Here is a 102,561-nt window from a genome sequence, read left to right as displayed (position 1 = left end):
ATTATAAATAATATATAATATAGTATGGATAATATATTATTTAAATTGTATTATTATAATAAGATAATATGATATAATAAAATATATAATATTATTTTATATTGTATTATATTATATCATATAATAATAAATTATTAGTATTATATTATTTTTACAGTATTAGGGAGTTTTAGGAACCAAATTAAAAAGTTATTTTTTTTAGCTGATGGAAAAATGACTTACGCACCTCCTAGGTGTGTAAGACTTTTCTTCCATTTTATGGGTAAATGCTATTTATGAAAATATAACATATCTATCTAGAGAAGCATAAAAACATCAGTAAGTTGGTCAATGAAAAAGTCGACTAACTTATTCATGATATTCACCCACCAAAGAACGAACTCCTAAGAAATTTATATGTGTCAAGGCTGGGGATCGATCATGTAAAATCCTTAGTTAAAAGCAATTATTCTCCAGCTCGTGTCTTTTTAGCCTATTAATCAAACAAGGTTGGAGCCACTTATTTGTAGGATGGCTCTCTTGGATCAAAGCCACCCACTTTTTTGAGACCGGGCTGAGACACAATATAACAACATGATATTTACAAGAGATAGATACAAGTACTGTGTTTGCGCATTTGTTTTATAGTTGCACGGATTCACCAGCTCAGCGGTAAATCTAGTCCAATTAAAAAATTTTACACTATTTACCTATGGCACTTCCACGTACAAAAGAAGAAAAAAAAAGCAAATGATTGTATATATCGCTGGCTCGGAGCAAATTAAATTATCCTACATTAGTTAAATTTTGATAAAAAAATATAGTCCTCTTTCATTAATGACTCCACAAGCCTAATTAATTGAAAATTTTCCACTTACAATGGCTATCCATGATTGCCAACTGTCTCGTCCATTCTATCATTCATAAGCATAAATATGGAGAGAGAGAGAGAGAGAGAGAGAGAGAGAGATTATGTAATAAGTAGCAAACAAATAAATGAAACTCTCTTACTTCTTGTAGGGATACTTGGTTGACATTAATTGCTACATGCACTGTGAACTAGTGTGTAGGCGAATAGCAGGGCAATTCTCCTTTGGCAAGAATAGCAGTAGCATGCGATGATCGCCATGGCTTGCTCTCGTGCCGAAGGAGAACCACCCTGTTATTCATAGTCCTCACATGTGCCTCTCCTCATCTTCTTCGGCAAGGCCCGATGCCATCTATATCTACGGCGATGCAAGCTTTTATAGAGCAAGCGAGCCACACTTAAGTCGGGATATCTTCAGCATATGCTTGGAAGTTGGAACTATTCTGAGGAGCTTCCTTTGCTTGCAGACTTTTTGGGGATATCTTTACTTTTTTTTCAGGGTGGTCCAAATTCTCTTCCAATTTCTTCCCAAAAGCAGCACCTTTTTCCATCTTCAACGGGGTTAATTCCTCTCTCTCTCTCTCTCTCTCCCTTTTTTTTTAATTCTTTCTTTTATGCTTTCTTCCTCTTTCTTTCATAACTTTGTGGCTCAGTCTCAAATATCAATCACCCTATATTTGACCCTTGTGGCAATACCCAGGCAAGAGAAATTGAGGCATCAAAGTGTCTGGGCTAGTTGGAAAAAATGTGAGTTGGGCCCGATTTGAGCATAGTAGAACATGATAAATGACTAGGAACCATAGCTAGGTTGGATCTTGGTTGGAGCGCTAATCCTCTGCAGCTCGCACAGCACCGCAGTGTGCCATGCAGCCGTTGATGGCCAATATCAAGAGATGGATAGCCATCAAACAAAGCAGTCTACGAGCATGTGTCATATCATACACAACACACATTTTTTGAGGGTTATCCATCTTCTGAAGGCAGGCATTTAGGGATGCGTAGCATCCTGGACGCTTAGCCTAATATTGCTTCATTTCTATTACAATACTAGCTCTCTACCCAGACGTGGAATATTCCTTTGTTCATTTTAATATATGTTGGAAGCAAACCTGGTTGGGTACCTGAGATTCGTTGTGTAATCCCATTTTGAAAGCTAAAGAACATCATTTTTCTAACATTTACATCGAGGTCCAGAGGTACATTCATTTAGGTCTAGCGGCAACGCTTTTTTTTTCCTTCGAACTTTTTACCTCTACTCGGAGGAGGAGCCAGCATTTAGCTCGGGAAGTGACTAGGAACATGGTAGTACAGATAAACTTCAGACAGGAAAGGACATCTAGATTCTCCACTGGTCGAGGAATGTCTCAATAATTTTAGTGGAATATATGAAGTAATGATACATAGACATGGGAAGTTATGGACATCATGATAATTAGTTGGTCTATCAGACAGCATGGCTTGTCAAGCATCCATGGCCATAGCTATTTTAGCATCATCTACAGTTACGGAGGGGTGGTGAAATATGATGAACCATGGCTAGCTTCATTCCGTTTACAATCTTCCAGTTTACCATGGATGACGTTGCCCCTCCTTCTGCCATCCATCGACCATGCATGGTCATGTGGTCCATCAGGTAGGCATCACCAAATTCTCCAACAAAATTAATCTCGGATGGATGCTTACGAATCACACTCCTTACACATTTGAACCTTTTGATGGGTCAATCGTAGCAGTACGCATGCACACACATTGAGTAGACTCACGCTACTGTGCACAAAGGAATCACCTTTCCATCCATGTCCTGATAGCGATAACCCTAACTTTGTGCCTCAGAATTCAGCATGTGAGGCATAATCCCCTGGATCTTCCCTTTCGATGCTCTCTCCTGCCATCTGGAAGAGCCTGTCGTCATGGGCCTTTTAGGGTTGTCAACATGTAAAGACTAGTAGATGAAGGTTCCCAAGACCATTGCTTGCACTAAACTAAAGCTTTCACTCTTCTAGTCTAGTTTTTGTTATGAGATACAAAATGAAGCATGTACTGTAAGAATTAATTAAGAAGTGGAAGCGATAGTTGGTAGGGACCCAACTATTTGCAAGTCGTGACGCGAGAGGCTTAGTTCTCGAAAAAGTATTGGATTCCTTAAGAGTGTCTTAAAATAATGAAGTGTAAAGCGATAGAAGGTGGAAGTAAGTTTCAATCGTATATGCTGCAGCATAGTTATTGGATTATTCAGGGCTCAGACAGACATGACTGCCTTTAAATATCCAACCCCAAACATATTGGACTGTGGCGAGCAAGGGAACGAAGTGCAAAGGGTGCATTACTGGGCGATGTCTCCTCTGGCAGCGGCAAGCTTGACTGCATGAGGCATGCATGCACGTACAAGTCGCCTCGTGGTGGTGCGGTGAGCCCACTGCCAAAGGAGATTTGCCTAGCAATTCACCCATGCAGCCTATTCCTTCGAATGCATCTCTCTTTTAAGCATTCCCATATTGCATCAAGGGTAGGGCTTCAATGTCTCTTAAATATTTCTCTTAGCATGAAAAGTATTGGAAAGTTTCCATGTAACAATATGTAGGCTTGATCCCTGGCAATATGATCTTTTAGGTTAGATTAGGAGCAACAATTGGATCGGGTCGGGTTAGATGCGGTCGGATCAAAAATTCGTCAATCCAAATCCGACTTATTTATTAAACAGGTCAAAATTTTATATCTGAATCCGATCTATTCATTAAACATGTAACCAATCCGACTCGCACAACACATTTATTAAATAGGTCAAGCTAGGTTCTATAAGTTAAATAAGTTTTTAACGGATGAAATGGATCACAACAGGCTAAGCAGATCGGGTTAAATATATCAGAAACAGGTTAAGCAGGTTTGAAATAGTTTAAACGGATTTTAAACAGATTAAATAGGTATTGTTACGACCCAACCTAATTATTAAATGGGTTAAATGGGTCAAAGATTTAAATCGTCTAAACCCAACCTATTTAATAAACAAATCTACATAGGTTGACTTGTTTATGAACCAAATTCATTTATGTCAAACTCAAAACTACTTAAAGCGAACCATTAGCTGATTGGGTTGATGGATTGGATCCTTAATTTCCACCACTATGTTAGATATGGCTCACCAACAAGTGCAATGACACCTATATAGCTTGCTGAGTCCAATGTTCGTTTGAAACTAAAAAAAAAAAAAAAAGAAGGTCGGCACCCTCAATTATGCAGCCCGAAGGGCACCTAATATTTGATCACGACGGGATGGCTGTATCTGCCAGACGTGGTGCAAGTGCTAAATTGGTGGGGTAGATTGGTTGATGCAAGGTTGTCCTACTGATCTCATCTCTTATTGCTAAAGATTTTAATGTTGGTTATGTACATTAGTAGTAGCGAAGTGAGCTTAATTTTAGTCTCTGTGGCATAGATGCGAGGTATTTCGATTCAAACTCTTAGCCATATTGTTGCTGGTTCGCTACAGCCTTCATGATATAAACTGTCCGACATGAATTTCTGACAATATTCTTGATTCACACAAAAGTGAAATGTGTCCGGGCTATGCTAGTATTTTGTTATAGATCGAAACATATTGATTCTGTTATTACAAACCATCATATGTAAAATGATGTTTTAGTGATGCAAAATGGTTTTTATTTTTAACACGTAACTTTTTATCATTGAAGAGTATTGCTGGAGCTTATACCTTATAAAGAAAGAAGTCTTTGAAAAAAAATAGTTGTGTCATTAGAGATCACTGAAGTCAGAGTTTGATGCAGCACCGATCACGGGAAGGCTGCCGCAGCGGTGTTGACGCAGATCTGAATAGAGATGGGCAGCTGTGACGTGAAATCAGAGGAACGGGAAAGAAGGGAAGGAGGAGGAGGAGGGAAGGAAGAAGAGAGGAAGTAAGACGGAAAAGAAGAGAAGAGGGAGAAGAGAAGAGGAGGAAGAAAGAGAAGGAGGAAGAGAGAAGAGGAAGATGTGGGGGAAAAGTTCTTAATCCTTCATTAACCCTAATCATTATAAAAGTCCCCTATAAATAGGGCCCAAATAAGAACAATTAAAATAAAACCCTCTTACACTAATTCCCAATAAGCTCAAAATACACAAATAAAGTCCTACAATAATAAAACTGCAAACAAATCTAGAAATAAAAGAAAATAAAATATAAATAAAATAGGGGATGTTGGGGGAATACAGTTTTCCTCCAGCAATATAATAACCCGCCTCCAAAAGGCCGCATAGCCGCCGAACTTGGACGATCGAGGTCGGCGTCCGACCTCTGAACGCCCGACCTGGAGAATTTCCGACCCCAAAGGTCGGTCCTTGTCGACCACCTACTACGGCTGAACCCCTCCAAAGTCCGGCCGAGGACCATATCCTGCCACTGCCCCAGCAATTAATGCGCATGACCTCTGCAAACCCCCGGTTCACTCAACAATTAATGCAAAGCTCCGGTCTACTCAACAATTAATGCGCATCTCCGGCCTGCTCAGCAATTAATGCGCACCTCCGGCTTACTCAACAATTAATGCGCATGGCTCCTATTGTCTACGGACCCATGGCTCTCCACGGCAAATCAGCCCAGCGGAGTCCAATCAACCGTGATAAATCTCTGATCTCGGCCTCACCTCTAACACCAATGCAATAATTCACTCGATCGTGTGCCAGCTCGGGTCGTACGACGGCCTCATTTCCGACATTAATGCAATGATTCACCCGATCGTTTGCCCGTCCAAACAACATGCCGAGCCGTACGACGGCCTCGCCCCATCACATCACAAGTACACCGACCCCCCTATAAAAGGGAACCCTCACTTCTCAAAGGGGAGGACACAGAAAACTCAAAATATTCTGCCTTCTTCCTCCTTTTGACACTGATTGCCCCCCTCTGACTTAAGCATCGGAGGGCCGGCGCCGGAAGACCCGGCCATCGGCTTTTCTGCAGGCACCCTGATGGAGGACGCCGCCCGCCGACGGACCGCCGCTCTCCCGTGTCCACCGCCGCTCCCCCTCCTCGACCGACGATCGCCCCCGGGTCCAATTTCCAGCAACAGTTGGCGCTAGAGGAAGGGCCCGAGTCGCGATCATGAAGTTGAGAAGTAAGGGAGCCTCCAATATCTCCCGGCGTCCCCAACAGAGTCCTGGACGCTCCGTCCAGAATTCGCCTACTCCGGCTGACCCAGCTCCCCAGGTCCAGCCGGAACAATTCAATGCTCTGGTGCAGCAAGTTCAGGCCCTGGCCGCTGCCGTTCAAGGCCTACGGCGTGGGGAGGCCTCACCAACGCTTCCCCCGCAGGCCCAGGTCTTGCCGGAGTTTCCTCCCAACGGCCCGATTCTTCCAGGCCAGAATCTTCATGGCTCCTGCAGGGCCAACAACGAAGGGCGGGCCTCCCCCCAGAGAGAACTGCCGGGGGAAGGCCTCAGCAGGAGACCCCAACCCTCTGAAGCCGAATCAGCCCCAGACCACCGTGGGACGGAGCAAACCACGGTGATGATTCCACAGGTTGGGGAGCTCGACAGGAAAGTCGAACACTTGGAACGCCAGATCGAAGCGCTCCACAACAAGAAGGCAAGGCAAGAAGGGGATTTTGAATTCACCACCAAGTCCCCCTTCTCCCGCCAGATCGAGGATGAGCCGGTCCCCGCGAGGTTTAAGATGCCTCAAGTGGAGCCCTACAGCGGAATCACCGACCCCCTCGACCACTTGGAGAGTTACCGAGCTCTCATGGCCCTACAAGGATCCTCGGAGGCCATGCTTTGTAAGGCCTTTCCGGCAACTCTTCGAGGGACAGCTCGGCTTTGGTTTTCTGGGCTAAAGCCGAGCACGGTATCTTCCTTCGAGCAACTCGGCAGGCAATTTGCTACCAATTTTGCTGCCAGCCGACGCCAAAGGCGGATGTCGGACTCCCTCCTGGATATCAAGCAGAAGGAAGGGGAATCCCTCAAGGAGTACCTAGACCGCTTTACCACCACCACGTGGGAAGTCCGCGAGCTGGACCAGTCAATAGCCATGTCGTTTCTAAAGACTGGGGCCCGCTCTTATCGATTCCTCTTCTCCATCGAGAAGAGCTTCCCGGCCGACTTCACCGAGATGCTGGCCCGAGCTCGAAAGTACGCTAAGGCCGAGGAGGCGATCGCCTCCAGGCGGGGTGCGATTGAGCCCGCCTCAAGGAAGCAAAAGAAACGCCGCGAAGAGCGCGGCCGACAAAGAAGCCGATCCCCCCGTCGAGAGAAGAATTTCCCCCGACTGAGGAGCCCGCCCTGGCAGCAGGGACAGCTACAACGGAGGACCCCACCACGGCCTCGGGCGTACCCAGGGAGGTACGAAAATTACACACCCATCAATGCACCCCGGGCCGAGATTTTGATGGAGATTGAAGGCCGGGACTTTTTCCGACCACCTCCCATGCGGGATACGGGATTTCCGCGCAATCCCAGGAAGTACTGCCGCTTCCATCGGGATCATGGGCACGATACGGAGGACTGTATTCAGCTCCGAAACAAGATCGAGGCGCTTATTCGCCACGGGGTGCTCAATCGGTTCATACGGAACCGACGTGAAGAAAGGAGGCCAGCAGAAAACACCACACCCCCTGAGAATCCAAATGACAACAGACCCATCGCCGGCACCATCAATGTCATTAGGGGAGGGACTTCCGCTGGAGGGCCAGCCCAGGAAGTTTCCCCGAAGCGCCCACGCGCTTCTGAAGCCATCTCGTTCTCGGACGAGGATTTGGAAGGGGTTGAGACCCCTCATGATGATGCTGTGGTCATCTCCATGATTGTAAATAAGTTTGATGTAAAGCGTGTCTTAGTTGATAATGGGAGCTCGGCCAATGTTTTGTATTACCATGCCTACCAAAAAATGGGATTACCAGAATGACATCTCCGAAAAATTAATACCCCACTAGTCGGGTTCACCGAAGATTCGGTCCCAGTTGAGGGTGAGGTCAGCTTCCTTATTACGGTCGGCCTCGCTCCCCAGGAAAGCACCGTGAGGACGGACTTCGTTGTAGTCCGTCTATGCTCAGCCTACAACGCCATCCTTGGACGGCCAGGGCTAAATGCCCTCCGAGCCGTGGTCTCGACCCGCCATCTACTCGTGCGATTCCCCACCGGCCAAGGAGTAAGCGAGGCCCGCGGGGACCAGTTGGTCGCCAAGCAATGTTACATGGCGGCTCACAGAGTGAAACAACCAATTAAGGCGCCGCCTCAGGCAACAGGCCCCTCGCTACCCATGGAAACCCTGGACGCAAGGGACGACCTCTGGAAGAAGCAAGTAGAGCCTGGTGAGCTCCTCGTTCAAGTTCCTCTACGAGAAAATTTTTTCGAGCTAACCGTGCAGGTCGGCTCCGGCCTTGGTGTCTGCGAAAGGGATCACCTCATTGGCTTCCTGCGGAACAATGCTGATGTCTTCGCCTGGTCACCCGCTGACGTACCAGGAATTGACCCTGAGGTCATGACCCATCGACTCCAAGTAAAGCCGACCAGCAGGCCTGTGAAGCAGAAAAAGAGAGGCTCCGCCCCGGAACGACAACGAGCTGCAGCCGAGGAAGTGGACAAACTCCTTGAAGCTGGCTTTATCCGGAAGGTCTCCTACCCAGACTGGCTCGCCAACATAGTCCTCGTGAAGAAGGCCAACGGAAAATGGCGCATGTGCGTGGACTACACCGACCTGAATAAGGCTTGCCCGAAAGACAGTTTTTCCCTTCGAAGCATCGACCAGCTCGTCGATTCCACCTCAGGACATCAATTGCTGACTTTCATGGACGCCTTCTCGGGATATAATCAAATCCGAATGGCGCCAGAAGACGAGGAGAAAACGGCCTTCATCACCGACAAGGGCACCTATTGTTACAGGGTGATGCCTTTCGGTCTGAAGAACGTTGAAGCCACATATCAGAGGCTGGTCAGCCAAATTTTTGAGGACCAGATCGGTCGAAATATGGAAGTTTATGTGGATGACATGTTGGTGAAGAGCCGAGCGGCGGAATGCCATGTAGCTGATCTCAACGAGACGTTTGCCAAGCTCAGGAGATACCGAATGAAGCTCAATCCAGCAAAGTGCGCGTTCGGAGTCACCTCGGGCAAATTCCTGGGCTTCATAGTGACCCAGCGTGGGATTGAAGCCAATCCCGAGAAAATCCGAGCGCTGCAACAGATGGCGCCCCCAAAGACAATCAAAGAAGTGCAGCGGCTTACCGGACGAGTCGCCGCCTTGGGGAGATTTGTCTCCCGATCGGCTGAGCGCTGCCTCCCATTCTTCAAGATCCTTAAGCGGCCAAAGGACTTCCTGTGGTCAGAAGAATGCCAGCAGGCCTTTGAAGAGCTCAGGCGCCTCCTGGCCTCTCCCCCGCTACTCACCAAGCCTCAGTGGGATGAAGTTCTTTATTTATACCTAGCCGTCTCCCCGGTTGCAGTGAGCTCGGTCCTGGTCCGGAAAGAGGACAAGCTCCAAAAGCCGGTCTATTACATCAGCCGGGTCCTCAGGGATGCCGAGACCCGGTACTCTAAACTGGAGAAGACAATTTTTGCCCTTGTCATCTCGGCTCGGAGACTCCGGCCTTTTTTCAAGCACATACAATAGTCATACTGACCGACCAGCCTATGAAGCAAATATTGCAAAGGTCAGATCGTGCGGGGAGGATCGCCAAGTGGGCAGTCGAGCTCGGAGAGTTCGACCTCGAATATCGGCCCAGGCCGGCCATTAAAGCTTAAATACTCGCCGACTTTCTCGTGGAGTGCACCTTGCCAGACGACCCCGAGCTACCGTCTGCACCTATGGAGACAGCCCCGAGGCTACCATGGGTCCTATATTCGGACGGGTCCTCAACTTTGGGGGGTAGCGGAGCTGGACTCATCCTCACCAGCCCGGATGGAGTGGTGGCCGAACAAGCCTTGCGCCTCGAGTTCCCGGCCTCAAACAATTAGGCAGAGTACGAGGCGCTCATTGCTGGGCTCAAATTGGCGAAGGAACTGAAAGTGGAAGACCTGAAGGCCTTCAGCGATTCCCAGCTGATAGTGAGCCAGATCCAGGGAGACTTTGAAGCAAAAGAGCCATCAATGCAAAAATATCTCCAAAAAGTGCGGAAACTTACGTCGGCCTTGGGCTCTTTCAGCGTCCAGCACATTCCCAGAGCGGAGAATCTCAGAGCGGACGAGTTGTCCAAACTGGCGACCTCCCGCATGAGCGAGCTTTCCAAGGAGACAACGCTCGAGTATCTTTAGACACCCAGCACGGAGGAATCCGAACCTACCATATGCATCGACTTCGAGCCGAGCTGGATCGACGGGTTCGTCCGCTATCTCCAGGACGGAGCCCTCCCCCATGATGAGACAGAGGCTCGTTGGATCAAGCGCCAAGCTTTCCGGTATGTCCTATATGAAAACAAGCTCTACCGTCGATCATTCACTTCTCCTCTTCTCAGATGTCTCCGCCCCTCTGAGGCGGACTACGCCCTCCGAGAAGTCCATGAAGGAATTTGTGGAAATCACCTGGGATATTACTGGCCCACGCTCCAGAAGGACGCCGTGGACTTCGTTCGGAAGTGCGACCAGTGCCAACGGAACGCCAACATCCAACGCCGACCTTCGGCCCTGCTAACTTCAATCATCGCCCCCTGGCCGTTTGCCCAGTGGGGGATCGACATTTTAGGGCCCTTTCCTCTGGCCACCGGGCAAAAAAAATTTCTGGTCGTCTCCATCGACTACTTCACCAAATGGGTTGAAGCTGAACCTGTAGCCCGGATCACCGAGCAAAAGATGCGGGACTTCGTGTGGAAGTTCATAATCTGCAGATTCGGACTCCCCCGAATCCTTATATCTGACAACGATCGGCAGTTCGACAACGTCCACTTCAGAGAATTTTGCTCCGAGCTCGGCATCGACCACCGCTTCACCTCGGTCGCCCATCCCCAGACAAACGAGAAAACTGAGGTAACAAATCGTAGCATTTTGCAGGGACTCAAGGCTAGGCTTGATCGATCCAAAGGACAGTGGGTCGAGGACTTGTACAATATCCTCTGGGCATACCGGACTACGTTCCGATTGCCCACAGGAGAGACCCCCTTCAACCTAGCATATGGCACAGAGGCTGTCATCCCGCTGGAAATCGGCCTCCCTTCTTTAAGGGTGGAGCACTATGACCCCGACTCCAACTCTTCCCGACTTAGAAATAATCTGGATCTCGTTGAAGAGACACGAGAGGTCGCCCGAGTCCGCATGGCAAGGTACCAACAGAAGACGGCCCAATACTATAATTCCAGAGTCAAGCCCAAGCTCTTCAAAGTGGGGGACCTCGTCCTCAGGAGAGCCGAGGCTTCTCAGCCAACTGAGCAGGAAAAGCTCGTCCCAAACTGGGAAGGGCCATATCAAATCGCCCGAGTACAACGACCCGGGGCATACAAGTTGAAATCGCTCGAAGGGACTCCAATTCCGCGAAGCTGGAACTCCGAGAATCTACGGATGTATTACCAATGAAACCCCTAGGGGTTCTGGGCAATCAGGAACATAGACTCAATCTCCTCTTTACAATGATTCGTCTCTTTTCAATAATTGTGACTCTCTTCTAATGTTGGGTCGTTTGTGACCCCCAGATTCCTCGACTAAAGTCGGGATGCCTCGAGGTTCGACCGTAGAGTCCCAACTCCCTCGACCTCGGAAAGTGTCGCAGGACGACAGAGCATCGACTTGACGTAAGATTCCTCGACTAAGATCGGGATGCCCCGAGGTTCGACCGTAGAGTTCCAAACTCCCTCGACCTCGGGAAGCGTCGCAGGTCGATAGAGCGTTCCCAGACCCATCGACCTGACGCACGATTTCTCGACTAAGGTCGAGATACCCCGAGGGTCGACCGTAGAGTCCCAAACTCCCTCGACCTCGGGAAGTGTCGCAGGTCGATAGAGCGTTCCCAGACCCATCGACCTGACGCACGATTCCTCGACTAAGGTTGAGATGCCCCGAGGGTCGACTGTAGAGTCCCAAACTCCCTCGACCTCGGAAAGCGTCGCAGGTCGATAGAGCGTTCCCAGACCCATCGACCTGATGCACGATTCCTCGACTATGGTCGGGATGCCCCGAGGTTCGACCGTAGAGTCCCAAACTCCCTCGACCTCGGGATGTATCGCAGGTCGATAGAGCGTTCCCAGACCCATCGACCTGACGCATGATTCCTCGACTAAGGTCGGGATGCCCCGAGGTTCGACCGTAGAGTCCCAAACTCCCTCGACCTCGGGATGTATCGCAGGTCGATAGAGCGTTCCCAGACCCATCGACCTGACGCAAGATTCCTCGACTAAGGTCGGGATGCCCCGAGGTTTGACCGTAGAGTCCCAAACTCCCTCGACCTCGGGATGTATCGCAGGTCGATAGAGCGTTCCCAGACCCATCGACCTGACGCACGATTCCTCGACTAAGGTCGGGATGTCCCGAGGTTCGACCGTAGAGTCCCAAACTCCCTCGACCTCGGGATATATCGCAGGTCGATAGAGCGTTCCCAGACCCATCGACCTGACGCAAGATTTCTCAACTAAGGTCGGGATGTCCCGAGGTTCGACCGTAGAGTCCCAAACTCCCTCGACCTCGGAATGTATCGCAGGTCGATAGAGTGTTCCCAGACCCATCGACCTGACGCAAGATTCCTCGACTAAGGTCGGAATGCCCCGAGGGCCGACCATAGAGCCCCAAACTCACTCGACCTCGAGAAGAGTCGCAGATTAATGGAGCATTCCCAAACCTCTTCAACCTCGGCGGGCGCCACCGGGCCCATGAGAAGCCCGAGTTCTCCGAAAGTCAAAGAATGACTCCGAAGGTCGGCAAGGAAACAAGACCGCCCACTTCGCTACGAGGAGCGCAGTTTGGAAAATACAGAAGGTACATCCTGCTTGACGCTTGCCTCATTATATTTATCCACGTATTGCCAGCCACATCCCGATTAAAATCGGGACCCTATTCTGACCAAGGTCGCATTGCTCCTGCAAGTCAGTTTAGTCTACTGACTTCATGCATGCTCCGTCTACCGATAATCTCCATGACAACCTATGAAAACCCTCATGAATAAGGGCCTAATTCGGCCCCCATACACGGACTCCAACGTCGACTTAGGAGGATAACCTCGACCGTGGGCGTACTGATCGAGCTCAAGAAAGCCAAGGTATTCTCCACAGGTTCCGGCCCCGCTCGCTGAAGCCTCGGCGGGGTCCGAGGGCGATAGCTAACCTTTTTGTTGACCTACGGTCCGAGAGCCGAGCTTTCAAGCTCGGCTAGGCCCCCTGATAGCAACTTATGCGAGTCGGACAAGGCCCCTCTCAGGGTCTGGGGCCCGAGCTTGGTGCCTCAAGAATCCGAAAACCAAACCCGGCAACCTTTGCGAGCTCTAAATCCGGGCTCCAAAACTTGTCGGACGCTCGAATCCGAGCTCCAAGACTTGGTGAAATTTGTTGGAAAACAAGCTAAGGAAAAGAAAAGCAAAATACAGCTGAGAAACGTGTATTCATTGATAAGCCGCTCAAAGGCTAGGATACAAAGCCGAGGATCAGTAAAATAATAAGTTGAAGTACCGGCCTCGCTCACAACTGAAGAAAGTAAAAGGAAAGAATAGGCGCAGAATCGCGAAAGGAAATCTTTTCATTAATAAAGCGCCGGAAGGCTAAGTACAAAATTAGAAGTCGACCGATCAACAATTTTGAAGGCCGACCTCATTTACAGTAAAGGGAAGAAAAAAGTCTGTTGCCCTAGGTGACAAGCCAAGAGGGGGGGTGAATTGGTTTCTTTTAATTTTAATTATCTTACTTGTGTTAAATGATGAGTTAGTAAACTTAAACAACTCACAATACAAACAACAAGAAATATAGTGGTTCGGTGCTCTCCTTAGTACCTACGTCCACTTCCCAAGCGACCCCTTGGGAATTCACTATAATCCCGCGGATTACAGTTGGATTGTTTTCCGGGCTCACAATCTAAAAACCTTTACACTTTGGTTTTCCGGGTTCACCAAAAATCTATGTTGGTTTTACGGGCTCACCAACGAACCTTTGTTGGTTTTACGGGCTCACCAACGAACCTTTACAATTGGTTTTTCGGGTTCACCAATCAACCTATTCCGTTGGTTTTGCGGGCTAACCAACCAACCTTTATAAGTAGTTTAACAAATAAAGAAGGAAGATTTAAACTCCTAGATGAGCAAATAAAACAATATAATCAACAAAGAAGAGTTTAGAAAGTATTTATCGCTTGAAGTGACTTCTCTCTTCTTTGTCAAGGATGCTTCTCTCTTTAAGGGTGGATGGAGCTCTTGATGACTCTTTGAATCTGCTCAACCACTTTCCTTTGATTCTTGAATGAAGCACTTGGATGAAGAAGATTAGGGCACTTTCTCTTTCTTGTGTTCTCTTTGATATTCTTTGGAAAAGGATGTTCTATCTGATGAATAGTGCCCCTTTAAATAGTTTCCTACCTTCATTGGACAAGCCCCAATGGTTAGAATTCAAAAACTAGCCGTTACTCACTGTTGGAAGGACAAAAAGTACATCTGCAGAACTAGCCGTTATGCTTCTGCCCGTGTTTGGGTCGGCTCAACCTGTCCTTGGGTCGACCCAACTTTCACTTGGTCGACTCAAACATTCCTTGGGTCGACCCTCTCAGAATCAACAGAAACTTGAAATTCAGCCTTCCTTCACTTGGGTCGACCCAACCTTTCTTTGGGTCGACTCAAGGTTCAGTTGGGTCGACTCAACTTCTTCTTGGGTCGACCCTAACAGGATTTCCAGAGAACCTTTTCTGTCTTCTGTTCTGTCTTGCCTTTGGGTCGACCCTCTCAGGGTTTGGGTCGACTCAAGCTTGGGTCGACTCAACTATATCTTGGGTCGACCCTCTCAGTAAATCCAGAGAACCATTTTCTGTCTTCTGTTTGAGGATCTTGATGTTTGGGTCGACTCATGCTTTCCTTGGGTCGACCCAACTCACTGTTCATTTGTGTCATTTTTGCAGAAGTGTGCCAAATGCTTTCTTGATGTGCCGGGGTCGACCCAATCATCCTTTGGGTCGACTCAATCCACACTTTGCTGCATCTCAAGGTTAGATTCATTCAAATAAACAATGAAATGTATCTATATCAATTTATCCAAATATACTGAGAGTAATAGACTTATAAATGAAGTATCGATTTAACTTATAACATACTCTAGATAATTGCTTGTTAATCATCAAAATAACACTATCATCCTCAATCTCCCCCTTTTTGATGATTACAAAATAAAGAGTATGAACCTTTTGATACTTATTTTAAAATCAGTTTTTTTGAAAGGGCTTAACTTGCTGAATTTCAGCTTTTCATATATAAGAGTGAAGTCTCCCCCTATATCATTCAAGTGTTGCCAATTTGACTTTTTGAATTGCTCCCCCTTTCATTTATAATTCATTAAAGATGAAACTTCAAAAATTTGAGATAAAACATGAGTTTCAGGTTATGTATCGAGGTGTGAAAGGTGCGTGCCAAATTCTGAAATTCTATGTGCCAAATTCTGAAATTTGATAGAAATTTTTGACTTGATCATTTTCATTATTGCAAATTGCTCCCCCTTGGATGCATATGCTTTCCTATATGATTTTCAAGTTGTTTTACAAGTTATTTCGTTATTTCTCCTTCTTTCTTTACTTCTCTTATCACTCTGTCTTTACTTCTCCCCCTATTACATTACTCTTTCTTTACTTCTCCCCCTTTTTGTTATCATCAAATAGATGCATGGGAAAAGACACAATAAATAACAAACATTCAAACTTCATCGATCAAAATAGGGACATTTTAGTACATTCATGCCCAAAAACACAAACAAATACAATGTTCCTTAATCAAAGTTTAAAGATACATGATAAAAGCAAAATACATATGAGAACTAGATATCTAGCCTAGGCTCTAAACAGAAATGCTAATATCAGCCTAGGGAGTATCTAATGGCTGGGATCTAGTCCTCATCCTCCTAGTGTATGTGGCGAGGGGAGGTCGAGCCTGGTGAGACTGTGTCTGGAGTGGAGCACGACGAGCTGGATGACTCTGTGCCGATATCTCTGACTCAGCAGCTTGTGGCATAGATGGTCCATGGGTCTCTCTCTCTCTCCGGAGTGCTCCTATCTGCTGCCTCAGATCACTGATCTCAGCAGACATGATATCCAGTCGGCTTGTCAGCCCATCAGTAATAGTCCTCGCCTGAGCTGACATAATATCCAATCTGCTCGTCAGCCCGTCAGTGATAGTCCTGGCCTGAGCTGTCATAATCTCGGTCATCCTACTCCAGAACTCATCTGTATCTCTCGGAGGAGCAGATGACGATGGTCCAGCCTCGGAAGGTACAGTAGGATGATCCATATGCTCCTCATCCTCAGGGATAGGGTCTCCAATATCTGGTGCATCATCCTCTGCCTCACCCTCTGGTGCCTCACCCTGAATCCCTGCTCCAGTATGAATCCACTGCCCGTTCACTTTCTCATAACCCATACATATAAGTGTCCGTACAGTGTATGTGTCAGTATGAAGCAGATGCCTGGATACCTCCCCCTCGACAGATATGCCGTGCTATCGAAAAACCAAAGTGAGTATCATACCATAAGGTAGGGATACTCTGGAGTTGCAGATCACTTTCCTCATCTGCTTCAGTATCATGGCCGAAAGATTCAGGGGAATACCCTGAATAATATACTCCATCACTACTAAATCTCGCTCTGTGATGCGATCGAATCTCCCGCTCTTTGGAAATAAAATTCTATTTATGATACTAAGCAATAATCTCATTTCAGCAGATAAAGAGCTTGCTATTACCTTTTTTGAGAAGTCAAAGCCCTCATTTTCCATAATCAACTACAGAGCTCTCATCTTGTTTTCTGGTTTTTCCGGAGTGGCTCCTTCGCAGGGTAGATGAAGTAGCTCACTCAAACTTTCCTCGGAAACTCGAACCCTAACTCCTCGAACTTCCGAAACAAGCCCTCCCATTCCAGTTTTAAGGAAGACATAGAACTTCCGAACTAATCCGGGGTAGATCATCACATCTAGGGAGCAAAGATACTCCCAACCTTGCCTTTGGATCCATTCCCTCAACCTAAACCCTTCTTGATCAAAGAACTCGGAATGGATCCTTCTCCCCGTTGTAACCGGTCTCCCCGCAAATCTTGCAAGTATAACTGAGGGGGAAGGAGGAGGAGGTGGCTCCGCACGTGCCTCATGTTGTGGAGACACTGTAGATGGCTCCGTAGGTTGCCTTTCTTCACGTTGGATCCGTGAGACTCTTCCGGATCTCTTGGCTACGGCTCTTTTGGGTCCCATTTCTCCAAGATCTTAGGGTAATCTACTGTTTGGAGGAGTTTGGAGAGTGGGGAATAGAGTATTCAGAAGAGGACAAGGGCAAACAGTGCCCTAATAGAGCTCTCGGGTCCCCCTTTTAACAGTGGGGTCCCGACGTTGGGTCGACTCAAGAAATTTCTTGGGTCGACTCAACATTGGGTCGACCCTATTCTGGGTTGGGTCGACCCAATTGCAGAATTTTTCTTTTCTCTTCCTTTTTGCTTCTAAAAATTTTTCTTGCTTCCAATCCTTATAAATTCTTTCTGGGACAATGATACATGAGTAAGGAATCTATAGATAACAAGTTTGACTCATATTTCATGGGTTTTTAGAAATTGGAGGAATGTATCATGAGACTACTTGCTCCCTTTTATATTTCTTCAATAAAAAGGATCACATATGCCTAATTCCCTCCTTAGCGTGCAGAATCTATCTTCACTCAATGGTTTTGTGAATATGTCGGCTAATTGTTTCTCAGTACATATATGCTCAATATATATGTTTCCATTTTGCACATGATCCCTAATAAAATGATATCGTATTTTTATGTGTTTGGCTTTAGAATGCTGAACCGGATTTTTAGTAAGATTGATGGCACTAGTATTATCACACTTAATAGGAATATTATCTAGCTTAACTCCATAGTCCTCTAGTTGTTGCTTAAGCCATAGTACTTGAGCACAACAACTACCAGCAGCTATATATTCAGCTTCAGCTGTGGACAGTGCCACTGAATTCTGCTTTTTGCTAAACCATGATACTAAGTTATTTCTTAAGAATTGACATGTGCCACTTGTGCTCTTCCTATCTAATTTGCATCCGGCAAAATCAGCATCTGAATATGCAAGTAAATCTAGACAGGAGTCTCTTGAGTACCATAATCCTATATTGGTAGTTCCTCTTAAATATCTAAGGATTCTTTTAACAGCACTTAAATGTGACTCCTTAGGATCCGATTGGTATCTAGCACATATTCCTACACTAAATACGATGTCAGATCTACTAGCAGTAAGGTAGAGCAAGGATCCAATTAGTCCTCTATAGAGCTTAATATCAATACTCTTCCCTTTTTCATCTTTGTCTAGCTTACTAGTAGGATTCATTGGTGTGCCTACTCCCTTATGATTTTCATTCCCAAACTTCTTTAGTATTTCCTTTGTATACTTAGTTTGATGAATGAAAATGCCTTCCTTAGTTTGTTTGATTTGTAATCCTAGAAAGAAACTTAGTTCTCCCATCAAACTCATTTCGAATTCTCCATGCATTAAATCAGCAAATTCTTTGCAAAGAGTATCATTTGTGGCACCAAAGATTATGTCATCTACATATATTTGAACCACTAATAGATTTTTGTCCTTTCTTTTGAGAAATAGTGTTTTGTCTACATTTCCTCTACTAAAGTCATTATTAAGCAGAAATTTGCTTAATCGATCATACCAAGCCCTAGGAGCTTGCTTTAATCCATATAATGCCTTATGTAGTTTAAACACATGATTTGGCAATTCATGATTCTCAAAGCCAGGAGGTTGTTCTACATATACTTCCTCTTCAATAAAACCATTTAAGAATGCGCTCTTCACATCCATTTGATACAATTTGAAATCCATGAAACATGCAAATGCTAGAAGTAATCTAATAGCTTCTAATCTAGCTACAGGAGCAAATGTTTCATCAAAATCTATTCCTTCTTCTTGATTGTATCCCTTAGCTACAAGTCTAGCCTTATTTCTTATAACTACTCCATTTTAATCTAAGTTATTTCTAAATATCCATTTTGTTCCAATTACTGAGTTATGCTTTGGTCTTTCAGTTAATGTCCATACATTACTTCTTTTAAATTGATTTAATTCTTCTTGCATGGCATTTATCCAATTAGTATCTTTTTCAGCTTCTTCATAAGTCTTAGGTTCTAATTGTGAAACAAAAGCAAGATAATCATTTAAATTTTTAAGAGATGATCGAGTTCTTACCCCTTGAGATGGATCACCAATGATTAAGTCTTTAGGGTGTCCATATGCATACCTCCATTCCTTTGGCAAGTTTTGAGATTGTGGTGGCACGCAATCATCTCCCTTATCTTGAATTGGCACGTCATCAATATTCAACTTTTCAAAGTCGATAATTCCTGTATCATCATCAACAATATTTTCTTTCCTAGCAGACTCACTATCAGACTCATCAAATATAATATTGACTGACTCTTCCACTACTAGAGTTCTTTTATTGAATACTCTGTATGCCCTGCTAGATGTGGAGTATCCTAAGAAGATACCTTCATCTGACTTGGCATCAAATTTACTTAGATCCTCCTTGCCATTGTTTAAGATGAAACATCTACATCCAAATACTTTAAGATATTTAGCAGTTGGTTTTTTATTCTTCCAAAGTTCATAAGGAGTTTTCTTGGTTATTGGTCGTATTAAAACTCGATTTAGAATATAGCAAGCAGTGCTTATAGCTTCAGCCCAAAAGTACTTTGGAAGATTTGACTCACACAACATCGTGCGTGCCATTTCTGCCAATGTCCTATTTTTTCTTTCAACAACCCCATTTTGTTGAGGCGTTCTAGGTGCTGAAAATTGATGTGAAATTCCATTTTTAGTACAAAATTCTTCAAAGTGTTAATTTTCGAATTCAGTACCATGATCACTTCGAATTGCTACTAAGGTGAGTTTCTTTTTATTTATGATATTATTATAAAGTTTCAAGAATTCTGAAAATGCTTCATTCTTATGTGCCAAAAATGAAACCCATGTATATCTTGAAAAATCATCAACAATAACTAGTCCATACTTCTTCCCTCCTAGACTCGCAGTTCTAGTGGGTCCAAATAAATCCATGTGTATAAGTTCAAAAGGCCTAGTTGTTGATACTATATTCTCTGATTTGAAAGATGATTTAGTTTGTTTTCCCAAAGAACATGGTCCACAGATTTTGTCCTTTTCAAAAATCAATTTTGGCACATCCTTTATCAATTCCTTCTTGACTAGTTTTGAGATTAATTCCATACTAGCATGTCCTAGTCTACGATGCCAAAGCCAACTTGTTTCATTTTTCTTTTCTTCATTAGTAATTAAGCATAATCCATTTTTCTTGCCTAAATCATGAAGATCTACCAAGTAAATATTTCTTTGCTTTTGTCCTACAAGTACAATGCTATTATCTTTAGGATTTGTGATTATGCATACAGATGCTTCAAATGTGACTTTAAACCCTTTATCACAAAATTGACTTATGCTAAGCAGATTATGTTTCAATCCCTTAACCAATAAGACATTTTCTATAAAAATAGATGGAGTAATGAAAATTTTACCCTTTCCAATGATATGCCCTTTACCATTGTCTCCATAGGTTACTACTCCACCCTTCTTTGATTCCAAGGTGACAAATTGATCTACGTCACCGGTCATGTGTCTTGAACAGCCGCTATCTAGATACCATCGTTTTTCCACTTTATCAGCTGCAAGACACCCCTGTAATCAAGATCAAGAAAGAGCTTTAGGTACCCAAACTATGTTGGGTCCTTTAGGGTTAGTACTTGATGTTCCTTTTGGAACCCAAACTTTCTTGAATTTAATCTTTTGATTATTACTTAATTTATTTTGACTGGACTTTCTATAGTTACATTCATATGCTCTATGTCCTAATTTATTGCAGCAATGACAAGTAATATTTTCATTTTTAGCTTTTACAAAAATGTTCTTTAAGAATTTTTGTTTCCTATTTATTTTATATCCTAAACCAGCCTTATCAAATACAGCTTTTTGACTGTCAAGAATCATATTTAGTTTGGTAGAGCTAAGTGTAAACTTATCTACCAAGGATTTATATTTTTCAGCATCTTCTTTTAACTTGATATTTTCAGCAATTAGATTCTTAGTTTCGTTTGTAAGTTTTCTACTTAATGTTTCATAGTTATGAGATAGTTTTAACTTATCTTTGACAAGAGATTGATTTTCTTCTTTTAGAACTTTATTTTTATTGATTAGTTTCTTATGTTCTTCCATGAGTTGTAAGAATGCATCATGTAATTCATCAACAGTAAAATCACAGTCAAGTTCAGAATCTACCTCATCGTCATTGGCCATATGACACATTTGGGCCGTCTCTTGATGATCTTCCTCTTCCGAACTTGACTCCTCACTTTCACTCCATTCAGCCATGAAGTTCTTCTTTTTCAGTTTTCTTACCATCCATTTCAAATCTGGGCAATCTATCTTATAATGCCCGGGTTTGTTACACTCATAGCAAATAGGAGTTTCTTTTTCCTTTTCTTTGTCCTTACCCTTTTCTTTGCTTGAGCTACCTTTGAGGAAGGGTTTCTTTCTATAAAATCTATTCTTACCTCTCATAAATTTTCTGAATTTTCTTCCAAGCATAGCCATCCCTTCTTCATCAAATTCATCATCATCATCTGAATTTTCCGATTCAGTTAGTTGTTTAGGGGTGGTAGTCTTTAGGGCAATGGGCTTTCTTCTCTTAACCTCATCTTCTGAATTTTGCCTCATTGTCAACTCATGGGTCATGAGTGATCCTAGAAGCTCCTCTAATTGCAGTGTGTTGAGGTCCTTAGCTTCCTGAATTGCGGTTACCTTGGCCTCCCAAATTCTTGGTAGAGACCTGAGAATTTTTCGCACCAATTCAGAATTAGTGTAAGATTTTTCCAAACTCTTAAGCCCATTTATAAGTTCAGTAAAACGAGTAAACATATCAGTTATGGACTCAGAAGATTCCATTTTAAACAATTCATACTTGTGTACTAATATGTTTATTTTTGACTCCTTAACTTGATTGGTCCCTTCATGAGTGACCTCAAGTTTGTCCCAAATTTCTTTAGCAGTAATGCAAGTAGATATTCTATTAAATTCACTTACATCTAATGAGCAATAAAGTACATTTATAGCTTTTGCATTTAACTGTGCCAATCTTCTATCACTTTCATTCCAATCCATTTCTGGTTTGGGTATGATAGTGCCCTCTATATTAAGTGTGGGTATGTGAGGTCCTCTAGTTATGATGTACCATAATTCATAATCTGAAGCTTGAATGAATATCCTCATCCTAGCTTTCCAATATGTGTAGTTTGTGCCATTAAATAGAGGTGGTCTATTTGTAGATTGCCCCTCACTCATAGAACATCCCACTTGGGTTGTCATGATCTTTAACTCTTGATTGTGAGATCAATGAGTACTATTGGAGCACCTTGCTCTGATACCACTTGTTGCCCAAGGTGACAAGCCAAGAGGGGGGGTGAATTGGTTTCTTTTAATTTTAATTATCTTACTTGTGTTAAATGATGAGTTAGTAAACTTAAACAACTCACAATACAAACAACAAGAAATATAGTGGTTCGGTGCTCTCCTTAGCACCTACGTCCACTCCCCAAGCGACCCCTTGGGAATTCACTATAATTCCGCGGATTACAGTTGGATTGTTTTTCGGGCTCACAATCCAAAAACCTTTACACTTTGGTTTTCCGGGTTCACCAAAAACCTATGTTGGTTTTACGGGCTCACCAACGAACCTTTGTTGGTTTTACGGGCTCACCAACGAACCTTTACAATTGGTTTTCCGGGTTCACCAATCAACCTATTCCGTTGGTTTTGCGGACTAACCAACCAACCTTTACAAGTAGTTTAACAAATAAAGAAGGAAGATTTAAATTCCTAGATGAGCAAATAAAACAATATAATCAACAAAGAAGAGTTTAGAAAGTATTTATCGCTTGAAGTGACTTCTCTCTTCTTTGTCAAGGATGCTTCTCTCTTTAAGGGTGGATGGAGCTCTTGATGACTCTTTGAATCTGCTCAACCACTTTTCTTTGATTCTTGAATGAAGCACTTGGATGAAGAAGATTAGGGCACTTTCTCTTTCTTGTGTTCTCTTTGATATTCTTTGGAAAAGGATGTTCTATCTGATGAATAGTGCCCCTTTAAATAGTTTCCTACCTCCATTGGACAAGCCCCAATGGTTAGAATTCAAAAACTAGCCGTTACTCACTGTTGGAAGGACAAAAAGTACATCTGCAAAACTAGCCGTTATGCTTCTGCCCGTGTTTGGGTCGGCTCAACCTGTCCTTGGGTCGACCCAACTTTCACTTGGGTCGACTCAAATATTCCTTGGGTCGACCCTCTCAGAATCCACAGAAACTTGAAATTCAGCCTTCCTTCACTTGGGTCGACCCAATCTTTCTTTGGGTCGACTCAAGGTTCAGTTGGGTCGACTCAACTTCTTCTTGGGTCGACCCTAACAGGGTTTTCAGAGAACCTTTTCTGTCTTCTGTTCTGTCTTGCCATTGGGTCGACCCTCTCAGGGTTTGGGTCGACTCAAGCTTGGGTCGACTCAACTATATCTTGGGTCGACCCTCTCAGTAAATCCAGAGAACCATTTTCTGTCTTCTGTTTGAGGATCTTGATGTTTGGGTCGACTCATGCTTTCCTTGGGTCGACCCAACTCACTGTTCATTTGTGCCATTTTTGCAGAAGTGTGCCAAATGCTTTCTTGATGTGCCGGGGTCGACCCAATCATCCTTTGGGTCGACTCAATCCACACTTTGCTGCATCTCAAGGTTAGATTCATTCAAATAAACAATGAAATGTATCTATATCAATTTATCCAAATATACTGAGAGTAATAGACTTATAAATGAAGTATCGATTTAACTTATAACATACTCTAGATAATTGCTTGTTAATCATCAAAATAACACTATCATCCTCAAAGTCTACGCCCTAAGAGGCGGCAGCAGCGTCGGCGTCGCCCTCAGGGTCATCTATGGCAATGACCTGGGGGCCTTCGGCGGACACGGGCTCGAGGTCTGCGGCGGGGACCTCGGCGGGCACCTCAGGAGCGTCCTCGGTAATTCCGCAAGGGGGAGCCTCCGTCACCGCCAGCGCGGCTGAGTCCGCCTCAGCCTCGGTAGACTCCTCCTCGGGCGCGAGGGCATCAGGAACGTCGTCGTCGGAGTCGCAGCCCAACCTCATCTTCGGACGAATCGTGGAGAGATCGAATTGGGGGCAGAACCGAGCCATCTGCCTCCGGAAGTTCTCAAAGCCGCGGAGAAACCCATCCACGGTTTCCTCCTCTAACATGTCGCGAAACTCCTCTGATTCTTTGAAGGAGTCTACGGCATGTTCGGCCCGCTCGAGTGCCCTCCTTTCTCGAGCTTCCAGTTGCTCGATTTTGAGGCGCAGGACCCCGCCCTCATACTTGAGGCCCGCGACCTCGGATTGGACCTCCCCCAGGCTCGCCTCCGAGGCGCGCAGAGCTGACTTGGCCAAAGAATGGGCACTCCTTTCTTCTTCAAGCACCTCGACCATTGCTAGGCGCCCGGCCTCAGTGGCCTCCCTCCGCGCCTCGGCCTCGGCCAGCGCCGCCCCCAACTCGGCGATCTTCTTTTTGGCCAGCTCCAATTGCCGGCTTGTTTGCCAAGTTTCTTCTTGATACCCTTGGGCAATGAATACTAGGGTGTCGACTTCGTGGATATACTGCAAGAGAAAAAGGGTAAAGCGATCACGAGTTAAAAAACATAACATATTCGCCAGTAGTCTAAGGAAAGTTGGGAAAGTAGCTTACCCGAGCGGTATTGCGGTAAGTACCATCGACGATCTCTTCCAGCGGCAAGTTCTGGAACTCGGCCCGGTCCGCTGGAAGCATTGCACGCCGGAATACGGCGCGTGCGACATCGGCGTCGTGGATGGCCGAGCTCCCCTCGAGGAGTGGGGATCCTGGCTCGGCCGACTCCTCCCTTTGGACCCTTGAAGAGCTCGGCTCGTCCGAGCTAGGGACCTCGGGACCTCTAACTTCGGGGCCTCTGGTCGGCTCAGGCCCCGGGCGCCGTAAGTGAATTACGGCCGGCCCCTCCCGCTGGGCAACGAGGGCGGGACAAGGGGGGGCCGCTGGGCCCGCATCACCGACGGCCCATGTCCGCCCCTGATCAATTGTGGAGGCCCCCGCCTCCGGGCCTCTCGTCCCGGCCGATGTGGAAGCACCGGCCGACCTCGACTTCTTCCGAGGCTGGGGAATAGCCCCCCCGGCCTCGGCCTCCCGCCTCTTCAGTCGAGAGAAGAGGGACGTGCTACTGGTCGGCATATGGGGGATGTCTGAAACCAAAAATTGTCTTAAGTGTCAGACCAATGTTAGTAAAAAGAGAAAACAGATAAAAACAAAACGATGCGGCTACTCTTATCCTCGGGGCACGCCGAACTCAAGCCCACGCTCGCCAAGGCGCCCGAGCTCCTACGGGAGGGAGTCCAAGACCCTCAGCTCCCTCCCCGAGGGCCCGTAGGGAGTCCAAGACCCTCAGCTCCCTCCCCGAGGGCTCGGAAAGCCTATTGAGAGCTTTCAGCCGAGGGTGCCCCCACCTCGAGTTAAACCCCCACAGCACCTCGGACACAAGAAAGAAAAATTTTACCTTCCAATCGTGAATAGAGGAAGGGGCACCCTGGAAGAGTGACATACCGCCCCGAAAGGCGAAGTACAGCCACCCTGCATCCGCCGGGTTTTTCTTTAATAAAAAACACCGGCGGAAAATACTCACCGAGATCGGGATCCCGTGCGCAAGACACAAGGACAAGAACCCAATTATGGTCCTCCACGAGTTTGGAGCAAGCTGTGCTGGAACGAGTTGATACTCTACCAGCAAGTTGTTCACGAACTCATGAACAGGAAACCGAAGACCGGCCCAGAGCGTCTCGCGATGAATTGCGATCCGACCTGGGGGCGGCCGCGTCACCCTGTCCTCCGGCCCCGCGGTTTCGAGACGAAACCCGGGCTGGAAGAAGAACCGGGAGCGGATTAACTCCAACTCCTCCCCCGACAGACTCGACCCTACTTCCTCTGGACCAGAACCCATTTTACAGAGAAATGAAATAAACTAGAGGTAAAGGGAGTGAAGAGGAGGAGGAAGAGGAACCCTAGCTAGCACAGGGTGGGAACCTACGGAAAAGTCGCCGGAAATCGCTCCGGGCACCGTCGGCAAGATTGGTCGAAAGGTGGAGCGAAGGAGGAAACGGCAAAAACGAAAGGCAACCAAATAGAACTCTTAGGGCAGATTCGTGGAGTTTATATAGACCCTCCCGACGGCCCAGATCGGCGGGTTCGGTTCCCACCCCCCGTCTGGATTGCACCACGTGTCGGCCTCGAAAGCCGAAGCACTGCATTCACTCCAGATCAATAAGTCGGGTACAAAATCGAAGCGCCGTCCCATCGGATCTCACGGCCTCATTATGGGTCCGCAAAATCGGACCATCTTGAAAGACGAGCGCACGTCACTCCCGCTCCCCCCATTTAATAGGCCTCAGGGACACGTGGAGCGTCGATTTAACCTCCGCCTCCCCGGATCATTATCCTACCAATACGAGATCAGAAACATCTGACCTCGGATCAAGCCGCGTGTTCATTTTGAGGCACGAGACGGCGTACCCATTTAAGAGGGGGACCTCGACCACGAGATCGAGGCGCCGCCCCATTGGGCCCAGGGACCCTCATCATGAGTTCGCCGTACAAAACGATCTCCGAGATCCAAAGGGTGCTGTCCCCGTTGTAGCTGCTTCGGAATGTGTAAGGGCGCAAACCCCGGTATAAATTCGCCATGTAGAGCAACCTCGAAGAGCCAAAAGGCGCAGACTCCGTTTTAAAAGCTTCGAGGTGCATAAGGGTGCAGACGTGATCCCCTTCGGCCTCAGTAACCTTAATGACAACTTCTACTTCCCACGTCCGAGCTGGCAAGCCGCTCGAACTCGGAAGTCGGGGGGTAGTGTTGGGGGAATACAGTTTTCCTCCAGCAATATAATAACCCCGCCTCCAAAAGGCCGCATAGCCGCCGAACTTGGACGACCGAGGTCGGCGTCCGACCTCTGAATGCCCGACCTGGAGAATTCTCGACCCCAAAGGTCGGTCCTTGTCGACCACCTACTATGGCTGAACCCCTCCGAAGTCCGGCCGAGGACCATATCCTGCCACTGCCCCAGCAATTAATGCGCCTCGGTTCACTCAACAATTAATGCAAAGCTCCGGTCTACTCAACAATTAATGCGTATCTCCGGCCTGTTCAGCAATTAATGCGCACCTCCGGCTTACTCAACAATTAATGCGCATGGCTCCTATTGTCTACGGATCCATGGCTCTCTACGGCAAATCAGCCCAGCGGAGTCCAATCAACCGTGATAAGTCTCTGATCTCGGCCTCACCTCCGACACCAATGCAATAATTCACTCGATCGTGTGCCAGCTCGGGTCGTACGACGGCCTCATTTCCGACATTAATGCAATGATTCGCCCGATCGTTTGCCCGTCCAAGCAACATGCCGAGCCGTACGACGGCCTCGCCCCATCACATCACAGGTACACCGACCCCCTATAAAAGGGAACCCTCACTTCTCAAAGGGGGGGACACAGAAAACTCAAAATATTCTGCCTTCTTCCTCCTTTTGACACTGATTGCCCCCCTCTGACTTAAGCATCGGAGGGCCGGCGCCGGAAGACCCGGCCACCGGCTTTTCTGCAGGCACCCCGACGGAGGACGCCGCCCGCCAACGGACCGCCGCTCTCCTGTGTCCACCGCCGCTCCCCCTCCTCGACCGACGATCGCCCCCGGGTCCAATTTCCAGCAACAAGGGACTAAACGGAAGGATGGTCAGATGTCCCCATCAGAGTTATTATGAATATTTTCTTCAAGTGTTTTTCTTTGTCATGACTGGTGCCTTAACTTTTAGCTATGACGATGGGTAAGTGCCTGAGCTGCAACAACATAACATTTAAATTGAAATTCTTGATATATAAGATGATTGTCGTACTAGCTTTAAGAAAAGATGCAGTGTTTTTTTGTTTCGAGAAATAGAGACACATTCAACTCAGATATCACCATGCTTAACATCATGTGATTTCTCAATTCTTTTTGGAACTCTGTTTGTTGAAGTCAATTTTCAGAAGTTCCCCTTTTTCTTTTAAAATTTATATGATCTCTAGAGATAGTCTATGAGTTTGTACTACTGTTTTGTGGATCCAAGTTCCTGATTCAGCTCAATTCACGGATGGCAGCTAACAAAAACCTTCCCTTTTCTTGGTGTTCAATTTTCTAGGAAGATGGAGTTTTCATGCTACTGGAAGTTAATTGGTGAGGACTCCAAATCATGCTCCATAGGAATCGCTGCTGCCCTTTTTCTACTGCAAATGGCATGAAGCGATTCAATCATTCAGTTTCATTCTGTTTTCTCCTACTTGTGTTGGGACATAGAAGCTATAGGTACATGAGAAGCAGTGATGTCAGAGTAAATTTTTGTCCAGGTATGTGCAATGTTTCATGGAATGCTTCTTGTATGTTTTTAGTTTTGCTACTGAAATCTCATAGCTTCTCAATGGAGTAGGGCATATTTTATCTGGATGTCCTGTGCCTGTTTGCGGCCACAAACTTGCAGCTGTGAATTCACCTACATCACCACTCTTAGTTACTATTGATTTCTCCGTGCTGGAAAGAGGGAGAAGTCACACTGGCAAATGTAGCTGTTTTGTTAATCCAGTGGAAGTCGACAAGTTGTAATATGTATCTACAATCTGGATGCAAAGCTCATAATGGTCTGCAGTCCTCTGAACTTTTCTTGATGTTGAATGTTTTAACTGTAAATATATACCTGGTAAAGTTAATGTACAGATTTGTCGATTTCTATTCGATTGAGCTCATAGCAACCAAGTGAAGATGAGCTTAAACTAAAGTTTACTAATGCTCTCGATTTGGAGAGAAGTTCTGCATCTCAGCACTTATTACCCTTTGCAATCACCCCCTGCCAAAAACGAAACAAAGTTAGAAAAAAGAGAGGAGGAGGTAATTTACACGGCAGGTTCCATTAAATTGCTTTTAACATGAACTTAGAGGAGACTTAAAGGGTATGCATCTAGCAATCCTTCTGGCTTTCATTCTATTGGTACAAGGGGTGATCCACAAATAGTAATAACTGATAATATTGATTAAAAAGTTGAAGTAAGAATATTTTCTGATTGTCTCTACTGTTATAGGATAAACTATGGAGCACTCCTATGCCAACTGTGTATACATATATTCAAGTTAGTTTAGCTATTGTTTAAGGAAAACGATGAGTGTATCAGCTGAAAGTAAAAATGTATCAACAAAGATCACGACTATCAGTACTTTCTTTCATATGCTTTAACCTCTGCAAACCAAATTAGCACGCATGCATGCTTGCATGCTAGCTTCTGAGTCAGTTTCTCTCCCAGACAGTCCAAAATTTGGGTTACATCCACCAAGGAATGAATTGTAAGCATCAGAACCATCATAAACTAATGAAACTTGACAAGAAGAGTAATCAACCAACATGAAAACGATGTCCAAGCACATATCAACAATATAGCAATGAAGTCTAGGTAACTTTCAATTTATAAATACTGTTATACAATACTAGCACGAGCCGTTGATTAGAACGACAATTTCACTGCTGATATTTCAGGATATGATGCAAGTCTACAGATTGTCACAATGAAATTATGGAATCACACAATGCACGCCACAGCTTTCGACTTGTCACGTTGACCACATTTTGAAACTGAGCTACCTGCTGATGTACGTTGGAGCTGGGATCACATGAAATCCTCTTCAAGTTCTTGCAAGGATTTATCATTGGATGCAATTTGTTTGTTAGATGTCATGTTGTCTGCAATCATCAAGCCCTTGTAGCTCCTTATTTCCGCCTGTTTCTCCTTCTCAAGCCTCTCCATCTCTTCCCGGCGTTTCTGTAAGGCCACAAAAGAGTCATTTGGGGGTCATTTTGCAAAACTTTAAAAATGCTTGGTCGTGCAGTTTATAATTATGGGAAATGATGGATTCCATATGATCACAAAAAAAGGATGTTAATCTTAAGCATATTGATCAGAAGCCATGATACCATATCTGAGTTACGAAAAAAAATTATATTGTTATTAATTGGATATAATAATAAGATTAAGATTATCTTAATTAAAATCTTGATGTACTTTACTATAGTATCTTTGTATCCGGCCCTGCACAAATATGATCCAGCCGCATATATGATATATGATATATGTCATATATGTGTGGACATATGCGTGCGTATCAGGAACGAAGAAAATGTGGATATGGTTGAATGGTAAAAAATTTCTTTGCCAAGGAGAAGATGCAGGTTCGATCCCCGCTATCCGCCCACGATGAAGTAATGTACTATGATAAAAAATTTGGTATGGTTAACTACTATACTATCTACTATAATAGTTAGCATAATAGTTCTATCTTCCCCCTTCTTTGCCTACCCCCCAAGAAAGGAAAAAATGGTCGTTCCCTTCCTCCTGCTTGTGGCTGATAATTGACTTATAATCTTCATCAAGCATACACAAGTTTCTTGTCCACCGAGTGATCAAACTAAACACCACAGGGAAAAAAATTATAAGACTTACTTTCTCTCGTAGGTGAACTTTCTTTTCAGCTCTTTCTGCCACATTGACTGCTTCTCGCTCAGCTGTACAAGAGAATAAACACAATAATCTGTCAAATTGCCATAGTACTTGTGACTGTAAATAATGATTCGTCGACTCTTTATGTAAACCAAAAGAAGGCATCCAAGCCAGCAGACACATCTCTGAACATTATGATGAACTGATACCAGCAAAAGAGTTGTCATAACCCATTTACCATAACCCCAACAACCCAACGCTGTCCCACTACTGAGTTGGATTATGGATCCTTATTGGCCAAGCCTTTCTATCTAGGAACATAGGTATCAGAGTCCATTTCGAGTAAACTACGAACGGAACCTTATCCGTTATAATCACAATTGGTGCATTCGATACATAATAGAAAAGAAAAAGATTTTCATTTTTTATATATTATTTTTTGGGCCCCCTGGGGGAATGTGGCAGCATCATGGGGCAGGAGGTAACAATTCTCCAGACAGAATTAAAAGGGAAAAGAGTGCCATATGATATGAGAGCCAGCAACAAGATGGTTGCATTCATACAGGATAAGGCAAGCAACTGGGGGCAACATAAAAGTTGAACAATAAAGAACCAGAAAAAGGTAGTCCAGTAATGTGCACATCAGTTAACCAATAACCAACAGTCAAAAGAATTATCCAAACAGAATTAGAAGATGAAGAATACCATATAATTGTTTGATGTTAGTGACATGTAGTAGGAAACTTTCTGCACAAATCTGAGTCAGGCTGCATTCATACAGAATGCAACTGTTAACAGACAATGCATGATTTAACTGAGATAATAGAGCATTGCAGAATCGCAATGCAGCAAATGCCAAAAAAGGCAGTCAAAGTATCAAAGAACATGAGAAAGACCTAAAACATCTAGATGGAAACGATCATGGCAAGAGAGGGAGAGAGAGAGAGAAGTCCTCTCTGATGTCTCACTTGATCTATCATAAGTATAAATTTCCTAGCATGAATAAATGATCCATTAGGCCTGGCCCTTGCAAAAAGAATAAGATTTTTGGTTTGGTTTATTTTATACAGCAGTCAAGGCTGAAGAGATAACCTTGCTTCAAACGATCAATTGTGGTGCTGCTTGCTATGTTTGTACAGTTAAGCATTTATAAATAATTAAATCCATCTTACACTTTCAATATTATACACAAACTTTGCTTTAGTAAGATAAGACTTGCCATTGTCCATTAATAGCAAGATAGACTAATGCAGAATCAAAAGTGCTTTTATTTTCCAGATTGAATATACAGATGTAAAACAATAACATATCGCCAACTTCAAATTATCAAACAAAAACATCACAAGAATGAATAAAAGAATTTTTGCAAAATTAGTCACTCCAATTGCAAAACTCTACCTTTTAAGTCTGACCTCCGTTCTACTTTTGTCTTATTCAACCTGTTAACAATCTCATTTATGCGCTTTTCTACTCTTACAGTGTGAACCTGTCAACAAGAAACAGAGTCAAGTACAATCTACACAACAAGCCTCAAGCAGCACTGGGGAAAATTTACATGGTTGTTTGGAAATAAACTAATAAAAGAAGCTTTTAACATTGTATTTTGGTTACTACATAGATCAGAACATACAGCATAGAGAACTTTGTTGTCCATCAAAATTGATAGACAAAGATAACAATGCATACATTTCAAGGTAGCACATTCTAATCTGGAGGAAAAGTTGAGTTTCAAAATGATGCAAGTCTTGAAGATGATGATGGATGACTTGCCATGAAGGTGTATAACCTTTTTTATTAAAGGGGTGTGTGTGTGTGTGTGTACCTTTTTCAATCTGTGAAGTACCAAGTCCCTTGCATATAGTCATATTATGCTCCACTTCTATCTACACTGTAGTGATGAATATGTTCATAGAATAAAGTTGGCCAATTTTTGCTGCTAAAGATGATGTATTTGAAAATGGAGCTATTGGTGAAAATGTGAAGCATAAACCTGATGTATCCATTTTAAGTTTCCAAAGACAAATTCTCACTATAGATAATGCACTCTTATTTTAAGATAACAAGAAACCATAACTCCCTTGTTATTATTGCCCATTCTAGTGAAAAAATTCGACATATTTTACAACGTTTATCCATTTGAAGTAGTTATTGCTCCTTCCTGTGAGATATTTCAAGAACCTAATGAGATATTTCAAGAATGAAACATGTGCAATGCAGAGTGCTACCTAATTTGCAAATTTGCATGTTGATGTTCCTGTCTGTATAAGAACATCAGACTGGATGATAATAGTTGCTCACCATTTTAGAATTGTGAAAGCCCACTTGCCCAACATCCATGGAAGGAGTCTTCTTCAAATTATACCATGGGGTATAAACAACATCAATATTATTCATCTTATTTCCTGCAAAGTGAATTCATAGGTCATACAGAGAAAGAAAGCTACCTTTGCATAGGTGTGAGCACAAAAAGATTCATTACTGGAGCAAGAAATACAGTAAGCATTTACTAGAAGAAAATCAACAAATGAAGACATGCCGATGGACCAAATAACATTCTCATTTGAGTAAAAATAAAATTCCATCTTTTGAGAGAAAACGAGGGAGAATGATCCAGTATCGCAATTCCCCAATCTCAATAATTGGGGATGCATCGCTGGAGATTCAAACTAGAACCTCTGCTTATTAGGCAGAGTGGTGTAATGACAGGGGCAATTCCCAGTTCACAATAACCTCTCACTTTTAACCAGTACTCTCAAATACTAATGATGCAAGAACAAATATTATAGCAAAAGATATGTTAAAAAAATAATTGTGCATAGTAGAAATTGCCTTGAATTGAATTAGCTTTGACGAGCTGCACGCAATCCTCCAATAAGCCTTCGCTTATATCATCAATTGTCTGTCCTTTGTTCAACCTTAGATAGACATGAGCAGAAGACATCTTATCCACATGAAACCTGCAAGAATTACTGGCCTAATGAGTACTGGTGAAAACATTCAACCGATCAATTGTTGAATATGTTCGCACCCCCAAAGCGAACATCCACTACAGAGATTCTAAGGATGAGACAGAAAATTGTCAGATGCAACAGCTAAAAAGTCTTCTAATATCATCAACAAGTTTGTAATTTGTCGAGGATATTATCAAGATCCATATGCATACGTTCTATGCCCGGAAAACTTTTAGCAACAAAGTTCGTAGAGATGCAGCACTCTTTCAGTTCTCAATAGTACATGGAGATGGTAGTACTAGTCCAAAAATGTGCATGAAATCAGGCATGGATTTGTCGATGACCTTAACGGCCATCACCCACATTAACGTTCAAACCCAACCCTATAATCATTTGGCAATATAATATAGAGATGGAACCTCCAAACCCAAAATAAAGTGGAGTCTTTGGTGGGGGAAACCAACAGAAATAAAGAAAAACATGACGAGCAACCCATGCATAGCATACGAAGCGACAGAATGCAATATAAGATTGTAACAATAGAAAGATTTAATTTTAAGAAATTTATGCAGTAGGCTGAAAGCTATGAGAAAAAGATCTAATTTTGTGGAGTTCTGAGCAAGGGGACAGACTATGGGGGGTACGAGAATCACCAGATGTCCTCGGGAAACCCGTATTTGATGAGCTCCTCGTTCTCGTGCTTGTCCAAGCCCATGAAAATGGTGTAGTTGCCGGCCTCCGGCCGGGCCTTGAAGTAGAAAACCATCGCCTTTGCGTTCCCTCCCAGGAATTTAGGGTTCCAATACCAGGGAGAACAGGGAGCTACCTGGAAGGGTCGAAACTAGGGTTTCGGAATGCCAAGATATGGTTCCGCGATCAACCGACCAAAGGTTCCGAAGTCGATGCTCGCGAATCGATTGGGGATTAGGATTGGAAGGGCGGTGCGAAGATAAAAAGATGGGCGGAGGGTGGTGGGAAAGTGGGCGGAGGTTGGGTTAGAATGTTCCTGTGGAAGATACCGCAAAGATATTGTCATTTTAGTTTTTGGCCCCACCAAGATTTGTCATTCGTCCTCCGGTGGATGATGCCTGAGTTGTCGCTGACTCGGATAGGGGACAAAAAAAAAAAAAACAGGCAGGTGGGATGTACTTGGGTTTCGGACATTTTGCACATGGCTGCACTATTTTACTTAATTTCCCTCATATGTCCTCTTAAGAAGAGATTAAGAGCTGATTTGCGTGTGCGCGCGTGTGAAAGGAGATATATTGAAGATTAGTTTTTTTGCATGAATTGATGAATTGGATGAAGTGTGACAAAAGAAAGATGGAGCCAATTGAGAAATTTGTATTATGCACTGTATAACTCAGCAACTTGATATATAAAATGGGTTGAAACTTGTATTAGTGCTTAAATGCAACAAATTTTGAAGCAAGATTTTAAGTTATATGAGATTGGGATATTTCAATTTCTCCATTAACCAGACATCCCAATGTCCAGTCTTGGCTCAATGGTAGTTCCGATTATACATTTCGATAGATATCCTTCATCCTTCTCCTCTTCTTGTTTTCTTTCTTTCCCGCTTTTTTTTTTCTTCTCACTTCCCTTTTTTCACTTTTTTTTTCTTTTTTCTCATCTTGTTCCTTTGATTATTTTTTTCTTGTTCTCCTCCTTTCTCAAATTCTTTCCTTTCTTTCTTTCTTTTCATTTTTCCTTTATTCTTTTTTTTTTCCCACTTTTTCTTCTTCTTTCCTTCTATTTTTTTTTCTTTTCTTTACCTCTCCTTTTTTTTTCTCTTTATTTTTTCACCCTACATGAATTGGTTTTGGGTTGCTTTGAAGCTTGGACTACTTTTGAGGCTGCCAAACATGACAAGCATCATTTTTCTAGGTTCCTACAAGGACCTAGAAAAATCCATCTTGTGTCGTGCATAGAACTATCAATTTCAATTTCAATTTTGCAAATTTAAATATATTTTTTCCTACCCTATAACTGTGACACTGTATCTCAAAACTTTGCAATTCTGATAATAGCCTTGTTCAAATTTCTCCCTTAAATAGTTAAGTCATGCCAAAACTCAGTGGGAAAGAGATTTTAAACGTATACTTTAAGGAGGAGGAATCGAGAAAGAAAACTCTCTCCCTCTCTCTCTCTCTTTTGAGAATAAAGAAAATCTTTCTTAGATTAGGACTGTTACTTTCCCAAAATCTAATTTGCAAATGTTTAATAGATCGCAGCGAAACTTAATAAGGTAAATAAATCTTAAACAAATTTATAAGGCCTATCAGCATCTAATATATATTTAAGTCTTCCAAAACTGACCCGGTATATAAATATTTACATTAATTAGTATTCACCATAACATGGATGAAAAAATTCCAAATATACAACTAAGATTCATCTCATATGCAAAATATGAACTATAAAACTTTTGTAATACAGAATAGTTCACGTATTTACTCATACAACAAGTGTACATGCTCACACACGAGCACATGCATAACCACATACGTGCATAATACAGAATAGTTACTGTACCTCCGCCTCCCCGAGCCCTGCAAACTCTTGGGAAAACTTATGTGCCACCTAGGGTGCAAATGGATGGGGTTGGACGACATAATCCCAATCTAATTCGATTTCTTGGATCCAAACTTAAACTAATAAAAAATTAGATTGGGTCAGATACAATCTACGGCTAAAATTTTTGACCCAATAAATTATTCGGATCGGTATGATCCATATATAACCCAGCTCCAACCCAAAAAATTTGAATTCTGATTGAATCCGGATCACATATATGGATATTTAAAGTGAAAGAGTTAAATTTGGACCCAAAAAAATCTTAGCTTCATTGTAAAATATGGAAGCATGTTATGACATATTCAACATAATAATTTTTTTCCAACAAGGATCAAAAAATAATTTAGAAGAGTTTCAATAGTTAAGTATTTCCTATGGATTATATGAATTATGATCTTTAAAGATATATAATAAACTGAAACAAAGCATAGATAAAAGATATTTAAAGATATTACTCAGCTATCAAAATTGCCACAACATCTTCTATGTCATGTAAATAAAATCATACTGAGAAACTTGGATTTGTATGATGACAATGTTATTTATTTCGTACCAATTAAGTGATGATGGATGCTGCTATTATATGGGACCAATCTTTAATTGAACACCCCCCCCCCCCCCCCCCCCCCCCCCCCCTCTCTCACTTCAAGTTAACGAGTATATCAAGTTTGGGTTGGGTCGAAACTTAATAAACTTAGATCCAATCTAAAATGTGAAACAAGTCTAAATTTGGAACCTTATCTGGCCATAAGTCCTTAAATTGCGGATCAAGTTCGAGCAAATCTGTCGGATCAAATCTAAGTGAGTCTGTTAGATCGAGTCATAAGTTAACCCGACTCATGTGTAGCCTTATTACTACCAACATGCAACCTAAAGATTGTGGCCATCCAACGGGTTAGTTCACTCATCCAATGGAAACTAAAAAGAAACCAAGATACAACCTGATAGACATGATGGACGACCCCATCATTTATGATGTTGCAGATATGGTTTGGATCAGGGGTGGCAATCAGGTCGAGTTAGATGAGATACAGATCGGATTGAATATCGGATAGATTAAAAATCTATCAATTCGAACTTGACCCATTCATTAAATAGGTAATCGAACTCAATCTATAATGTATTAAAATAAGTTAAATAGGTTAGTTGGTCACCTCTACTTTTAGAGCACCCATCCATCACAACCCTTAGATGGGCCAATGCGATGCAGATTTGCAATTGTGTCTCGCGAGTTACACCAATATTCTCTTGCCACGTCGAGAAGGAACGCTTGTAATTTGAACCGACACCCCCTGTTATTATAGTACCGAGCCTTTTCCTATCCGTGAGGAAGCTTCGTTCAATTGGTCTCAGGCCCTGGCTCTCCAAAAGTACTTTTAGATGAAACAGAGGTATTTGATAAAAATTTTGAAAAGCTGTTTTAGCTTTTCCAAAAAGTTAAAAATAACTTTTTGGGAGAAGTTCCATTTTGGAGCTTTCCGAAAAAATACTTTTAAGTCCGATCGGAAAATTGTTTCTTTGACCAAAATATCCGTGATAAAATATAACAATTACACAAAATATCTCCTTATAATCTTGAAAATCTGCTAGAAAATTTATTATAGAGATAAATGGTCATTAGGAGGGTGAAAAATTAATTTACACTAATAATTATAATATTTTATACCTTTATTATTGATTATACTATAAATATTATATTATATTACATTATATCATAATATTTTAATATGTTATGTTAAATAATTTAATATTATGTTATATTATGAGAAATTAATTTATGCTAATAATTATAATATTTTATACCTTTATTATTATATTATACTATAAATATAATATTATATTACATTATTTCATAATACTTTGATATACTATGTTAAATAACTTAATATTTTATTAAATTATTATGCTATAGTATACAATATTATATTACTATATTATAATAATATTATATTATATTATAGTAATATTATACTACATCATATATTTATGTATTAATACATATTATATTTTATTATGCTCTGTTATATAATACTATACTATGTTCTTTATGGTCATGCTGTCATACCAAAAAATATTTTTAAATTTGTTCACCAAACACATATTGAAGTGTCACAATACTTTAAAAATGTAGTTATCAAAAAGTAAACAGCTTTTTTTTAAAACTCTATTTCAAAAAGCTCTACTTTCAAAAGTTCTACTGTCAACAGCTTTTCCAAATAAGACATCAATCTCGATTTTCAATGAGAAGTAGAGAAGCCGGGGAATCAAAACGGGTTCAGGGTTCAGGTTGCATTTTTCGCGCGAAAGAATGATTCCCTTTTTATTTGTTTTTTTGCGGTATTAGCCGTTCGATCGCTTTCAAAGCACTTTGTTTTCTTTCTTTTTTTTAATTTACTTGCACAGATCTCGAGGAGGATATTGCGCAATGCAGCAGTTGGAAGGGGAATCGTTCTCCGCCGATTGTCCTTGACCCCTGCGTCGGCATATTTTAATGAAAAACTAAAAATTTCTTAGATAAGAAAAGGCGCATAAAGGCGAACAGGTGATGGGCGACGACAAGTCGTCGATTCCGATGGCGAGCAGGGAGAGACATCGGGAGCTGTTCATCCCTGCAGGCGCCGACGTTGACGACCCCATCGACGCCTCCGACTCCAAGGCCTCCTGCTTCCACCACCACCACCATCACCACACCGGTAGAGAGGTCAGCACCCAGTTCTTCATGTCTATTCGATCGATTCGTTTCGGAGATTGAATCTCTGTAGGCATGTCAATGCCCCAAATTCTTGTGACATTGGATCAGCATACGAAAATTGTGGATATAACTAGAGCTAGCAGAAGCTGAGACACAAGCTTCAGAGTACAACATTCCCTTGGTGGAGCTATCAGAGAGGCCATAAAGTTGATTCATCTTGGTCTCAGGATTTGGAAATCTGGATTTCTTATCATTTTCCAGCAAGATTCTGATAGCATGCATCGTTCTCCCTTTCTTTATTTTCTGTAAATTGTAGCTAACTGGATGGGAAATGTTGACACATTATACACTGGTTTTGTTGTTCAAAGCAGGGCATTATATTTTAGCTGCTATAACACATTGTAGTTGTTGGGCTTGTTCAGAAGATTTTAATCTACTGTACTGATTTTAGCTTTTATAAATCTTTGACCAAAGATATATCCAGTTCTGGTCATCAGTGAGTTTTTAGGATAGTGGTAATCCTCATTTCTTTTTCTAAGTATCCATTTCGATTGTATTTTCAGGTATTCCAACCACTGAACAAAGTGTCATCCATAGTTAACCATTAGTAAAGCAGATGGTAACTTCCTTCCACCTCAGGGATTTCTGGAGTTCTTACCTCTTTAGCTAAAAGTTACGCTGCATAATGAATTTCCAGTCCTTATTCTGGATACTTTCAGAATCTAAGAGGGATTGGCTTTCTTTCAGAACAAGTGAACAAGATGGGCGATTAAGTTATAGAGACCATAGTGACATATCGCAGTGATCATCTAGCCGGCGACTTTTACTGTTTAAAGGGGACATTTCTCCTATGTTCTTGAAATGATGCAAGTGATATTGCAGAATAAAGGTGTGCAATTAAGTTATAGAGACCATAGTGACATATCGCAGTGATCATCTAGCCGGCGACTTTTACTGTTTAAAGGGGACATTTCTCCTATGTTCTTGAAATGATGCAAGTGATATTGCAGAATAAAGGTGTGCAATTAAGTTATAGAGACCATAGTGACATATCGCAGTGATCATCTAGCCAGCAACTTTTACCGTTTAAGGGAACATTTCTCCTGTGCTCTTGAAATGATGCAAGTGATATTGCAGAATAGAGGTGTTTTAATCAACTCTCGATGAGGGTGAGCTTGGAGGGGAAACGAGAGGTGAGAGATTTGAAGGTTGCGGACCTGAGGACTTCTGAGTTCAGAATTTTTTTTTTTTTTTTTTGTACAACGGCGACTCACACACAATAGGTATGCCCATAAAATCAAAGAGAATAAGAGAATACAAGGACACCGGAACCAAGGAGTGGTTGTCCCAAATAAAACCTCCGGAATGCTGAGCTGCAAAGGATGCCACCCAGTCAGCCGCATTATTCGCTTCTCTATAGGCATGAGTGGCCCGATGGAAGGTGCACTCACCTAAGAGTCGACGGATGTTATAGATCAGTCGCATCCCGCCGGCTGCACTGTTTGAATTTTGAATTCACTCGATCACCGTAGCAGAATCCCCTCAAGGATAATGCGGTCCGCGTCTAGCACTCGCTTTGCGTACAAGATACCCTCCCACGCAGCTCTGGCCTCAGCTCCGACCACAGACTGCTCAAAGATCCAACGACCCCGGGCCGTCACAAGTCTAGCCTCCTAATCTCTGATCTCAGAACTTTCGCAGGCATGAAATGTGGATCGATTTAAAAGGTGGTGTACTGATATAAAATCTAAATAACCTAAATGGCCAATGTTGTCTATGTGAGGTAAAAAAAAAAAAATCAGCTCTAGAAAATATGAATCCAAATAGTGTGTCAGTCATACGTATCTCATGCGTCTAGAGAGTTATTAAATGTATATATTGCGATCATTCTAGCAAAGCGTGGCCACGAGGTTCTCATCTCTTTTGATACGTCCTCTTTGTTAAAGAAAGGATCCAACAAGTGACATCATCGACAGTGAAAATGTGATTAACTCGTTATCCACTTGCATGAATTATAAACTTTCAGAAAAACTTGAATTATTAAAATAAATCTCATGATAAAAAATTTGGATAAATCACAATCATATACGCTCCTATCTCTTTTTGTCACATTCTCCTCTCTGATATTGGTGGATGTATAGTTCATTTCCTCAAATTAAGGTTTTAAAAGATGATTATTATAACATTATAATAATTACTTTTCCTGCTGTGCAAAGCAGTCTTGTTGCATTATATGTATGTTACTAACTTCTAAACAGGAAGCACTTTCACTATTCATTCATTTAAATTATTTATTAAAATTCGCATAACCACAAGAGCTGAAAAAATATAACTTCTATTACATAAAAAAAACAGCTATTTTATTTTTAAAATAAAAATAAAAAAATGATAAACAAAAATATAAAAAAATTAGCGTCCGACCTGCCGGATTCGAACCAGCGACCTAAAGATTTTCTGCACCACACTACAGTCCTCCGCTCTACCAACTGAGCTAAGGTCGGTTGGCGAATGGGTTATCAAAATTAACAATGAAGGCAATTATACAAGATTGAGTCCAGACCCTCCGGATCCTACGCATGCACAATAATAGACGGTTGAGATGCAGCCCCAAGCGACACCTGACGAAACCCTAACCCTCAGACTACTATAAAAGGATGCCATCGGACCTGGATCTTTCATTCTCATGGCATCAGCCCTCCTTCTTCTTCCTCCAAGGGGACTTCCCTCAGTTCTCTCTCTGGCGGTTTCGTGTGCTTGGTATCGTAAGTTTAGGCTCGCTTTCTCTCTCTTTTGCCCTTTCCCTTTCTTAGATCGATTTGGGGATGAGGACGATGACGATTAACTGGTTTTAGGTCTCGTTCGTCGTAATGGCGAGAAGCCTTGCCGACAATCCTGATATATCACCACCCATATTCCGAGTCCCATCTCTTTCCTAAATCTCTCCAAGGGTTAGGGTTAGGATTGTTTTCTTTCGGCATTTTTTTTCTCTTTTGGGCTCTTTTTTTGTTATTTTTTTCCTCCTCGGGGCCGATGATTAAAGAACAATAATGACAAGCATATGTCTGAATTGTCCTATGTCGACGAAATCTAATATTCTCTCTGAGGCCCTTTTGCTATCAAATCGGTTTTATTTCCTCAAAAGTTTCTTTGAAAATTTTGAAATTTTGTTTTTTTTCTTTAATTATTCACTCTTGATGGAGTCTGTGATGAAGATTGTGGAATTTGTTTTGTCTGAAATTTTGTGATTACAATCCTACTACTGCCTTCCTTCTGAGGCTTCCATCTTTTTAAAGCATTATTATTGTTATTATTATTTTAAATTTTGGATCTAGTGTGTTGTTGTTATGAGGGCTTTAATCAATTGATGATTGATAAGGTCGCGTGATGACCAGTTGCATAGTTCAAATGATAATCTTTCTTCAGATTATGATTAATTTGAACGTCTTTCGCTCCTATCTGACCTCCTTATCATCGTTATGCAGAATCTAACCCGTTTTATGCACTAATTTAGAAGTATTTTTAAGAGCCTACATATCAATCTGTCTCGCTCATTTCGGTCCCTAGCAATGATTCTTCATTTCTTTGTTTGGGGAGGTTATTCTGGCTTAAAAATGTGCAATTTTATCAGTTATAATTTTATTACGGATTGGAGAGTTGGGAGATATCAAGGACGAAGAATTCTTTTTACATCGTAAAGAGGATGCAGGTTTTTTTTATATAATTTCAGTCTTTATTGCTCTTGTTTTCTGATATTTTGATGCTCAAATTTACTTGTCTATTTTGCTACCTGATGTTGTTTTTGTCAAATTATTGAAGATTGCATGTTGCCTGGATTTATGTTTTTTTGATTGTCGTAGATGATGTTGTTTATTGTAGGCGATAATACATTTTCTAGTCTATATGAATGCTTTCTCGCAGCATGAATAAAAGTTTCTGAATAAAAAGGTTCATGTTCTGTGTAATTACTCCTGTTTTCGCTTTATTGAAATTTTTTGTTCCCGGCTAGTTTTTCTCTGTTCTGTTGCAAAAGCTAGGGGTGATTCTGAATTCTCTGTCATCGAGGGGAGATTGCTCTTTTTTTTCAACAGCGGATGTGGAGGGATGAGCTCGGCTGTAGCTTTTTTTCTTTCTTTTCTCCAGATTTAATCTAGCTGTAATTGTTCGGGACTGGATCATCTTAAAAATTCTGATTTATTTTCTCAGTTATAAAATTGTTCAAAAAAAAAGGGAATTTTAACCTTCTCAGCTTGCCCTGTTGTCGTCTCTTAGTCACAGAAGCCGTGCTAACCCAGTTGTTTCTCTTTGTTTCGGGGGAAATCAGAACAATTCTGTTTAAAACCTGAAACTAGGAAGTTATATATAGATTGTGTGGTTTGCAAACTTGCAAACTGATGATCCAACTGTGGAACTGTATTGCAATGATCTACTTATTCTCTTGTGCTACCAATGAAGGCAGCTGCACAGATACATGGCTGATCTGTTACTTGTTACTTATGCAAAGTAAATGCCATCCCATTCAATATAATTTCACGTACAGTTCCGTAATCAAGGACCTCTACCTTGTAGTTTGAGCTTCTGCTTGCTTGATTTTCATCTGGCCTTCTACATGTCTCCAAGATATATTTGCTCATTGGGAACATGATGATGAGTGCTCCAGACCTTGACCAGCCTGGAAGCTGAACCCATGCTATCTGATGTCTCTAAACTATAGCCCACGCACAGCAGCCACCACGTTGGAACTATGGGGAGCGGAGGGTCCTTTGGCAACGAGGCAAGCATGTGGAAAGGAAGAGGGTCGCCATGAGTGGGATGAAGAATAGTTTGGTTGCCATGATGATGGAGGAAGCAGGTGACATTCGGAATTGGGGGCAGAAGCTACACATGTAGATTGGGCATGAAGTCGTGGATGTGGGAGGTGGTCCGACGCCATGCATGTAGGTTCGGCACGAAGTAGAGCAATTGCCTTGTATGGGTTTTTTCTCATTCAAAGAGAGTTATTTCATTTGAAAGTATGGTGGTTCGCTTTCACCGTTGTAGTTTACCAATTTTTTCTTTTCTTTCGTTTAACTTCATCTGTGGTTGGGACCTATCAACTGGTATAAGAGCCATTACGAACAAGGAGAGTATCGAGCGGATGGAACCCGAGCTAAGCATCCTACATAAGGAGTTGGCGTGGCTTGGAGGAGTGGGTGGATGGGCGGCTTGTGGAGGTCTTGGAGGCCGTTCATTATCTTACTGCATAGCCGCAATTGTCGTTCGAGTAGCCGTTAGCACTACCAATTTCACCAGGAGGGGTCGTACTTGGGCGACTGGAGGAGTTCGTGGGGGGCCAATGTCGTTCAAGAATGGACTTTTCACGGTTTACCGATGATGATCTCATTGTTTGGCTAGAACGTGCTAAGCAGTATTTCGAAGGCCAAGGAGTTCTGACCAATCGACGGGTAATCACCATCTCATTCTCTCTACTCATTACTTGGAGGGTGTTCGAGCAAGAATTGTTAGCCTAGTTCGGCCCTAACAAGGTTGTGAACTTCAAGGAAAAGCTCTTTTGTGTTCAGCAAGGCTTGGTGAGTATCGGGAGTATCAATAAGAGTTTGAGAAGTTGGCTAATCGGATTTGAGAAGTTTGGAGATACGATGCGCTCCTTGGTACTTTCGTTGGAGGACTCAAGGAAGAGATTGCAAAGAAGATATGCATGAGACGACCCCATTCTTTGCAAGAAGCAACTATGAGTGTTCGAATGTGGGAGAAGAGGTTGGAGCAAAAGTAAAAAGCAGCCCATAGCGGTGAACTTTCGAACCCGTTTACTTTGCATTGCTACTTTTTGCTCCAGTATCGATCCGACACATATTATGGGAGGATATGCAGCATTGTTGGGAACGAGGACTTTACTTCAAATGCAACGAGAAGTTTACTTTAGGGCATCGGAGCAAGACTCTGCAAGCCTATCTGATAGAAGTAGATCGCATGGAGGATGTGAAAGGACCTAGCGGAGGCGAAGTCGACCATCATGGTGATGGAGCTAGCAACCATCAAATATTATCGTTGGAAAGCAAATCTTGTGGACACAGTTTTGGTTGAAGGGGAAAGAAATGATGGGTGCTTCAGATCCTGACAAGTTTGGAAGCCGAACTCATGCACGGCAGCCACCGCGTCAGAACTGTGGGGAGCGGAGGGTAGTTCAGCGATGAGGCAAGTACGTGGAAAGGAGGAGAGCCATGATGGGAGTGGGAGGAAGAATAGTTCGGTTGCCGTGACGATGGAGGAAGCAGGAGATGCTTGGAACTGGGAGCGGAAGCCCGGCACGCAGACTAGGCACGAAGTCATGGATGTGAGAAGAGGTTCGATGCCATGCATGCAGGTTCGACACGAAGTAGAGCATTTGCCTTGCATGGGTTTTCTCTTACTCAAAGAGAATTATTTCATTTGAATATGCAATGGTTCGCTTTCACCATTGTAGTCTACCCATTCTTTTTCTTCTTTCGTTTGACTCCATCTCCATTTTTGGTTGGGACCTATCACATGAGCACCACTCCAATAAGCAGCCATTGTCCTTTGTTCCATTTTGGCGGCTATCTTCTGCTTCGTTGCATCTAGCAAATACAAAACTCGTCTGCGTCTCAACTCAGCAACCAAGCATGAAAAGATCCATGCAAATCTACTGACCTTGCCTTGAATCGGTAATGTGTTAAAAGCTCCTGGCAGTAGAACGCACGAACCTTCTAAGTACTGCTCGGAAAATATTTCCTAAAAATTCTTGTAAAGACGCAAAATGCATCTTTAAATGGTAGGAAGTACTTATATGCTCAAGGAGTCATATGATGAGTGAAAGAATGAATAACAACAGGATTAATTTAATGGTGTAGGCTATTGCTTAACATTTAAGTAATCTGTCTTTCGACAAATGCATGCACCGCGCACCATGCTCGTCTTCCTAACTTTCGAACAGGTAGTAATCAGTTCAGTCAACAGTACGTCATGGTTATCTTACTCTTGGAAAAGCATCTTCCTTGTATGTGTGCAGGGAGATTCAAATCGTACAACAAAATACGATCACCATATTAATTTCCACATATTTTAAAAATTTATCATCTCTTTTTGTATGCCTTTTCTTGTGGCTGCCAATCCATTGATGCTTTTATTCATGGGATCACAATCCGGTTTACATTAGCTAATTAATTCATTTGTTTGAACTCTGTTATCCAGCAGTTAATATTTCCGGAACAACGGGTTCCATGCTTAACATGAAAAGCCTATAGTTGAAAGGGACCGCTCGCATCTTGGGATTGGAGTAATAAATGACTGGTGGTGCGGTGCAGGGTATAGTTGGCAAGGATTTTGGTGACGAGCTATTGGATTTAAAGGATTTTGGCAAAAAAATCCTAAGAATTTTCTGTTAGAATCAGTATTAGTTTGAGAAAAATATTTTCACAATTTCGTTCGCTCCTCGTTTGAAAACATAGTAAAAAACCACTAGACCGGCCTTCTGATGTCTTGATTGAGTATAAAACGAAGCATCGCTGGCCAATGATCTAAGCTAGACACTTGTGAAAGACCTACAAGTTTAGAAGATAGAACTTTCAGATAAAGGTATACATTATTAAGCCACTCAGGACTAGGTGGCTACCTATATAGCAAGCCATTTAAGGAGCACCCAGTAGGCTGGGAAGGGGGAGTTGCCTAGAGCATTTCGGGACATATTGTTTACTAATTTCATTTCGGGACATATTGTTTACTAATTTCATTGGATGTATTCGTATTCACAATATATGAAATATCTATTTTAGTAAAAAAAAAAGAGGCAGAAAAAGGAGAGGAGGATTGAGTGGGTCAAGACTTATAGTTGTCCTGAGAGACGGTAAAATGCGAAAATTTGAGGCATGGAAAATTAAATTTATGTCCTTACTAAAAAAAAATTATTTATAAGCTGTGGTTTGAGGGCTGAAAATGTCTTTTCATGATGTCAAAAGCTATTTTGCAATGTCTTAAATAGTTCAGGGCAATGATAAGTTTACATAATACCATTGGCAATGAGGGTAAATATGTAAATTGAAATTTTAAGGATAAGTAAGCCATTAGATATTTTTTTAGGGCATATATACAAAACTTCGATAAAAATAGAGATCCTTAGCGATCAATATTTCATAACTTACCATTCTAATTGGCAGCAAAATAAGGCATGGAATGAAATCTTCATGTTGAGCTTTACAACAATTAGAAGATGGTATAAATTTCAAATTTTGGAAAGCCTTCAACCCTAGATTCTCCTAATCTAGAATTGTAGTAATGTAATGGAAGCACTTAAATTAGTATATACTTTTGAAGTTTTACCTTAAAAATTTTTTGAAAGGTTAGCAATGCTTAGGCGAAGAAATTTAAAACTAACTTATGATCTGATTATTGAAGTTAAGGGTGAAGCATAAAATTAGAGTTAATGGAGAAACTCTGGGCGCATGGATTTTTCATATATGAAGGTTTGAATGGTGATAATATCCGCATATAATGAGGCTCTTCTAAAACTATTATTTTGTTGTGAAATGGAGATAATATTTATTGGATTTTTTTTTTTTTTTTTTTGGGGGGGGGGGGGGGGGGGGCGCAGGGCGTCAGGTCGTCACCGACATGTTTTTCCTTTCCTTGTGAGGTATGGTTTCGAGAGTGAAGAGACAAAAAAAGAGAGGAGGATCGAGTGGGTCAGAATTTGTAGTTCCCCTATGGGACGATGAATTGCAAAAAGTTGAGGCATGAAAATTTATATTTACGTCCTCACTAAAAAAATTAATTTATAAGCTAAGGTTTGAGGGGTGAAAAAGTCTTTTCATGATGTTAGAAGCTATTTCACAATGTCCTAAAACGTTCGGGATGATGACATCCAATGTGGGTTTGATTTTTCATATATGAAGGTTTGAATGGTGATAATATCCGCATATAATGAGGCTCTTCTAAAACTATTATTTTGTTGTGAAATGGAAATAATATTTATTGGATTTTTTTTTGGGGGGGGGGCAGGGCACCGTCGAGGTCGTCACCGACATGTTTTTCCTTTCCTTGTGAGGCATGGTTTCGAGAGTGAAGAGACAAAAAAAGAGAGGAGGATCGAGTGGGTCAGAATTTGTAGTTCCCCTACGAGACGATAAATTGCAAAAAGTTGAGGCATGAAAATTTATATTTACGTCCTCACTAAAAAAATTAATTTATAAGCTAAGGTTTGAGGGGTGAAAAAGTCTTTTCATGATGTTAGAAGCTATTTCACAATGTCCTAAAACGTTCGGGATGACGACATCCAATGTGGGTTGATGACAATGATAAACTTACATGATACCATTGGTAGTGAGGGTAAATATGTAAATTAAAACTTTTAAGGATAAATATGTCATTAGTTATTTTTATAGGGCATATATGCAAAAACTCCGATAAAAATAGAGAGCGATCGAGATTTTACAACTTATCATTCTAATTGGCAGCAAAATAAAGCATAGAATGAAATCTTCATGCATAGCTTTACAACAATTAGAAGATGGTATAGAGTTCAAATTTTGGAAAGCCTTCAACCCTAGATTCTCCTAATCTAGGATTGTGGTAATGTAATAGAAGCATTTCAAGTAGTATATACATACAAAGTTTTAGCTTAAAAATAAATTGAAAGGTTAGCTATGCTTAGGCAAAGAAATTTAAATCAAACTTATGATCTGATTATTGAAGTTAGAGGCGAAGCCTAAAATTAGAGTCAATAGAGAAACCATGTAGCACACCGATTTTCTGTATACGAAAGTTTGAATGGCGATAATATCTGCATATAATGAGGCTCTTCTAAAACTATTATTTTGTTGTGAAATAGAAATGATATTTATTGGCTCATTCCCTACACTAGCAATAGATTGAGCCTTTGGTTATAAAAGGCCAATAAACTATGACCAATGTTTCTGGTCATTATAACGAAGAAATTGCAGAAAGATAACGGTGAAATCAAAAATTGTTGGAAATGTCATTTTTTCCAGAACAAATATTATTTTTGAGTAATATAAGAATTCACATAAATAAATTTATTTCAATCTGATAAATAAGAAAAAAAAACCAATAAAATGGTTGTTATGCATGGACTCTTACGAGAGGATAACAGTTAAACAACAATCATTATTTAAAGCATTGTTATAACGACATATTTATTATATACAGATACATACATGCATACACTTTTTTGAGCTTTCCCTATGGTACGTAATCATGCAAAGTTAATATTATTATTTAAGTTACTGTTCTCTAAAATTAGTAACTTTATCGGATGTTGCTAATCTTTGTATGGGCTAAGTGTATAACTAAAACCGCGAAAATTCAAACTTTGTAATAAAGAATTGAAACTTTGGAATCAAAATTTTCGTTTTTATATTACTATTGTCCGTTGATTATGTACAGGGCCTTTTTAGACTCTGTTTGGTTGCATCGAAGCAGCCACATCCGGCGTTAATTAAATTATGAATTCTTTTAAATTAATAAAACGTACCTCACGTGCTAATGCTATGGCGTTAATTATATCGACCAATTTGAAACGTTGCCCATCAAGATTCGGAATTTTGAGATCAAAACATTTCCCTGTGCGATCGTGGTGCCATGCAAGAGCGGGTTTCAAAATTTGAAACACCTCGGCGCCGTGCGCGTGGGCATCACAATTACTCTATTTACACCCCCTTTCTCTCGCCTCCCACCCTTCCCTCGCCTTTCTTTCTCTCCGATCCCGATCCCGACGTCCTCCAAGCCCTGCCCTCCTCGCGGTCCCGGCAGCTCTTCGCCGGCTTCTCCTCTGGCTCCGGCGACTCTCCTCCGACGAAGGTATGTTGTTCTGCCCCTCCATCCCTCTCTCTTGCTTTCTTGATCTCTCTCGCCGGAACCCTAGATCTCCCCACCTTCTCTCTTTTCGACCCCCTGTCTCTCTCGCGCTGATCTTGATCTCTTTCCCCACTGCCTCTTTCGCTTTTTCTCTATCCGAATCTCAACACCCCCCCTCTCTTGTCTCGCTCCTGCTGTTGTATGATATAGGATTTGATGGAATTCTCTGGTGAATTCAGTGGGTCAAAAGATTCTTTTTTCTCTTATATAAACTGTGGCTGTTGTCTTTCTATGGTGGTTTTGTATGCAACTGATGCTAGGAGCTTTTCTTGGCCAGATTCTGATTTGAAAAACCATGATAAAGGTTTAATTTTGACATATGCGTCATTCTTGATGCTTTGTACTGATCTTGGTATTCTCATTTATGAAAGGCTCATGAGTGCGGATCAAAATTTGAGTGGCTTCATCAGTGGTTTTTAATTTATAAGTATCTTTATGGTTTAGAATCATGTTTTGCATACTATTCTTATGATGTTTGAGTAATTATGATATTTATGCTTCTTGGTTTATTATAACATTGCCTCCTTCAGTACTTAGATGGATAATCTTGCTGGCTCGGATATGGTTGTTGATCTATTGGATGAATAGTCTTGGAAAACATTGGACATCTATTACTTGCGTCATTTCTTCTACTGCTCTATTTTTCCTATTCTTATGGTTTTGAAATGCAGTAATTACCTCATCTTTTGCTAGGTTTTAATGTTGTCTATAATGCATGTTTACAATTTGGTGGTACTATGGGGGTTAAAGGCAATATTTTACTTGATATCTGTCAGCTGTTCTTATGGATCACATAAATCACATTCCCTTTCCATTCAAGTGTCCCAGTTCTTCTTAGAACATGGAGTACATGATTTGTCTTGTTATCTCTCCGGCTGTATTGTATGTGATTTGTATCAATCCCGCAATCAAGTGTTATTGCCGTGCTTCTTCTAAATCCCTGCAGTCAAGGAATGTAAGCTATTGGCGGACTTGGACATAAACACGACACCTACAATGAGAACACATGCGTATAAAAGTTTTCCTGAAGTTGTAATGGCATAAAAGCTTGAAATGTGAGTGAACAATGAGCGGTCAACCTTAGATTGGATGAACGGTTGTCAACCTTAGATTGGGTGAACATAGGTCTATGAAAGCAATAGAAAACATGACAAACCAATTTAGTGATGCTTATTTGAGTCAATATGAGGTGTTGCTGGAATTTGGACCCGGGGGCGACCACTGGGCCAGGAAGGAGGAGCTCTGTGAAGGCTTGGCGAACGACGGCGATCCGGCGATGTGCGGCATCCTCCGGAAGACCTGCAAGAAGCCGGTGGCCGGGTTTTTCTGGCGCCGGCCCTCCGATGCTTAAGTCAGAGAGATGGCCCAAAGATATGCAAGAGCGGAGCTTGAGTCAGAGAATCGGGAAAAATCCCCCTTCCCCCCTCAGGAATTCCCTATTTATAGGGGGAACGGGTTTACCTGTGATGAGACAGGGCGAAGGCACTGCCGTATGGTTGGACGTACAGTGGAAGTTAATGCTCGATCGTGTAAATCAATGCTGTCTTCGTAGGAGATCAGGCCGAAGTCTTTGAATTACTACGGAACCATGCTGTCGTTTATGGCCAAACAGGTTTGCCGTGTGGAGCTAAACATTCGTAGACAACACGAGCCATGCGCCTTAATTGTTGAGTGAGCCACATGAGCCACATGCATTGATTGTTGAGTGAAATAGGCGTTTGGAGAGGCCATACGTTTTAAGTGTTGCGTAAGCTGAATGTCTGGGGAGGCTATACATATCGATTGTTGGCAAGGACAGGGCACGATTCGTGGGAGAACACGATAATGGCGGTCTACCGCTCGGATGCTTCCTAGTCGGAGGAGCCGCTTGGGCACTTTCAAGCCCTTAAGTCGGGATCCATTCGGCCGCCCCTTGCTCGGAGGGGTGCCCGGTCGCCTCCTGCTCGGAGGGGGCGCTCGGTCGCCCCCTGCTCGGAGGGGGCGCTCGGTCGCCTCCTGCTCGGAGGGATGCTTGGTTGCCTTTTGCTCGGAGGGATGCTTGGTTGCCTCCTGCTCGGGGAGATGCTTGGTTGCTTCCTGCTCGGACACAACTTTTTCCCCCCAACACGAGGACTTCATATCAAGCCATTTTAACTAAATATAGCCTGTGGAACTAGGTGGGCTTTACATTAATCAATGAATCCATCAGAATAGTACATGAATTTGTGAATTTGTAAACCCATATACATCTGTTTTAGCTTTGTGTTTGACTGCAACATGGTCAAGGTCCAAGTGTGATTCTGCTCAAATGCCTAAAGGTCAGTTTTCATAGAAAGGTTGCCAATTCTGGTTTTACAGTCTAATAAAAAAAGGCTGTTCACAGTAGTGGAATTAACTTAAACAAAAAGATGGTGAGAAATGTACAGGATTTTACAAAGAAATGGATGAAGATGAGTCTGCCTTTACCTAATATTGATCAGGTTTTCCTCCAATTCTAGACCTGGAAAAAGGAAAATAAAAAAAGAGTAGCCATGTTGAGGATGGCAAGGTGAACGATGATATGATTATGGGGCTTCTGGTGGGGTGATGAGGTTGGTGGTGCTGGTGATGGATAATGTGAGACTTGGAGTTTTGGATATATTAGGACCTGGGATGGTGGTATGGATGAACCAAGGAAGTGGAATAATATGGGAAAGCTAATTTATTGTTTCAAAAAAGGGAAAATATATTAATGAAAAACAATACTCTGCATGTAAAAAAAATCATGACTGTGAGGATCATGGGCGCAGTATAACTTTTGACTCGTAAGTGTGCATTTTTTTTGCATGATGACTGAAGATCATGCAACAGAGCAAGTTAGCAGCATCCTGGAGATGATGAAAAATACTAATGGAATTCGGACAATGTTTACCCCAGTTTATTGAATTTGATGAAAAGAATTAATGGTTATATACTGAAGTTAGATTATAAATTGTAACTTTTGAAATAGTCTTTGTTCTGTGCTATTGGATTAGATGTCTACTTGGCCATTCACTTCATATGTACACTTGAGACACCATGCCAATTCCTGCACCTATCTACCTACTCTCTCCACCTACATGTTTATAAGGCTCAAGTAATCATATGTTTATGCTATACCTTATTGCAAAAGTCCTTCGCTTCTAGTTGTTTATTATCACTTGACCATAATTTTGGATTCATTTATTTGCTTTTTGGACCATAAAGCCCTCACATTCAAAGGACTATGCAAAACTAAAATTTATATTGAGGCCAGGTGACTGTATTTTTTTTTCTTTATTTATTTTGTAGTCTAAATGTAGCTTGTGTAAAGATTAATATCCGCTGATGATGCAAAAAAAATTCATTTTCTTCTTTTATTGTTGTACATTCATCTTGTTGATTTCATGTGATTTGAAACCTGTGCCTGACAATAGCTCTTTATTCCAGGAATGAGAACCTGTAATTTGAAATCCTCTAACATGAAAGAAGCTGAAGCACTTAGAAATCCAGGTAAAGAAGATGAGGTATCTCAAATTACAGTGGCAAGTGCGTCTGTGCTTTCAGATAGACTTGTACCAGGGACTGCAGGCAAAGGTTCTCTTGAACAGGATACCTGTTTGAGCTTGGGTCAGGTTGGCACTAAAATCTTTTCCGCAAACGTAGGATGTGATGCCATATCAGAATGCAATAAAGAAACTAGCGGACCATGTTTCCCTGCAAAAGTGAATGAAGAGCATGAACACAATAAGGTGGATTCTGTGGGCCTTACTGTGGATCTGAACACTGTAGATGTTTCCAGTATGGTGGAACAGAACCCCTTTTATCCCTATAAAATGTTGGGGCAGGTGAAAACTGGAGATGCCTCGGAGTGTGGAAGCACTACTGGTCCACTGGAGGAGAGTGAACCATTGAGAATGTGGAAAGAAATGAAACAGAATGGCTTCCTTTCATCTTCACATGGAGGCATACCAATGCCCAAGCAACGTGGCCGCCAGCCTAGAAAGAGAAAAGACGACAAGTCCAGAAGAAAGGCTGAGTCTGCAAGGAGAGAACAGGCTAACAGGTTCATGAAAATTGCTGCTCCAAGTGGACTGCTTTCTGGACTAAACCCTGGGATCATTAACCATGTGAGAAATAGCAAACAAGTTCATTCCATAATAGAGGCTATAGTGCGGTCTGAGAAGCGTGATGGACAAACCCAAAATAAATTCACTGATCAAATGGGTAGGGAAAGTAAAGATACTAATGATAGGTGGAAAGAGCATAACTATGCCCATGTTTCAGCAACCCATCAGTCGAATGTATCTTTAAATAAGCCATCTGTTCCTTCCAGCTTGGATCGAAGCATAGAAATGAATATAGCTGAAGACAAGCTTCATTGTGGAATTTCTACAACTTCACAGTTCACCAAAAAAGATGATAATGATGCCCTTACCCTGAAACTCTCATCAGCTGTAACAGAGACATCAGAAAATGCCTGCAGTGCATCAAATGACAATCACTCTGCAAACCAAGATAACATTACCTCTTTATCACTTAAAGGTAATCCTTAACATGTATGTGATGCTTCCTCTTTTTTTGTATATGCCTACTTGCTGATATCATTTCAAATTCCCAGAAAATTTGGCCATTTATATAGGTGATATTATGCTTCTAGAAACCTCAGACATGAACGGGGAGGATACGCAAATGTGTTAAAAACTGCAGATGAGCTAATTTGACTTTTTTTTTTTTCCATTTACAGCTGCTACTGTTGCTTCTGAGTGGCTGGACCTACTTCAGCAGGACATCAAAGGGCGTCTTGCTGGTAATCTTTTGTTAAACTTAAAGCATAAGTCTTTTAATATGGTTTAGTATGCTCGTATTGTGTAATTGAAGTTCTGTTCATGAATGAAGCTCTGAGGCGCAGCAAGAAGAGAGTAAGGAATGCTATCCAAACAGAATTGCCTTACCTATTATCAACAGAGTTCTCGTCTAACCAAGAAAACGATCCCTCATTTGCTCATTCCTCTGAGGCTCAATGTTCAAAGAAACATACCCCAGAGATGCATGTGGCACGATGGAGATCGCTTTTCAGTCAGATGGATAGAGCATTGTACGAGGAAGGAAAACATTTGGTGAGTATTCTGTTAAGATGTTATAGTTTTAGATCTTAGATGATTAGTGATTTTAATAGAATTACTGAAGTTTATCTAATTATGTATTTACCAACATCAGTTTTACGGTATAATGAGAACTATTTTGATTTGATTTTAGCTTATTTCTTTCCTCTTTTTTTTGTTAAAAAATATCTGTGGTTTCCTTCTGTCTTAACCTCTGTTGGTAATAATAAATTCTGACAATGGTTCTTTATGTATAGCCCTAAATGTTTGGATGCTGAGGGTATTGGTTTGAACAGCTGGTTGTCATATTTCTTTCAAGGAAGAGAGTGCCTTTTAATATATTTAGTATGTTCCGAGCAGGACTTGTATGGTAGTCCCAAATAAATATGTTAAAGCAAGTTGATTATGTTATAAAAGTCATTGGAAGAATCATATGCTGATTGACTTATTTAAAGTGATTATTTTTGGTGCAATAAATGGATAAATGTGGTTGCTTGTCTCAGGAGAATTGGTTGAAACAAGTCCAAGAAATGCAACTGCATTGTGAGAAAGGCTTGAAACATGTATGTGTGGATGGGTTATCACAATTTGGGTCATCAGAGGATTCCAGGTTTGTCAGATTTTCGTAGTTTTTAACTACAAGAATCTAACTTTTATTTCAACTGTTCTTTGAAAAATTGTGCATGATATGTTGTCATAGCTCTGTCCCTTGAATGTTTTAATGAGTATCTTATTTTAAATGCAGGACAAAAGCAAATATTTTTGCTGAGCCAATTTTTTTTGGATGCTTTAGCATGTATAAATATCCCTAGAAAGACATGAAAGATCTGCCATGCCTGTGTTAATTTTTAAGCTATTTACCTGAGAATCATGCCTCATTTGTTGTAATTAGACATGTATTAAACATATGCAGCTTCTATTCATGTCATCCAATTATGATAAAACTATTAATTGAATGCTTTTCTGTTCTCAGTAAATTGAAAAAATCCGAGGCTTACGAGCGTGAGTGTGCAGTCAGGGCTGCAGCAGCATCCATCTACTCCACATGCAACTTGATCATGACAACTGAAAACGTGCCATGTTTCTGATTTCATCTGAGCATGCCTTTTTTTTTCTTTATCTAATTTTATTATGATATTTATACTTTGTTTGTGTTACTGAAATCCTGTTGTGCATTTATCACTCAGGTGACTTAGGGTGGAGCTTTATTTCATTACCCTTGTGCCATTAGAAAGAGTATTAGTTTTTCTGAATTATTTCTGACATGACTGATTGTTCCCCATAATTAATCTGAAATGAAGTACAACTTTTTATTTCTTTTTATATCATTTTCTCTTCTCTTGCAACAAACTCTTGGGGTCCAATTTCATCCCAGAGGAAGTTAAAATGACTGCTTAATGGAAAGTCTTAACATTTGGTTTTAATGCAATATGAGATAAGATTGTAAGCAGGACTTGCAGGGCTGAAGATGGTTCATGGTGAGAATTGTAGTTCTACAGATTATGTTACTGGATGAGCTTGGTGAGCTTTAGGCTGTTCAAATTCCGCATATCAAAAGGGGCTTGAGTTAAGCTCAACTATAGATGTCAATCTTAATTTTGAACCACTTAAAGGTAGCCACGGTGTGGAAGGCCATGTAAATTTAGCTGACATTAAGTCAATACATATGCAAGACGTGAAGGGTAGGCTATGTAACACTTCCTCCATAAAACCCCGTTTGGAGAAGCTATTGACAATTGAGCTTTTATAAAAAGTTGTTTGGTAATTATATTTGTAAAGTATTGTGGAACTTAACATGTGTTTGGTAAACAAACTGAGAAAGTACTTTTGGTATGATAAAATGACTATAACGAACATTACATAGTATTATACAACAGAGCATAATAAAATATAATGTATTAATATATAAATATACAATATAGTATAATATTAATATAATATAATATTATTATAATATAGTAATATAATAATGTATACTATAGCATAATAATTTAATATAATATTAAATTATTTGACATAACATATCAATATATTATGATATAATGTAATATAATATTATATTTATAGTATAATACAATAATAAAGATATAAAATATTATAATTATTTGCATAAATTAATTTTTCATCCTCTCGATAACTATGGTATAATATAACATAATATTAATATATTATGATATAATATATTAATATATTATGATATAATATATTAATATATTATGATATAATATAATATTATATTTATAGTATAATACGATAATAAAGGTATAAAGAGACATTTTGTGCAATTATTATATTTTATTATAAGTATTTTGATCCAAAAGGAGAAAATATTATAACTCAAAACAGTTTTTCGACAATTCCTAAAAGTGCTTTTTGGAGAAACTCCAAATTGAAGCTTCTTCCAAAAAGCTATTTTAGTTTTCTGTGAAAGCTAAAACAACTTTCCTAAGAGCTGCAGAGTTGGACATCAGACGCCTTCACTGTTGACATCCCTCGGGGCAAGGATCAGGGTCGGGGTGCCGCTGGACTACCCGACCGAGGTGGTAGTCGAAGAGACGGCGGTGGTCGGCGTCGACAACTCGACATGTCAATCCTCCACGACGTGACATTAGGCAGCACCGACAAGGAGAGCGGCAATCGGCACCCAAAGATCAGCGACGACGTCTTGGTGGGTGCAGGGACGCAGATACTGGAGAACGTGGAGGTCGGGGAGGGAGCGAAGATCGGGGCCAGGTCGGTGGTGTTGAGGGCGGTGCCGCCGAGGACAACAGACCCAAACACGTCCTCGACCCGAATTTTTTTGGTCGGATCCGAATTATACATGGACTCGACTAGACCCGAATGACCCATCGGGTCCAAAATTGTAGCCATGGACCCGACTTGATCTTCAATTGGGTTGGATCTGGGTCCAAAATTAGGATTCAAATAAGAAATCGGGTCAAGTCAAGGTCACTCAAGATCCGACCCGACCCATTTGCACCCCTACGTACATACATGTCATAGATACATGCAATCGTATACACAAACATGCATACATGCCCACATACATGCATATGCATCCATACATGTATGCATGCACACATCCATTCAAATGCATGCATACATCCATACGGGGGTGTTTGGTATGGGATGATCGTCTCAGGATCAAGGGTGATGTGAGTGGAGGTGATGAGATCACTGCATTTGGTTGCACCACGGTGATCCTACGTTATGGTGATCCTAAATCACCTCCACTCCTTAAATCACCGCCCAACCTGGTGATGGGATACCTGTTCTTGAGGTCGAAAATTCAAGATCACCCAAGGGCAGTGATCCTGGGTTGAAAGTTAAAGACAAAAATACTCCTCAATTTAGCAAAAAAATTGATATATCAATATATCATCAATATATTATGTCAATATTATATATATATATATAATATTATATATAATATTATATATATTATATTAATGATATATATTATATTATAATATATTACTAATTATATTATTATCATATTATTATTGAAGGATAATTTTAAATTATAGTAGAAATATATTATTATATTTTATATTTATATAATGAAAATATTTAATATATTATTCCTATTTACCTTATTTTTCTGATCAAAATAATTATTAGTATTAAAAAATCTATTATAAGTATAAATAAAAATATTAATTCTATAATGAAAAATAACATATTTTTATAAGATTAATAATTTATAGGAGTAATAAATATATTTTATAGAATATATTAATAATTAATATATTGATAAATATATTAATATTTTATTATAATATATTTTATATGATTAATAAATATATGATAAGGGCTACTAAAAGTAGAATATGTAACAAAATTATGAAGCTATTATACGAATTAGCATATTGATTTACATTTTTGATTCATGAGAATTAAAAACATATAAAAAAATATATCTAAGATATATCAGGGGTATTTGTGGTATTATATAGTCAGTGATCTTGGATCTTCGTACCATACCAAACAAGTCATTCATGGATATTCGAGGATTTTTAATCACTGGATCATAGCCTGCCAAACACATTGATCTTAGATCACTGTGGATCAAATCACCCCAGCATTCAGATCACCGAGGACCTTAGATCACCGTGGTGATCCTGTTGGGGTTACCAAACGCCCCCTACATGCATACATACATATGCATATGTACATACATGCATACATGCATGCATGTGTAGATACATCTATACACGCATGCACACATACAACATATGCATCCATACATGCATACATGCATAGGCAACCATACATGCACAACTACATGCATACATGCACCCATACATGCATACCTACACACATGCACCCATACATGCATACCTACGCATGCACATATACATGCATATGCATGCTTACATGCATTAGCATTTATACATCCATACCGTGCATGCATCCGCATGTGCATCCATATTTACATCCATTCATATATCCATACATGCATATATACACACACACATGCATACATATATACATTCATCCATCCATCCATATACATGCATGCATGCATGCGCACATACAATTGTAAATACATACATATATGCATGCATGCAATCATACATATGTACGTACTAATAGACATACATATATGCAATCGTACATAAATACATTCATGTATACATGCATACACACACACATGCATGCATGTAAACATACGTATGCTTCCATACATGAATGCATGCACATATACGTGCATATGCATTATCCATCCATACATGCATGGATGCATCATCCATCCGTACATGCATGCACAAGTACATGCATATAAACATGCATTCGTATATAGATGCATGCATGCATCTATGTACACACACACACACACACACACACACACACACAAATTTTCAGAGGAAACTGGACTACACCTATACCACTGTGTATAGGATCACTTGCAACTCTGTGCACCATCTGTATCATTATTTGATCATGCTCTGCTCATCTCTTCTTGATACCTTAACAAAATGCCAATTACCTATATCACCATCTTAAATGCTTGTCAATGATCTGCACTATTGTTAATGATTTTCTCAAGAAGCCAAAGTACATTTCTAGTGTTGGATATCTGAATATCTTCATCACTTGCAACCATTTATAGTGTTTTAATACAGGCTTTCTTTAGCTCTTATGAGTACCATATCAACTAGGACGCTGATCAGCCACTAGAGATTTAGTGCATCCGACTGCTTGCAAACTGTTGTCAGTAGTCTAACATCTTCAACCATAATTTCACATGAGCTATAAAACTTATATTTCTCAGTAAATGCTTTCCAATCTTTTTCATGCTTTCCTTGCTGAAATAAATTGTTTCCATTCTCCCTTTCCTGCAGGCAGATTGAATGCATATTGTATGAAAGATCCAGTTGTTTTGGTCAGCTGTTGTTCTAGGATCTAGCAGACTTTTGAAAAGAAGTGCACAACCTTTTACAGCATAGACATGTTTAATTTCTTTATGCATTTTCTTATTCTATGTATGAATCAATATATAAGTTGTGTTTTAGCATGTTTATACATCAGTACCACTTAGTAAAGTGTGCATAGGGCATAGACCCTTCGTAACATTACATGTTTGGCTTAATTTCCTAACAGGATTTTGGATTCACTCCACCACTACCACTTCATGTTTCAGAGCTGCAACAATGAGCCATAAGCTAATTATAACAGCAGTGGACAGGTACTCAAACGCAGGGCAGCGCAGAAAAGATCCACTTTATCAGAACATACCAAGCACAAATTTGATTGCTTAAACAAGCAATATATGCAATCACCAAAAAAAACAAGCAGTATACGTGCCAAAAGAATAAGATACACGATCATGGTTCATATCAGTAAAATATGCAAATCGATCACTAGAGACAAAAATTCAAAGACAACTAAAAAATTGGCATAAATAATTGTCTGGCAATTCTATGAAAGTAAGTGAAGACATGATAAACACCTGTGGTGGAATGCCAAGCTCCAAAAAGAGCAGCAATGACACCTAATGAACAATGTATAAATAACCGATGGACTCTCCAGTTTGTCCCTTCATGCCCCTTGGACGCAATCATTCTTTTTCCCTTGTATAAACTAATCGTTTCATACACAGTCACTGCCACAGAGGCAGGGATCTGTAAAATTACAACATGATAATTTCATGTTCGCAAGGCCATTTGAAAGACTAGAGTCTAACTAGACCTTTAAACACATGATGGAAGCAAGGCATGGTACCTGAAGCAAGTTCAAAACCCCAAACCATATCGAACATGTTGCTGTATAGTTCTGCATGTATACAGCCAATATCAATCACAAACTTCCTTACTATTTTAGATCACTAAAGACTTATTCATCAATTACCCACCTTTGGGATCTGTAATACAAGGAATGCCATCCATACAAAGACAAGAAGGCCAAGCTCCTTCCAGCAAATATTCTGAAGAACTGGTACCTGCAGTGGTTACTGATTGTTGTCTGTCTTAACAACTTGGCGAAATGGTAAAGCAGACTGCTTCTAGCTTACCTCTGGATCTGCAGTCACCATATTCTCTTTTTGACCATCATTGCTTGGGCCAATAGCTAGAGGTTTATATTCTACTTCTTGATTCCCCCCACCTGGATAAAATGGGGGAGATAAAATACTTGTTTCTGAAACATAAACATAACCACGATATTATATATTCCTCCCATGCTTACTGTTGGGCTGAGAGCGTTTAGCAGCTTCGTGGAAGAAGAAAAGAAAGAGACAGTGAAATATTATTAATCAAGAGGATAAAAGATGCTAACAGGAAAGTAAGTGAAGGAAAGATACCTTCTTCATCAGTGTCTCCTTCCATGACTCAACACCTTTCATAAATGCCTTAGTTGATGTTCCTATAAAATACCATCAACATGCATGAAGGATGCTCCCATTAACAAAATCACAATGATCCTCCATGTCATATAACTGATTACCTAAGAAGAGCACAATTAGGAGAATTGTGGCCATCCAGTCAGGAAATATTACATTAAAAATGACACGCATACTGATCCCAAGTGTAAGCATTGGTTGAATAAGCAAAGCCAAGTCATAATCAATGATTGCTGCACCCATGATCATACCTGGTCAAAGAGCACCAAGATCTAAATACTTACAGCAAAATTAATTTAAGAAGAAAGCTTTTGCTTCCGGCCCAAATCTTAGTCAGAATATCATGCTAAACATAATCCATAGAAGACAATCAGAAATGAACTTACTTTAAATGGTCTCGATGGATGTGGAGGAAGAAAGACACCTAAACTTTGTAAGCAAATTCAAGCAAACAAGCTAAACAAAAGTATGTATCTTTTGAGTAGAAAATTCAGCTAAAGTGTAACAAACAAAATATAAAAATTGGCATCCAATCCATCTAAAGTGTAACCTTGGTGGCTCATCGTATCCCACAACTCTTAAGTTCTCTTAGTCACAAAACAACTTTCCCTTGCTAAGAAACAACAGAACAGAAGGAAATTCTTACGCTTTCAAAATGCGGTTGATGATTTGGGATCAAACCTACCAATAAGCGTAAGCATGGGAACAAAGATCCCACCCCAACCAATACCTCCAACGCTCCTGAACGCCGCTCCCAAGAACCCAATCGTCGAGCCTATAAGTCGACATCCGAATTCCATTGGCTGTTATCAAACACAGAATAATCCCATCATAACAGTTACAAATTCCCTTATTCATTTACTCCAAAATAAACAGAAAAGAAAACACAAAAGATAAAAATTTTGATAGGAGTTCCCGGCCAAACGTGGTGATAATAAGATCCGTCGGCCTGCCCCAACAAATCCACCACCGTTAGAAGATAATTAAACACAAACATCTCTTCGGCACTAACATCATCTATCAAAACCTCAATCTTGAGGCCCCGCTCTGCCGATACCGCCGCCGATGCCAAGAAGAAGCCGAGAGCAGTCAGAACCGAGGCTCTTAGCCTTCCCCTCCATCTCCCACCCAGGATCCACCTTAAATCTTCCCCTACTATCCTAAACAACGAAAAATCTAATCTTTACCAGATTTCCGGCGATTCTTTTCGTCTCCGGCCAGAAATCCACCGGAGTCGGCCGGAAAACCCTCAGAGCGCAAAAAGAAAAACAACAACCAGGTTCCTCCGAAGGGAGAAAGGAGATAACCGCTCTGGAACCCTCGGAGCGAGACACCCTTTCCAATTTTAGAAGGGCGAGAGGTGTCAGAAGAGAATCGAAGGGAGCCAATCGCCCCATAAGGCCGATCCTGGCGGCAAGACTTGCCGGACCTGTGCCGGAGGACGATAGTACTGTGTCGCCTCCAGGGCTAGAGAAGAAAGTGAGGAAGATCTCGTACTTCTGTATTACAGAAGAGGTAAGAGTTGAATTAAAATAGAGGCGGGACTCCTCGTTATATACTTATAACTAGCCTCGTTTACGAAAATGTCCCCGAGAGTTGGGACATGTACAACTATTCAAATTTTATCCGTTTTATTAGAGTGGATAAGACCGATGACGTATCATTCGCATGAAGGAAATAAAAGAAGATAATTTGTAATTTATTTTTTCTTTGTGAAATAAACTTTTAGAGATACAATGAAAATAAAGGCCTTCTAATTCTCCAGAAAGGATTAACTAAAACCTTCTAATTACTTTTGCAAGAACCAACATGCTTTCTTGGAGAACAATAATTCTTCTACCACAAAAAAGGTTGTAACAAAAGCCGCTTAATCTTTTATGCTCCCGGTATGATCTTCTTCAAATAATTCTTCTAACCTAGAAAGAGCTATAATGTCCTGAAGTTTCTTATAATATTATGAAGTTCGTTTAATTCGTTGCTTAACCCAAGAATAACTATAATATCCAGAATGATAAAAAGCTTAACATATCTTATTTAAATTTTTAAATATTTTTAAACAAAAAAATATAAAATTCAAAATGCAAAAGATGCCTTATTCAAAACCCATATTATCTCTTCTGTTCCATTTCACACCATCAAAGCACACTATTTTTATAGAGAGAAACGTGCTTTTACATCTTCTAAACCCAAAATGGCTGAGGAGAAAAAAAATTCCTTTTCGAGTGTGCTCCTAGGAGCATATCTAGTGGAGACAGAGTGGGGCTTATAGCTCAGAGGATAAAGTATGTGGCTGCAGACGATGGTGTCAAGGTTTCAAATCCCTTCTTGCTCACAACCTTCCAAAAAAGGGAAGGACCTTTTCTTTACCTATAAGGTAAAGAAATCATGATGCACATGCAAAGCTATTGAACTTAAGTAAGGTCTTCTATCGAAATGGAATGACCTTACTTTTTCTTTTTATTTGCCGTGAATGATTTGATCATTGCATATAGTAACTAAGTCTAGAATTAGCATATTTATGTTTTGCTCCTCATAACTCTTTCTTAGCCAGGATTCAGTAGTATAGCAGAGCAAGTACAAATATTAGTAGGATAACAAAAATGTGTTCCTTATCATTAATATGACTGCATCAAAGATGCACTACTAGTATAACATCTAAAAATTCCTAATTTGGCTATTTACAGGGATTATCTCAGATCTATGTCAAGGTATTGATGGTGATTCTCAAATATTATAGAATAGAATGTGATATAATGAGACAGAAGGCAACCGAAACAAAGATAGGAACGGGTTACCTACTCTTAACGGTTAAAGTGAGCTTTTTAATTCAACTCTTTATTTTTTAATTAAGAATTATTCAAATCTCCTCAAGTAGGATTCAAATCTATGAGTAGTTAGTTAATAGCCAACAACTATGCCACTAAGCTATTGAGGAACAATGGAAGATTCGATCTTATAGACTTCAAGTCCCATTCTCAACCCATGAACCATGAGTCCAAAACCTCCTTCGTAACTCTTATAACTTCTTCGGCTTTGTTCCATGCCTTATTTCATAGGGAAGCTCAAAATAGCTATATTTCATTATATTCCATCTACATCCTAATTCCATTCATTTAATATCCCTTTAGTATCATGTTGGATCCTATTTAATTAAACCCTGATCCCGTTTAATTAGAACCCACATCTTGACAAGTGTCCCTTGAATTTCGTAAATCCTGATCATCACAAGGGCATTAAGGTAATTGCACGGCAGTGAAAGGTTGCCTTGATGAGGGGTGACTCTTCACGTGTGTAACTAATCACGGCGTTTGGTCCCTGGAGAGGGCTATAAATAGCCTGTCAGACCCCTTCTCTTATACACGCATAAAGAGCTCTCTCTCCAGAAGATTACTCGCTAATCTTTGTTCAGATCACCGGTGATCGAGGCTGCACACGCATTTCAAAGCCCAAAGCGCAATTAAAGATGGATTTAGCGAATCAAGGTATGATTTATAATTCATTAAGTTAATCAATTCCATCAATGGTATCAGAGCGGATGGATTAGATTCCAAAATAAATCATACCCGTTTGGTTCGCTGGACGGTAGTGCTTTGGACCCTGATGTTATTTATCCATATGAAAGAATTTTTTCTGACCGATGTGGGACTAAATACTTCATCTCCTATTCCCCTCCTTTCACCTCGAATCAAGAAAAATGAGGAAGGGAGAGCCGCTGCCATGGCCACCACTGCGGCGGGTCTCGGTCGCGGCCCTCCCCGTCCTAACCAGTGGCCAACAGGGCCATCATCCAGCCACCGCCTCCCCGGCTGCCGCTGCGACCCGCCGTCCCGGCGAGCCCGCAGCGGCTGCGGCTCCCCATGGCCGCCATGGCCACCGCGGGCGGAGGAAAGAGAGGATTCGGCCCCGCCATGGCCTGCAGCCCGCCGCCAAGCGGCCTCGACCGCTGCCAGCGGCGCCAGCCGCTGCCACGGCGTCCGGCCGACGCCCCTGCGGCCCGTGACCGCGGGCTGCAGCCGCACCCTGCGGCCGAACCCCGCGGCCTCCGCGGCCGACCCCGGCCTCCGGCCCCGCCTTGTGGCCGCCCCGCGGCCTGCCGCCGCGCCTACGGCCGGCGGTGGCGGTTGCGCCGCCGTCGTTTAGGAGAGAAGGGGCCACTGGTTTTGGCCCCCTTCTGCTCCTTTCGTTTGGGGAAGATGAAGAGATGGGTTTCGGGTTTCGGGCATGGAATCCAACCCGAAATCCGAATCCATTTAAATAATAAAAAAAAAAGGGGTGAAGGGATTAACAGTTTCGGGTTATTGGGTCTCGGCCCCCAACCCGAAACCCGAATCTTTTTGACTAAACTGTGCTTTTTGCAGTTAAACCCCTGACAATATGTTATTCTGAAAAAGGGGCTTTAGAAATTCATATACGGTCCCCAGAAGAAAGTTGAGTTACAGGAAGGTCCTAAAATATATTTATTTGATCCCTGTACTTAGGATTTATTACAGAACAGTACACCAATTATTACATATTGGTCCCTGTAATGAATTTATTACATAAATGATCAATTTAGATGCTTTCTTATGATGATACATGATTGTTTAAATTATTCATATTTTTCATGATAAAAGGATGATATATGCATGAGACGAGCCAAAGCATCTTATGTAGGAAAAGACATATAAATGATTAAATTTGTGCATATTTGTGGTGACGAGCCAAAGCATCCCATAAATTTTAGAATGCTTTAGTTTAATTTAATCAATAAAGAGTCTTTTTATCATCATTTCATGAAATTGAATAGTTGCATCATATATAATGAACCGGCCCCAAAGGGAAATCATTATACAAAGTTAATGGTGGGATGAAATAATGTTATTAGTGTGATATTTATGATGAAATCTTGTTGCCCAAAGGCCTTGAATTCTTCATTAACATTGAACAATATCTAGTAAAATTTTATCCATTGAATAACGGTGTCTAAGAAAAGCTTGTCAAAAAGGCATACGTGCCTAAGAAAGGCTGGTACTTAAGTGAGCCTAGTGCTCCACCACCGATCTGGAGCTGATCTGGCTGTTATTCTTTGGATTTTTTTCCAACTAGATACATAAAGTTCATTAAATATCATACTTAATGCATTAGTTTTATCGTAAAGGGGTAAATCATGTAAAGTTAATTTTGATTTACTCACTAAATTGCTAATATGGGTTAGTGATTTAGATAAGGTTTTAGCGTAATTATAGCATGCATATTGATAGTAAGCATATGTTTTGCAGCTTTGTTTCCGACAGTTTTTTCACAATCTACATCATGCATCCCAATACTTAATGGTTCAAATTTCTCGGAATGGAAAGAAAGGCTGACATTTACTTTAGGGTGCATGGATATTGATCTGGCACTTCGTGAGGACATGCCACCTGTCCCCACGGAGGAAACTATGCCAGAGGAGAAAAAGTTGTATGAGAGGTGGGAGCGGTCAAACCGCTTAAGTCTTTTACTCATACAAAATCATATCTCCAGAAAGATAAGGGGCTCAATTCCAGATTGCAAAACTGCAAAAGAATTCTTAACAGCAGTAGAAGAGCAATTTGTGAGTTCAAAGAAAGCCCTAGCCAGCACCTTAATATCAAGATTTGCTTCCTTAAAGTATAATGATAATGGTGGCATACGCGAGCACATTATGAAATTACGTGACATCGCTGCCCAATTAAAATCATTGGAAGTAGACATGTCAGAAACTTTTCTTGTACACTTTGTCCTTAATTCTCTGCCTATGGAGTATGCACCATTTAAGATCTCATACAACACACATACAGAAAAATGGACTATGAATCAACTTCTAGCCATGTGTGTTGATGAGGAGCAGAGAATAAAACAAGAGAGGCAAGAGAGTGTTTATCTCACCTCTCATAAGGGAAAAGGACATAAAGAGGTCGGCGGTACCAGTCATCATATTCCTGTTAAGAAGAAGAAAATGAAAGTGTCAGCCAAAGTGACTGATAAAAGGCAAATAAAGTGCTTCTTCTGTAGGAAACAGGGACATTTGAAAAAGGACTGCATCAAGTACAAGAAATGGCTCGAAAAGAAAGGTACTTTTCTTTCCTTAGTGTGTTATGAATCAAATTTTATTGATGTACCTCATAACACATGGTGGATTGACTCTGGTGCTACTATCCATATATGTAAAACTTTGCAGGGATTGTTGAACAAAAGAATTCCAACGGAAAGTGAGCGAAGCATCATAATGGGAAATAAGATGCGTTCACATGTGGAAGCTGTTGGAACGTTCAAATTGACCTTAAAGACTGGCCATATTTTGTACCTAGAAAATACCTTTTATGTACCTGGATTTTCTAGAAACCTAATATCTATTTCAAAACTTGTTTCCTTTGGATATACCGTTTTATTTGGACGGTCATTTGTAAACCTTTCCTTGAATAATATTATTGTTGGTAATTGCTTGTTAGAGGATGGTTTATTTAAATTAGACCTTGATACATCCTTTGAACTATCCCTTTTATCCCTGCAAAATAAAGATCATTATGGATTAAAACGTAGCCTAATAAATGAAAATTCCTCTATGTTATGGCACCGAAGATTAGGCCATATCTCCATAAAAAGAATCAAGAGATTAGTAAATGATGGAATTTTACCAACTCTTGACTATGGTGATTTTGAAACTTGTTTAGACTGCATCAAGGGAAAGCAGACTAACAAGTTTAAGAAAGGTGCTATAAGAAGCACAAATTTATTGGATGTCATACATACAGATATATGTGGGCCCTTTTCGACCCCATGTTTTACTGGTCATAAATATTTTATCACCTTTATTGATGATTACTCACGCTATGGGTATCTCTACTTGTTATATGACAAGGCTGAGGCATTAAATGCCTTTAAGCTTTTCAAAACAGAGGTAGAGTTACAACTTGATAAAAAGATTAAAGTTGTGAGATCAGATAGAGGTGGTGAATACTACGGTAGGTATACTAAAACAGGACAACATTTAGGTCCATTTGCTCGATTTCTTCAAGAGCAAGGTATAGTTGCACAATACACTATGCCTGGTACTCCTGATCAAAATGGAGTTGCGGAAAGAAGAAACCGAACATTAATGGAGATGGTAAGAAGTATGATTAGTCACTCAACTCTCCCAATTTCTCTATGGGGTGATGCCTTAAAAACCGCTGCGTATATTCTAAACAGGGTTCCTACTAAAGCTGTCCCAAAAAAAAACCCTATGAAGTTTGGACAGGTAGGAAACCTAGTTTAAGACATCTACACATTTGGGGGTGTCAAGCTGAGGCAAGGGTGTACAACCCACAAGAGAAAAAGTTGGACTTTAGAACCATTAGTTGTTATTTTATCGGTTATCCAGAAAAGTCCAAGGGATACAGATTTTATTGTCCTAATCATACTTTGAGGATTGTGGAGACAAGAAATGCTAGATTCCTTGAAAATGACCAAATCAGTGGGAGTATAAAACCTCAAGAAATTAATTTTGAGGAAAAGCAAACTCCGTATGGTGTGCAAGATTCAAATAAGCAGCCAATGATTCCTCTACCTATCATTGATAATGATTTGGAGGAGGATGAGTCTACTATTAATGTTCCACTTGAATCTGTGCCAGTTATCACTGAGAATGTTGCTCCTCCACCTATAGAACCAGTGGATCAAGAAGCAACTTTAAGAAGGTCATCAAGGGTAAGGAGATCTCCAATTCCACCAGATTACATAGTATACCTTCAAGAAAATGATTATGACATTGGAAATATAGATGATCCAATAAATTTCTCACAAGCCATAAGTTCAGTAAATTCCTCCAAATGGCTAGATGCTATGAAAGATGGATAGATTCTATGGCTAAAAATAATGTTTGGAATCTAGTTGAACTACCTCCTGGAGCTACTGCAGTACGCTGCAAATGGGTTTTTAAAACCAAAAGAGACTCCAAAGGCAAGGTAGAGCGACATAAGGCCAGACTTGTTGCCAAAGGATTTACTCAAAAGGAGGGTATTGATTATCATGAAACCTTCTCTCCAGTTTCAAAGAAGGATTCTTTAAGGATAATTATGGCTTTGGTGGCTCATTTTGACTTAGAGCTGCACCAAATGGATGTGAGAACTGCATTTCTTAATGGAGATTTAGAGGAAGAAGTTTACATGAAACTTCACTAGTTGGGACTTTAATGTATGCTCAAGTCTGTACCAGACCTGATATAGCATATGTTGTGGGATTACTGGGGAGATTTCAAGCTAATCCAGGAATGGAACATTGGAGAGCTGCAAAGAAAGTATTGAGATATCTTCAAGGAACTCAAGATTATATGCTCACATACAACAAATCCGATCTCTTGGAGATAGTTGGATACTCAGACTCAGACTTTGCGGGATGTCCAGATAGTAGAAAATCAACATCAGGTTATATCTTTCTACTAGCTGGTGGTGCAGTCTCGTGGAAGAGTTCGAAGCAAAAGATGACAGCTGCTTCAACAATGGAGGCTGAGTTATTAGCATGCTATGATGCAGTTACACAGGCTATTTGGTTGAGGAACTTTATCACGGGCCTACAGATCGTGGACACTATTTCAAGGCCCATAAAATTATATTGTGATAATTTAGCAGCAGTTTCCTCAATAAAGAATAACAAGATATCCAATGGAAATAAGCACATGGAGGTGAAATATCTTGTTATAAAGGAAAAATGTGAAGACCATAAAGTTTCAATTCAATACATCAATACTGTGCTTATGTTGGCAGATCCTTTGACCAAAGCAATAACCCCGGGATTGCATAAGGAGCATGTCAGTCAAATGGGTCTTTTCTGTATAAATTAATTGATGTATTATTGTGCACATTTTAGATGGTTGTAAATCACATATATTGTATTTTCTGCTTTAATGAATTCACATGGTTTATGCATACTATGGTAGCAGAAATTGTGACCAAAGAATGAATTTTATGAGAAGTTCATTCATAAGGGTTTGGTTATGATGGTTTAGTAATATAGTGATCATGGAAGGTTATACGCCGATCAAATAGGTGTTATTTCCTCCATGGTTCGTATTATTATTCTCAAAGTAGTCAAACATACAGTTTACCCGACTTGATATCAGAATAAAAGGAATACGCGTATAAAGATTATAAAATTCAAGTGCTAAAGATATTTTACTTGTCAATATGGTCCAAGTGGGAGAATGTTGGGATCCCGTCAAGTTGTGGCCCACATTGACAAATGGCGTCAATATGGTCCAAGTGGGAGAATGTTGGATCCTATTTAATTAAACCCTGATCCCGTTTAATTAGAACCCACATCTTGACAAGTGTCCCTTGAATTTCGTAAATCCTGATCATCACAAGGGCATTAAGGTAATTGCACGGCAGTGAAAGGTTGCCTTGATGGGGGGTGACTCTTCACGTGTGTAACTAATCACGGCGTTTGGTCCCTGGAGAGGGCTATAAATAGCCTGTCAGACCCCTTCTCTTATACACGCATAAAGAGCTCTCTCTCCAGAAGATTACTCGCTAATCTTTGTTCAGATCACCGGTGATCGAGGCTGCACACGCATTTCAAAGCCCAAAGCGCAATTAAAGATGGATTTAGCGAATCAAGGTATGATTTATAATTCATTAAGTTAATCAATTCCATCATATCATTGATATAAGTGATATCATTTATTGTCTATCTATTTTTATATATGGAAAGTTAAGAAATCCTCTATTACTTCATTGTAACAGCCTGTGTTATGTCCCAGCTCTAGAAATGTGCTAATTTTAGCACGAGACAACAAAGAAAAAAAGAAAAAAAGGGTCCCCACGTGTTTCACATGAGAGATGAAGGAAGCAGACTGCTGGTAGGAGTCCATCTTCTTTCCTTATCCCATCAAGCGTGAGGACTTCTCCCTTTCTAAGCAGACTCCTGGCACACCGACCTCCACCCTGGTATTTGTTGATCTGGCCATCCTCAATTGTTGTGAGTCATCTGTTTTTTTGGTTTGACTTTGATCGAATAGATTGAATATGACTGGATAGACCAAATTGTTGAGCTTTACAGCCCAGGCAACCCTATCCTTCTTCATCCTTACCGAGTATGAAGCCGTATCCCCGGTAGTACCTCAATTTTTGATTCTGCGATAAAAGCAATTATATTTTAATGATATTGAATAGGTGAAACCGACCTATCTAATTAGAGCGAGATTTTCAAGCGAGAAGAGGTAAGTAACATAACACTTCGATGTGTGTTTTCTAATAACCTTTGAAAATTTATAACTAGTTTATTAAATTTGATTATGATTTTTATTTTATGTTTGATTAAGCGGATCAAGCATACTATTATTATGGTCATAATTGTTCTAAAATATATTATGTATTTTGATATTCTTGTAAGATGAATTTTGAAAAATTTGACCAAGTAATTTATAAAATTGTACACACACATATACTCATCATGGCTATGATCTGACTCCACCAATAGAGATTATATGTTGGTCCTGTCGACTTATAATCAGAGAAACTAATTTCGATGCTAAGCCATCGGTGATTAGAATAGTGATATCTATTATCTGTACCTGTCACTTTGTGTACCCTGTATCTGTTATCTGACTCATGCCACTGGATTACATAGCCATAGCCTGATGTTGGATTATTATTAGTTTATAAAAAATAAATTTTGTAAAGAAATATATGTATTATTCGAGATTTAATTTCTTTTTGGTCAATATTATTTTATTTGATTATTTATTTGTTTGGCATGCTTAGATCCTATTTGCTGCTTACTGGACTAGTGTGGCTCATTATTCTTTCTTTTTCTATTTTCAGATTCTAAATCATGATGGCTTGGGACGCGGGGGAGGGGGGGTACCCTAGATTGTTTGGAGATATTTGAGTCATTGGGATTTCTAGCTTAATTTAGTTTAGATTAGTTCAATTTAGTTTTGAATATTACATTCACTTTGAATGATAATAATTGGTTGGAACGTTCCTGGTATTTTAGGATACTTGATACTTGTTTATGCGGATATTACGATTGAATCTTTATTAAATTAATTTTTGAGGATCGAAAAATTATAATTATTGCTTTCAAATTATTATGATGATTTGATCAATGACCTTGCATGCATGTATGATCCGCTTTGTAGGTAAAACCTAATATACATATATATAATTATATACCTCTCCAGAAACAAATCAAATTCCCATCTCATCCTCCACCACAACGGTATTAGGATGCCAAGGGGAAAGCATTCTAGAGACCCTCCTGTATATGCATGGGATGATGCAAATGATTGTCTATGGTAACAATTAGACATCTACGGCACCAAAAGAATCATCTTCTAATTCCCAAAATATCCACACCAACTATATAGCGAAAACAAGATGGAGCACAATGTTTCGAGTCATTACCCAAAGACAAGAAAATCTTTCACAGACAGAATGCAACATAGAGTGAATAGGACAACCTCCACTGAACACTTAGCACCGAATTTTTTGACCCTGGAACAAGATATAAAATACAGAATGCAGTAAATAACCTTTGCAGAAATTATTGCAACTGTATAACAAATACGGGAGGACACTAAAGCTGCCTGTCTTCGTCTAGCATTCGCAACCTGCTGATCTTTGTTGCCGATTAGCTGCCTGTCTTCATCTAGCATTCGCAACCTGATGATCTTTGTTGCCGATTACCGCCAGCCACATCAATAGTATCCGGAAGGTATCTTCATCAATAGCAAAAGACTGTGTCAATTTGATCTTTAAACAGAAAGACAAAAAAATACAGAAGCAATGAAAGAAGGTTGAGTAGAAAGCAAGTACATTGCTCTCATCAGTCATATATATATATATATATATATATATATATATATATATATATATATATATATATATATATATATATATATAGTTTAGTAACAGTTCATCAAAAATTGTCCAAAATTACTAGATCGAGCATGCGCATTTTTTATAGTTCAAGAGCTGGTTGTCTCGTCTTCTTAACGTCTATAATGAGTCGAGTCTTTTGTACCCTTGCCTCTAAATCTGGCACCAATAACAATTGAATAAAAGAAGAAAATCCCGCATGCAAAAAGGCGAAAGGCATATCTAAAAAGCTCCGTTGCAATAGATGAAGTAAGACTAATCAATTGCGAGAGAGCATCAAGTGGTCTACTTGAAGCAGCGAGTGAACAAGTGGATCCTGGCGAGGGGGCTCGTTGTACAAGTAAAGTGATGCATTCATTGATAAGAAAAAGAAAAAACATGAACGGTGATTGGATTGATGATAAAATAAAATCCTAGGTCGTAAACCGCGATTCGATTGATGATGAAGAAAGAGAATTCTTGATTCAGTTCTCCACCTTAACAACAATAACAAAAAAGGATTGATCAACTTCTATTGGATCTGACTCATAGTAACCATTTATCAAATGATTGAACAACCGGGATCAATTTATTTATGATACTTAGTTGACATTCATAAAAAGTATTTAATAAATTGTGATTTCAATAGACCCTGTTTAGCAGAAAGATGGATATTTCTTGCTCATTATCAAACAATCACTTATTCACAAACCTTGTATGGGGCTAACAGTTTTCATTTCCCATCTCATGGAAAACCTTTTCGCTCCATTTAGCCCTCTCCTCTTCTAGGGGTATTTTAGTGATAGATATATATATCTGTGTGGGTGCACATACATACATACATGTAGATGTGTGCGCATGCGTGTACATACTTTATTAAAGTTAACGATTGAAAATCAATGATATACTATCCAAATTCAAGATCCAAACTGTTGAATCTCATGTTCACTATAAAAAATACCTAGAAATCAAATTCATATGTTTTGGCGGTCTCTAACCTACTTCAAGTAGGTGTCAAAATAGATGATTTTAATAGCATGATACTACTGTGTTGATCCATAAAGTAAATTTTCAGTTTATATGCCCTTTCATATATTTTATCATATTAGGCAATTGGTATTGCTGATTATTTATAATGACTAAATGCATACCACCAAAATATATAAATCTTAGTTTTTAGAATATTTTTTTATAGTTTAGATCAATCATATTCAATGGTTTGAATCTTCATTTGATGACCTAATACAGATTTTAAAACCGTTAACTTCTTTGACAAGGAATTAATGATTCAAAAATTAAAGTTGGACTATCTAAATTTGAGATCCAAACCATTGAACACTACAAAAAATACCTTGAAACTCAAATTCATGCATTTTGATGGTCTCTAACCTAATCAAATGTGTCAAAATGGACAATTTTAATAGCTAATAATCAAAACCTAGAGAATTTACATTTACTCATATAAGATGAGTAAATCATGATCCATAAAGAGAATTTTCAATCTATGTACTCTATCATGCATTTCACCTCATTACTGCAATTATTATTGTTCATTTTCAACCCACTTGATGCATAGGTTAGAGACTACCAAAATACACGAATTTTGGTTTCTAGACATTTTGTGCAGTGCAGATCATGTTCAACAATTTGAATCTTAAATTTCTATCATTGATTTTGAATTGTTTACTCTTTTTTCTAGGAGTCAACATAAAGTAAGTAGTTTGATATATTTAACATCATCTACACTACAAAAAAACCTAAAAACTAAAATTCATATAATTTTGTGGTCTAACATAATCAAGGTGTCAAAATAGATGCTTTAATAGCACAATACTATATTTTATTATAATCTAATCACCAAAACCTAGTGAATTTAAGTTTATTCATGTTTTAAGATGTGTCAACCATTATACATAAAGTGGATTTTCAATTTATATGCCCTATCATGGTACCATACTAGTATGATGTCTAAATTTAGATTTATATAAGCATTAGACTGGAGCATTTGGAATGTCCTCAGATGTTATAAAAGACAGCTACAAGGATAGCATGTTGCCAATGCATTACCTCTCTAACTAGAAAATGAAACAGCGCTAGAATGATAGGTGAAAATAAAGACCAGAAAGGTTGGAAACTTGTAATTCCTACACAATTGTGTTAACCATACATCAGCTATTAAATTGAGGGGGAAAAATCCATATATGACTGGGGTTGGAGGGTACTGCCCTTCCAACTAAATGACCAATAGGCCCAAGGCCACAATCCTAATGACTAATATAAGAAGCCCAAGCATGCTAGCCTTCAACTAAACAGGGGGTCAAAAGACCCTCAAAGAAATCCTACAAAATGCCAGAGCACCCATTACCTTATATTTCAATAACTATAAATAACAGTCAACTATTAACCTTCTCTATATTTTATTGATTTTTCTGTAAAAATGAAAGCCATATCAATGGTCAAAGAAGAACACATAGAAATTTATGTTCTAGCAGTAAAGCTTTAGAAGGCTCACATTTCTTCTTCCGGTTCATTCTTGAGGGCATTCTTGGCTATACACTGAAAAGCAGCTTCCACATTGAATCCTTCTTTAGCAGATGTCTCAAAGTAGGGGATGTTCCCCTTTGAAGCACACCATGCTCTTGCCTTCTTCTCTGAGACCTAAACCATAAAAAGCAGGAAAATACCAGATGAATATATCACTCAGCAGAGAGACAAAGCAACAGAAATGAGTACTCGGTCATTTTGGATAAACAAAAATAAGACAGATAATTTTACCACTCGGCTGTTGCCACCATCCACGTCTATCTTATTTCCCAACACTACAAATGGGAAGTTTTCAGGGTCGGATGGGCTAGCCTGAAAATAAACCACAAAAACTGGAACTTCAGTTGCAAGTTCATAACTTGTACAAAAGCTTGGTTCGAAATACTTGTTACCTGAATTAGAAATTCTTCTCGCCAATTGTTCAGGTTATCAAATGATTTCATGACATTGACATCATACACAAGAACACAGCAATCTGCACCACGATAGAATGCCACACCAAGACTTTGAAACCTTTCCTGCCCTGCTGTGTCCCATATCTGGCAACAAAAGTATATCAATGTATACAGTCATCAAAAATGAATAGGAAGCCATCCACTTCCTCAAACCACTGAGGATAAAACAAATACCAAGAAAAAGGAGTTTCCTTGATGGCATGACATGTAAATCTTCATGATAAGAAAAGCAATGCATGTCTTGACTGAAACATGGACAAGATTATATCAATAAAAGCAACATATGCTAATAATTTGTACATGTTTTAGTACCTAAAAGATACCTTTGAAAAAAAAACAACAATGGCTCCTAGGATGGGACTTTCATACACAGTCCAGTCAGCCTGTTGCTCATGGATACAGCATTGCAAGAAAGAAGCTGCATCCATGAAGATCCTTTGCCAGCCACCCAAAAATAAATAAATAACACACATACATGCAGACACGTCATATATTCTTCCATCAAAACCACAAGATTCCCAAGGGTATTTATCACTAGTCATACAGCAAATCAAATTTCTGAACCTACGAGAGAAATGATATGGCCTATAAATATACATGTCATAAACCTCACATGCTCCCTTACTATGAATGAATTTCCACACTGGCAAGGCCCAGATTTCCCAATAAGAAGCCATTAAAGATGAGATTTCTGAGCAATCCATCTGAAGGAAGAGAATATCATGTCCTAAAAGGACCTTAACATTTTATATTCCTCTACAAATTCCAATGACATAATATCATTAACACAGCTAAAAATTATACCATGAAACGATATCATAAACCAAACAATTGACGATCATATAGTCCTTAAATATTAACTAGAAACCCCAAAAGTCTATCATATACTCAGAAATTCTTGTGCTGCATTCCTTCCAATCACCACCAGAATAGTGAATAGCTAATCGATCAATAACTTCTTCAAGAAATATTTAAGGCAGCCCCAGCCGCTAATTGATTCATGCAGAGCAACACCACATGAGATATTGAAAACTGAAATAAAAAATAAGGGTGTAAATGAGCTGACATGAGCAAGCCGAGGGCAGCTCAAGCTCAGCTCAGATTTCCATATAAGCTGAGGAGAACAAGGTTGAACTTGACTCATTTTATTCCCAGCTAGCTTAGGTTTGAGTGATCTAGGGTTTCTCCCGCAAGTTGTCCATCTCCTACCTCACTCTCCAATCCTGCAACTCGAAAACCACAACCAAATGAACGAATGTTCGAGGCCTACAAGGTCAGGTCAAAGGAGGCTGATCATGTTAATGTTCAGATCAGAGAATCCTTGTGAGCTAACAGGTGGAGCAACTCTTCCACCAGATCAGTCCTCAAAGAAAAAAATAATCAATGTCAAAAGCACGATCATGAAGATAGAGAGGACTGAGGCAAAGCTGAAGGCATGTAACTGATGCTGGAGAGCAGACCAGATTTTTGTGGTGAAGGAGATGGAAGTTTTGAAGGAGACTGAGGTCGAGGAGATGATTACCAGGAGGAAGAGGTAAAGGTTGGATGCTCTGAGAGAAAAGGAACCACTATGGAGGGATTAAGAGTGAAGAGAATGGGATTAGGGGTACTCGAGTCTCTCACAGTCTCAGCCACTAGATCTTGTCATTGTCACTTAGTAAACAATACAATTATTAGATTAAGATCTAATAAATGAATTTCATTCATGTTTCGAAAATATTAATCATCATTTGACGATAGCATATAAACATCAAATATGTAATTACTAAATATAATACAAATCTGCAGTTCGAGCTATAACGAACGGAACACAAGCAGATTGGCCTGGCTAGTGTTTTCGCTCTTTTCCTTTTATTTTCCTTTAAGCTCAAAATCCTAGTCCATGGTTCACATTTTTTCTAATTGAGCAAGCCAATTTCAATCTAAAAATTGGGCCAAACACGTGTTGCTTATGAACAGCATGTTCATCTGCAAGCAAAGCAAGCAACAACCACATTTCTTCAGTGACCATTTGTAGTTTGTTGTTCAAAACCATTTCTCCACAGAAAACTACAACCCTTAGGTCACCAAATCAACCCCAACAACTGACTCTAAAGGGGAAGTATTGAATAATAAAATTAAGGTCATGATGTAACCACGACCCTAATACGCTCTTAGCTATAACTCTGTAAATATTTTATAAGCCTTTCTTTGGTATAGATTTACTACCCAACCTCATTCAAAGGTTTGTAAAATATATGGAGGCTGGGCTCAGCTCCGTAAGAAGCTTCACTCAAGCCTGATTCTAGCCAAGCCTGAACAGTTTCCTCTAAGCTAGGCTCAAGCTTGAGACGAGCCTGAACAGCTCTTCTATAAAATGAGCCGAGACCTAGCAGCCTAATACTTGGCTCGGGCTCGGGTCAGCTGCACCCCTAACTAGTGCTTATGAAAAGTAATAGGTCACTACTATCAAAATAAAGGGAACACTTTTTGTCCCTATTTATTCCGTTTGAGTAAGATGAACTGTAGATAATCTTCCTTTAATGGCCATTTAGCTAAAGACTTCCATCTTTTTTGGAACTTCAAAAAATTTGTACATCTCCTTTTTGTTACACCTAAGTCCCTAGGCATAACTCAATAGATCTATTGGAGAGATATCTTAGGTTTCTGATCTCCAAAACTTAAATAGAATCATTGTCATAACTCATAAATATATCCCGAGAAAAGAAACCTTGTGCAATATTTGTTCGACCTCCTTTAGTACCTCAAAAAGAAAGATCCTTTAAATGGGGCACTACACCTCTTAAACACCCTTCACACCTGAGACACACCTTTAAGATTGGAAGAATCAAATAACAAGCTATGGAAAATAAAGGCAACAAATGCATGCCTACACAAGTCTATTTAAAATAATGTATCCAGTACCCAGCTTGAAACGCAAACCCATTGCAAGGGATTCTTCCATTCCTCATTGTATCCTTCTACATGTTCAAAATCATCCACATTGACTAATTTGTGAACTTAATCCTCTCTGTACAATCCTTGCATCTAATGACCATCTTCTAACAAGTACCCATCACTATAGAAGCTCTGTAACCACTTGACAACCATCGAAGTATCTTTCAGACTTCGAACAAACAACCTCCATGGATGGACAGAATGCTTACCAATTCAACAATATTATCCTCATCCATGGAAAATCTAAAGATGCTCACAAACTTCACTGCCAAAGTGGTGGGAACCATGAAAGATGGACAAAAATACAAGTGATGGTGATATGGTTTGCAAAGATGATTGAGGCAAAGAAAATGATTAGCCATAAGGAATATGACCATCAAATAAAACATATGAAACTAGTCTGCTCTCTTACTGAGCAGTGGACCATTATGCGAAGAACATGATGTTTTCAGGCTGGAGTGGTCCACTCAATAATGAGAAGAAGCCTGAGAGAGTGAGCTTCAAAGAAATGTTCTACCAACTTTTAGAGAGATATAGGAGTCATTTTCAAAATTAAGAAGATGAAGCATCCCTTGATCTCCCCACTTCTATTTCTAAGTTCTTTTAGCTATGACAGTCAATTTGATGCAAACTTTTCTACTAACAAAGAGAAATTCTAAGAATTAATTCACATTTCATTAAGAGGAGCTATTCACTGTATGTCCATACATTTATGAAGAAATGAGGATCTCTTTCATTCTTCTCTGAATTCTTTTTTGTTATTATCGTTTTCCTAAAATAAAGGTAGGAACTCATAAACTATTAAGTCATGGATTTGATCTATTGTAGAAATTTCTAACTAAAGATCAGATGCTGAAAAATTGCATACATTCAAATTTATTTTATTTAACTGGACATATGAAATAGATACTTCCAAGCATATACAGATAAATACGTAGAAAGATATATGTAGGTGTACGTGCACATGCACATGTAAATAATGTAACTCTCCATATGCACAGCACATGCATCTAGAAACAAGCTTTGGACATTGCTGCTTCGAAAATAATGTTTTAACTGATGCAGCTTTTATTTTTTTTCCTTGTTCTCCACTTCGCCTTTCTTCTTCTTTTCCTCTTGCTTCCAGTAATTGTTCACTACCCTTATAAATGAGTCATTCATGTCGCAGATGTTGCTAGCAGATTTGAAAATTTTCTCTGATATATAATTAGGTGCTGCATAGAAAAATGTTGTACTCAATTGTGAATGTCAGGTTTAAAGAAGTTCCGATAAGGTCACCTCAACAATCCTTCAGTTCAAATGCTTGGTCTCATGTTCAAGAGAATGAATCAACAAAGAAAAAAGATTGACTTATAAGAAAACCACAGACAGAAATGCCTCGTGTGTAAAAACTAAATTCATATCTCAATAAATTTCAACAGGATTCTCCGCTTGGAGTAAATGTCCAAGCAACTTCTCCATCCATCCTATATCACCTGAATAGCAATCAATATCTTAAAACATTAAAAATCCTAAAGGATACCAAAATGGACAAAATTACAACAAATGATTCTACTCCATTCTGCTATTGCATCAATGTGTTCTCTTGTTTGATACACATGATCCAATTTTCTAGCGGTTCACATCACCCACATAATTCCCAACGCACACACCAAGCTGTCAAGGAGGTCAAGTAGGCAGCAACTTGATTGCCTTAAATACATAATACATACTGATGGGGGCAAAATGGATCGTCCTGCTTGAGATAGGGGACCACCCTGTTCCGGCCAAGCAGGCCTCAACACCGACCATGCTGGACCTCGGTCCCGCTGAGAACCAGTCCTACCTCGGACCTCGCCGAAGGCCAAGCCGACCTCAGCCAGATCTCTCCACTGCTATGACCTGCAGCAATCTCCTCTGGAGTCTACAACGACGATCCGCCCCGGCCCCATACGACGACGCGCCCCGGCCCAAGCTCGGGACGCCCTGCTGAGCAGACCTCAAAGTCAAGAAAGCTAGACCGACCTCAGCGCCCGCCGAGCCGATCTGATCAAACATACATCGTGGCCCCTAAGTTGGCCCGACCTCAGCACCCCGCGAAGCAGGCAAGGCTGACCTCGATCCCCACCGAACTAATCTCGCCCAGTACACGCCGCGGTCATGCCCTGCGGCAACCTCACCGCACCATGCTTCGCTTGATGGCCATACCAAAATACGTCGACAAAGGACTACGCCTTGCTACCCTAGCCATGCCTGCTAACAAGGGCCATACCCTGCGGCACACGCCAGCGGTATACCGCATAGGGACAGCTCAAGCCGTGGGCCTCAAGCAAGCCGTGGCTGCGCACCACCTGGCCAGCGCCATCCCCTCCTATGATAAGCACGAGTCATATCTCCGCCACCTAAGCACCTCTGCAGGGACTATAAATAGCCCCATCAGATAACGTCTAAGAACTTTCTGGCCAATAAATACTCCACGCTAACTTAAGCATCGGAGGGCCCTCATCAAAAACACTAGTGAGGCTTTATACAGGTACGCCAGCGCGTAGGAGGTGGCGTCCTTTCTCTGTCTCGATCGGCAGCTCCTCCGACTCCTCCGGCGTGGTCACCCTTGGGCCAAGTTTGAACCACAACACATACGCTTGGTGACTAAGACTAAAGTTCTTCTCCAACAATTAATGGGACTAGAAAAATGTTTGGGTAATCACAGTAAACTTGCTTTTGTTTTCATACTCAACTCTAATCTTAGAAACTACAACTTCCCAATTAAAACATATAACAGAATCCATCAAAAACTGGATGTTGTTTTGGCAGACATTAACGAGACACCCTCATACTAGAAATAACATTATCATAATAAATTCAGCAAACAACATCAACATAACATAATGAAGGAAATCAATCTTAAAGGTAGATTTGCATCTGCATTCTTGACAAGTAAATTAGTAAAGCAACATAATTTAGGTCTACATGGATATTTATAAACTTAAGAAGCCAGTAGGCAACAAAATTTGACCACCAATAAAGTCTTAATGTGACTTCTATGGGAACATACTGCCATATATATGCATTTCTATAAGCCTGGTACATGATATACTCTTTCTTAAGCTGTGACAACATTGCAAGTGTTGCCCACTAACATCACCAAACGTGATGAGCTACTGATCCACTCAAAAGTACACTAAGAAAGAATGACGGCAGACTCATGAAATATCTAAATGGCATTTCTATCTCAGGTGATAACTCTATCAGCACCACCAAAATTGTTCAAGATATGTATACTGCTTTTTGTAAAGCAATATCCAAGATCTCAATCACATAAATGAAGAAACATCTAAAGCAACCGTTTATAATGCATCATCATAATTTATGCACATAAATCTTCCACACGTCTACAAAAGTTTACACTAAAAAAAAAAAAAGATTAGCATCTAAAGCAACAGCTTATAATGCATCACCATAATTTATGCACATAATCTTCCACGCATCTGCAGTAATTTACTCTTGAAAAAAAATCAGAAATCCAGAGACGCAAACATATATTCCAATTTAACTATCATGAACCAACCTTAAACTAACCCCATAACCAAATTTCAAGTGAGCGAATACTGTATCTTTTTTTAACAAAAAAGGTCTGCATTGATCAAGCGTTACCTGTAAAGTGAACAGCCTGTCCTCAAACTGGACTTCTTTTGTCAAGAAATCAGCTCCAATTGTAGCTTTATACTGGTTACTGAACTTTTTGTTCACATATCTAATTGTCATCGTTTAAGGCCAGACCCGACATATCCCAAAGTAAAGATAGCATTCATGAAGAATTTTTTTTAAAAAAATTAAGATAGTAAACTTCATGGCGATTCAAGGATACTGATTCATCACAGACGTCTTCCCAACCCTACCAACGATTCCAAGAAACCAGAATAACGAATCAAGAAACGACTTTTAGCAGAAAAGACAAGAAACCATAGAATTCAAGATTTAGCATCCAAGGTAGAATCGAATCAGAAGAAAGACGGAACACTCACCCGCTATCGCCAAGAATGATGACTTTGAGAAGCGTTCTCCTTCGGGACGCCATTGAGATTAGGGTTTTTGGAATCGCCGATTGGAAGGGACGGATCCGGCCTTGGAAGCCCTAGCGATCTAGGGTTCTAATTCCCCCACAAGATATAAAAGCCCTAGAATGATCCCCGAAAACGAATTCGAGATATCACCGTGCACTAAGTGGAAAAAAGGGGGAGGGACGGCCGACCGAAACCTTGTATATCTGGTCTTGGACGCGCAAGGAGACGGAGGCAGGCTTTTTTAAATACCACACGGAGGACAACTGTGGGTCTATTCGGCGGCCTGTTTTTTAACTTTTTTTTCTGAAAACGTGGCATTCGTTGATTCGTTGTAAAGCAGGGCCGCCAGGTCTTATGAGAGAGCCCCACCTGGCAAGCTATCTGACCTTTGAATGGTAGCCAAGAAGGCGCTGTTTGCCGTTTGGACAGCGGAGGAGAGCGGCCACCTCCCGAGAACGCGGAAGGTTGCTTAAGCCAGGTGGGATTAGCTGTAGGGTGCTGAGGCAAGGAACCCAGGGGGCATTGGGTTTTAAACATTCTGCGATTTATTTCACTACCTAAACTTCATTCTCTTGGAGCATTTATGCACCTCTACCTTATTTATTTATTTATTTATTTATTTTATTAAAATTATTTTAATAAATTTTTTTTGGTACAACGATAGTTTACGTCAATCTAATATGAGCACCACCAGCAGAGGATCATTTTGATGGTTTAGTGAGCTAAATTTTTACTAAGAAATTAATGAAGCAGCTTCAAACATGCAAGGTGACACGGTCTTTGGCGTACCAATTGGGGATGCTATCATACACCAATGGGGTTATAAAATAATGGGCGGGTAATGTTCTCTTGCATTTAGCATCATTTGATGGAAATGATTATACAAGTGTAAGAATGAATTATGCATCTTTCCCCTTATTTTGAAAGATCAACTTTGCAACTTCAATATGTTAAAAAGTCATTCTCCTGAGTGCAAAATACTCTAGCAAGTACCTCTCCAATTGATCCTTGTCCAAAAAAGTTTATGAGCATTGTCATTGCATGGAAATTGCAAAGTACATGTCAATAATCATGGACTAGTTCCTAAAGGTATAACTTTTGGTATAGATTGATGTGCATTCAAGTCGGCCACAACTCATCAGAAGAGCCAACTAATCAAAGTTCGTCACGCCGCTAACACGTGAATACGTGATTGATCAGAAGCAGCCACTTGGCATGCCCAAACACCGCACAACCGAATTTGCATATCATGAGCTTTCTACGGTTGGCAGCATCATATCTGGAGGCCTTAATGATCACCAAAATCCTATCAATGTGATAGGCGGGACATCATTTGCATGCAAGACATTCACACCTAATATCAAAATCGTACTCAGGCCAGTCATTTTTGGTCGGCCTACGTGTCCTAATTCTTTGGTGGGAGCAGCCGCTTGGCAGGCCCGGCACCGCACAACCGAATTCGCATATCATAAGCTCTCTACTGTTGACAACATTCTATCTGGAGGCTCTAGTGATCACCAAAATCCTACCAATGTGATAGGCTGGACATCATTTGCGTGCAAGACTTCCACACCTAATATCAAAGTCGTACTCAGGCCAGTCATTTTTGATCGGCCCACGTGCCCTAATTCTTTGGTGGAAGCAGCCACTTGGCAGGCCCGGCACCGCGTAACTGAATTTGCATATCATGAGCTCTCCACGATTGGCAGCATCCTATATGGAGGCCCTAGTGATCACCAAAATCCTACCAATATGATAGGTGGGACATCATTTGCGTGCAAGACTTTCATACCTGATATCAAAGTCATACTTAGGCCAGTCATTTTTAGTTGGCCCACATGTCCTAATTATTTGGTGGGAGCAGCCACTTGGCAGGCCCGACACTACACAACTAAATTCGCATATCATGAGCTCTCCACGATTGGTAACATCCTATCTGGAGGCCCTAGTGATTACCAAAATTCTACCAATGTGATAGGCAAGATATCATTTGCGTGCAAGACATTCACACCTGATATCAAAGTCGTACTCAAGCCAGTCATTTTTGGTTGGCCCACATGTCCTAATTCTTTAATGGGAGCAACCATTTGGTAGGCCCGGCACCACGCAATCGAATTCGCATATCATGAGCTTTCCATAGTTGGCAGCACTATCTGGAGGCCCTCGTAATCACCAAAATTCTACTAATGTGATAGGCGGAACATCATTTTCTTGCAAGACATTCACACTTGATGTCAAAATCGTACTCAGGCTAGCTATTTTTGGTCGGTCCACATGCCCTAATTCTTTAGTGGGAACCTAGGAGGTGAGAACATACAAAAAAAAAAAGGACGCCCTAACAAACTATGAAAATACCTTCTTCTATTCTCTGAGTACTATCCTGACTTAGACATCAGAGGATCGTCTATAAGATACGTTCCGATCAGAGGACTTCTTTGTTTGTGTTGTTTTAGATTGAAAAGTGGCCACCCAATAAAAAACACGGTAGCAACTGCTCACCCTCTCCGATCCTGACTGAAGCAGCCAACAGCCGAACTCTCAAGTGTTGTCGCACTTCTCACCGCGGTGCCTAGAACGAGCCGGTTCTCAGCGGCGATATCTACACTGATCATCCATGCTTGGGAGCGAACAAAGGGAGGAAACCCCTTTTGCATTGTAAATGACTCTTGTCTTCTTAAGGAATAGAGAAAAGAATATAAATGAACTTTGAAATACAACTACCCCATTTCCCACGGAAGAGCTATGATTTTCAAATTAAATTTTACTTAAAAAATTAAATGTAGCTAAAGAACAGGACATATATATATACATATATAGTCTCAAATTTGTGAATACAGCCCCCATAAACGATGTAGGAGAAGAATGATTTTGTAAATGGAACGCATTATATGACCAAAGTTTTCATAGTTGGGACTTGGTTTTGGTTAAACTATTATCAATTTTAATTTTTAAAATTAAATTAAATCAAATATAACCATATGCTAAAATGGAACTTTTGCCAAAAGCATGGGTGGCAGATTTTGGGTTTTATGTATTCGGCCGAAACTCTTGTGAACCGAATCCTGGAGGATACCAAACATGCTTACGTACGCCCCCAATAAGCAACAAACGTATTTTATTTATAGATAAAGCTAACGGAGCATCAAATGGAAATAAAGGAATATGGTTGTTATCAATCACTGCTTGTGTACTTCATGAAAGCTTTATATCTTGGCACTCACATGACTTGTTGAAAATAACAATATTAATAGTAAATTCTATCACATAGTTATGATCAAATGTTTGATGCAATCTGATATTCCATCCACAAGGAAACACCCCTTTTGAACCATGATGGGGTCAAAATGGACCATACAGCCCACAACAAAAAAAGGGCCCAATTTCAGCCCAATAGACACCAATGCCGATCAGATGTATCCTCAGTCTGGCCCAGAATCAGCCTGACTTCGGACTCTACCAAAAGTTCCTCCGCCCTCCTTATTCGCTTATGCACCCCAGCCAAGCTCGAGGCGCTCTCCTGTATTCGCCGACACGTCCCGGCCAAGCTCGGAATGCCCGCCTTACTCGCCGACGTGCCCGACCAAGCTCGGGCGCCCTCTCCAAACAATGCATCCGACCCTCGAACTTGGGGCACACTACCAAACTCGGGATGCTAGGCCGACCTCAGCACCCATCCAGCCAACCTCGCCGAATGCATGATGCAGCCTCGGCAAGCTAGGACTCACGAGCCACCACACCCATGTGCATGCATTTGTTCTCCTACGTGGTTGTACATTGCGACACCACCCCACCATGCTTCGATTACCGGCCCAGAACGGCCGGGAGCAACATCTCGCCGTTCTCAAGAACGGACTCCACTGTGCGCCATGATCAAGCCCAAGCAGCGCGCCACTCCCACTCATAATGATAACGGGCCATGCCCTGCTACGACTGTCAATATTTCGCCATTCCCCAAAACAGACTCAACCGCGCGCCACAAACTAGCTCAGGTTGCGCGCCATTCCCTCTCATAATGAGAACCGGCCATAACTTCACCACCTAAGCGCTCCTATCAGGGCTATAAAAGCCTCCAACAGGTAATCGCTAGAAGACTTTGGGGGCTGAATAGACAAAACTCTACTTTAACTTGATCGTCGGAGGGTCCTCATCGAAAACACCAGTGATGCTTTGTACAAGTACACCGTTGACCGCAGGAGGCGGCTCTCTCCATTTTCTTCTTTACGTCGGCAGCTCCCTCGACTCCTCCGGCGTGGTCACCCTCGAGCCAAATTTGAACCGCAACAAACCTATTCAACCATAAAAAAATAAAAATCCGTTTACAGGGATTAGACCGGTTTGGGAGCTAAGCCTCTCCCACCCTCTACTTCTTGTCTACCACTCAATGACCAGCAACTTTCTAGCACATGAAATGGCAATACTATTTTTTGGAATACCATAGGCAGGCATGCAAAATTGCCAGGACATTTGAATAATTGTGTGAAAACACAAGAAGCAAACAAATCTACCCAAATTCCCCAAGTTGCTCTCTTTGTATGGCGTCACACTTCTTAAAGCCCAACAAAGTTATCTAGAATGTAGATTCCCAGAGCAGTACTGAACATAACCTAGTTGAAATTAAATTGAATATGTTTAGCGAAACCTAAGACTTTATAAAATATGATTGACCTGTAATATATACAGGAACAATTGTCGGCCTTTTTTATACCCAGAACACCTTCATCCTGGAAGGTCGGATAAGGAAAGCCACAAGAAATGATATAATTTTAATGAAAATTCTAAATTCTACAACCACCCTCTCTGGGGTTCAGTGGACTAAAAAAGAGGGACTGGACAATCCAAAAGGAGGACCAGTTCCCCTATGTCGAACACCATGTTCGCTCATGGCATCCGCAATATGATTGGAAAAAGAAAAACTTCTCCCCGGTCTATTCGTACTTTCTTTGCTTTCCCAGGAGCCATAATTTGCTGATTTTATTTATAACATAATCAAGAAATACGACTAGATGGAATGGCATGAGGACATCCGATCATTTTCATTCAGCATTTTGTGGTATATTACTGTCAATCATACCCTGAGAACCTCTATTCTCAGGACAGTCGGCAAAACCAGACAGAACTATTTTATTTCGCATTTTCAAGGGCAAAGCCAGACATGGAGGCAGAGAATGTTGCAAGAGATAAACAGCTGATAAAGTATCAAGACAAGAATATTGGCAAGGATTCATCGAAAGCAAGCCTTTAGTCCAATGGAGAAGTGCAAGGAGTTGGGAGGGATCAAACTTCTACCTCACCATATCCTAAAAGGTTAGCTGTTAAAACATATGCAATCATGATAAAACACTGATGCATCGTTTCTGTGAAAAAAAAATTGGAGTTGATGACCATCAAAGTTCAACAAAAACTCGATGTAACCAAGACAGACACAGAGTTGGTGTAGAGATAATGGATGATTACTAGTAAATGCTTGATGAACCCAAAAAAATGACATTAGCCAGGGATAAGTAATCATAAGCATCCAGCCTTGTCCGAACTATTTTTAATCGGCTTTATGGATCCTCATATGCCAAGCATTCTTATTTAAGATGACTTCTGATATTATCTTGTAGTAAACATCCTGGCATTCACAAATATTGAAATTGGTTATCAACATAACAACAACATCAACCTCTTTTATCTGAGCTTGGTTCTGGCATTAGCCAGATAGAGTACACAAATAATCCCAAAAATTTGATCAATGCTTGACTAAATTATGTAAGCTTTGTGACATTGACTGCCAAGAAAGAAACAACAAAATTTCAAAATGGACTCTGTATTTAAAATTTAGTACAGAAGCTGGTCATCAATGACTGAAACCAGATGACTACAATTTCAACCATCCCTCACCTTATGTAAAGAAACATACCAGAACATATAACTGAAAAGCAATTACTTACAAGAAACCATCAAGATATGAAACATTTGCATCCACTGAAAAACATCAATAAGAGCACCATAAAGTTTGATCCATAGCTACAACATATTCAACACAAGTCATAAGTCATATTGGCAAACATACTGAGTAATCAAAAACTTAAAGGGGATTTTCAAGGTTCTAAATCTTTTATATATCCAAGTCAGTGAAAGGTTGCGCTGTATATGTATACGTAGCATAAGGAATTCGCAATAAGGTGGTATTATTTGTGTCTGTACAGGTTTTCATTAAAACTCGCAAGGAACAGCTCCTCGAATGCTTGTGTCTGTTACATCTAAAAAGTTTAATACAGATCTTTAAATTCCTGTGGAATAAAAAAAATCTAAGTTGTACTCTTAAATTATTAGAAGCCATCATGCACATATTCTCCTCCTTGCAAACTAATCTGCTACTTCATATGTAACCCCTACAATGAGCAGCAAACTATCTATATATATACATACACACACATACATACAACATAAGATAGAGATAGAGATAGAGAGAGAGAGAGAGAGAGAGAGAGAGAGAGAGAGAGAGCTGGACTTGGTTACACTCTAGTAAATCTCCATGTACATTCAGTTAGATCTATATTGGACAATGAGGGTCCCACATCGATAATACGAACCATTGAATGTGATATACTATCTCTCAACTACTTAAACACCAAAAATTATGCGATTTGGATATTCCTAGCCTATACATCAAGTGATCAATATACAACATAAGATAGAAATAGAGAGAGAGAGAGAGAGAGAGAGCTGGACTTGGCTACACTCTTGTAAATCTCCATTTACATTCAGTTAGATCTATATTGGACAATGAGGGTCCCACATCGATAATATGAACCATTGGATGTGATATACTACCTCTAAACTACTTAAACACCAAAAATTATGTGATTTGGAGATCCCTAGCCTATACATCAAGCGATCAAAAAACATAAATAATTTAATTTTATTCAGATTGTCCAAGTTTTTAACCACTTAATGCATCAGTCGCCTCCAAATCATATGATTTCTGATATGTGAGTAATTTAGAAGTAGTAGATCACATCCAATAGCTCAAATCATCGATATAAAACTTTCATTATCTAATATATATCTGACCGGATCTGAGTGGAGTTCCACTAAAGTGTAGCCAAGGCTAGCTTGTATGTATGTATGTATGTGTCCCCCACATGAAGATTAATCTTCATGATAAACCGTATTAGCTATAAATTCAATCTGATTATGGAGAGATGGGATTCCAACACTAATAGTCTAATATAATTAAGTTCAAGCCAAAAGTTCATCTAAACATCTAAAGTAACACATCAAAAAGTATGGTGCATCGCAAATTACCAGTAGCCTTTTCTCCGCCACCAACATGCTCCATTCTTTCAGCCAAATCAACACTGAAGATCAGCACCTCAAAGAACCGCATGTCCTCTAATGACAATAATTCAGCTTATTAGAATAATCCTCGTTTTGCTGCATGAAAACCAGCCAAGCTTCACAACCTAGTGACATTAAAGCTTCATCAATCATCACTGTTAAATAAAAAAATCTAAGGACGCAAGGCTGGTTATTTCAACTAAATAAAGGTCTCCTAGAACTGGCAATGAATAACACACTTGCCACTTAAGCAAAGGCAGGCTCTCAGACATAACTATATTTATTCACTTTTCTAAATTTACAGGCTAAGTCAATTAAAAGAAGAAGAAGAAGAATTGCAAACACATCTAAAAAGTTTCTCTTCTTATCACTTGATGAATCCTAAACTGCTCCTAGAAGCCCCATAAAATGGGGAAAAAAGCAACTTACCTAGAAGAACAGGATATTTATTTTTTTATTAAAAAAAACTATGCCCTTTTTCACTATTGGTCAGAGCAACCCACTGCTATTGCAATAATTACATCTCAAATTCTCTAGCTGTCCACCAACCACCAATTTACCGTTCCATCTTTTGAATCCTTATGAGTTCGCAATGAAGCCTAATCATGCAGCACCTCGTGACCAGTCCAGAAAATGAAGTAACAAGTCACTCTCGTCAATTGATCTTGATGTGCTTGATTGACCTTTGAATAAGCAAGCTTATCAAGAAGTAATCATGTCGTTGACGAATAAATCACTAATGCAACCTTGGGCACCAACTAGTTTCTCCAATTCTTGATGTTGAGATGGGTAGTATTCCTGAAGAAGCGCAATCTTGCATGTATTTCAACTCGTATCTGCTGGATATGGATAAAAATCTTTGGTCTATACTGGTTATGCATTCTTGACTGTGACTTATGGAGCTTCACGATCATCATTTTGTTTATGCCAATGGTTGGGGACATGCTCTAGTGATTCTCTTCTACCAAAACAGCTGGATGTTCCAATTAGGCCTGTTAATGAGCCGAGCTGCTCGGGCTCGGCTCGGTAAAAGCCCGGCTCGGGCTCGGCTCGTTAGTGAAACGAGCCCGAGCCCGAGCCCAACATGAGGCTCGTTTACACTCGAGCCCGGGCTCGAGCCCGAGCAGCTCACGAGCCCAAACGAGCTCTAGTGAGTAGTGAGAGTGTGGCTGTGTGAGACTCTCAGGCCCAGCCGGCGGGCCCACGCCCAGGCCCAGTCCCACGCTCGGCTCAAAGCCTCAACCCTCAAACGCCCAAACGAAACCAAAGGAAAGAGGCAAACAGCCCGATGCCCTAGTCTCCCACTGGCCACTCCCACTCTCCGTCTCTCCCAGCCCTTCCTCGACGGCGGCGCTCTCCCCCGAATCCCGATCCCCTTCCCCGATGGCGGCGCTCTCCCCCGAATCCCGCCCGGCTCCACCTAGCTCTGCTCTTCGGTGGTTCGAATCGAAGATTCGAAGGCTTGAAGGCTGAAACCCCTCTGCCTCCTCCTTTCACCACCGTCCACTGTCGTCTCAGTCCCCGACTCCACAGACAGCACCACCCTCCGAAACCCCCCCTCCAATTTCCAAACCCCCCACACCCTTCAAACCCCCTTCACCCCTGCCTCCCTCCAAAGTCCAAACCCCTCTCGCGCTCCAAACCCCTCTAAAGTCCAAACCCCTCTCGCCCTCCAAACCTCTGTTGCTGCCTGCTGGTGACCTCCCAGACCTTCCCCGACCCGGTGACTTCCGACCCCGACTTGCTGCGGCGCTGCCCCCCGACCCCGACTTGCTGTTGCTGGTGAGTTCCCTCTTCTTTCCTCACCGTCCATCATCATTCATCTCTTTGCTCCTCACTCCTCAGCTCGGTAGGCGGCAGCTCCTCTAACCGGATGCACTTAGAGAGAAGAAAGAGAAAAATCATTTGATTTAGTTCTCTTTCTTTTATTTATTGTTTCTGTTTATCTGTTATTATTGTTATTATTATTTTTTTATGAAAATGTGTTTGGGACTTGAGAGGAGGGCTGAATGTTATGCTTTCAAGTATTTAAATGAATTGGCATCTAAATTTGATTGGTTTTGTTTTGGCCTTAAATAGGCTTTGTATGGCATGCTTATGTACTAAATATGTAATTTGACTGGTTGTTTATATTTTTCTAGAAATGTCAAATAGCCAACATGAAATCGATCAACATGCCTCTACAGCTTATAGTGCAAACGAACTTGCTGAATTGGAAAATATTTTTGATAAAGATGATGCAATGGATGAAATGAAAGAAATGGGTATAGAACAATCTTGGGATGACCCAAACAGGAGGAAGAGATCTGAGGTGTGGACTGAATTTGAAATCGTAACAGTAGATGGTAACACAAAGGCAAAATGCAATTATTGTAGTGCTAAATTGGCATGGAAGAAGGGGGGTGCCACAACTCATCTCAAAAGACATTTAAATGCTTGCATGCCTCGAAAACTTTCTAAGTCTAGCGGAGACAAAGAGTTAAAACAAAGCTTATTGTCGTTTGATGTTACTCAAGGTCATGCAATGCTAGCAACTTACAAGTATGATAAAGACAAGATAAGAGAGATTCTTGCAAAGATGTTTATAGTGCATGAGTATCCTTTTAGGATGGTGGAACATCAGTTCTTTGTTTTATTCTGTAAAGCTCTTAACCCAAAATTTGAGCTAATAAAGCGGGTTACTTTAAGGAGTGACTGCATGAAAATGTTTGCAATTGAGAAGCAAAAGTTGAGGTCAATGTTAAGAAATGTTGATAAAATTAGCTTAACGACTGATCTATGGACCTCAAATCAAACAATAGGGTACATTTGCCTCACTGGACATTTCTTAGATTCTGAATGGAAGTTGCAAAAGAGAATTTTAAACTTTTGTAGCTTGGCACCTCCCCACACGGGAATTGCTATTGCTGATTGTATTCTTCGGTGTCTAACTGAATGGGGGATTGAAGATAAGGTTTCTACTATTACGTTAGACAATGCATCTTCGAATGACACAGCGGTCAAAGTCTTGAGGGATAATTTTGCAATCAAAGGAAAGCTTTACTTCAATGGAAAAATATTTCATATTCGCTGTTGTGCACATGTTTTGAACCTAATGGTACAAGATGGTTTAGCAGAAATACGGGATGTAATTGAGAATATCCGCGAAAGTGTGAAATATCTGAAGATGTCTCCTTCACGACTTCATAAGTTTACTGAAATTGTCAAACAGTTGAAGTTGTCAACCTCTAAAATTCTTCAACTTGATGTGCCTACTCGATGGAACTCAACATATGAAATGCTAGAGTCAGCATTGGAGTTCAAAACGGTGTTTCCAATGTACAAGGAAAGAGACTCCAACTATAAATGGTTACCATCCGAGGAGGACTGGATACGAGCTACAGAGGTTTCAAAATTTTTGGAAGTTTTTAATGAAGTCACAGAAGTATTCTCAGGACGTCAATATCCAACTTCAAATTTGTTCCTTAATAAAATTTGGAGAGTGAAGGAGAAATTAAATGATATGTCCTTCGATACTAGAGATTTTGTGATGCGCATGACTCGAAGAATGAATGAAAAATTTGACAAGTATTGGGGAGACTGTAACTTACTAATGGCAATTGGAGCAATTTTGGATCCTCGCTATAAAATGCAGCTCATTATATTTTGTTTTCCAAAAATTTATGGTGAGGATGTTTTTCAACGCCATATTGATGATGTTCATGAAGCTTTAGATATGCTTTACAAGGAATATGTATCTTCAGATGGACAAATAGATGTTGATGCTAGCAATATCCCTAGTACCTCCTCCAAATTGAAAAGAAAAAGAAGGGCTAATCATGCCTTTCATATGTGGGCTGAACAACATAGGAATGTTATTCCTTCAAATAAAACTGAGTTGGGCATATATCTAGAAGAAGATATTTGTAAGCCTGGTGATGAAGACTATGACAAGTTTGATGCTTTGAATTGGTGGAAAGCCAACACTCTAAAATTTCGTACTCTATCAAAGATGGCTCGGGACATACTATCCATTCCTATTACTACTGTTGCTTCAGAGGCTGCATTTAGTGCTGGAGGTAGAGTGCTTGATCAATATCGTAGCTCTTTGAAGCCTGAGACTGTAGAAGCTTTGATTTGTACTGGAGATTGGTTGCGTCATGAGCTTGGATTGGAGCAGTCATCAAATGTAAGTATCATTTATAGTATTTAATATATCTTTTAGTAGTTAGTTTTTTAATTTATAATTTCTGGTTTCTTGTTTAATTTACAGGTTGATGAAGAGTTTATGCAATGGAATACAGAGACTGGTCTAAGCTAGACTACTTGAGAATTTGAGATTTATTATGTTTATTGTGCTTCTTGAACTCTTTTGTAGAACTTGATTTGTATTGGATGTTTTTTAGTTTTGCGGGGTTTCACTTCGACATTTGGACCATTTAAATTCTCTTTGATTGTCATTGCCTTTGTGCTTGGATGTGGTTAAATTCTCTTCTCTTTGATTGTCATTGCCTTTGTGCCATCGAATTCTCCAGAGCAAAGATTCTGTGAAGCTGTGAGTGGTTTCAATTTGAAGCAGATTCATGCCCTTGATCTCAAAAATACAAATATTTTTGCCAGCCAACTAAAGTGCAGTCTGAACCCCCATTATGTTTAGGTTGGTGGTGAATGAGAAGATTGTCATACTTAGACTAACCATCCTCCGCATGTAACAACCCTATATATGGATGTAGGACATCAAGGGATCTTGCATGGATGCAAGCTGTTTGTGGAGCATAATTGTTTGTATGAAGCTACTTTTAAGGATCTGATGTAGCTCATAGTCATGCATCACAGGCTTGTCTAATAATCCTCCACTGAAGGATTTTAGGATATACATAATGCAGATGAGAATATGAGAGACAGGAGATTGTCTTACAGAGTAAGACATGCTTTTATGGTTACCATTATTGATTATAAGCGAGTGAAAATTCAACATTCTTAACAATTATCAGTGTATTGTGTTCTTGTACTTCTGTCTATTTTTTCAAGAGCCTTCAATTATTCAAATTATTTCTATGCTGTTTCAAGGAAACAAGAAACAGACCACCGAGCTCGTACCGAGCCCGAGCTCGGGCTCGTTCAGGAGGTCGTAATTGAAACGAGCTTTACGAGCTCGAGCCCGAGCCTTTGCTTTGCCAAGCAAGCCCGAGCTCGAGCCCAATACAGAGCTCGGTACCGAGCCCGAGCCCGAGTTCTGTGAAACGAGCCGAGCCCAAGCCTCCCCAAGCTCGGGCTCGGCTCGGCTCGTTAACAGGCCTAGTTCCAATGGATCATTAAAATCTCTTTGTTGCTATTGATTCATTACAGACAAATCTGGATTTATTGAAAGTCATGCTTCTCCAAACTTTACATAGTATTGCATCTCTCTGGTATAGCTTTCAAATGCCCTCATGCGACAACAACATACACTGCCACCACTCACTCTAGAAAATCACTCATTACATGGACATCCATCCCATTCACTCTTGTCAAGATTTTGAAGCACCAAGAAACATCACGATAGCATTGCATTGCCTACTAAGGCTATTATGATTCAGAGCCAACATGCCTTGCAACTTATGATCTTCTGAATGACTTTAAACCCAAACTTTCCTCTGTGTCCAAGTGGATCTACAATAGCTACAGTCAGAATCCTCATTAGGATTCAGCTATCAGGTTAAAAAAAGATATCATCTTTGAAAACTTCTCGAATTTCCATGTTTCTCCTAACACATAAACACAAGGAATATGTTCTATCCATCAGCCAACATCTTCCCAACAGTTTTCATGTAGCAAATAACATTTATACAACTCCACGACACGCATCCTAATGCCTACCCGCCACTATATCCTTCTCCACCAATCTAGGTTATGGGCTCTCCACCTGACCCCTAGTTGCAACCCCCTTCTTTCAGTATCCATATGCCCAAATTCCCGACCTAATCCCACGGAATTTATACCTCGTAATCTTTCGTGAGTGCTCAATCTATGCCATGCCCATTAAGTGAACACAATCAATTCATATTATACAATACAAGCTTTCAGGAAACAACAGAGACAGATTCGCAAAAGAGAAACACTTGATTCAATCTGTAAAACATACCATCGTCATAAAGTTTGCTAGAAGGGAAAACACCAGAAAATAAAGTAGCAGTAGGCTATCACGTTTCTCTAATCACTCGAAAAAGCCAAATGGTCAAGAACACGATCTATGCCATTATTGAAAGAAAGAAGATAGCGGAACCCATTTTTCATATTCCTCAGAGAAATTTCCTCAGCGGCCTTCCAGCATCCTCATCTTGCATGTGCTGCCATTGAAATCAGATAGTATAAAATATAGAGAAAAGAAAGAAGCTGATCTGGTGGAAGATTAGTTAAACAGGAAGTAGATTTTATCCTCATCTATGAAAATTGAAAAGATAAGGGGTTAGAATTTCGATGAAGAAAAGCTGAGAGGGTTTCGAGATATTAGGGGGTTAAAAGCAAAGAAAGAGGAAGGCGGAGAGGGATCGGGAAACGTACGAATTCGTTGACGATGCCCTTGTAGATGAGGATGGGGACGGCGATGCCGAAGATACCGACGATGGCAAGGTTGCGACGGGTCCAGCGGAAATTGAACTCCAGGTTCTCCCTCCCGGCGTTCCACTCCTCGATCCACCGGTTTTTGTTCACCTCCATCCCGCCTCCCATTCTTCTCCTCCCCGACGATTTCTCTGTCTTTCTCCCTTCTTCTCGCTGTCGCTCCCTGTGAGCTCGGAAAATTTTTCCCTATTTTTATCTGATAATTTTTATATTTTTGTTGCGGTTCTAAAGACAATGGGTCAGATACGGACGGCAAATCGGTTCGGACGAGATATAATATGATTGCATCCAGATTGGATTAAAAATTTATCAACTAAAATTTATTTATTTATTTAATATATATGAATTTTATATTTGAATTTAATTAATTTAATAGATAGATAATTTGATCATGTGTAATTTATTTACTAAACAGGCCAAATCAAATTTAATGGGTTAAACGAGTTGAATGGGTTTAAACGGAGTAAACAGGTTTAGTAGATCAAATTATACAGAATAAAAACTAGTTAAGCAAATTTTAAATGAGTTAAATATATTTTAAATAAATTAAATAGATCTTAAACATGTTAAATAGATCAAATTATAACTCAATTAAATTTTTAAAAAATTAAAATAAATTAAATAGATTAAAAATCTGAATATAAGTTTAATATATTTAATAAATAAATTTAAATAGATTGATCGCTTATAACCTGAATCCATTTATGTTAAATTTGAATCAGCTTAAAATTGGTCGAGCTAACAAGTTTTATCATAAATTGCCACTCTATTTTTTTGCCGCTATCATACAGAATAAGAGGCGAGGTAAGAGCGACCCTGAGCTCACATAGCAGTCCCTCTGCATCACATAAGGAAACAACAGTGTCAAATCGAGAAACAAGCCCCAATTATCCTTCACGAGCCAAACAAGAGAAGTCATTGGATTTTCCTCAGCCAAGATTTTTTTTTTTTTTTTTGGTGTACCAGCATCTCACTACAAACAGTAAGAATGTTCAAAATAATCAAAAAGTAAAACACGCTCTAATGCCGCGCGGCACTCGCTCCAAACCCTCTTATAGGATGACCTCAGAGTGGTGTACTGCGAAAGAGGCGACCTAGTCCGCCGTACTGTTGGTCTCCCGAAAGATATGGCTCCGAATTCAAAATGGCAGATATCATAAACAAGAGGGTGCAGATCTAGCCTGACACGCCCGCTCCGAATTCAATCGACCACTATAGTCGAATTCACCCAGGTGCACTTTGGCTTGAACGAGGCCCTCCCATGCCGCTCGCAATCTGCCGCCTTTACCCGGAGAAGAGTGAAAATTTTTTTAACTGTCAGGAATAAAAATTGCTTATTATAGTTAATCACTCCATTCATTACATAACCTTCTGTTAATTTTTTGTTCTTTGGATAGATATAGATTAATATAGAACATATATGCGCTAGTATTCAATTAGGATCTTAATAAGTCTGAAAGTTATCAACTTTTAAAAAAGCAAGTCTGTACAATTTGATGGCGTTTGGTGATCTAAATAGGATCATCAAAGCAATATTAAATTATTAATGACCCTTGTCCAAGGCAATATTATCCACTGATGATCTAAAATCATTATGTTGAATATGTTATATTGTAATGATTAAATAAAAGGTGCAATAATATTTTCTATTATAATTTAAAAATATAATTGAATGATGATATGATAATAATATGAACAATAATATATTATAATAATATATATTGTAAATATAGTATATATAATATCAATATAATGTTATGCTGTTTTTTTTAATATGGTTTCTGTAACAATTCATGACTAAACTCTAACATTCTCGTAAGGTTAAGGGTTCAAATCTATTCAAATTCAATCATAAACACTACGAGCGGTCCGTGGTCAGCCCTAATAGATCTGTGCTGCAATGTTCTCCAATCCACATAAGATATGTGCCGGGGCTGCTCTGATACCATTTGTATCAATCTAAAATTTCATCCAAAATTGCTAGCTAAAAATATTATTTAGATTTTTTGATACTATATAAGTATCCAAAATTTATTCAATAAATAATTGATGTAGAACCAAACATACGGGGTTTTTACTGATTTGATCCTACCAGCTGAGCATGGAGTGTGGGTGTAATGTCCGGGCCCAGAACCTACTAGGCCCAATAAGAAATGGGCCCAGTTAAGGGTTGGGCCCAAATTTCACTGTGGGCAGTGCTGTATAAGGATTGAAATAAAAAAAAAAATAAAAACGAAGGGATAAGACCGACAGGGAGGGGTGACCCTCACCCCTGCTGACAGCCGCTGCCGGCGCGCCGGAGACAAGGGGGGCGGCGGCCAGTCCCGAGGTATGGAGGAATGGAGAGGGAAGGGACCTCTCAGAGGGGGTCTCATCCTTAAACAGTCCTTTAAGCCTATGCCGGCAACCCCAAAATGACAGACCCCCTAAACACCGAACGAGAGAAAGAGAGAGAGCCCGGAAGCTCCAAGAGGAAGGAGGAACCCCTAAATCGGCAGAGGTGTTGGAGAGGAGGCACCGCAGGTCATCCCCGGAAATGGTAAGCTCCTGTTACCAAAATAAAAATAGAGGAGGGACTCCATGGACCTCAGTTGCAGTCACTGCCGGCTCTCGGTAGGGGGCTGCAGTCGGCCGGAGTCCATTCCCCTTCTTCTTCTTCAGTGGGATAGGGGGTCTCAGTGAAGAAGAAGAAGGGAGGAAAGAAAAGAAAATGAAAGAAAGAAGAAAAAGGAGAGAGGGAAGAGGGGACTCACCCGTGTGTGGCCGCGGGCATCGGCCGCAGGCGCGGCTGTGGACGCCGCGAGCTCGGCCGTGGCACTGCCGACTGTGGCTCGGCCCTCCCAAAACCCCCTTCTTCCTTCACAGGGGAAGAATGGAGAGAGGAAGAGAGAGGGTTTGGGAGTGAGAGAGAGAGAATAGGGGGTGGTGCCGGAGGGAAGGACCAAAGAAAAGAAAGAAAGAAAGAGAGAGAGAGGAGGAAGAGGCCGTAGATCCGGCCGGAGGAGAAGAAGAAGACCGGAGGACCGGCCGAAATGGCTAGGGCTTCCGATCGGAACCAAGGAGAGAGAGAGAAAGGAGAGGAGGAGGGGACTTGCCGTGTACGGCCGTGAGCGTCGCCGGTGCGGGCTCGGCCGGGGAAGCCGAGAGCTCGGCCGCGGGCTCGGCCGGGGAAGCCGAGAGCTCGGCCGCGGGCTCGGCCGGTATGCCGCGGGGCTTGGCCGCGGACGCCGCCGGTCGTGGGCCGTCTCCCTCCGCTCGCCATCCTCCCCTCCGCTCGCCGTCCTGCCATCGTCGGAGAAGAGAGGAAGGGGGAGATCGGGAGAGAAGGAAGGAAAGAGAGGAGGAGGGGAGGAAGCTTCGGGAAGGAGAAGAAAAGAAAAAGGAGAAGAGAAGAGAAGAAAAGAAAAAAAAAAAAAGGAAAAGAAAAAGAAAAAGAAAAAGAAAGAAAAAGAGAAACAAAAAAGAAAAGAAAAGAAAAAGAAAAAGAAAAGAAAAGAAAGAAAATGAGAAGAGAAAAGAAAAGAGTGGGTTAACGGGCCGGAATCGGGTTCGGATCCGAAACACGTTAAGCCCAAATTAAATTGGGTCCGAATCCAATTAAGCTGAGTTGGTCTCAGCATACCTAATTGATTGTAAATCAGGCCCAATTCAAGCCCAATTTAACTGACAGAAGGTCGAATTGACCTTGGGCTAATCCTGACTCAGACCCAAATGAGCCACGTTGACCAAATCAGAGGACCCAATTGGCTAGAAAAGGTTGGACCCAATTATAAACGAGGCCCAATCCTTTAATTAAAAACCCAATCAACCCAGGTGGACCCAATCTGGTTTTAAATCGAATCCCAAAGGCTTCAAATTGGACTTGGGCTAAATCCTTGGATAGGACCCAAGCAAGTAAGTTCATAGTATGATGAACTAAGAAATTTTATAATAAATGAAGGGGGAATAATGTAATCCCTATGATGTTGTTTTAGGTGATTGAGGATTAGTCACCTGGACTTGAGCAATTTGGAAAGCGAATTGAGGTAAGTAATCTGCCTTAATCTTATCGTAGATCCTGTATTACATTTTATAAGATGAACCAGTGTTTTTTATACAATTTGAATTGTATGCATGATTAGTGAAGAATGTAAGTAACCTGCCCTAATCTTTATGGATCATACATGAAATTTAACATGTTATGCATGTACTGTAGGCTAAGAATGATATGTGTATCTGACATGCTCTAGTTATACAAGATATGATGATATATGTTTTATATTCCTTTATGCCTACAAAATACTGGGATTACGTTACATGCTAAGATATGAGTTATGAAATATGAACATGAGTGGTACATGTCAGTCACATGATTCATAGTTGTGCACATATTATGTTTTCATAGCTCTTGTGATACATGCAAAATGAATGGAGTTCCATGTTATGATTTTCTTAGCATGAGTGTAAAGAATGATAATGATTTGCCCTAGCTGCATATTGCTTGTAAGGGGGTACCTAAGAACTACTAATGCTACGGGCCGAATGCAACTGAGCCGGCCTTGCCAGTGGCCGATAATGACTGAGCCAGCCCCGCCAGTGGCCGACTAATAACTGAGCAGGCCCCGCCAGTGACCATTAATGAATTCGCCGTAGCATCTATGAGGTACTACCTATACTGAGCATTATTTATGAACTCTTAAGAGCTACTGACCCAATGTAACTGAGCCGGCCTTGCCAGTGGCCGAGAATGACTGAGCCAGCCCCGCCAGTGGCCGACTAATAACTGAGCAGGCCCCGCCAGTGACCATTAATGAATTCGCCGTAGCATCTATGAGGTACTACCTATACGGAGCATTATTTATGAACTCTTAAGAGCTACTGACCCAATGTAACTGAGCCGGCCTTGCCAGTGGCCGAGAATGACTGAGCCAGCCCCGCCAGTGGCCGCCTAATAACTGAGCCGGTCCCGCCAGTGGCCAAGAATGACTTCGCAGTAGCATTTAAGAGCATGACCACGGTATGCCGGGGGCACGGTTTCATGTGCATGTTTTATGAAAATTTTGTGATTTACAATACTGCTTTGTTTAAATTGCATACTTTATGAAAATGATATTTGAAGCATGATCATGAGGCTCGTTTCAGAGATTGGGTATATGAGGCGGGTGCTTCCAAATCCTGCAGATGTGTTTTTGGGGAGAAGCAAAATCGGTGAGGGGTGAAGGACGCTT

The 102,561-nt window shown here is 40.7% G+C and overlaps 7 protein-coding genes, 1 long non-coding RNA gene and 4 other non-coding genes across 33 annotated transcripts; 6 read left to right on the top strand and 6 right to left on the bottom strand.

Annotated features, from left to right (window-relative positions):
- Positions 1-29,536: 29,536 nt before the first annotated feature.
- On the bottom strand, positions 29,537-34,558 carry LOC103721533 (coiled-coil domain-containing protein 25). The gene is made up of 6 exons (XM_008811797.4): positions 34,209-34,558; positions 33,434-33,561; positions 32,903-33,006; positions 32,003-32,090; positions 30,608-30,669; positions 29,537-29,929 (listed from the first exon to the last, which is right to left on the bottom strand). The coding sequence occupies exons 1-6, from the start codon at positions 34,319-34,321 to the stop codon at positions 29,777-29,779; spliced, it is 648 nt and encodes a 215-aa protein (XP_008810019.2). The 5' UTR covers positions 34,322-34,558; the 3' UTR covers positions 29,537-29,776.
- A 6,681-nt stretch (positions 34,559-41,239) lies between these two features.
- On the bottom strand, positions 41,240-41,325 carry TRNAY-GUA. Its single transcript is given in 2 exon segments — positions 41,240-41,275; positions 41,289-41,325. It is a non-coding gene; the product is annotated as a tRNA-Tyr (tRNA).
- Positions 41,326-41,650: 325 nt separating this feature from the next.
- On the top strand, positions 41,651-41,746 carry LOC113463694. Its single transcript, XR_003388433.1, has one exon. It is a non-coding gene; the product is annotated as a small nucleolar RNA Z43 (small nucleolar RNA).
- A 276-nt stretch (positions 41,747-42,022) lies between these two features.
- Positions 42,023-42,102, top strand: LOC113463695. The gene has a single exon (XR_003388434.1). It is a non-coding gene; the product is annotated as a small nucleolar RNA U83 (small nucleolar RNA).
- Positions 42,103-42,196: 94 nt separating this feature from the next.
- On the top strand, positions 42,197-42,292 carry LOC113463693. The gene has a single exon (XR_003388432.1). It is a non-coding gene; the product is annotated as a small nucleolar RNA snR60/Z15/Z230/Z193/J17 (small nucleolar RNA).
- A 7,223-nt stretch (positions 42,293-49,515) lies between these two features.
- On the top strand, positions 49,516-56,112 carry LOC103721535. The gene is made up of 6 exons (XM_008811798.3): positions 49,516-49,651; positions 53,135-54,229; positions 54,432-54,494; positions 54,584-54,804; positions 55,293-55,399; positions 55,763-56,112. The coding sequence occupies exons 2-6, from the start codon at positions 53,137-53,139 to the stop codon at positions 55,875-55,877; spliced, it is 1,599 nt and encodes a 532-aa protein (XP_008810020.2). The 5' UTR covers positions 49,516-49,651; positions 53,135-53,136; the 3' UTR covers positions 55,878-56,112.
- Positions 56,113-59,640: 3,528 nt separating this feature from the next.
- LOC103721536 (sulfite exporter TauE/SafE family protein 3-like) lies at positions 59,641-63,171 on the bottom strand. Of its 20 annotated transcripts, XM_039117681.1 has the most exons (8): positions 62,277-63,171; positions 62,017-62,054; positions 61,735-61,881; positions 61,592-61,653; positions 61,304-61,428; positions 61,145-61,231; positions 61,015-61,065; positions 60,609-60,914 (listed from the first exon to the last, which is right to left on the bottom strand). In XM_039117681.1, exons 4-8 carry the CDS (start codon positions 61,614-61,616, stop codon positions 60,678-60,680), a joined length of 525 nt encoding a protein of 174 aa, XP_038973609.1. In that variant the 5' UTR covers positions 61,617-61,653; positions 61,735-61,881; positions 62,017-62,054; positions 62,277-63,171; the 3' UTR covers positions 60,609-60,677. The 20 variants fall into 20 exon arrangements, 13 of the variants coding, with proteins under 13 accessions (XP_038973615.1, XP_038973609.1, XP_038973612.1 ...); XM_039117684.1 differs by adding an exon at positions 61,477-61,500 and having other exon boundaries at positions 61,304-61,395; positions 61,787-63,171; XM_039117682.1 differs by having other exon boundaries at positions 61,787-61,881; positions 62,017-63,171.
- A 4,127-nt stretch (positions 63,172-67,298) lies between these two features.
- Positions 67,299-67,989, top strand: LOC120105326. Its single transcript, XM_039117674.1, has 2 exons — positions 67,299-67,701; positions 67,809-67,989. Exons 1-2 carry the CDS (start codon positions 67,341-67,343, stop codon positions 67,841-67,843), a joined length of 396 nt encoding a protein of 131 aa, XP_038973602.1. The 5' UTR covers positions 67,299-67,340; the 3' UTR covers positions 67,844-67,989.
- Positions 67,990-72,945: 4,956 nt separating this feature from the next.
- Positions 72,946-83,711, bottom strand: LOC103721537 (ras-related protein Rab7-like). The gene is made up of 7 exons (XM_008811804.4): positions 83,408-83,711; positions 83,251-83,277; positions 83,037-83,136; positions 76,404-76,550; positions 76,243-76,323; positions 75,980-76,125; positions 72,946-73,328 (listed from the first exon to the last, which is right to left on the bottom strand). Exons 1-7 carry the CDS (start codon positions 83,458-83,460, stop codon positions 73,259-73,261), a joined length of 624 nt encoding a protein of 207 aa, XP_008810026.2. The 5' UTR covers positions 83,461-83,711; the 3' UTR covers positions 72,946-73,258.
- A 4,955-nt stretch (positions 83,712-88,666) lies between these two features.
- LOC103721538 lies at positions 88,667-91,752 on the bottom strand. Its single transcript, XR_003388418.2, has 2 exons — positions 90,740-91,752; positions 88,667-89,691 (listed from the first exon to the last, which is right to left on the bottom strand). It is a non-coding gene; the product is annotated as an uncharacterized LOC103721538 (long non-coding RNA).
- Positions 91,753-91,796: 44 nt separating this feature from the next.
- On the top strand, positions 91,797-95,744 carry LOC103699665 (zinc finger BED domain-containing protein RICESLEEPER 2-like). 2 transcript variants are annotated; one of them, XR_005507700.1, is made up of 3 exons: positions 91,797-94,940; positions 95,025-95,306; positions 95,409-95,744. XR_005507700.1 is itself a non-coding variant. In XM_008782064.3 (2 exons), exons 1-2 carry the CDS (start codon positions 92,916-92,918, stop codon positions 95,070-95,072), a joined length of 2,073 nt encoding a protein of 690 aa, XP_008780286.2. In that variant the 5' UTR covers positions 91,797-92,915; the 3' UTR covers positions 95,073-95,744. The 2 variants fall into 2 exon arrangements, 1 of the variants encoding a protein (XP_008780286.2); XM_008782064.3 differs by having other exon boundaries at positions 95,025-95,744.
- A 1,088-nt stretch (positions 95,745-96,832) lies between these two features.
- On the bottom strand, positions 96,833-97,576 carry LOC120103788. 2 transcript variants are annotated; one of them, XR_005507701.1, is made up of 2 exons: positions 97,295-97,435; positions 96,833-97,174 (listed from the first exon to the last, which is right to left on the bottom strand). XR_005507701.1 is itself a non-coding variant. In XM_008811805.4 (2 exons), exons 1-2 carry the CDS (start codon positions 97,460-97,462, stop codon positions 97,033-97,035), a joined length of 216 nt encoding a protein of 71 aa, XP_008810027.1. In that variant the 5' UTR covers positions 97,463-97,576; the 3' UTR covers positions 96,833-97,032. The 2 variants fall into 2 exon arrangements, 1 of the variants encoding a protein (XP_008810027.1); XM_008811805.4 differs by having other exon boundaries at positions 96,833-97,080; positions 97,295-97,576.
- Positions 97,577-102,561: the final 4,985 nt, after the last annotated feature.

This window comes from Phoenix dactylifera, unplaced genomic scaffold (genome assembly GCF_009389715.1).
Source record: "Phoenix dactylifera cultivar Barhee BC4 unplaced genomic scaffold, palm_55x_up_171113_PBpolish2nd_filt_p 000257F, whole genome shotgun sequence".
In the NCBI taxonomy this organism is placed as follows: domain Eukaryota; kingdom Viridiplantae; phylum Streptophyta; class Magnoliopsida; order Arecales; family Arecaceae; genus Phoenix; species Phoenix dactylifera.
This window is presented reverse-complemented; position numbering and strand designations above follow the sequence as displayed.

Coding starts and splice junctions, on each gene's coding strand:
- LOC103721535 (XM_008811798.3), top strand. CDS start 53,137: ATGAGAACCTGTAATTTGAAATCCTCTAACATGAAAGAAGCTGAAGCA. Junction 54,230..54,431: donor TACCTCTTTATCACTTAAAG/GTAATCCTTAAC, acceptor TTCCATTTACAG/CTGCTACTGTTGCTTCTGAG. Junction 55,400..55,762: donor GGGTCATCAGAGGATTCCAG/GTTTGTCAGATT, acceptor TTCTGTTCTCAG/TAAATTGAAAAAATCCGAGG.
- LOC120103788 (XM_008811805.4), bottom strand. CDS start 97,462: ATGGGAGGCGGGATGGAGGTGAACAAAAACCGGTGGATCGAGGAGTGG. Junction 97,081..97,294: donor AGGGCATCGTCAACGAATTC/GTACGTTTCCCG, acceptor TTTCAATGGCAG/CACATGCAAGATGAGGATGC.
- LOC103721536 (XM_039117680.1), bottom strand. CDS start 61,616: ATGGAAGGAGACACTGATGAAGAAG. Junction 61,429..61,591: donor AGGAGACACTGATGAAGAAG/GTATCTTTCCTT, acceptor TTTATGTTTCAG/AAACAAGTATTTTATCTCCC. Junction 61,066..61,144: donor TTGTATTACAGATCCCAAAG/GTGGGTAATTGA, acceptor GTATACATGCAG/AACTATACAGCAACATGTTC.
- LOC103721533 (XM_008811797.4), bottom strand. CDS start 34,321: ATGGTTTTCTACTTCAAGGCCCGGCCGGAGGCCGGCAACTACACCATT. Junction 33,007..33,433: donor CAAAGCTAATTCAATTCAAG/GCAATTTCTACT, acceptor TTCACTTTGCAG/GAAATAAGATGAATAATATT. Junction 30,670..32,002: donor ACGGAGGTCAGACTTAAAAG/GTAGAGTTTTGC, acceptor TCTCTTGTACAG/CTGAGCGAGAAGCAGTCAAT.
- LOC103721537 (XM_008811804.4), bottom strand. CDS start 83,460: ATGGCGTCCCGAAGGAGAACGCTTCTCAAAGTCATCATTCTTGGCGAT. Junction 83,278..83,407: donor ATCATTCTTGGCGATAGCGG/GTGAGTGTTCCG, acceptor AATCGTTGGTAG/GGTTGGGAAGACGTCTGTGA. Junction 76,324..76,403: donor GAGAAGAATTTCTAATTCAG/GTAACAAGTATT, acceptor GTTTATTTTCAG/GCTAGCCCATCCGACCCTGA.
- LOC120105326 (XM_039117674.1), top strand. CDS start 67,341: ATGTCAGAAACTTTTCTTGTACACTTTGTCCTTAATTCTCTGCCTATG. Junction 67,702..67,808: donor GAAATGGCTCGAAAAGAAAG/GTACTTTTCTTT, acceptor AAAACTTTGCAG/GGATTGTTGAACAAAAGAAT.
- LOC103699665 (XM_008782064.3), top strand. CDS start 92,916: ATGTCAAATAGCCAACATGAAATCGATCAACATGCCTCTACAGCTTAT. Junction 94,941..95,024: donor GATTGGAGCAGTCATCAAAT/GTAAGTATCATT, acceptor TTTAATTTACAG/GTTGATGAAGAGTTTATGCA.